A 139,472-nucleotide genomic window follows, 5' to 3' on the forward strand; every position below is an offset into this window, starting at 1 on the left:
AGGTATTCACTGGGGATCTGTCTCTGGGGCTCATCTAGTTGTCCTGGTCTCCGCTGACATTCAGGGCTGTAGAGGTCCTCTCTAGGTGCTGACCCACCATCTGATCTGGATACAGACCGGATCTGGTGACTACGGTGACCTCAGAATAAGAGAGAAACAGACTAATATTAGCATAGATGCCATTCGTCTAAAGATGTAGCGAGTACATCGGGTGTTATGGGAAGTGTTCCCAGTTCCGGATGTCCTAATTAATGCAGCCTAAAAATTCTTTAACAGATTTGAATATTAGAAGTGTGTTATGTGAAAAGGATCTGCCTACCGTAGTGGATTATGATATTCTAGTTATTATCAAATTGCCAGAGTTTTCAGAACGCAGTGGACATGGAGGACTATAATGCAATAAGAGCTCATTAAACATTATTCCTTACATTAATCCAGCAAGACAGCAACATGTTGCCATATTGAAAGACAATTGCAAACTTGACATATTGCAAACTTTACTGTTACTGATGTGTCTAGCATAGGCTTACCAACACAATGTAATTTAGAAACCAATGCAGATATCTGGTAAAATGACACACAAATTGGATTTGAAATGCTGCAATGCACAGTGTGGACAGTCAATCATTTAAATCAGATTCCAATCGGATACACAAATAATTGGATTTGGACTGACAATCTGAACAAGGCCTACTTTACAAATCACAGATGAAGTAAAAGAGTTAAGTTGGATAAGTTGGCATGGGAATCCCAATAAGTGTACTAGCTAAATCAGTTATCTTTAGTCAGCTCTTATTAGTGAATATAAGCATATGGAGTCATTGCTTATAGTATTGATTGTCAGTCAAGGGTAGTGCACAATAAACCAATTTGAACGCTGGTAAAAAGGTGGGTCTATAGATTTCATTTTTAAAATGTGTTCATAGTTTCATAGTCAAAAGTATTTATTCTAATATAATCCAAATTCCAATTTTGCCAACGGTATTTTCAGATATCTGAAGTGCACTGCAATCCCTCCATAAAACACTTTATCTTACACATTCAAATTTTCCTTTCAACCTGCCTTTAAAAATTAGCTGCTAATTCCTAATCCATGTAACACAGCACCTGGACGGCAGAAACAATACACTATAGACTGTAATATATTCACAAAGAAATCCATTCAGCAATACAATTGATTAATAAGGGTCCTGTTTCCAGCTGAGCAACTGCCATTGAGATTAATGGAAATCCTAATCAGCTAATTCTCTACAGATTTATTTTATTGGTGTTTACACAGCTCATGGCTGTAGCAGGCACCTGTGGGATTTCTCCTTGTTCTATTTGAGCTATATTTGTCAGGCTGTAGACATCCATGTTACTATAAAAAGAGTTAATACAGCACTCTTAAAGTTTTATAGAAAGATTATGATCAAATGAGAGTTTTCTTAGGAGATCAAGGTCCCTACATAATGGTACAGAAATGAAAGGACAAATGATCCAAAAAAAAACAAAGGTGATACTGGTGATTCCAGTTATTTCTGCAGGTGATGTCACTGTAGAATAAGCCTCTGCTAAGCATGTAACCTCTAAATAAATCTGGCATCCAGGCAGAAAACTAATAAGAGAGCTCAAATTGATTAAATTGTTTTCAGTGGAAAAGTGTGTGAGAAAGAGAGGGAAAAAAAATAAAGAATGGGAAAATTCATTCAGTATAAACAGGTCTGCTATTTTTAAGCAATTTTAGAGGGGAAGTTGTGGCCTAGTGGTTAGAGAGTTTGACTCCGTCCTAACCCTAAGGTTGTGGGTTTGAGTCTCGGACCAGCAACACCATGACTGAGGTGCCCTTGAGCAAGGCACTGAACCCCCGACTACTCTCTGGCCCCCGCAGCATAAATGGCTGCTCGCTGCTCTGTGTGTGTGTGTGTGTGTGTGTGCACTTTGGATGGGTTGAATGCAGAGCATGAATTCTGAGTATGGGTCACCATACATGGCTGTATGTCACATCACATTTTTTTCTTTTTTTTTTTTTTTTCTTTGAGAGGGCTGCCTGGGGAGATGCATCAATTTCAAATATTATTCAGTGGAGTGCACTAGTGCTATTTTTAGTTGTGCATACAAATCAGCATGACTTGTGTTGCCGTGTGTGAGATATGTTCTCTCTGTCGGCAGCTCTGACAGGTGCTCCGTAGTCAATGCACCCTAATCACATCACTACAGTGATCCCAGCCTTATCTCTGCACACCATTGTCTCTGTGAGAATGAGCGGGCACACCAATGCATGTGCAATGCTCACATCACAGATTTTGTCTTTGCCATGACCCTCTGATAATTACTCTGATTTAATTAACTTTTATTAACTAAGCTAAATAAAATCGGCCACTCCAACGGATACAATCACTTGCCCACACAGGCCATTTCTTAATGCAACACTTAATGAAAGTGATGAACACAACAGAAGTACACTTGAGACAGGACACAGCCTCATCTAACAACATAATAGCATTCTTATATTATAAAGACTTTATGAGCTCATATGGCAATATACCCCTGGTTGATTACTGTAGATATTTTGTTAAGGCATTCATCACCAACTGTGACACAGCAGTATTTTATATTTAAAGTACAACTACTTTAATGAGAGCCAGTGGGAGGTTTTACATACAGCATTTTTATTATTATTATTTTGCTTATTGAATCATTATGCACACATACGTATGAATTTAGTATAACGTAATAACTGTAAAGCATACAATATATATATGAAATGAAATATTTTTTTCCAAGAATGACAAACCATCTCGGAACTCAAAAACATTCTGCAGTCTATCACACATAAAATAATTGCTGATTGCTGATGTTCTAAGGTGTGTGATTATGTTCAAGGAAACACATGGCAAAAGTAGTTCCAGGCAGGTCTTGACCACATACATGTTCATATCATTCCACAAAATGATTTCATTTATTTAAAAATGTCCTTACAGTCTACAACAGCAGAAGAACATTCTGTAACCGTAATAGAGTATTGTTTGAACATATTTATTTAAATTAATTGTTTATTACCGTCAGCTTTATTTTTAATCACTATGGTTTTAAAGAGCGTTGTTCTCATTTTCTACAAAATCACTAGTGTGCAGATCTGTTTAATTTAAACTGTAGCTTTAAGAAGCTGTCAAGTGGGCTTTAGCCGAAGCTATTAAAAACAGACAAGCTTTGGTCCTCATGTTTTCAGTCACATCTGCATCGGTGGTGAAGATCAATAAAACAGCCTTCAATAGAACACTCCAACTTCTGATTTCTATCCAAAAGATTTCCAATATCCAGACAATAAACCCTTGAAATGCCTACTAAGCCATCATCTGAATTCAGTGAGCTGCAAGAGATTCACATATACATAACACATATCTCTCATGCAAAATAGCACTCTTCCATCAAGATATGTGCTAAATTCAGTTTGCTTAAAGAAAGACAGCATCACAGTAAGCTGCAGCCTCTATTAATAATGAATTGAAGTAATTGAAATCACTATCTGTGGCCGAAAATGCATTAATTCAAGGAATGCAGGTATCTTAAAATTAGATGGAGCAGAGGACCATCCCTGTAAAAAGGTACAAGATGTTTTAGATTAAATTAAATTTATATTTTTCTCAGGAACTGTTTAAAATTAACGAGCAACTTAAAAGTAGTGAATTTTACAAAGAGATGTCCAGGTCACATTTTACCCCAATAATCAAATGGAAAAATGGAATTGCATAAGGATATTTTTTTTTTTTTTTTTTTTGAGCATTGTGACATTTTTACCTCCCTTTTTACCTCTTAAATTAGATTCTACGTGACATTTAGGAGTTAATTACATTGCATAGTATGCAATGCAATGTGCATAAATTATGTATATATTAATTTCATTGAATTTTCATTACTCCAAAATTGAAAAAATGTATCAATTAATAAATTATATGGCAATTAACAATTATCAAAAATAAATGATTAAATAAAAAAAATTAAATGATGCAGTATTAAAAGTATTTGCCATAAAAAGAATCATCATTTAAAAAATAAAGAAAAAAGACAATACAAAATGCATTGCAGGTACATGGGTAACAGAAAATGACATACTGCAAAAAATTCTACAATTTTCCGTACTTTCTATATTTTATACATAGTGTGAAATGTGAATTTTTCCTGCAGGCTTTGTAAGGAAATTCACTGAAAAACATCTTTTTTTCCCCTAACAGTGCTTACTCAAAGTTGAGTCATACCCTCAAAGACCCCACACAACCAAGTGTTAGTGACAGCAAACTGTGATGCTGACTTGTGCATCAACGGAGTGTAAAGATCATCCAATCTAACAATGAGTGCTCACTGAATGGCTTAGTGAGAGTGCGCACACATTTATGGGGATATGAGATGTCATTTCCCAGTGGCACCTGCCCTTCTCACTCCTCTTCCTGCAATGCATCATTCATCCCCCCTCTTCTGTAAATCTCTCAATGACTCTGGCGATGACACTGCTGCTCTTGATAACAGCTCTAATGCAAGCAGCAAAACCTCAAAGAACAATTTACTTTGACTGTCATCTCTCCTTTTTAATGAGGCACAGAAGCCATCATCCAGTTTTGTGAGCAGATGTAAGGCAGATTTTTTAAGAAAAAAATTCTTGCACAGGGAAACCAAAACCCCATTTTTAGAAAATTAACTTCAGCACATTTATCTTAATTGCCACATAACTTGTGTTTTTGTAAAGTACAGTGAGCAGGCATTTTTGGCAGTAAAACAGACTAACAACTAAAGTTTCAGCAGTAATGAGAATAAAGAGGGGGAAATGTGCCAAAAGAGTGAAAACCATGGGTTTAACAGTCTGCATATACACTGTTGTTCATAGGTTTGTGGTCAGTGAGATTTTTTAAGTGAAAGAAATGATTAAAACTTGTGTTCAGAAAGAATATAATAAATTCATCAAAAGTGACAGTTAAAGACATTTATAATTGTTATAATTTCTATGTCAAATAAATGCTGTTCTTTTGAACTTTCTATTCATCAAAAACTAAATCCACTGTATAGTAGTAATTGTAGTAATGTTTCACAATATTACTGCTTTTACGATATTTTGATTAAATAAATGAGCACATGATATTTTTCAAAAACTAATAATCATAATCATATGTAGGTAATTAAAGATTGCGTGCATGTTTCACCCCACAGAGGAGGAAAAGTTGTATAATTTAAGAGGAAAGAAGTTATTTAGCTGATTTCTTGATTTATTCCATCAAACATATTTAGCTTAATTGTGTGCAGTCTACTTATATATGCAAAACAGAAGTTTACCAGTCTATTCATATTGGGTCTACATGAATCATTTCCATAAGCGTTAACAGAAACTAAGCAGGCAATTTTTCATTCCCAGCATGCATTACATGGGATTGAATGGAATGAGTCAATTTTAAATGATCACATTTTATATACTCTCAAAACTAGCACATTCCTAGCAGATCTACAGAGATCCAGATACCGGCAAGATTTAAGATCTGTGAGGTGTAGCTACTGAGTAATTCACTAACACTTGTCTTATTTAGATTACATCTGATTGCAGAGCATGACTGCATTCAAGAAACTGTGTTCTTTCAGCATGTGCAGACCATGTTCATTAGTCCCTGTTTGCCAAGATATGACCTTGAATATGTCTTGATCTGAACAAACAGAACTCATGGCCTGAGAAAAAAAGAAAGGCAAGGTCATTCACGTCTATGGGTTCTGAAAACAGACATCCTTTTATTGCTCCTTCTGAAGGAGAAACACAGAAAGCAAGCTTTCGTTTAGGTATAAGCAAGCAAGTATGAATGCTAAAGATAGTCAGACTTGCAGTGAATGGACCAGAAGAATTTTGTTACTTATGTTGTTTTTCTCGGACTGGCCTTCCTTAGGGAAACCTATCGTTTACACAGAGTGAGATCTGATAGAGGTCAAGTGTACAAAGCTGAAAAGCAAATGTACTGTATGAGGAAGGGATGTCTTTACATAATCCAGTGGGTCCCACAGAAAAGAAAAAGTAAATAACAAAGGAACCCAAATTAATATTTTATTCCCAAAGGAATAAACACAAAAGAAGAGTGAAAAAAAAATAATTTCAAGATAAGTTTGAGTGTTTTGCTAGAAATCTGTAAAATTTCTATACTTTTTAAATAGTATACTTTTTTGTGTGTATTTCATTTTAAAATGTCTCTAAATAAAAAGAATAAATAAATAAACAAACACTATAAAACAAAGCAAACTGTCAGTAATCATCAATATTACAGTATTCAGGCAGACTAAAATGAATCTAAAGGTTATTCTTTAAAAGGTGCCTATTCAGCTCCCCTCCAGTCCAACTTCACCTCTATGATGGGCTACACCTAAACTGATAACAGTGGGCTGACTTTTACCACAAATGTCACAGTGTATTGGGGAGGCTCTCATTATCTGTGATCCCAATGTTCAAAACAACAAAAGTAAAATGCTATAGCTTTATATTGGTTATAGGAAATATCCACTCAATTCATAAAAAAGTAAAACTGTTTAAATATCAATGGAAAAGTACACCTTATATATTACAGTAGATCTATGTATAGAAATGTTAAACAAGTAATATTAAAAAGCAATATTAACAAAGATGAATAAATGTTGATACAAAAAGTTCTTTAACATTAGTTCTGTCAGGACACAACTTATAGTTTGTTTTGGCGGTATATCTTTCTGTTCTGGGTAAAAACTCCCTGTTTGTCTATGTAGTCTGTCATGAAAGAGCAGGGAGAGCAACAATAATAACCCAAGGGTAAACAGAACAGAACAAAGCAGATATCTTTATTGTGCTTGATGAGATTTAAGTGTAACGTAACGGTTATGTATGTATCCATCGTTCCCGGAAGGAGGGAATGGAGCCATCATGTCGAATGACCGACGAACTGGAATCTCGCTTAGAGAGACCAATCCACTTTGAGTGTTAAATAAACGAGCCAATGCACATTGGCATGTGATGATTGCATCCAGCTGCCGCTAGTGCAAGTATAACTAGGCAGCAGGTGCAATGCATACTCAGGTTTTTGCTGAGGGGCCGAGATGGTAACAGCAGCTGTGGCGATGGGACGTGACGTCTCTGTTCCCTCCTTCAGGTAACGAGGATTACATACGTAACCGAGACATAGCCTTTCAGTTGGTCATTCTTGACGTCACTCAGTGACTGACTGTTTAGAGTCTGTAACACTAAACAGATGTTTAGTATAAGCAGAGGTGGGTAGTAACGAGTTACATTTACTTGAGTAATTTTTTGGGGTAACGAATACTTTTTGGAGTATAATTAAAGATGGGTACTTTATACTCTTACTTGAGTAAATTTTTGGGGAAAAATCTGTACTTTTACTTCGTTACTGTGGGCGACGCTCCTCTATCTTAATGCAATAAATGTTATAATGCTTCAGTTTATTCCAAACGCGCCGTCTACTTTTCTCTGGGCAATGAGCGATGCCCATTCGTGAATGATTCATTCTTTTGAGTCAATTCTGTTCAAAGGTTTGATCAAACCAATTGGCAAACGAGTGAATTGGTTCATGAATCAGTTTGAATGAGTCGTTCAGTTCCCTGCCGCACGCGCTGAGCGTCTGAAGTGGTTCACTCGGAGTTGTAACGTTTAAGAACAGAAAGAGCGTTGAAAACGTGGCTGGAACTGCACTGAATTGAAATCTGCAAAGGTTATTATTTGCTAGCGATGGAGATCCTTATTAGATGAACACCGCGTGTGCTGTCTACTGTTTAACAGGTAATAACTTGGGCTACATTCGATTACAGTACACGATACCACTGTGACATTAGTTTGTTGTACGTGTGTGGCTTATAACAGAGGGGAGTCAAGTTGAATGCAGCTTCCAAAAGACAAAAAATAGCCGATTAAGATTTTATTAATTTTAATACAATCACACTGGTGCAAGTACGTTCAGCGAGTCATATTATCAGCTGCTAAATTCAGATCTGTGATTGCTTGCTGGCGCTGAGCCAGAGATAGATGCGTTTATACAGCGCTGCCCATTATAACAAATCACACATGATTCTTTTGAGCTTATTAAAGCATTGGCCAATCAGAGGCGTTCAGATGAGTCATCGCTAAAATGCCGGTGCTTCCTCCACTCGCTCACTGACTGAATACCTCTTTCTGGTGAATTCTCTCGTCAGGAACAACAAATTGCAGATGTGTGTACGAATCTTTAATTAAGATATTGATTTCACAGTGTTAACAGTTTCAGTGATTTTAATGGGAGTTTCTGAGAGTGATTGAAATCTAGACTGTCAGTGAAAATTATCTTTAATAATTTAAATGTTATTTGCTCTCTTTCTGAACAATGAAAGATTAGTAGCAATATTTATATCACATTAACTTTCAATGTTAAATTCACATTTAATATAAAGTCAGTCGTATTAAAAATATGCTATGACATGACACCTATATCTGTTACTTAAGTAAACAGACAGGGTTTTATAATAAATTACATAAATTGGAGTAAAGGCTGATGAAATATATACATTTATACAAGCACACATACATTACATACATTTTATCTATATATCTAAATAAAAATAGGCTCAGTATATATGACCCAAAGTAACTAGTAACTAACTACTTGAGTAGATTTTTTTATCCGATACACTTTTACTCTTACTCAAGTAACTATTCAAGACTAGTACTTTTACTTTTACTTGAGTAAATATTTCTAGAAGTACTTTTACTTTTACTTGAGTACAGTTTTTGGGTACTCTACCCACCTCTGAGTATAAGCTATAGACCCCGTTATAAATGGCGCCAATGGTTTTACTCAGGTGGTTAACTGATTCTTTCCATAACTTCATTCTCTGGTTTCTCTAACTGCTTCATTCATCCACTTTGCTCTCCTTTTGTATGTACGTGTGAGTGTTTGTGTGTGTGTGTGTGTGTGTGTGTGTGTGTGTGTACTGTATGTATGTATGTTTGTTTATTAGACTAGCTTATTAGTGTTTAGTTAAAAACTCTTGTGCACAAATTACACAAGTTTCTGATTCTGCCTTGCAAATGACTTGTCCCTTTACGAATTAATCCCTGCCACATGCTCTAATGCATTTCTGTGGCCACAAAAATATCCTGTCTTAGAGTTTATATGAAATTAAATCAAACTAAATATTTGATGGATCAACCGATTAGTTGATGGCAATTGAATTCTGCCACAGTTACTAATGGCAGCTCATAAATAATTGTAATCATAATTAATTGTAATTATATATATTTCCCTTTTGAACTAATTTACTAGTACAGCTGAGATGCTAGAAAAATGTCTTGAGTCCAGACATGAGTACTACAGTACTGCACTCTGGCTGCCCATTCACTCGGACATGACTGACGGACTATTTATGTGCACTAGATGGACTGCACACACCTTACTGACAGAAACCAAACCACATGTTAAGCAATTGAGCCTAAAATGCATTCTGTTTATAGCATCCTATTTGGATTGGTGTTTTTTTTCTTCCTTGCCACTTTCATTTTTATTCAGATCTGACGATCACTCTCCATTGATTCTGCATGTCATTAATTCTCTCCATTTGTTTGTTCCTACTGCCAAAAAATTATTTCCTCTCTCAAGCTCAGTCTATGCTATCTCTTTCCTCCATTTGTTTGGTTTTCCTCGCACCATTTTCACAGGCGCATTTTGGAGTTGAGCTGAAGAATATAAGCATTTTAGCATCAGTCTTTTACATTAAGACCTGTTCCAGTGACACATATAAAAGTACATGTAACCGCGTCAGAATAGCAAGTGACGTGTTGTATGTTAAAATGAATATGATTTAAATGTATTCAAGTATCAAAACATTTATTGAAAAATAAGAAACAATATACATTTGAATACTAAAAATGTTAAATATGAATGTAACAATGCAAATTGTGCTAATGGAAAGGGAATAGATGATTATGGCTATTTATCCACCAACAGCTCTTGATCTAAATATTTTAGGATGATGTAACATAATTATCTCATACTGATTGAATAAAAGTTGAAAGCAAAATGTGATGAAGCTGCACAAATCACATAATTCCGGTGAGAGGTAGCACTGAGTTCTACAGCCATTTCAAAGTGATTACATTAATTAAGCCCTGAAATGTATCTCACAAATATGTTTGCATGCACATAATTGACAAACACACTGCCTGGCAGTGATTGTGTGACGATGTAATTCTGTTCTCCAAGGATCTTAACAATCACAATTTAATGGAAACAAGGAAGTCTGGGAAATAAGGCAGCATTCAGCCATCCATTTACCAGCTCAGTTCAGTCATCGGGGGCTAAATTCAAATTACTTTAGGGGCCACTAGTCAGGTGACTTTTCTCCACTGGGGGCCAGTCAAGTTGTTACAGCAAATACGTTGTTTGTTTTGTTTTCCCCGAACCATTGCCATGTTGCACCACACATGTCATGTGCACAAACAAGCTGTGCCCAAAACGTCTCTCTATATTATACTGTGGCATTCAATATATGAGAATATAAAGAAAATGGTGGATAAGTGGCACAGCAACATTCATATTATCACACACTGGGAATATTGTACCTACTCTCTAATGAGGGGCAGTAGCTTGAGACAAACTTTTTAGAAGCAATGTTGCTGAAATAACTTTAAGACCAGACAGTCTAGACATTGCAGTGTATTCATAGTGTATATGGATTAGCACTGCTAATGTGCAAATGTTTTATGGGAAAAGACATTTAATACATTAACTCTACAACTGGCTTTTGGGATTATAAATAGTGATATATAGCAGCTGTGGCTCGTAGCGCTGATCCCATCATGCGAGATGAAAAGCAGTGGCTGACGGCAAGGTTCTAATACAGGTAGTAAAGAACAGTTAATAATATTTCCCAATATTAGTAATTTTATTGTATTTTTCATCAAACAAAGGTCGCATTAGTGAGCATTAAAGACTTCTTTTAGATACGAACCTCAGGTCTCAGTTTGAACGTACTTTTCTTAGTTTTTATCCTAAGGGAACAAGCATGTTATGAGTCAGTCAATAACTGTGACTTTTAAAGCTAGCCTGACTTAAGTGTCTCACACATAAATATCACCTCACAAACAATATTAAGATGCCTCTGAGAAAGATAAATGAGTGATTTGACTTACATGTGACGTTTGCTGCTGATATCCAGAGCCAGTACATCAGATTTCTTTTGAGCAGAATACACTGTAGAAAGTGAAAACAGGAAGTTGTTAACTTAAGAAGTATTTGTAATGAGTTGCTGGTATAGGTAGCTAATAGAGCCAGAGTGATTAAGTCATATTCAATACATTTTTGGCTTTTAAAACCACCTTTGTAGGTTAGCTGATAGCATAATCTTTTTAATAGTGCAGCAGTAGCACCAAGGTTAATTGTCTTGTCAATCTTCAGGGTCTAAGAGACATCATTATTTCCTAAATTTAGCAGGCTTAATGGTTTGTGATTTACTTACCCATTGTAGAGAAAGCAGGAGGCTTGCAGTGAGATTTTTAGGTAGACAAATGTATCAGAATTTTACAAAACAATGTTTTAACACAAAATAACAGTTTAAAACAAGACATTTCCTCGAACAGTACAAATCCTGGTGTCTGAAGCAAGAAATTCAGCAGATATCTTGAGTCTCTTATATGTCCACCACAGCAATAGTTCACCAGCACTGATGACACAACAGAGCATTTATTAATGAGCTGAGGGGAAATATCAACTGCCATTTCTGCTGAGCTCAAGGTTTGGGAAAACTGCCAGACAGAAAATGAATCAGCCAGTGGCACTGGCTACACTGTCAGATCTTTGAAAGGCCACTAAACACATCTGCAAATAATTGGATCTATAAATAGCTCCTAATACAGACTAGGTGAAGGCTGAAATTAATGCAGACGGGTCACAGCACTGATTATGTTTTATATATGAAGACGAGCACCCAGGCAACATTGCCCTGATAACCTGCTGCTGAGAAAAACAAGCAACTTTGTGATGTATTTTTATGCATTATCACATGCAAGAGAGGTTGTAAATATCAGGCACATGTAAAACACAAACTAATATTCAAGGCAAGATTAACATTGCTTTTATACAAACGTTCAGTCCACAAGAACCTTGCTCTGCCAATGAATAGAATTCCACAAAAAAAATCTAAGTTGAATGAACTAGTAATGTTTAATTCCTAAATGACATAGTGTGTTAATCAGTTGAGTAAAAGAGTCAACAACTCACTCATAAAGACTCATAAACTTGGTTAGCTCCTGAATGAATCAGTGTATCTGAACAAATTGACAATGAAAAAATCAAAAACTAATTTATGAAGACAATAACTCATTTAGTTTCTGAACAAATCAACGGAATAAAAAAAATATCAATGACTCTTTCATGAAGAGAGTCATTTGTTGCCATACCAGCTTAATGAGGATGATATGAAGTCACTAAAAGCATTTTATGTTGTATACTTATACTATTCTGTATAACTATAAAATATCTGCATTTTAACATTGAATGCTTTTACATTTGACTATAACATAAAGCTGTTTGTTAATTTGTTGGTGTGTATAACTGCGGACTAACGCAGATCTGCTGCATTAATCTGAGCCTATGGAGAGCATCAAGTATTATCTCATGTATTTAAGACACTAAAAAAGACACAAGGGAACTCCATAAACACAAATGAAGGCATGTGGGAGTATCTTTACTGGTCTGTAGACTTAAACAGTTTCACCACACATATTTATAATACCCAGCTGCTGATCTTCACTGTACGTGCTGACTTTGATCTGATATTGCCCATGTGAATGTTGTTGCATGTTAACTGATGAGAACACAGTGCATGGATCATGTGGGGTGAAATGCAAACACATGCTGATAAACTAATGCAATCACAGCAATCCTGATTCCACATGATGGAATTTAAGGGAGGGGAAAGAAACGGCATGCTGTGAAAGACAGCATGAGTTCAAACATAAGTGAGAGAGTGATCACGTGGAGAAGGAGAGCTGATACGATGCAAAATAATAAAGAAAGAAACTTTGTAAATAGTACAAAGGAAAGACAATAACAGAGAGCCACTTGGCTGTTGTGTCTAAGACAGCTAACCGGAGAAGCTTGCTTTGGTCTGCATGATCTTTGTATAAACATGAGTGTAATTATAGCTCAAGGGCTCATTATGAAGAAGAAAGGTGTGTCTCATGAAGACAGAGGATGATGATAACAACCGCTGCAGGACAAAACAGACAGCAGACAACGTGAAAGGGCAAAAGATATACAAAGACAAAGACACTGAAAAGAGAGAATGGAGGATATATAGTACCTTGGTAAGACACATAACAGCAGGACTAGAGGTCTGTGCCAAACGCTGCTGGTCTGGAATAGGAATAGGAAAATTAAGGAGAATTAAATGGGAAAGTGCATGCATAATCAGACATAAAATGCAAAAAGAAACGTACAGATGCATTAATGGGGGAATAAATTAAGGGATGATGAAGGAGGGTAGCATGCCATATGCAAACCTCCCCTTCCTCTTCACACACAATACACTCCCACACACGCTTCATAAGATTCAAGTCTCTGCTGCTGCCTGTTATTTATTGTGAGGTCTTCAAACTGAGGGTTGGAAAAGCATCTTTGATTTATTCCTCAGAGATAAACTTGTATTCTGACAGCTAAAGCAGGACGGATGAATCATTGAGCTGGAGTGTTATTCTCTGATCTGTGTTGTCCTTATAATATTACATTAAAAGTATCAAAGACATCCACTCTGGTGAAATGAAATCGTGGGGTTTAGTATTCTAGTTTTTAGCTTTTAAATAGAAAAAATAATATGCACAGAAAATTAATTATCTTATTTAACACATTCAGGCTGCATTATTTCCAAAAAAGAAATGCTTGATGGTAATTATTCTAGAAATTATTTGCAATATATGATGAAGACCGCATTATTATCCCGATGGAAAATGTTCACAATTGTGTTGAAAAATAAATATGAAAAAAAGGAAATAAATGTAAAATATAACACAGTCAGGTTTTGTTATTTTGCAAAAAAAAGAGCATCAAATAAACATAACAGAAATGATTTATAACATATAAAGCAAGCAGCATTTAATTGCCAATGGAGAATTATGTCAGGTGCACTGTCCTCGATCCTGTTCATGAACTGCGTGAATTTTAGTGAATTAAATCAATACACGTACAACTAAGAGGAGGCAAAAGAGGAGAAAGAAGTTGTTATTGATTGGGGCAGTGTAACTGTACAGCCAGCAATATATCAGGAGCCGAAGACCAGGAGCCCCATTTATCTATTCACCACCACAATACCATGAAACGGAAATAAGAATCTATTCAAATGTAGCTATTGCATAAAGGCAATCCTGTAATGCACTGTAATGTGTTCTCTTCAATACAAAATAGTCAAAAAATAATAATAACAATAACAATTATTAAATTAAATTATTTAATTTGTGTGTGCTATAGGAATTTTTAATGCTTATTAGAGTATTGCATTAAGTCTGCACTAGGTTTTGGAACAGAGCTCCAGACAGACTTACATTAATCTGCCAGTGACAAATGCAATGCAGGTGTGCTCATGTGTTCACTGCAGTTACATTTCAGGAGTTCAGAAAATTGCACACAAAAAAAAAAACTAACAACATACTGGTCTTCTAAGTATGGTTGATTTATGGTTACCATGCTTTAACTACAGTTTAAAATTTTTTGTAGTAAAACCATGGGTTTCATAATGGCTTGAGCCATAAATGAATTTAGGTTCTCATAATGTCCTTATGTCCTTTGATGATAATGGTGGAGCAAGGTGCAAAACCTTACAGAAATATCTGACACCCATTAATCTAAATCCCAGGACCATGCACATTAGAACTAATCACCAAAGACTTGCCAAGTGCTCTAACATGCCTAGAGAGAAAACCTGAAGGACATGCCTGCAGATCTTTAGGGGAGATAAACTGTAGAAATCACTTACTCAGAATTAAATGGAGGCTTAATTTACTCTTTGGGAAAATCTGACGATCCTCAGGTCTTTGGTGCTGCTTCACCTTTCTGATTTATAGAATAAGTGGGCAACACAGTCAAATCTTTCTAAATAATTTTTTTATGCTAATTTTTCTCATTCATATTTCTCTTCTTTGCTCTTATATTACTGTTTTAGTCTCTTCTTTTCATGACTGAATGAACAATACATTGTCACATTCTTTTGAACCTGTCTGTATATACACACTCAAACAGACATACAAAGCCTCTCGACCCTTTTGCTGTTGCCATGGAAACCTCACCCTGAAAGCCCTTCCTGTCTTCACCCTAGAGATGTATCTTGATGAGACACCCCATGTTACAGTCCCCGAGAAGATTTACCTCCCATAGTTTACTCTTAGGTATGTTATAAAGGGCAAAAATTCATAATTTCCAAGATCTTTAATTGAAACACCAAATCATTAAATTGTTTGCTCTGTGACTCATACATTAATAACACATATGTGTCTGCTTTACTGTCATTATTGTATTGTGTTTTATTATTGCTTCCATTATTTGTGCAAACCAGTATCTATTCCGGTATATTTGTACCAGTTTGTGTGCTTTCTCCTGTCTGCCAGATCAACACTGTCTGTGATTGATGTGGTTTGTGGCACATTCATGGCCTAATGGTTTGTAACCAAAAGGTTGTGGGTTCAAGTTGTGGGTTCATGCACTTTTACATGGCCCTAATCACATGTGTAGATAAAGAGGGTGTGCTAGGGTTCATGCCACCTTAGACCATTTAGAGGCTTTTGAGGTTCACTCAGTGAGTCTAATTAAGAGCAATAGAGCGTGTAGAGAAGATTAGATTAATGGTAATTTAACCAAGACCCAATTAACACCTTTCACATAATTTATAGCAGCTTGGCTTCTAAAGCATAAACTAAACAGCTCTGTGTTTTACCAAACAGCTTTTATTCTGTTAATTCTGCTTTTATTCTTTCAAAATAATATATATAATTATATATATATATATATATATATATATATATATAATGTAGTTCATTATTATAGCATATGTATTTTTTATGTATACACACATTTATGTATGTATGTGTGTGTGTGTGTGTGTGTGTGTGTATATGTGTGTGTGTCATAACACAAAGTTGACTGTAAAAAAATAAAAAAAAATAAAACAATAAATATATATAATTTTTTTTTATAGTCAACTTTGTCTTATGTGTCACTATACATCCAGTTGAAAAGTAATCACACAAAAATATTTTGGTTCTTTTTTTTATTATTTGGTTTCAGGCGCCCTGGAATGTGAACAAATTCAAAGTTGTGAAAAAATGTGAAAAAGCAGAGATCAGAGACTGTGCCATTACAATAGTCACCTTAATCGAGAGAGAGCTTAGCAGTGAAATCTTGACATATTTCTAAAGACATTTCCATTGGTTGCTAGATAATGGCAGTCGTCATTATTCCTCTTCAAACAGAAAAGGAATTCATCAAAGCCCATTCTTGAGAATACAATCACTACACAAGTTAATGATGCAATACAGGAAGGAACGTGCAGTGTGTTGAAGGATCTTGACATTCTGTTTTGCAATCTGGTAAAGACCTACAAGACCTACAATTAGAGAAACACTGTAAGATCGGAATAACAACTTGATGAATTAAATCACAAGCTTTGTTGTGCTGACAGATCAATTCAGAGGCTGCAGCCTGTAAATTAAGTCATTACCAATTTACAAAACAATTCAACAACCATGGTCCATTTATATAGCATTCATTGCATTCATTGCTTAGTCCCTTAAATTACATTGGCTCTGTAATTGTTCATTCACTACATACCAATCTCTGTCTTTAATATTTTTGGTTGGAGAAATCACAGTCTCAAAGTGTTTAAAGCTTTTGGGTTTCAGGTTCAAATAACTCAAAAGGAAGTACATGTTAAAGCATTGTTTTTCCTCATTGGTTCTAGCCCTCAAACTCTAGTTCACAACTATTTTTTTTTCTATTTTTTATTTTTTTCTAACCAGTGGGTCATAATCCAAACAGATGGGGGATTCACTCATTTATGAGAGCTATTTAACCATTTGAAATCTTTGTAAAAGTGCACTTGGTATCTGCACATTAACAAAGGGCCAATTTACACAAACTGAAGTGTAGAATATAAAGGCAAATAAACATAATGAATCCCAAATCACACCTTTGCCAGCCTGCTGCATTCAACCCACTGTTTTTTAGGGTCCTAACAAACACTTTCACATTCTCTTTCATCTGCTACTGAGAAATGAAAAACAAAACCAGTGTGTTTATCAAAATGGACTTAGAAACAAAAGCAACAGCAATAATTAAAGTATTAATAATAATAACATTACAAAAATGAACATCAAAATGCCATCTTTCCAACCCAAGGTAGGTACCATGACAACTTTGTGAAAGAGAATATAAAAAAAGTTCTACTTAAAGAACCAAATATTGTGTTTAAAATATGAGTAATCTAATGTTTACCATTATACGAGTCACGCTATACAGCTACAAATCTAAAATTCTCCCTTTTTTCTTTCTCAGAAAGTTTCAGTTATTTCAAATTAACACAAGGATGGGAGTTTTAGTCTATGGAGGGGCTGTTTGAACTGCAGTGATTGTGGGTAAACGTTTAACACTCATTATGTTCAAAAGGTCAACCTGGAGTAGTGTAGAGCATCATCAGGAAAGCAGGTTTCTTTGCTTTTAAATCTTAAAGGATGTTATCCTCATCTAGATATTCAAAGTTAAAGGCCTCTTTGCTTTCTTGATACGCATCATAAAAATAAAAAAAATCAAGCTCTTTGGTTCCATTTATATGTTACTGTATACACATCGTTCCCTTGACTTTTTTTTTTTAGGGTCTCTGACCTCTACTGACTCCAGATTTGACCTACTGTTCGCCAAACACAAAACACATTTATTCATGAACTCATACATATACCGTACACTCATGTGTGTTCCTGTGCTTTGGTAATGAAGTGTTACAAAAGATAAAGGGTATGAATGTTAAATATGAAAGAGGTATTTGGTATAATTATTATTATTACTCTACTATTTGGCAAACTCAATTATCATAAAGAGGACACAGATGTTCCTTCTCTCATATCAACATATAAAATCTCCTTGAAAATATATCCCATTTTCGTTTGGTTATTATTTAAAGGTTAAAAGGTTCTAAAAGAAAAATATGGCAGTTCAATGTCAAAAGAGGGAAGACAGACAATGTTTGACTATTAAAGCATATTATTGTTGCGGATATTTGTGTGAATTGGTTTCTTATTAAGTCCATTTTATTGCAGCTTCCCCTTTTAACAGTAACTGCAAAAACATCAACACAAAGGCTTAGGTTCATCTAAAGAGGACATGGATATAAAGATAAATGAAAACCTTAAACATTTTTACATCTTTGGATATCATAAAGCTTGGTTTTCATATCAAAAACATTTTTGGGATAATCCGCTGCCATGCCTGTCCGCTTGGGAACAAGAGAACGCAGTGGTTTCTCAGTAAACCCAAAATCAACCATCATCTCGCAGCTCCTTCAAGTTCCCATGGCAACCGATTTGGCATCTGGAGAAAAGACCAGTTGGTTTGGCTGGAAAGAATCACTTTGGATAAGCATCCTCTCGATGCCATCACATATTCCTTGGTGGAAAGCAAAATATCCAAAGCTTTTGGCTTCACGGGTTTTTGTGTGGTATCCACATGGAAAGGCCCAAAAATATCCCATTACAATTCTCAAGGGTCCATAGATTCCATGCGGAATTTTCAAATCACATTCTCCGAACAAAACGAATACCCTTCTGTACCTGCTGTTTCATCTTTTTCTTTGGAGTTTAGGTTTAGCAGCATCAGAAAGGAATCCACGGAACGGCTTGGCAGGATCCTAACCATCATATCTGTAACATACCGTGTATCCGAGGTGTGTTTGAAGTACTCCACAGCTTAAATGCTTCTGTAGATCTCCGGACGATGAGTTAGAGAGGGGTTCCCAGACAGCTTTTGTCTGCTAAGGCAATATTTGGAGCCAGAGGATGGGCAGCCACAGTCACATTCTCCATGGCAGTCGACCAGATGGGCACATGAATGCAGGTTCTGGAGGCAGCTGGCACAGGCACTGGCAGTGGGAAGAGTAGCGGGTATCTGCTATTTTTTGGCTGAGGTAGGCAAGCTTTATTAGCAGGGGCTAATGTCAGCCCAACATAACATTCTGAGGTAGCTATCTTTGGAGGTATACAGCTTGTGGTGGGTATTATAAAGATTAGGAAAGAGGGAAAGGTGGGAAGAATCCATCACCTTTATGGTTCCTCTGGGGTAGAGCCTGCCTCGAGGCATGTATGGTGAAACATAACAATCAATTTATCTGAACTCACACAACCACAAGTGAAGGCAAAAGCAAGGCCACGTTATTCATCTTGGTACAGTATATCTGAGCTAAGGCTAACAAATGGAACGAACCTCTGTTCCCTGTAATCATTTCAACTGAGAATATGGCTTATTGTAGCTTGTTTTGTAAATCATGTAGTTCACTAGATCACACATACTGGAGTGAAATATTGAGATTATTAAAATGGTTGGTCTTTAGATTGGGCATCAGTTCAGGCACAATGTCAGGCTACATCTTATTACCAGAAGACGCATTGCAAAAGGAAGTTTTGGTTTTAGCAGAAAGCCCTTTGGTAATAAAATATAAAGCGGGTTTGGTATCATTTTTGTTGTGTTTAACTTCCATTATGTATTTATGCTCAGAAAGAGTGCAGTAACTATTTGTAACTTAGCATGCTAGCATAAAAAATTACTTCAGTATGTCCTAAGGCTATTATTTGGTGTTCTTGTGTGGACACATCGAAATAAAGATCTTAAAGGAGTAAAGCTTTGGTTCTAAAGGGAGGGAGCAAAAGAAACAAATGGGACCAGCTCAATTAGCAAAACGTTTGTAGTTAAAACAGGCCCATTTACACCTATAAACAGTAGCAGCAGTTTAGGTGTCAGACTGGGCATGATAAATATGGACTAAAGGGATTTTGGTGGGCAGGCTAGGCAGAGGAACCACAAGGAGAGAGATCACTGAGGCAGTGATAGCTAAAGGCTAATGCTAGCCAGTGCCTGTGCCAGTGCCTGGAAGACTGGATGAGTGCTGCTCAATAAGAACCTGGCATTGGGCCTGGCCATCTATATCATGACCCTGAAAAAGAGAAAACAGCCATTAGTTAATATGCTACCTTTTTTATAAATCCCTGACAATCAAAGCACAAATTCAGTTCCAACTGTTGATAAACTTGGTAAGTAGACAAGAAAAAGGCTTTGAGAAGTGTTTTGGCAGTGACTAATTAGTAAATGACAATCATGCAAAGCAACTTCACAAGCTGTAACTACAGTGATACTACTAGGGTATAAGATATTCAACTGATATTCAGATGAAATGACAAAGTCAAGAGTAGCATATCCATTCACTAACTGTGTTGAGATGATACTTTGTGGCATCTGTGGTCAAGAGAAAAAATGAAGGTTGCAGGGATGGCTATATTTGCTATTGATGCCTTCTTCTCAGTTATAATGTTCTGAGAAGCTCGACTGGAAGTCTTACTTGTGGAACCAGTCCAGTGCCTTGAGCAGGTTGTGTTACTGACGCTTTTGGGATGCCGTTGGGATGCCCTCCATCTTCGCCCTGTGGCACAGACCAGCTGTCCTGAGTCCCCTTCCTACAGAGGAAACTGAGAAAAATGAAATGTATTTATTGTACTTATACTACTATATCTTATTATATACATTTACTACATTTCACTGCTTGTTGTATGTCATATAACTTGTACGTGACAAATAAAATAAAATGATATCTATATATGTACATATACACATATGCATTATATATTACATAATTGTTATTATATTGTATATTGTATATTTATAATGCATAATGTTATTATATTTTATATTTGTGAAGTGAATCAATATAAAAATGTGCACATATGTTTTGCACATCTCTCCAAAAGGTCCATTACCTTCGCCGATATCCAAACATGAGAAAGAGCACACAGAAAATGATGCAGGCCATGCCAATGTGGATGCCAACCACAATGCTGCTCACTGAGCTCTCTATACCCCTGCAGTTACACTGAGCTTCCTCTCCTGCTGCAAAGAAAATGATTATTATTCACTTATATAAAAAATAATGAACACCATCATGTTTGCCTAAGCAAATGCTAATTTACCTGCTCTGGTTTTAGCACTAGTCCTGTCCTCAGCCAGTGAAACAAGTTTCTTTGAACAGTCGCTCTCTCCATTGCCATTGTAGGCCACCAGTTTGACTTCATACACATAGCCGGGGTCTTGTGAAAAAAAAAATGGAAACGGTCAATATCCCACACACTGCAAATCAATCAAAGTTACTCATGCATTTGCCTCACACATGCACAATCTAATACATATCCATTGAGCTGCTTTTGTTGACTTTGCAGTCACAGTAGAACTATTGATCAGCTGAGTCATGGTGTTTGAGGTCTGGTGTAAAACCTCCTGGATATTACGGTCCTTCATTTACTTATATTGAGATTTTACAATATCTAAATTTTCACACTCTCTGAATTCAGACATTTGTCACGTAACAATACTAGGAAATACATAGAGGAGCATTTGTTCTCTAGTGCTCATGATTTATTTCAGGTCTGCTCTTAAGATGTGTGAGTGAGTGAATATTTCAACTGTCACGTACAAACATAATGGCTTTTTCAGTGCTGCTGTAACAGGTCATGTAGACAGAATAGTTCATTGAGAGAGTATTCAGCATAAAACATTAAAATAAGAAGGGCTAGATGGAATTTGATGGCTATCTTTTTTTGTTGTTGCTAAATTTGACTTATGCTTATATTATTTATATTATACTTTTATTAATATTATTTAAATAATAAAAGTATTTTCTTGATATTAATATATATATATATATATATATATATATATATATATATATATATATATATATATATATATATATATATATATATATATATATATGAAAAAACCTGAAGAGAAACATTTTCATATTGCAAAGTCGTTTTAAGATTAGCTAACACATTTCATATTTTTAAAACCTATTTTGTAATAAATACAATTCTCTGCACCAAGTTTGAAACCCCCTGACTTAAGATATGCGTAAAATCAATTTATTTGCATGTATTAACATTTAAACTGCATTAGATTAGTAAACCATTTGGCATTTGCAAAGATATACTGAATCTATAGTCTATAGTTGCATCAATGGTTTCATATAGTTTATAGAAAAAAACAAGAAAACCAATTTTCCTCACCGAGATGAGAAATGGTGTGAATGTTAGCATGGCACGGCAACTGAATTGGCCCCTGGATCTCTCCATGGGGAACCCTGCGATAAGACAGTCGGAAACCCTCAGCTTTTCCAGGCTTATTGGGCAGCTCCCATAGGACCTGGACTGCTGTGGTGTTTATTGCTTTGGTGAAAAATGTAGGTGAACTGGGCACTAGATAGGGTGCAAAGAGAGAAAACCCATTATAATGAGCTCAGAGGAACAAGGAACAGGAATTAATTCTGTTCAAGAAAAAAACGTAAGGTGGATGGGCAAAAAGAAAAGCCATAGAAAGAAAAAAATCCCCAGATGCTTAAACATCTGTAACAAAGCAGAGAGGAAGGATAATTTTAAAGGACAATGTAGCAGACAGAGGGAGCCAAAAATGCTGATGTGGGAAAGAGAAGACACAGTTAGAGAGGGAGAGAGAGAGGGAGAGTCTGAAATTGTTGTGACCTAAGCAAAACATAAAAGCAAATAGCATGTGATGTCTAATCTGTATGCAGTTACATACCGCCCCCTAGTGTTGTGGAAACAACAGTACTGGAGCGTTCACTAGCACCCAGGGGAGAGTAAGCCTTCAGGTAGATGGAGTAGGTGGTCGCGGGTTCAAGGTTTGTGAGGTCATGCTGAAATGTTGTCTTACTCACAGCCTCCTGTAGTTCTGTGCTTTCAGGCTCTGAAAACAAAAGTGCACCGATTATGTATTTCTCCAAACATAATAGTAGAGAGCAAAATATGTTCCAGATTAGTGGAAAATCTGAATTCCAGCGACACTCACCACCATACTTGCGTATATGCAGCACATATCCGATGATCCCGTCTGTGATTTCGGCTGGTGGCTGGGTCCAGGAGAGCTGCAGGGTGGTTGTAGAGAGAGCTGTGGCTTTCAGGTCCTGAGGGGCATCGGGAAGCTCTTTGGCCAGGGACACAGCCAGGCGAGCGCTGGCCTGGTTAGTGCCGGCAGAGTTTTCAGCGATGCACTGGTATATAGCTTCATCCTCTGATGTGATGCGAGTCACGGCCAGGGTGCTAAAAACATTCATTACTATTATTATTATTTTAAATCTATACTCTGATTTTTTATGTAAACCTTGTTACCATTTACAGATATTGCACATCTCACATCTAGTGGACAGAAGTTGGTAATGATTTCAGACAAATTATTGCAGGTAAATAAAGCAGTTAAAATATTGTACACATATACAGTACATAAAAAAAAATAATGAAAAAATTAAACAATTAACAGAATAAAATAATAATAATAAAAAAACACAAAATAATAATAAAAATCTAAATAGGTATATAATTAAATAAACAGACACTTTTAGATTTCATGCCATTTTAGATTTTTTATTTTTTTTTATGATATATGCCTATGTATTGTTTAAGGTTTTATGAACTGTGTGTTTCAGCAGTACGTTTGTGTATCCCTGTACATACTTCTGAGTCTCATATCATTGAAGTGTGCACTTATAAGTGTATACCTGTTATTGTTAGTGAGTTTCACATGATCGCCTGGGGTGAGTATTTTTCCATTCTTCAGCCAGATGATGTGAGGTTCAGGAACACCCTGAGCCACACATGTGAACACAGCACTGCCTCCTGCTGGCTTAGACACAGACTGCGGCCACTGAATGAACTCTGGAGGAGCTGGGGAACAGAGGAACAGGGCAAGACCAGGGTTATTATAGTTAAAGAGATTTAAAACGAAATCATGCGAAAACACTCTTATTTTATTTTATTTTTTATTTTTATTTTTTTACTTGTTATGTATGTATCAAAATAACTAGAACTTGAACTGAAATCTTTTTTTTTTAATATTAAACTATTATACAGAGGGAAAACTCTTACTGCATGTGTTTCCTAATCTAAAGTGTTACCAATTTTTTTTTCAGTAATAAATATGAAGATTTTATGCAGTAGACAGTATGATAGTGAGGCAAAGATACTTTGTCTGTCAGATGAGAACCAGACATAGCTACATTTGTTTAACATTTAATATTAATATTAATATTAAATGAATGAAAATTATTTAATATTTTACCATTATAAGGCTCACTGAGACACACTAATTTACCTTAACCCGGATCTTGAACTTAAACTCTTTTTATAACCGCTCTGTATCTTCCTAAATGACCCCTGCAGCCCCTCCTCTGGCTCAGCAGCACAGACGCAGGTTCACCGTTCCGCTTGACACCCCTTCAGTGTTCACACAATGGCCATGCATATATGTAGAGCTCTCCAGACCCCAGGACTATGCATCTCATTGATCTACTGACAGCCACCACAACCAAACACCCCCACAAGAGCCCTTTCTCCCTGGGAAGAGGGTCCGAAGTGGTCTGCGGAGGTGTGGAAGATCATAGGTCAAAGGGAACCCTATTTCAATAGACAGCTATTAATCAATGCAGGCACAGATCTTTAAAACAGCACAGCTTCTCCTTCAAATGAGGTCAAAATATTTTAAACCATTGGACAAAAATATAGATTTGCCAGATCAATATGAGCTGCAGAGAAGCTGTTTAATTGACTTTCACAGTTTCTCATCATTGTGTCCTGAATATCTCTAAAGATATTTTTTTAAATAAAAATCTACTTCAGAATCAATTTATAATCTAAGAGTTAACATATGTATATATGTGTGTGTGTGTGTGTGTGTGTGTGTGTGTGTGTGTGTGTGTGTGTTTATACATATAACCTTCTATAGCTTATATATGTATAACCTGAGGTTAGAATACCATGACAAGACATCAAGTACCACTATAAAACACAAAATTCCTCATATATGTGCAAGTAGGCCTGAAATGAAAAATACAGCCTTTAAAAACACTTCATTGGGTTCTGCTCAGGCTTTAGGGTCAAAGTGAAAAGTGGAAGGGGCTGGAGGGGTGTGTGTATAATGAAACTATAGCAGGGTACAATAGGACAGAGGTCATGAATGGTCACACAGTGTGTGTGTGTGTGTGTGTGTGTGTGTGTGTCATTCATCAGCCACGTCATTGTGGCTCTCTTCTCTCCCAAGAAGCACTTCACACTTGAACCTGAGTAGAACTGTTTATGAATAGACATCCTTGAATAGAAATGTTTTAAACAGTGGAGGGACTAAATAAAGCCCCTGAGAGGGACCTGATACATTCTGCATCTGTCTAGCTGATTTACACATCTGTGTAAGAATTTTTTATGTTTTTGAAAAAAAAAATATTTATGAATTGGTGCTGAAATATTAATAATGGTTCTTATTATTAGCAATGTGGAAATCTTTTTTTCTTTTTTTTTAGCTTTATATTTTTGTGTAAACCATGATATATTTGATCAATCATTAATGCATCCTTGCTGAATAAATGATTTAAGTTTTCTTAAAAAAAGCTCACTTTTCCAAACTTTTGAATGGTAAAACAAGTTAAGCAGCAAAACAGTTTTCAACATTTAACACTGGGGACTGAAGTAATGCCTGCTGGAAATTCAGCTTTACCACCAAAAGAATAAATTACATTTTGAAATATATTCAAATAGAAAACAGTTATTTTAAACTGTAATAATATTACACAATTTTACTGTTTTTACTGCATTTTTCAAAAAAAGTAGGTGAGCATAAGAGACTTATTTCTCAAACATTAGAAAAAAAATTAATTAAACCAAACTTTGACCTGTATTTCTATAGCTTTTATCAGTTGATATTTAATATTAGACCTGATTTCCTAAAGTGATGGGATTAATTTATTATAAACATGGTTAACTAAACATCCAGTATACACTTTTAGAAACATTTCAGAATTTTTTTTCTTCTCCATATTAGAATGTGTAATGATCATTAAAGACTATTTAAAAAAGACTAATCAAAACAGCACTGGTTCTATTTCTGTCAGACAAAATCATTTATATGTCAATAAAAACAATAAGGCCTGGTTTCACAGACAGGGCTTAGACAAAGGCAGGATTAGGCCATAATTTTATTAACATGCCTTAGAAAAAACGTTACTGTTGTGCATCTTGAGACAAAGCAAAGGCACTGATATATTTTAAGATCAGTCAGTGCAAGTTTCTTTAAATTGAAACAGCTCAGATTACATTTCAGTCTGGAACTAGGCTTAAGCCTTGTGTGTGAAACCGGGGGTAAGTGTTTAGGTCTGACTTGAACTGAACTTCTTGTACATGTAAAATCCCAGTGAAAGTCAGCTACAAATACAAGCACACTTAAAACACACATGCATATGTTGATCTGTGACTGATTCAGATGGATTTATAATTTTTTCATGACATATAATTTCCCCTGCCTGCAAACAGAAAGCAGTCAGAGTACAATTAAATAACAGCATCAGCTTTTGGGGTCTGTTTTCCACTCCAACAGCTAACCAGCTGTCTTTACAACCAGGATCAACTGACAGCATCAGTGCCCAATCCATCTCATGTATTGATCAGTTATTCTTTTAGTAGGGTCTCAGATCCTGACCTTGAGTCTGATCAGGTGGCTATTTCTAATCCATTTAATCCTGTTGGATGACTTATGCAATCTATTAACATTATTGAAAAACATGGCTGCCTCCTGACTTGAATCAGATGGTTCTTGAATGCTTTTGTTGATTTCAAGTCACATATAATGACTTATATCAGTAAGCCTCATGTTTAATATGAATTGCTATTACTGCACCTGCTTTGATGTGATAGCCCAGGGTGGAAATAAAGGAATGCGTACCCTCAATGCAAAGCTGTTATAATGTCACAGCCCCCCCCCCTCCTTGAACTTCGTCATCCGCTGCCTGACCACCAGCTGGGACGAGGACAACTGCCTTTATAATGCTGTGGAAACTGTGGGGGAGGGGCCATGAAGCCCCATCACCCTTCCTCATTTAAGGATCATCCATTCTGCTGCTTCATCACCTGTCTGTCAGAGGAGGCTCCACCCCCTTCTGCTTCCTAGGCCAATGTCAAAGGTGAGAAATGAGAGGGCAGAGGTGAGAGGGGATACCGTGCCCCCCCAAAACATACACATGCACACTAGGAAGACTGCTCTTTGCCTGTCTGTCTTCTTTTTTGTTCTCTATTGTCCACATCCTAGCTCAGCATCTGTCCTAACCTTCATGACTGTGTGAAAGTGCAGACTTCACATCCACAATGAGCAGTCTGGAGGACCAGAACCTGACATAAACTAAACCCCTCAGCTTGAACTTGACAAGGATGTGCTGATTTTACCTTTGTGACCGGCAGGAAGACTGTTAAGTTATCAAATGTGTTCACACAACATGATGTAAATATCCCAATTTCCCTTTCGGCTTAATCTGTTGAATTTTAGTGCTTGTCTTTAAAGTTAAAATGATTTAAGACTGCTTCTTCTATTTAATATATTTTTAAATCTAATTAATTACTTCGATGGGAATTTTCAGCAGACTTTGCCCCAGTCTTTCCAATCTTTCAGAAATAATATGCCAATATGTGGTATATCTTTTGTAACATTATAAATGTCTCTTTTGAATAATTTAATGCATCTTTGCTGAATAAAAGTTATAATGTCTATAAAAAATATATATCATAAAATATCACTGACCCCAAACTTTAGAAACATACCGTTGGTCTATACTGATACATGTTAACATTTTAAGTAAAAAAAAAAAGAACATATTTTTTAATATATGAACTAAATAATGCACAATATGATGTTTACATTGTAAATAAACATTTACCAAGATTAATAAATGCTGTAATGCTGTTAACAACTAATACTGAAGGTTAACTAATGTTAACATATTAAACCTTATTATAAAGTATTATTAATCAAACATATTCTTGCACAATTCCTTGATAATGTGAATTTAATTTCTGTCACTCTGTGTTACTCTAAATTTAATTTCGCTTCACTGATCTGAATTACTTAATGAGGCTTTTCTCAGTGTTTGTTGGGAAGGTTTTTGCTTTCTATTTTTGGAGAAATAAGCTAACCTAATCTCTTTGTTTCCATCTTACACAAAAAGCGGATCAATAAATTAATCAATATATTCAAGATTACCTCCCCCAAATGGCTTCACAGCCAATTCTGTTGTAAAAAGACTGATAGGGGGTGACTATGGATTGATCAGACTTAAGCTGGACATTTGGGACACAGATAGAGAAAGCACACCTGGGTGCAATTTCAACAACAGTTTAACAAATAAATGGATGCATAAAGCTATAGGACAACAGGATAATCTTCATTATCACAGCAGATATTTCAAATATCTGCCTCCTGGCCATCACTTAAAGAAATTAAAACACATTATTAGGATTATTCTTAAGATTAGTCGTTCACACTTACTACTACCAACTGTGATATTAAATATGGGTTTTGTACTACACCTCTCATGGATGATTTACCCATTTGTTCTCTCTCATGTTGTTCTTTCCTAAAGACCCCCAGTGTGCAGCTACTTTGAAGAAAGCCATTGAAAGGAGCATATATACCTCAGGGATATATGATCAGGTTGAATGTACGGACAGTAGCAGGGTGATGGATGAGATGTGTCATGGGGTGTTGAAGGGGGGATATCTCCTAACAGCTGACTTCATTACCCAAGCTATTCCTCTCAAGCCCAGCTGGACAGCAGCAGCAGGCCTTAATTACCATAATGGTAGCCAGAATATCACACCATCAGACCCAGTACAGAGTGAGGAAAAAAACCAAGAAGGGCAAAGGTGAGAGAAGGGAGGACCTGAATATTGACTTCTCCTGCTCCTGCTTCCAAGGGTCATGTTCAAAACCAGTTCTGCTTGATGTCTGGTCATCATAGCAGCCAAAAAATACTATATTCATTCAATACAAAGACAGCTACAAACACACACACACACACACACACACACACACACACACACACACACACATACATGTTTGTTTTTGTGAAAAGTGGGGATATCCCATAGGCATAATGGTTTTTATACTGTACAAACTGTATATTCTATGGCCCTGCACCAACCCTACACCTAATCCTAACCCTCACAGGAAACTTTGTGCATTTTTACTTTCTCAAAAAAAACTTTTAATACCTGTGTCATACCCATGTCATTATACAGAGTTGTGTCCTCATATGTCACAAAAACACGCACACACACACACACACACACACACACACACATAAGACAGTAGGCTTGCTCTGTTGTGCTCAGTGAAGTGTGCAAATAAAAAAATTACTGTAATAGTGCAGCTTTTGTAAACTTGTGTCAGAACAAATCAGGATTAAGCAGTGTGGGGTCAGCTATTATTTCCCACATGGGTTAGGACCACGAACTACTGAAGCTAAAATATCTACTTTTCTGATTCAATACACTACCGTTCCAAAGTTTGGGTCAAGTAAGATAAAAAAAAATAATACTTTTATTCCCCTAAATGATCTTTCAGCTGAGACAAAAGGCCAAAATGAGGAGAAATTAGAAGAAAACATTTTAAAACTTGAGTGTAAAATCAGTATGAACATGTCCCAAAATATCTTCAGTACAAATCCAGGAAGTTTACCTTGAACTACCAGCCTGCCCAATGCGGTACGCCTCATCCTGGTGCCAGGCCGGTTGGCAGCACACACATACACCCCAGAGTGCTGAAGGGAGACATCGGAGATCATCAGGTTCCCCGTCCCGAGCACTTGTATGCCCTCCACTCCGATAGATCTGCCATCTGATGGAAAAAAAACAATATGAGAAAAATGAAACTACAAGAAATCTAGAATGTTAAGTTAACTTTAAACAACTGAAGTGTAAGGATTCATACCAAGTCTACTCCAAGACACAATCGGGCGAGGGTTTCCAGTGGCGATACACTCCAGGATGGCCGTCTGATGGACGGTGATGGTGAGGTTCTGTGGGCCGGACAGGATGACTGGCTCCTTATAGGTGCGAGGAACACCTCCTGAGAGTAGAAGGGCAAATACAGAGATGATGAAAGTGGAGCTAAATTACAACTCACTAATATAAGGATGGCATTTGACAGCACATTGCTTATTTACAGGATGCATAGAGTTTAAGGTTAAAGTTATGTACATGCAGTCTGGGGTGTTTGTCAGATCAAGGGTGACTACTGACCGGTTACGTTCAGATAGGCCTCGTGGCTGTAGCGGGTGTTGGCGATATTAGTGGCAACACAGCGATAGACACCAGTGTCTGATTTCTTAACTCCTGTAATCTGCAGAATACCCATTGGGAGAAGAGTGTACCTGTGCAGAAAGAGTAATGAGTAATGAGCAATCCTGTGAGGAAGAACATAAAGAAATACAGTAAGAACTGTGTTACCTGTCATCAGACGTTCCAAGCACAACACGGTCCTTCTCCCAAGTAATGCTGGCCTCAGGAATACCACTGACCTGACACTGGAAACGTGCAACACCTCCCTCATCTACTGACATGGACTCTGGGTGAGTGTGGAATTTTGGAAGAGCTGTGGAACACAATTGAGAGTTATTTATAAACCAAATATAATAATAATACATTTTAAAGGATCATGTGACACTGAAGACTAGAATAATGGCTGCTGTTATTCAGCTTTGCCATCACAAGTATAAAGTACATTTTAAAATCAATTAAAACAGAATTTTTTTTTTTATAAACTATAATATAATTTCACATTATTATTGTTGTTTACTGTATCAAACAGATGGAGCTTGGTCAAGCATAGAGACTTCCTTGGAAAAATATTAAACAGATTTATTTGTATTAATATACATTAAGCATAAATGTATCAAAACTGCGGTTTAGTTTAATTTTAAGTACATTCAAAGAAATATTCTTTATACCATTTTGCATGTGAAGTAAATGTATCTTGTTTTGAGGATGTTAAGATATTTGGATATAACATCACATAGTTTTCTAGATATTTTCTAGATAAAGAAATAAAAGATAAGCATACTTATAAAGAAAACTGTTTTAATGACTCTATGCGGTATAACAACTGTTCTGTCCCGTATTTGAATTTACTGTGATAATTTGATATTGGCATCTAAAATGGCGATTTTCATTGGGGATATAGGGTGAGGTGCCAAGAGACTTGTGGTCTAAATAGCCTGGTCATTCATCTAATCAATAGGTAGGGGTGTTAGAAGAAGGGGATCCCAATGAGAGTTCATTGCTATGGTAACAGCATGTAGTGACAACTATAATTCTACAGGATTATCACCCACCCTACTGCTTTTATTGGACAAAAGGGAGAACCAGAGGAAGATGGGAAAGGACAGAGTAACAGATAGTAAACGGACATTGGTACCTCCACTATATCACTGTATTTTTCAAACAATTGGGTAATCACAGGCAAAGCATATGATTTTATATCAGAGTGTAAAACTATCTACTGTCACCCTGTCGCCCATGTTGAAATGTGTTCTCTTCAGTCACTCACAAGCGAGTTGCACACGGGCCTTGCGGCTGACCAGCATGCCATAGTGGTTCTGCGCAGCGCAGTAATACTCTCCAGCGTCGGTAGCATCTCCATCCCGTCTCTTCTGGAAGCTGCGAATGAGGAGCGTGCCGTTGGATAGGATCTTCGCCCGACTGCCTGCTCCTGAAAGCAGCGGAGCTCCGTTCTTATGCCACGTCACTGTAATGGGACCCTCGCCTTCCACCCTGCAGTCCAGCATCAATGGCCTGTCCCGTACTGCGATAACATCACTGGGCTCAGTAAGAAAAGCCAACTCAGATCCATTACACAAACCTGACAGTGAGAGAGAAATGGAAAATGGGTCAGAACACAACTGGGACAAACCCTACAAGCTAGATTATAATAAAAGCTATGCATATGAAACACTGATGATATATAAAAAGAATAGTGATGAAGTTCTATTGGGTTTAACAGACAATTAATATTCAATAATATTATTAATTTGACTGCACTGATGCAACCTGAACTGGATAATGACAATTGTCTTCTGTAGAGCTGCTTTGTACTGTAGCTGAATTTAATTTGTTTAATAATTGATGACCTCTGCAAATAAACTGAGTGAAATAACAACACTGTTGTCTTTTAGAGCTGCTTTATAGCTGAAACTGAATTCATTTCATAACTGGAGAACTTTGCAAAATGGATACTGTTATTTTCTCATTTATTACTGTGAATCTGATGTGAAACAATCAATTTTGTATAAAGCACTATATATATATATATATATATATATATATAAATGTGGCTTGACTTCTAGACTTTAAAGACATAATATATATATATATATATATATATATATATATATATATATATATATATATATACACATATATACATGTACGTTTTTGTGTTTTCTGCATATGTCTGTTTTTTTTTAATTCAAGACTCAAACAAAAAGAAAACGCCTTTGAAAATGAAAGCTCTGAGTTCAAACTTTCCATATCCACAAAACTGCATTTGTGTCTCATTACTGATGTCATTGTGAGCCTTACCATTTAAGCATATCTGCCTATTTACTCAGTGTCACCAAACCAAACCTGGTCATCACAATAGAGACAAACGCAATGCATCCAGTGAACCATAGAGGGCTGTGACAAAGCCAAAGTAGAAGGGATAGAGAATTGGGGTGAATTATGGGGTTAAGTTAGAGGAATCTCTTTTGAGCAAACGCACCCTTGATGACAATAACCCTGTGACGACACACTTTTCCCAAAAACAACTCCCGGCAACCACCAGGAGCCTTCTCAGTCTGGACCATCTGCCCACCACTTATACAAACCCCCACCGCTCCAAACCCCCAGTGGACACATTTTCCTTTCAGTCTGATTCCGGGGTGACTTTCCCATGCCACTGGTTCACCCCAGTCCTCTCTCATTGTCAACTTGCTACATGGTCGTTTCATACATCTTCTGTCCTTTTCATATGGAGAACTCCAGACCTAAAGCCACCCTTAATGTGACCTCTGGAGATGGCCGGTGTCTCTGGCAGCTGTTATGTTAAGGAGCACAAGTCTGCTCTTGAACTTGCACTAGATGAGATGTGAAGTACCTTTAGCATCTGTTAGGTAGATATAACCTACCCAACTTTCAATATGTACTTCTGTTCCTCCACTTGCTAAAATATTCTAATTTCTGACTGCTGGGGTCCACAAACACCACCTGCCCTTGATCGTGATATGAAGTTCATAAAGTCTTAAAGGGATAGTTCACCAAAAAATTTACATTGCGTCATCATTTGCTCTGTGGAACGCAAAAGAAGATTTCTTTAAAATATCTTCATTTGTGTGCAGAATTTATTTTGAAGAATGTTTGTATTTGCAGACTTCTATAGAAGTCAATGGCTACCGGCTGTCTTTTGTGTTCAGCAAAAGTAAGACAATCTTACAGGTTTGGACTGGAGGGTGAGTAAATTTGAGTTTTGGTTGAACTAGGTATTTAAAGAAATTCTGCTCTCTGCATCCAACTGCTCAGTATTTGACATTTTAAATTCCATAAAGTATATGGAATTTAAAATGTCAAATACTGAGCAGCTGCAAAATCTGACATTACCCGTGACAACATGACAAGATAAGCTAAATTGCCTCATTTTCATATAACTTGGACTCATATACCTCGAATGATATCAATACCGGAGTCCATAAATATATAGCACTATAGGCTTCCAATGAAGGGTATATCTGGGATGCACCTTTTGCTCCTGGTTAGGTCACACACTGACCAGATGTAGATGGGACGAGTCTGTCTCTTTCTTTTTCATTTTTATAAGGGCTAGCTTACAGCTGGCCCTTCCCTGGCTTACTCCACCCGAAGTGTTAATGAAATTCAGAGGTCCTAGAGTGAAAGGGGGGTTACGTCACACAAGCTGGATTCAGAAATACAGAGAATAACACATGGGTCTAAGCAATTAAGATATGGATGTATAAATATAATGTTAGTTCTGGATTGGTACATCCAATTAAATAACCTAATGTTGTAGCAGAGATATAAATGGACTGCATATTTAAGACTAACCATGTTAGAGAGCAATTAAATATTATTAATATGCTGTTTTCTAATAAGAGTTTTCTGTTTCTGCACACCTCACAACAGAAACTGTGCTCCATGATCTTCCCATTAGAGAAGTTTGTCATTATACCTCATAATCTAGGATCTAAGATCTCCATTGTTGCTACAACTGTGATGATGCTGCACAAAGTATGTCGATTATAAGTTTAAGCTAATAACCCATTCAAATCTGCATGAGACCTGAACAGAAGTGTGATTAAGAGCTCAAGCCTGGGGATAATTCTGATCATTCAGATGAGAGGTGGATAGAAATTGGGTTTTGGGGGATTGTGGATGGTGTTCTGAGCAGCAGGAGACCCCCACCCATCCCCACCCCTTGAGCTGTGACCTGGGTCCCTAAAGGGTCATGAGAGAGTTGGTGAAGGGTGGAGGAACAACGTGGGGTTTAAGGCAGACAGCCTGTGTCCAGTCACACACACAGTCCCAGCCCCCAGGTTGCTCCATTGTCCCCAGTCTAATGTTGGACCTGAACTTCACAAACTATTGTTGGAAGCCAGACATCATTCTAATGACCTTCATCTCTAAAGGGTCAATGCAACAACCCCCACCATCACTATACCTTACTTTAAACATATATATATAAAGTCTGCAAGACTGCATTTGATCCAAAATTAAAGAAAAACATCATCATTGTGAAATACTATTATAATTAAGAAAAACTGTTTTCTATTTTAGGGGTATTTTAAAATGTCATTTAGTCCTGTGATGGCAGAGCTGAAGCTGCAGTCAAACCATGATATTTTCTTAGATGAATAGAAAGTAAAAAAAAGTAGAAGTAGAAAGTAGAAATATTTTGCAACATTATAAACATTTTAATTGTCCATTTTGATCAATTTAATGCATCCTTTCTGAATAAAAGTCTTTTGAAAAGACTTATGAATGGTAGCGAACATATAGATCTGCAATGAGCTTTGAGAGAAAAAAGACAAAAAGACAAAAAAAAAAAAAAAAAACACTTCAAGGATTTGTAATTGAATCTTCAGGCCAAATATTCTATCATTGAATGCTCATTATAATTTCTATATGGGTCTCTCCATTGTCCAGAGAAGATTTTAGCATTATTGAAACTGGCCTGCCACAAAAAGTGATAAAAGCCTTTGAAAGAAATTCTAAACGTATACGAACATTCACAAATTCCTCTCGCTCTCTTTTTCTCCCATTATATCCACAGCAGCAGCAGGAGATCTAACATAAACAATAGCTGAATACAAACTTGGGGGAGGAATTGTAAAGAAGCTGGGTGGAAAGGGGGGGATCATGCTGCTCCGGGTGGGCTTATTTTGACTCCATAATGGGAGTTAAATTCTTCCTGACTACAACAGCCACAAGCCGCCTGCACAAACACTTCTTTGTGTTGGTCATTTGAGGCAAAGTTGTCTTTTGTTTAAACACTGATTGTCATTAGGTGGCATATGCCAAGTTCAAAGTCATGCAAACACACTTGCATTTCCACTTAAGAGAGGAAACAACCCCCTGCAGTTTCGATCCACCCTCCTCATTAACCAATTACCACTCAATAATTAGCTCTTTTGTGCTCTTCTTTTGATCTATCCTACACTTTTCATAAAAATATCTGTATCCGACTCAAACTTTTTAAGGGATGTTTTAAAATGCTATTTTCAGTCATATCATGGTGCTTTGCAAAATATATGTGTTTCTATTAATAAGATCGTGTCTGTAGGTCAACAGCTTTTTATAAAAAAGTATTTGCCAGACATAAAACCTTAAGGTAAAATCAATAAGCAATATGCTCCAATTGCAGGGGGAGGACACCCCATCACTATGGCCTCAGGTCTTTAATTATTAGGATAAGGTCCAGAAGGGGGTCTAGGGCTTCCATTAAACCGATCTCATTAATGGAGCAACCAAGGGGTAAAATGTCCCTCTGCTGCAGAATGTAAGTTTTAATGCCACTGTTAGTTCCACTTTGGCTTCATGAACCCTGATGACTTTCTTTAACAGAACCGCTGAATATTTTAATGCCTCTATAAACAAAGTAATTTTGTGGCTGATTAGCCCATACACTGTATTACAGGTTATTATGGCAGCTTCATTACAGTGAGGAAAATGTTTACAGCTTCAATTAGAGAGATGAATGTTCAGATTGAAGTGGCTATAGCCTGTGGAGATATGCTAAATAACATTAACTGGAGCTTAAAGTTGGCCTAAGGATCTATATGCTTTTGGTCAAATTTATCAACAGGAAGGAAATCCATGCAGTGATTGAGACATCTCCACCCACTGCAGCCTGTGCCCTGTTTGTGGATTAGCTAGATGGTGTCTTGTCAGATGTGCCTTCTGGAGTGAGAATTCTCCACAGATGAGGAGTCTGTGGAGGGATTACTCCAGCATAAACATATTCAGACATGCACACTCATAAACCTCCAACAGCTTTAAGACGATTTTAAATTTACCCCTGCTTCCCAATAAGGCTGGAGCAGTGTTATGGAGATCAGGGTGTTGGGGTCAGGTCAAAGGGGGTTGGGAGAGGTTGCCACTTTTGTCTTCCCAGCTCTCTTTTTGCTTCACCCGCATTGGACCGCTCCGCTGTCCAGAAGGGGAACCCCAAAGGTTAATACAGCCTAAGGTCAATGAAGCCCCTCTGTCTATAAGGTCATCTGTTTCTACCCCCTCCTCCCAGAGACTCACCATCTCCTTCTGTTCAACTTTCCGTCTATGTTTATTTATTATTCCATGCAAGATTTATTCTAAAGGACACATATGATCCAAACTCATGGCCATAACATCTGGTTTAAAAAACAAACAGTTTTGATCCCAATCCAGTCATTTAATTTCTTTATAAAAATATACAAGCAGAACAGAAATGTTTGATTCTTATAAGAATTATTGAGAAGGAAAGAAAAATACAGAGAAGAAAAATGAATTTGATGCAGGGAAGTTTGAGTCTATGTATGATTGCTCTACTCTGATAACTTATATTGATTTAGATATTTTTGAAATGTTCTTAAACATTTAAGTAGCCTAAAGAATAAATGCATATGATAATCAAATCAGACAAATCAATGCCAAAAAAAAAAGAAAAAAAAACCTTGCTATCGATTTGACATGTCTGTTTTCTTTCTTTCAAGATTCTATAACAACAAAATATAAAAAGTTTTTAACATTATAGTACCATCTTTGTCAGCATGCATTTGACTGGTCATCATTTCTGAAATTTCTTCTCGATTTTATGGGTTTTAATTTTTTTTTAGACTTAAAAACCAAATACTCAAATCAGCAAAGACGACTGGAAAAAGATGAATAGTAACAGCTGAAATGCCTATTTTAATGAACTTTTCACTAGGATGCAACATCTTTGTGTATCAATTGCTTGCCCTTCATCGGGGTAAAGAAACTCTACAACAAAAGTATTTGATGCAGGCTAGTTAGAGACAAATCTGTAAAATATGAATAAATATTCATATTGTAATATTTGAATTTTTTTAAAGGTCATAATTTCTTAATTCAACGCACTACTGAGGACATAATAAATAGAGATAAATCAAACAGTTTGCAGTATAGACTGAGTTCCATTAGTTCCATTACAAACAGTTATTCTTTTGATACAGAAATCTCAAAATATGATCTTCAAATCTTTCTGGTCAAATTATGCTTCTATAAAAATATGGAAAAGTGCACACAAATGGGCGAAATGGTAAATAAAATGACGATAGATAGATAGATAGATAGATAGATAGATAGATAGATAGATAGATAGATAGATAGATAGATAGATAGATAGATAGATAGATAGATTGATAGATAGATAGATAGATGTAAAAAATTAGTAAGCTTATACTCACATGAACCAATAAACATCAGGAAGGTGAGTAAAATCCGTGGCTTCATTTTTCTGTGTAAATCCCTTTTTTTTTGTTTTAAAAGTGAAAACAGGTAGGCTACTTCTTTGGGGGTAAAAGGAGTTAAAAAAGTGAAAGAAAGAAAAAAAATGGTACTTTTCTAGTGCAAATGTTTTTATTCGAATAGCCTACAAATCCAAAACGAAGTAAACCTAGAATGACATCGTTACTCTACACATTAACGGCGCTCCAGCTGGGCGCTGCTGGTCACGTCCACGGTCACTCTGAGAATACCCCGCGAGCGGCTCCAGCCTCCAGCACAGCGGCGAGCGCGTGTGGCGATCATTCATTATTCATGATATTGTTGTCGCCGCTTGACGTTGACGCGCGCGCTCTCGCCCTCGGTGACAGGTGGCTCTGTGATGAACCAGTCGTTAAACCAACCGCTGCTTTTGGGTAGGTGCGTTATGGATACCAATATATTTCAGTAAAAGGGCGTTTTTATTGCTTTACCACAAGGGATTAAAACTCAGAAACATCGTACCCAAGCAGTTGTCATTAATCAAATATTCAGAATTTAAATATTAAGCTCATAAAAAGTTATAATACTAGTTATTGTACGTTTAGATACCTAATACAATTGGGCAGAGATTTCGTTTGTTGTATTAATCAGAACCAAAAGAACTTTGTGGTCAGTGTTTGTTTTGGCACTGTAAAGCCTAAACTTAACAAAACCTCCTTATTTGTACTGTAGCCTATTTTGAGTCTCACCCTGTGTGGTCAGATCCAAAGCACCATTAAACCCAGGAAAACACCCAACAAACTGATTCAATTATCAGCTATTAGCATATGAAGCAGTATATGAATGGATCTGCGTGCTAAATAAAGTGAGTGGTCTGCCCAGGGGCCCATCCCATTATAGACTACTAATTGAGAGGAAGTATTTAAAGAAACATTTGAACAGGCAGAGAAACACCAATTATAAGACTGTTCTGCCACATGATGAAAGAACACATTTATTCAGTCACATAACAAACTCTGGTTTTATATAGAGGCAATGAAATGATTCACTAAAATGGAAATCAGCAAATCTGTATAATGCATGTGAAAGAGCCCATTAAAATTATTTATAGAACATTAACAATGTTTCAAGAATGAGGTCATGCTGCTAATTAAGCAATTCAAAAATACCGAATATACAGTATGGATCCAAATATGCATTTTTGCATTTTTATAATGCTACTTACATTTTGCAAATCCCCTTAAAAAAGGAAAAATAAAAGAATTTGTCAAAAAAAAGAAAAAAAAAACATTTTCATTTTTATAATTTAACATTTTTTTCTATAGTCATGCTGTTAATTAAAGTCATGCTGCAATTAAAACTGTTCTTCCTAATTCCTTGAATATACAGTCCAACCATCTGAGACCACAAGATAAATGCTCAAATTAAAAAAAAATGTCATTTAATAAAACATTTATATACACACACACATATATATATATATATTAAACAGAATCATCAGCATAAAATTGAGTGTTCAATTCTTACATTATCTTATTTCTTTTTTATTTGACATTATATTGGTTTTTACTTATAATTTACTTTTAAATTCTACAATTTTCAATTTAATTCCAAGTTTGAACTCAATTTTAAAACCCATATTTTAACTTTTTGCCCTCAACTGTATATTATTTTCTTACACAGTATAATAGGTAGAAATATACAATATGAAAAGGTTTTAATAAAATGGCATAGCCAAAATAGCTAATTGTTTTACGTTGCATTATGTGCGTAACACATAATGCTCAGCACATCCAATTAAATAATCTAATTATGTCCAAGACACTTGGATCAAGGACTCTAAACACTTTATCTATCAACATGAAGGGATAAAAGCACCAAAATCTATATAAGGATTGTGAAAAAGAGCAACAAAGAGTTTCTGTAAACCTCATTATATCCGTTTTGTTACAGGTTTGGCTGTCCTCAGGCCAGGAAGAGATCAGCGGGTGTCACAGAGAAAAGGAATCAGACGGGCCTCACCTACCGTTCCAGTCGCTTCTTATCCCATTAGATGCTCTATGGCTGCTCAGTTAACCATGGATACAGGCACAGGGATAATCCACCCTAACACTTAGGAACTCATTCACTGCTCTCTCCATGCCTTTTATTTGTTGTTAACTCTATTATGCACAGGGCAGGAAGAAAGAGTCAGAGAGGAAAAGAATCATAAGTCATATACAGGTTTTCACTGACTGATCAACAGTGGAGTTCTGAACATGTAATGTAGTTGAGATCAAATTTAGAGAACAATCTATAAATACTAGATTTAGTTTTTCTGAAATATTGTAAATCTTCATCTCTCAAAATGTGAAGGAATATTATCTATCTGTATACCACATGTTTGACAAAATATCCGAGGCATTTCAACAAAAACATTTATTTTGTGGAAAACCGTGATCAAAATTACAGAACAGTAACCACTGAAGTTTCAATTAAAATTTTGAAGGGTTACAATGGTCAGAAATTAGTAGGAAGTGTAAAGGCCCTAGTCGGGTTTAGATCAGGACTCTTGAACCAATTATTTCAATATTCTTAGCTTCAAAGAACTGCTTTAGCTGTTTTGCAGTGTGACAGAGGCATTGTCCTGCATGAAAATTGCAAGCTGATTCGCAGAGGAACTGCATGTTGCTGAAGGAGGTTCTGAAATAACATTTTCATTCACCCTACTATGTAGCCCAACTCCTGCTGCAGAAAACATCCCCCAAACCTCGACACTTCCTCCTCCATCTTTCAACAACTTCTTTATGCACTCCTCAGGAAAGGTGAGCTTAGTCTTTTGATTTTTTCTGTGATGAGAGGTAAACCTTTCGGTTAACAGCCGAAAGTGCAAACTGTTTGCACCACAGAGACTTCTTATGTGGATTCCAGCCTTTTTTAAAGGCCTTGAATAAATTAGTGTCATTGTAAACCTATAATATTCAAGGAATCTCAGATTTGGATTGACTGGCTTCTCTTGAAGTGGCTGAAAGGGTCATCCCTTTGGTCTTCAACTGGACCACTTCTTGTCGCATTGTTTCAGTCACCTTAGAGCGGCCCGCCATCTTGCAATCTAATGCTGCCAGTTAAAAAGGGATTGCCATATAATTAAGAAGATTAGCACCAGTTGCCAGATTAACACCAATAACTTGGAGGTGTCTGTATTATCTCTAATTTTGATCAAGAGTTCTATTTTAAATATTTCAAAAATTTCAAAAAGTTTTTGTATACTGTGCTTAAGTGCTTCATCATCTAATGGCGCTTTTCCACTACACAGTACCAGCTCGCCTCGGCTCGCCTCGACTCGGCTCTGTTTGGTTTTCCACTGTGTAAAAGTTGTACCTGTACCGGCTTCCAGGTACTTTTTTTCTTACCACCTCCGGCGAGGTTCCAAGCGAGCTGAGGCGATACTATAATGTGACGTGAAAACACAGCAGACTGCTGATTGGTCAGAGAGAATCGTCACTATTCACTGCGTCATCATTACATGCGCCAGCAATAGTATCCAGATAGTTTTTTCAGCAGTGTTTCGTTTTGCTGCCCTCAGCCTCTCCTGAAACAACGTTTGTCTTCTTGCTGTGAGAAACAGCCACATCCCGAGGATCAAAAACAACATGCACTCGATTTCCTCCATTGTCCTGTGTGTGTGGGTAGCGGGTGTGTGTCGCGTAGAAGATTACGTCACGGCAGTTTCCTGCAGCGTCGCTATGACAACCAGGTACTATTGTGGATGTACTATCTGCAATGGAAAACGGAGTGAAAAGCGAGCTGAGCCGAGGCGAGTCGAGCCAAGTCAAGTCGAGCTGGTACTGGTAATGGAAAAGCGCCATTAGTCAGGCCAAAGAGGAACCCTAAAGAAAAGGGGACAGGTCTTATACAATCAGGCCAGAAACACACTGAGATTAGAGTGGCCAAGAGGAACTACGCTAAAAAGCTAAAACACCAGTTTTCTGCAAATGACCCATGTGGAAAGGCCTGAAATACATTACAAGATAACATCCCTCTGCACTGTGGCCAATCAACAACTTGCTGAAGACTTGAATGAGTGTTACTGTAGATTTGAAGCTCCCGGTCTAACACCCCACACCCACTATGAACATCTCTCCACACAACCATTAACACCTCCTGTAACCCCCTCTCCCCGACTTCTACGCTTCAGATCATTGAATATGATGTGCATCAGGTCTTCAGAAAGAACAAGAGAAGAGAAGCACCAGGCCCAGACCATGTGACACCAGCCTGTCTGAAAACCTGTTCTGACCAGCTAACCAGCTGCCCCCCACCTTCTCACAGATCTTCAATAGATCACTGGAGCTGTGCGAAGTCCCTGCTTGTTTCAAACGCCAGCCCAAAGAAACCCAAGGACTTAATGACTACAGACCTGTGGCGCTACCGTCTGTGGTCATGAAGACATTTGAGAAGTTGGTGTTGGCTTATCTGAACAATATCACTGGACCCTTACTTGACTCCCTGCAGTTTGTGTACTGAGAAAAAAGGTCCGTGGATGAAGCAGTCAGCATGGGACTGCACTTCATCCTGCAACATCTGGACAAAACAGTGACTTATGTGAATATCCTGTTTGTGGACTTTAGCTCCGCTTTTAAAACCATCATCTCAACACTCCTCCAGACCACACTAACCCAGCTCTCTGTCCCTAGCTCTATCTATCAATGGATCACCAGATTTTTTAGGATCACCCTGTGTGGTCAGATCCAAAGCACCATTAAACCCAGGAAAACACCCAACAAACTGATTCAATTAGCAGCTATTAGCATATAAAGCAGTATGTGAATGGATCAAAGACCAAACTAACCCAGCTCTCTGTCCCTAGCTCTATCTGTCAATGGGTCACCAGATTTTTGACAGATAGACAACAGCTAGTTAGAGTTGGTAAAGTCACATCCAACAGCCGCACCACCAACACTGGTGCCCCTCAGGGTTGCGTCCTCTCCCCACTGCTCTTCTCCCTCTACACCAATGACTGCATCTCTAAAGACCCCTGTCATGCTCCTGAAGTTTGCAGACGACATCACACTTCTCGTCCTCATTCAGTGACGAGTCTGCTTACAGATGGGAGGTTAAAGAGCTGGCTGTCTGGTGCAGTCTTAACAACCTGGAGCTGAACACGCTCAAAACAGTGGTAGTGGACTTCAGGAGAACCCCCCCTGCACTCTCCCCATCATGGACAGCACTGTGACTGCAGTGGAGTCATTCAGATTCCTGGGAACCACCATTTCTCAGGACTTAAAGTGGGACACTCACATCGACCCCATTGTTAAAAAGGCCCAACAAAGGTTGTACTTTCTTTGCTAGCTGAGGATGTTTAAACTGCCACAGGTGCTGCTGAAACAATTCTACTCTGCCGTAATCAAGTCTGTCCTGTGTCTGGTTTGGTTCAGCTCCAAATTTAGACATCAGAGGGCTACATAGAACGGTTCAGAGTGCTGAAAGAATTATTGGTGCTCCCCTGCCAATCCTCCAAGAACTGTATACAATCCAGAGTAAGGAAAATCACTCCGAAAATCTGGATTGCTCACATCCAAGCCATCTTCTTTTTTAACTTTTGCCATCTGGTCGGCGCTACAAAAGCACTGAATACCAGGACAGCCAGGCACAAGAACAGTTTCTTTCAGGTAATCTATCTCATGAACAGTTAAATGTTCTCCCATTGTGCAATAACCTTATACAGATTCATCACCCTACATCAGTTCATCCCTACAACATAATTTTTTATATTTATTTTATTTCTATGTATGTGTTTTTTTCACATCTTGTTTTTTAATATCTCTGTGTTGTTGTTGTTGTGTCTGTGAACTGGAAGCTTGTGACAGTAAAACAAATTCCTTGTATGTTCAAACATACTAGGCAATAAAGCTCTTTCTGATTCTGAGAATACAATTTGTGAAATGACTGGGAAATCTGAGGACTTCAGGAAGGTTCAACAACTACATCATGGGATAATTGCCATTGAGCCTTTGGGTGAAAGCACTTAACCTCAGTTAGTTCCAGGGAGACTGTGAATTTTCTAAATTATTACTTTCTAACTAATTATTAAATAGGCACAATTATACACAAAGACATAATAAATATGGCAGTAGCTCTTTACAGTCCTGTTACTCATGTACATACTATGTACTTATAGTAATTGCAATAACTAGGTACTAACCCTGAATCTAACCCTACCCAATGTACAGTACTGTAGTTAGTTCAGATACTGTTCAGATACTGTAAAATAAAGTGCAATCAATATGGCGTTACTGTGAGGCTGGGCCTGGGATAAACTGGTGAATCAGTCCTTTATAGTACTTTATAGTAACAATACCTGAAAAAGGTACGGTTAGAGATATTAGTCCACTTTTTAATTGTAATACTTCCGGAATTTACAGATGGTTTTTCTGTTCATATTATGTTATTAATTCTGCCAGAAATGTATGATTTCACATTGAAGACAAATACTGAAAAACAACATGACCTCTACCAGAGAGTGATAGAGCAAAATTAATATGAAAATACAATAAAACTGCATTTTGAATGAATGATGAAAGATGAAACTGCAACAAAATGATGATATAGAAATTCTGGCAGGTGTCTGCCACGGTCAGTTACAAGTTGTCACAAAAATGACCCCCATCACACTATAACAAATACTATAACATGCAAACAAATTGGATATGAAATCTATACATAACTAATTATATAATAATTGTTTTTTATCTAAATATTAAAGAGTAAAACGTTTTTTTCATTTTGATGAATTAAAGAAGTTAATTTAGACCCTAAACCAGCCATATTTTCCCACATTTCCATATTATCCCAGTTATCCTATGCTATGAAATGTGAAAATATACATTCCCTAAAGAACTCGTACATGACTTCACCTCATGTAACTGTACAGAAAAAATCAATTTCTTCTATTTATAATAAAATCTAACCAAAAATGCATATTAAGGCACATAGACCTGCTATTTTGACCTACCTCTGCGTGCAAAACTATTTATTAAAACATAATTTCCTGTTTGTTACCTTAAAGAACGTTTTAGCCAATTTACAGTTTACCCTCTATTTGACTCTAAAACTATATTTCAATTCCATTGGCAAAAAATATTCTCTTAACAGTGTACTTGTCTAAATGAATGTATCATTACAACACACATGTACATTTAGGTTCACTTTTATGATACATTCATGGCCAACCTAAGTTACTGTCCAGACCGAACGTTTCTAGATCGAACTCCAAAACAGAGTCCGGCAGACTTGATATGTCCTGGTCAAGCCAGGATGACGGGTCTGAAAAAGTGGAGAAACATGGTGAGAAATTTAAGTGAATGATAGGAGAATCTAAAATTAAATATAAGACAAGACATACAGGCTATACACACTACAACTATATAAAGCCTACTGTATCATATTAAATAAACACATCTGTTTTATTAAATCTAAAGATTTAATAAACTGTTCCATTTAAAAAACAGACTTTTCGGACGATTGTTTCACATGTCTTTACACGGTTAAACTGGCTGCTCTTACATGTCTTACCAGGTAAGTTGATGTTGAACATATTTTGTGTCTCTCCAGCACTGTAGCTTTGATTCTGTGCTAGCAGTTCCTTTCTTTCTGCAGGTTCACAGTTGAGATCTGACACTACACTGCCATCTAGAGTCTCCTTTTGAAGCACTCCAAGCTGTAAAGAGAATACACATGCTGGAAGTCAATTCATAAATGCAAAGTCTCTGCACAGCATCAGACCATGTGACCAAGACATGTGCAATCTAAATTGATGATTCATGAAACAAACTAAGTACCTGCTGGGAAAGGGCCTTTGCCTGACTAGGGGTAAGATGTAAGCCAACATATGATTCCTGTAATAAAAAAGGTGTTTATTATCATAATTGTAATCGTTACATCTGGCTTACATGCTCGAATGCAAACAGGGTTCACCTTGTTCAGTTCAAAACCTCTATCCTGTAAACCTGGATTTGCTTCAGTTACTTCACTTTCCTTATAATAAGGGACCTTCGATCCCTTTCCATGGGTCTCCTGGACAGCGACCTTGGATAGGAGTTTTGGCTCTTCTGACATCTGCATACAGTGTCTACGCTTCATTTGTGCATGTTGCAAGCCATGTGGGCCTGTTACATGATTCCAGTTTTTATCGTGACCTGGAGAGGGGAAAGTTACAGGTTGATGTTGCTGTTGCTTTTGGTACTGGACCTCTTGGCATGGCATCTGCCACTGGCCCGGACACTGGTACTGCTCCTCAAGTATCTGATGAGGCTGGAACTGTGTGTACTGTTGATGCTGTTGTTGCAGTGAGATGTGTGGTTGGCCAGTCTGGGAATGATGCAGTAACTGCTGATGATAGTTAGTGTGTGGTTGTGAATGATGCTGCAGGGGCCGACTGTGTTTGTGAGTGTGGTGGTGTCGTGTCTGACTGTGTGTTTGTTGATGTTGTGACTGGTGTTCATCTTGACTCCATTGTTCCATCTCTGGGATTGACTGATGCTGTGCCTCTGGCTGGAAATACTGGCGCATTGGCTGATGGGACAGTGAAGGAGCGGATCTGAAGTGCTGAGTGCAGGGATACGCTGGTGGCTTCGTCTCTTTCAGAACTTTGTTGTGGTTTAGGAGAGCACCCTGTGTAATAAAAGTAATAAAATAAAAAATGATGACCAGGTAGATGAAAGTTTCTTTGTCTTTCAGAAAGTTGATTCAGGGTATCTGCATGTTTGAAATGTATTTAAGTGAATGAATGGAATGCAGCTTTTAATGCCAATTTTAAAAATCCTATTGAAGAACTGCAGTGTTTAAAGCAGTTATTAACTAAAACTTAAAACAATAAATCACATTTAGTAATTTAAATAAAGCTAAAATAAAATCTAATAAAAAAAATACAAATTAAAAAAATATTAGATGAACAATAAAATAAATATTAGATAAATGTCGCCTTGGTAAATAACTTAAATGAGTACTAAGTTACTAAAACTGAAATAAAAAATAATTTTTAATGATAAATATAAAAAAAAAAAAAAGCTACTTCAAGTTTATATAAATAATTATTTAGATATTGAATATATTTTCTGCCTTGTTTTGCTGTCATGATTCATTATATATAGTAAATTACTTTGTAATAAAACTTTTTATGGCCTAAAATTAATAAGTGAATTTAAGAAATTAAAATGTAATGTTAATACAAATAAATTAACGATAACTGAAAATATAAAAAAACTAAATCTAAAATAAAAACTGAAAAATAAAAAAGCTAAATCAAATATATTTATAATTATTTATATATTTTATATTTTTTCCTGCCTTTTGTTGTTGTGTCATGACTCACTATATATGTAAATATAGTAAATTACTTTGTACTAAAACTTTTTATGGCCTTAAATTAATAAGTGAATTTAAAAAATTAAAACTTAAAAATTTAATATTTTTAAAGAAACCTACAGAAACCCTGTGAGCAAACATGATAATCAACAATGCTCATATCTTGCCTCGGATACAGAAGACCTGGTTGGAGACAGTGTGGGTGAGAACTGCTTTGGATGCTGCCAGCGGGTCTCTCCTCCACTGGGCACAATGAGTGGGCTGAGCTGGGCTCTCTTGCGTGATGTGGCAGCATGGGTGTGGCCTGTTAGATGTGGAGAACCAGAGAGAGAAGAAGAGGAGCAGGAGCGAGAGCTGCCGATTCCACTGCTGTGGCTGCAGCGGCTGGCAGATGAGTGGACGGACTGGTTACTCAGTGAAGAGCTACTGAGGGAGGACTGCAGGGACTGGTTGCTGAGCGATGACTGCAGGGAAGAGTTGCTCAGTGACAGACGCAAAGAGGTGGATCTGAGAGAGCTGGGCAGGGAGTGGCTGCTCAGACAGCTCTGGATGTTGGGATTGCTGAGTGAAGACTGGAGCAAAGGATTACTTAAAGATGCCTGAAGAGACGAGGACAGACCTAAAAGACAAAATTGTGTGGAAACTTCGTTATTTTTTATTGATTTGCATTATAGTTTTTGAATGCTAAAACCTAGTATATTTCCAAGTTTAAATTAGATTTTGAATTCCAGTTTTTCAATGTGGTCTCAGACATTTTTGGAGTACACGGTATGATACAAAATTGGTGAATTTAAATTAAACACTAGTTTTACACAACATTTACTCAAAATCAGAAATATTGCCTGATTTATCAGTTCATATAACGGTCATTTAACAATCTGTAAGCACTTTGCATTAATGCAAGGGTATTCGACCTGGGGTTTAGTCATTTTATTATTATAACTATTAATACTATTAGACTATGAGATGATAACTTTTATAGTCCAGTGATTTTAATAAAAAAAAAATTTTGTACTATAAGATGTTATTTACTAATATTTTGAATCAAATTTTACCTTTATATTCTCAGTTATAATTTTTTAATTTGTCTTTTTTACATTTCTATTTAGATTAATTTTTTTTCTATTTTAGTTTTAGTCATTTTAGTACTTAAACATTTGTTTCAGTCAGTCGACAGGGCAACATTTCTTGTTTCATTTCAGTTTTTTTAATCTTAAGTTTTTCGTGTAATAATTACATTTGAATGTATTTTACTTTCATTTCAATTTACAAACATGTTTTGGTTAACAATAAAACAGTGGTCGAGGACTGCAAGATGGTCGACAGTAAAAAAATAAATAAATAAAACCAATGAAACTTTTTTTATATGACTGTCAAACTTTGCATTATATTATTTTAAAACTCTTCATTTTAAACTAAAGTATTATTTTATTATTTGCAAATTAAAAATGTTTCTATGCAACAAGCTTCTTAATACAGTAAAAAGTACATCTTTTTCAATTAATTGTTTGGCTTTAGTAGAAAGAAGCTTATTTCTTTCAACAGTACAAATTAATCTTTATACATGAAAATACACAGCTGCTTTTATATTTAAGATGGAAAGTCCATTGCAAAGTGATTATCATATTTGGGGGTCCTAGGCATCAAAAAGTGAAAACCCTCTGCATTAATGTCATTCAAACATGGTCAGATCCTGAAACATACTTGCTAAGGTAAAGTCAGCCATAAGGTCAGGGTGCGTGGAAGTGTTGCTCAATTGCTCCGCACCGCTGCGGAGCTCAGAATCCTGGCCTACAGGAAGAGGAGGGGGCAGGTGGAGGCTGGAGAGGTCTGGAAGAGAGCCGCTGGTACTGAGGGTCGCCGGGACAGGGACGGACGATATCTGCTGACCGGTCAATGGGAAGCTGCTGGAGAGACAGCAAACAAACACTGTTTAAAAAAGAAAAACCGAAACAGCTTAATGACTAGGACTACAAAGAAACTTACTGAAAAAAAGGTGTTTCATATCCTGATGATCCCATTGAGGATAACTATGAAAGAAGATATGAGCCTTGCGTTATCAAAGTGTTTAGCAACACTTCATCAGTGTGATATGAATGAGGCAGAACAAATACCTTCTTTAGTTGGGGAGATTGTGTCTCCTCTTGAATATTTTCTTCAATCAGTGGTGCAGGATGTGCAAACCCTTAAAGAATATGTTTGATTTAAAATAAGCATGTACTTTAAAACAAAATACCAATATTTCCAATATTGTTATATTAATATCTGGAACGCTCTTATCTTAATGTGAAGTTTACTGACTGATTTGCAGTCCATAAACGGTTTGACTGCCCTGACTACCGTTCAAACATTTGGAGTTTTTTATTTTTTATGTTTTTCAAATAATTTGTTATGCTCACCAAGGCATTGATTCGATTGAAAACAGTTATATTACGAAATAATATTACAATTTAAATTAACTTTTTATTTTAATATACTTAAAAAAATCAGTTATTTATTATTAGGTAACTTATTCCAATTAAATTAAAATTTCTATTCTAATATATTTTAATATGTAATTAATTCCTATTTGATATAAAGCAACACTGCAACAGTTGAACTCACCATGGTGTCTGGATTGAGGGTTCAGGGTCTGCACAGATTTCTGGGTGTTTCGCACACTGGTGTGGAGGGCTGAGTCAGAGTTGGTTCTGTGAGGATGAACAGAATGAGAAATTAAGTGTGCAGAACAGGGTGATGTGGGAATCTTAACCTTCCAGGATCAAAATGTTAATCAGAACACAATTTCACACAATGATTGTATATGCACAAGAGCTGGTCAGTAGTCTGAAGACTCAGGAGTTCTGAGCTTCTGTTCACCTATTGAACAGTGGCAGAACAACTGGACCAGGTTCTGCTTGGACACAAGCAACACTTCATTAAAGAACTGACACAAAGTAAAGCTCAGGGAGTTACATCTGATGCTGACTTCACTGTGAAAACAACATGATTGTGTAGCACCTAAATGTAATGGGGTGAGCGTGATAGATTTGAGAACATTTTATTTCAAATCTTACCTTCTCCAGGAAGGACCTCGCGGAGGTGAGAGGTGGGTGGAGAGATAGGGAGCGCTTTCAAACTGTAAAATGAAGTTAAGGCTTAAGTTAAGAATTCTACAACTGTTCAGGATTACTGTGTAAGCATTTGATAAGTTTATTTTTTTTTTTGTAGATTTTTAGGGTTCAAACATTTTAGGTTAGTAAGAATTTTTTTTTTTTAAGATTAATGTTCTCCAATGCTACATTTATTTTATTTATTTATTTGTTGTGGAAAATATAGAACAGCAATATTGTGGAAATCTAATTGCAATTATTACGGATAACTGTTTTCTATTTTAATATCTTTTAAAATGAATATTCAGTTTTCTGCAGTCATTACTTCAGTCATATGTGTCACATGATCCTTCAGAAATTATTCTGATAGGTTGATCTGGTGTTCAAGAAAAAAAAATCTTATTTTTACTGGGAGATTTTTTTAGGATTCTTTGATGAATGGAAAGTTTAAAAGAACAGGATTTATTTGAAATATTAATCTTTTGTAATATTCTAAATGTCTTTACAGATCAATTTAATGTGTCCTTGCTGAACAAAAGTATTAATTTATATATATATATATATATATATATATATATATATATATATATATATATATATATATATATAAAATATCATACTACGCCCAAATGTTTGATCAGTAGCATACCACTTACTACTGGACAAATATTTCAAAATATTGTGTGGCTTTTCCTGCCTTGCAAATCATAAAGTTTTTGATTATGGTAGGATTTATCATAATTAAACAACTGTTCTTTGTATACAATTACTGTAGTGTCTGTTTTCAGTGCAATACAAGACTAAAGCCACACAGTGATAAAGATTAGAGATGTAGAGTTGTAATATTCCTTTCATACTACTACAAACATGAATCTGTAAGACTATCAGCCATGTTTAAAGTGGGGATACATGTCTCCTGTGCAGTCTGCCAAGAGGAATGGGCTGTGTGTCTCTGTACTCTTCATCTGCCTCTAGGAGCTGCTGGGTGAGATAACTTGGGTACTGTTAATAGAAGAAAAGCAAATCAAATGAAATTTGTTCAAACAAAAGGACCTGACATTTAAAAAAAAAGAAAAAAAAAAAAAAAAAATTTTTAATGATAGGATAATAATGTCACAGTGTCTGGGTTGTGTCCCTGGGTTTCCACTAGATGTCCTCCTTTCTCACGGTGTCTGTCACCTTATCACTTCCTGTCTCCTTATTTGGTCACCTTCCTCCTTGTTTAGGTAATTGATTGTTCCCCACCTGTCTCCTGTTTCCCCATTATCCTTTTGTGTATTTATACCCGGTCTGTCTGAGTCTGTGTCACGGAGTCCTTGTGTATGTTTCATGCTTTCCGTAGTCTTGCCCTTGCCGTGTGTTATTGTCTGTTTTCATGTTGTTTGGATATTCTGGTTTTGACCCTGCCTGGACTGTTTATGCTTTTTGGATTGCCCCTAAATAAACCGCATACCTGCATTTGGATCTCTCCGTGTTTCTTGAATCCCCGGCGTGACAGAAGGACTCCGTGGCACTGAGATCCAGCGGTATGTTTTTTTCCCGTTCCCCAGCCAAGATGGCGGAGCGGAGAGCTAAGTATCTCCGGCTGATCGCTCTCCGCCAAGAGGGCAATGAGGTGGGTGCCCTGGCACAGGTGTTCTGGTCCCTGGCCGAGGGTATGGGATACAACGATGCGGCCTTGAAGGACTAATTCAATGGCGGGCTGGATGATCCAGTGTCTCAGGAGGAGATGGTACATTTAGAGACACTGGACTACTGGGAGTTTGTGTACTATGTACAGCATCGGCTTCTGTGGAATGCCCCAGCCACTCCGGTCTCTTCCGGTGGGGCGGTCCCCAGCCCAGCACCACTGCTCAAGATGGCCGCCAATCCAGGGCCACAGCACAAGATGGCTGCCAGCCCAGAGCCACAGCACAAGATGGCCGCCAGCCCAGCGCCACAGCACAAGGTGGCCGCCAGCTTGGGGCCACAGCACAAGATGGCCGACTCAACGCCTGAGTCTCCAGATAAGGTGTCACCGGCTCGCCAACATAGAGGGCGGAGGAGGAGGAGACAGGCGTCTACCGTTCCTCAAGGCCCAGAGGACGTTCCCGAGGCGGTGCCCGATGCTGTTCCGGAGACCGAGGCGGTGCCCGATGCTGTTCCGGAGGCCGAGGCGGTGCCCGATGCTGTTCCGGAGGCCGAGGCGGGGCCCGATGCCGTTCCGGAGGCCGAGGCGGGGCCCGATGCCGTTCCGGAGGCCGAGGCGGGGCCCGATGCCGAGGCCCGATGCCGAGGCGGTGCCCGATGCCGAGGCGGTGCCCGATGCTGTTCCGGAGGCCGAGGCGGTGCCCGATGCCGATGCGGTTCCGGAGGCCGAGGCGGTGCCCGAGGCCGATGCGGTTCCGGAGGCCGAGGCGGTGCCCGAGGCCGATGCGGTTCCGGAGGCCGAGGCGGTGCCCGAGGCCGATGCGGTTCCGGAGGCCGAGGCGGTGCCCGAGGCCGATGCGGTTCCGGAGGCCGAGGCGGTGCCCGAGGCCGATGCGGTTCCGGAGGCCGAGGCGGTGCCCGAGGCCGATGCGGTTCCGGAGGCCGAGGCGGTGCCCGAGGCCGATGCGGTTCCGGAGGCCGAGGCGGTGCCCGAGGCCGATGCGGTTCCGGAGGCCGAGGCGGTGCCCGAGGCCGATGCGGTTCCGGAGGCCGAGGCGGTGCCCGAGGCCGATGCGGTTCCGGAGGCCGAGGCGGTGCCCGAGGCCGATGCGGTTCCGGAGGCCGAGGCGGTGCCCGAGGCCGATGCGGTTCCGGAGGCCGAGGCGGTGCCCGAGGCCGATGCGGTTCCGGAGGCCGAGGCGGTGCCCGAGGCCGATGCGGTTCCGGAGGCCGAGGCGGTGCCCGAGGCCGATGCGGTTCCGGAGGCCGAGGCGGTGCCCGAGGCCGATGCGGTTCCGGAGGCCGAGGCGGTGCCCGAGGCCGATGCGGTTCCGGAGGCCGAGGCGGTGCCCGAGGCCGATGCGGTTCCGGAGGCCGAGGCGGTGCCCGAGGCCGAGGCGGTGCCCGAGGCCGATGCGGTTCCGGAGGCCGAGGCGGTGCCCGAGGCCGATGCGGTTCCGGAGGCCGAGGCGGTGCCCGAGGCCGATGCGGTTCCGGAGGCCGAGGCGGTGCCCGAGGCCGATGCGGTTCCGGAGGCCGAGGCGGTGCCCGATGCCGAGGCCCGATGCCGAGGCCCGATGCCGAGGCGGTGCCCGATGCCGAGGCGGTGCCCGATGCTGTTCCGGAGGCCGAGGCGGTGCCCGATGCCGATGCGGTTCCGGAGGCCGAGGCGGTGCCCGAGGCCGATGCGGTTCCGGAGGCCGAGGCGGTGCCCGAGGCCGATGCGGTTCCGGAGGCCGAGGCGGTGCCCGAGGCCGATGCGGTTCCGGAGGCCGAGGCGGTGCCCGAGGCCGATGCGGTTCCGGAGGCCGAGGCGGTGCCCGAGGCCGATGCGGTTCCGGAGGCCGAGGCGGTGCCCGAGGCCGATGCGGTTCCGGAGGCCGAGGCGGTGCCCGAGGCCGATGCGGTTCCGGAGGCCGAGGCGGTGCCCGAGGCCGATGCGGTTCCGGAGGCCGAGGCGGTGCCCGAGGCCGATGCGGTTCCGGAGGCCGAGGCGGTGCCCGAGGCCGATGCGGTTCCGGAGGCCGAGGCGGTGCCCGAGGCCGATGCGGTTCCGGAGGCCGAGGCGGTGCCCGAGGCCGATGCGGTTCCGGAGGCCGAGGCGGTGCCCGAGGCCGATGCGGTTCCGGAGGCCGAGGCGGTGCCCGAGGCCGAGGCGGTGCCCGATGCCGTTCCGGAGGCCGAGGCGGTGCCCGATGCCGAGGCGGTGCCCGATGCCGTTCCGGAGGCCGAGGCGGTGCCCGATGCCGAGGCGGTGCCCGATGCCGTTCCGGAGGCCGAGGCGGTGCCCGATGCCGAGGCGGTGCCCGATGCCGTTCCGGAGGCCGAGGCGGTGCCCGAGGCCGTTCCGGAGGCCGAGGCGGTGCCCGAGGCCGTTCCGGAGGCCGAGGCGGTGCCCGAGGCCGTTCCGGAGGCCGAGGCGGTGCCCGAGGCCGATGCTGTTCCGGAGGGCGATGCGGTTCCGGAGGCCGAGGCGGTGCCCGATGCTGTTCCGGAGGCCGAGGCGGTGCCCGATGCCGAGGCGGTGCCCGATGCTGTTCCGGAGGCCGAGGCGGTGCCCGATGCCGTTCCCGATTCGGTGCCCAAGACCGGTCTAGAGTCAGGGCTAGTTCCTGTTGACCGTCCAGAGTCGAGTCAGGTCCCAGTGGACTCTCCAGAGTCAGGGCCAGTCACTGATGACCTTCCAGAGTCAGGGCGGGTCACCGTTGGACGTTCAGAGTCAAGTCAAGTCACTGGGTGGGCTGCTGCTCGGGCCTGTTGGACTTCGGCATCGACCACAAGGACGTGGTGGTCTTCTGTCCCGCCCTGGGGGGCTTCATGTTGTTTTTGTATTTACTCCTGTCCCTGTTCCTCTCTGTAGTCTGGCCCTCCATCCCTCCCCCTGAACCTCCTCCAGTCCTCCTCCCTCCTGGTCTTCCTGTTTTGTGGTTACTTTCTGGTGCCTGTTTCCAATGTCTTTCTTTTCTGGCCCTCCATCCCTCCCCCTGAGCCTCCACCTGTCCGCCTCCCTCCTGGTCTGTTTTGTGTCTGTCGTGGAGCGTCTGGGAGCCGCTCCGTAGAGGGGGGGTTCTGTCACAGTGTCTGGGTTGTGTCCCTGGGTTTCCACTAGATGGCCTCCTTTCTCACGGTGTCTGTCACCTTATCACTTCCTGTCTCCTTATTTGGTCACCTTCCTCGTTTAGGTAATTGATTGTTCCCCACCTGTCTCCTGTTTCCCCATTATCCTTTTGTGTATTTATACCCGGTCTGTCTGAGTCTGTGTCACGGAGTCCTTGTGTATGTTTCATGCTTTCCGTAGTCTTGCCCTTGCCGTGTGTTATTGTCTGTTTTCATGTTGTTTGGATATTCTGGTTTTGACCCTGCCTGGACTGTTTATGCTTTTTGGATTGCCCCTAAATAAACCGCATACCTGCATTTGGATCTCTCCGTGTTTCTTGAATCCCCGGCGTGACAAATAATACCTAAAAATAATAATAATAAATTGCACACCTGGGTCTCTGTGGAGCATCTTGAAATCTGATTGACATTTGGCAGCGATCCTCCATAGTATGGGACCAAGTCTCCGGTGTGCCGAATTCTCTCAGCCTGAACCTGAGGAGGGAACAGAAGCCCAATAATAGTCCTCCAACACGGAGTTAAACACAAATCTCATCTCACTCTCTCCCAGACTGCCTTACCCTCAGGGGAAGAAAAAAACTAATTGCATCATAATTTAAACCAGACATTGTACCTGGGATTTACATATCTCTCAGTCTGCAACACTAATGTCAAACAGACCCTAGATGAGAGACTGGCAAAGCTATTTTTGTGCACCGACATAATCCATGTGGACCTGCTGAATCACAAGTCCATATACAGATGGTAAAATACTTCCTAAGTCCTATTTAGTCCCAACACATTTATCCTGAGCTTCTGATTTTTAAGGGTCTAACACTCTCATAGCTTTTTAAACAGCTGTTGATCGATGGCCAATTCAGATATCTGTGTGCTCTATGAAACATCATAATTCAGTTACAACTACCATATTCAGTACATAAAATATTTCAAGGGTCTATTGTTATGCATTATAAAAGTCATGATCATGTTTAAACAGAGCCCTGTTTTTAATAAGTAACTGATTGATTTACATTATGCAATTGCGGAGATTGAAGTAACATTAGATCAAACCAAGTTGAATAAGAAAGAAATATGCATTTATTTACAGATTACTATTTCTTTAATGTTACTTTATTGTTTGCAACTTTCTTATGGATCTGTGGACCAAATTTGTCCATAGTTGGTTATCCAGTTTAAAATCTGTCCAGGAATACGATACACATTTTTATTGTTATTAATATTAAAAAAAAGAAAAGGAAAAAAACGACATGCACCTGTGACTGTCTATGCTCATTTAGCAAAACTGTACCCAATAATAATGTACCCAGAGAGCCGTTCCCAAACGTAACTGATTTAGTGTTTATAATATTTATATTTTAATCTCTTATTGTTATTTTGTTTGTGAAATCGAACTTCCGTGTAACTTACCTAAAGTTGTGCAGTATCAATAAAACTGACACTAATAATGCAAATAACATTTGAAAGTTTAATCACTTCCTTCCGCTGTAAACTCATTATAAGGGAATGGGAATAATCCAGGTCAAGTATAAAACAACTCTCGTAAATGAGCCCGACGTGTCTTGAACTGAGTTGAGTCTTACCCTGATGGAAGTCATGTCCATCATAACCTCTCGGAAAGCGGCTGTGTCTTCAGCCTGTCGCTGGTTGTGCAGGGCGATTTTCTCGCTAAATTTACGCGGATTGCAGCTTCCAGGCGCCGGTCCTGCTCCGGACCCCTGCCGGTACCCTAATTTCCCAATGCCCGCGCCTGACAAATGCATTATTCCGTCAAATAAGAGAAAGTAAGCTGACTGACACGGCCAGAGTTCGATAAAGTGACCAAAGAAAGCAAGACTTCTGACAACAGTGACCAGTGCATTGTGGGTAATGCAGTCCTGAAGGCTGTAGTAAACATAGTTGCCAAGCTCATTCGTTATCTGTAGAGACTGTAACGCGCACACGCCCAACTACTGTAGAGAAGGGGGGAAAACAACTCTGGTATTTTGGGAAACGTAGTTTTTACAACTAATTAAACAGCGGGAAGTTAGCATTTTTTTAGCCTGACTTTGTCGAATTTAAAATAAATAAATAAACTTTAAAACACTAGTATTGAAATACTTTCATACAGTTGCAATAATGAATAAACATGAACAATATAAATTATATTTATTATTATTATTTTATAATAAGTCCCCCCTTAAAACACGTTTATATATATATATATATATATATATATATAGAAATTGAAAATTTTATTATATCATTTAATATTCTGTTATTTTAATTGATGCTCTATGCAATACAGCAAAAGATTTCAAATATTGTTTTAGATACTGGGAGCCAAAAATGTTGAAACGCCACTATTTTTGATAATTTGATATTACATTTTATAAATTTTTATTTATTTATTAAATTTATATATATATAAATATATATATATCTGCGGTTCACTAACGAAATATAAAAATGAAAAAAAAATATGTTGTCACTTTTCAAATTAACTTCATATGTAATTTTCTCGGATTATTTATTCAAGATTTTAAACTGCTTTTGTGAAATACTGACGGAAAATATTACATTCTCGAAGGAAGGACTACAAACGAAATGTCATAAAACTACAATTCCCGTGTAACCGTCGTCCAGTGACGTTTCTTTGAAAGCCTGTTGATTTACTTCCGTTACGCGACTGCTAACGGAACACATGTCTAAAGAAAACATGGAGGAGAAAGTTGAGCAAGCTACAAACAGTAAAAATGTATCTCTGCCTATGTCGAGGGTGCGATTAATCATGAAAAGTTCTCCCGACGTGTCCTGTATTAACCAGGACGCTCTTTTCTTGACAACAAAGGCAACGGTAATTTGATGTGTTATTAATCAATGGTCAGTTACCAGGTTATCTGCCTTATTTAGTTGAAAACTTTTTTTGATTTTAGTCACTAGAAACACCTGTGATACCAGTTAGCTTTTAGTTTAAGTACACATTCCCCATAGTTCTAATATCTCTTTTTTTATATATAGACACGGGTAAGAGTACAAAGGAGAGGCTGTGAACAGTGTGTTTGTTTATCACTGACTTGTGTTCTTATTAATGTGTGACATTCATTGTTTCCTCTTAGGAGCTTTTTGTCCAGCACTTGACTCTGTCCTCATATAAAAATGGTTCGGGTAAAGAGACAAACACACTGTCATACAGTGATCTGGCCAATGCAGCTGAGGAGACGGAAACATTTCAGTTTTTAACCGGTGAGTCCTGTTGACTAACACTATTATACAAACTAAATCAGCTGGCGTGTAAACAGTTTTCTCTCTTCTATGTTTAGATATCCTTCCTAAGAAAATCTTGGCCAGAGATTATCTGAAGTCACTGGAAGAAATGGAAAAAGATGATGACAACCTGTAGTGATGTACAGCAAGTCGGAGGAAATCACTGTGAACTGGTCCTGACCACTTCCTCTCTAAAACAGTGGATAAAACCATAGGGCATTGTCTTACAAATCAGGACATTTCACCCAAAGAGTTGTACTTTTACAGCTCTGTTGTTTTAGAGAGGTAATGTGCGCGTTTTACATAATATAGTCTGTATGTTTTAGCACCCACTTACACTATGCCGTGTGTCAAAATGTCCAATAGATTCACAACTGAACCACTCTGAGTACTGGAAACCAGGTTATATGGTGTTTCGTCATGCATCATTGGTGTTTTATTACTGCTTGACACCATGATTTGTATGTTTAGGGAAGATCCAAACATCTGTCTAGTCCATTTCGTTCAATGTGAAATAACACCTTGCTCATATGCATACAAAAAATGTAAAATGATTTTCTAAGGGGGTGAAACGTATCTTAGAGATATATTTCATGACTATGCTTTAACATTTTAACCACTGGTGATAAAAATGTGTTTGATTAATACTTGACTCTGGACTGCAGCTTAAGATTTATATAGTGCACTGTATAGTTTTTAAATGCTTGAACAGTTAGAATTTTGTATTTGAATAAATACTTTTCCTGATTATGTGTTTACTATAATCTTATTTTCAATATGGCAGTGTGAAACATTTGAACGTGAACTGTTGTGTTGTTTTTATTAAGCGTAATATAATTGTACCTTACATTTGTAGGGAACAGTCTAGTTTGGGGAAATAAAAATAGATTTTATTGCCATTACCTATTATTTATCCCATAAAAAACAAGAGGAAGATACGTACCAGAAGAGAAATACAGGGTGCTGTTGGCATGCAGTACATGATCATACAAGCCTTGTTTGTTTGATAAAAGTTTATAATAAAACATGCATTTTAGTATTTTCCACATGTGTAGGTTGTGTTGCTCAAATGAAATTACTGGGGAAGTAGTTTGGACAGTCGAAGCTGCATAGTATTCAAAGACCTCTCCAGATTGGCAAGATGTTTCTCTAGAAGAGCTGCTACTTGCTCCTTTTTAGCAATGGTGTCTTTCGTGTTGTCAGTTTGCTCCTTCAGACTGAGAGAGAGAGAGAAAAAAATATTCTTCAGTTTTGAAATGTACTATTTTAAATTTTGATTCAGAAGAAAACAACCTGTGATGACATTTTGCAGTCATGTATTCTGCCTTTCACTATCTCTGACACAGAGTGCAACATTCAGATTCCAGGAAGTAAGTTTTCTCAACAGAGAATTAGATTTTTATCAATAACTTATAAACCTTTAAATATGGTTCATGCTTAGCCTACATTTTTTCAACTTAAACATTAATGGCAAAATTACAGTACCCATGTTTCTGCAAGGAAATCTCCACAAATAATAAATCACGCTCTGCAAATTCAGCCAGTTACTCTTTAAAAACATCTCATTACACTCGAAGACTACTTATAGATTTGTGAATATATGAATATTTTGCAATAAATGTAAAAACAATGTTTCTATATCTAATCAGCATTTTAAAATTTTACTTCAAAACAAAAAGTTTGTAGTGTTCATAACTCGTAGCTGGTTGGTATGTCTAATGGCTTTAAACTAACAGATGATTTTTCAAATCTTTGGAAAAAAAAACAATTTGGGAAAAGGCCTCTGATCAAATGGCATTTTATAGAAATAGTTTTTAAATGAATGATGAACGTTTTAGAGCAAAAATATTGGTCATTCTCACACTGTGTCACACTTTTAAGTCTAGTCGCAATTTAAAGTTCAAATATTTCAATGGGTCTAAAGATTCCATATATGTTCAGAATTCCACGCAGCTCCCATACTATTCACCATCGGAATGAATGACTTCCAGTAAGTTGTTTGTTTGAGATAGTAAAAAGGCGACTTCATGGTAAAATTCCAAACGTATCATCCATGAAAACATTCAAAATTACTGAATTACCTTGAGAAGGTATAATGCTCTTTCCCCTCCTTCCTCTTCTCATCTAAATCCATGAACACTTTCTGCATTGTATCAGCGGTCTGGGCTACAGCGAGATGGTCAGCCCGGATGCCCTGCATGTTCTCCCTGGCCTGTTGATCATAGGACGCACCTCCGTCCTCGAGACCACTAGATGTGGATACAGCCTGCAGTGCCGCCCTGTTCTGCAGCACGAGAAGGCGGGACTTCTCAAACTCCTCTGGGCCCGCTATATCATCCCAGCATACAGGGGAGGATGGAGGAAGCCAGAAGCGCTGAGTGCAGTTGGCCGGCCTGCCAGGCGCCTCTCTGACAAATGGACTATCAGCTGGAAAGCGGTTTAGGAGTTCGTGTAATCCAGAACCCCAGTCCCAGTCCCGGTCCGTATCCTCCAGCTCAAGCTCTGTCACTACGCTGCCCGCTGGGTACCAGACAAACAGCAGGAACAGGTACCAGGACAAACAAGTCCTTCTCATTCTGTGCTGGAGCAACAGCATACTGGTGATACTGGGCAAACAGTAAACAGTATTGAAAGAATTAAGTGTCCTTGCACTGTGTGAGCGTATGTGTCAAACCCATATTCCTGACCTTGTGAGTATATGATGCTTAAAAATTGCTCTCAATACAATGCTTAATAAAGACCGGATGACTTTGAAAAAATAGTAAATTAGGCCTACATGTTGAGGTCAGTGCCAAAAGTTTTGTGGGCAGCACACATAATAACACAATGTAATTGTCCTATATCTAAAAAAAAAAAAAAAAAAAAACCTTTTGGGGTTACACTACATTGTTAAGGTTATATTACACTTTTTTTCTAGCATGCTGAATTATATGAAGGCTGCACATTTATTAAAAACAGCATTTTCACAGATTAAAGAGTATGTCATTTGTTAGTTTGTGAAAATGTAGTCTCAAGTTGCCTCAGCAAATGGTCAGTTTTCAGTTTAGTAATATTAACAATCTTAAAACAGAAAACACTAAAAACAACATAAACACCGGATTACATATGACAGCATACAAATATTGTCTATTTCAAAAGGGAGTAAAAATGTTTAGAACCACTGCTATAGAGAATATTAATGTCGTCATGTTTGTAATTTATTGCTTTTATTTAATACATTATTAAAATATATTTGTGTTTATTGCATGCAGCAGGTGGAGTAAAATCTATTAATAGCCTATTGCAGTACTTTGTGTTGTTCTTGATGTTTTAGTAGTTCCCTGTGCCTCCAACCAAGAAACAGACCCAAAATGGACCCCATGAGTAGTTATTTATAGTGTTTTGGATTAAAGCAATAAACTGTAAAATAACGATTGCTTTTCACCTTCAACATTCCTCCAGTTGGTCAGACAAAGAGGTGGAGCGAATCATTACTATCATGTTAGGCAGATGCTCAAACAGAGCAATTTTTATAGTTCCAATGAAAATATACACTTTTCTGGGGAATCAGACAATTGCCTAAGTTTCTTCTGCTGTTAAGCTGGAACTGTAGAAAATAACACTGAAACAATGTGTACATTACATGCATCGTTTTATTAGGCCGATCTAAAGTTAAGTGTTATTGAAGGAAACAAACAAAAACGAAATAAACAAACACCGCACACGGTATTCCTTCGAATTCTGTCGCCGTTTATGAAACGTAGAAATGTTCTTTCCACTGAAACGCTTTATGAGGAGAATTCCGATAAAACGTCGTTTTCGCAATTGAGCTTACAACGAACAAATTAAGCAAAACATTTAACACCTTAAAATGATAAAACTATTAAACATTTCATTTAAACTTACCTCACAGACTATAACAGATCAGCAGGCAGAAAGGAGCTCGCGTGCTTTTCAGAAATGAGCTATTGGAAAATCTGACTCGCTCTTCACAGCTCAACTCAGAGCTGCTCACTGCTCATTTGTCTAGATAAGCAAAGAAAAACCTTTCATTTCCACAAACACAACAATAATACACTAAATAAACAACGGGCGTTGTACATAAAAAAAATAATAAAAAGCGTCAGAGTGAAAACATAGACGTCTGAGATGTGATTTTCCAGTTCAAGAGTTTTTATCAGCTGAAGAATGGCCGTGTCTCAATACCTCCAAGTAGGGCAGTGAAGTGCCTATCTAGACAGCATTTTAGACATCATTTAGGCAGAATAACGTTCTTTATAGAACTCTGTGCAGAAGGTTTTGAGACACGACCATTGTAAACTTTTTAAGGAGGGTTTCCCTGTCTGTGAATGTGATGTTTTTCCTTCTTTTGATGTTGAAGGGGGAAGCAGAGTCTGAGGCAGTCATTTATTTTAAAATATACAAGCATTGTCCTTAAATAAACCCTAACATTTACTTATGTAAGCTAAATTGTACAGCATAAAGTTGAGTTTGTACTGCAATGTGAGAAGAGAGCGTGAACAGCAGTTTTGGCCTCAGGGAACATTGTTTTGAGGTTCGCAAGAATCCACACAATCTGTTTATACTTACAGATGGTTGTTTGACGATCTAGAAAACTTAAGTGTAGAGGGATTTTAAAGGCCAAAATATGATCTCAGCAAACAGGAATGGAAAAAAAGCTGGCAAAAGCAGCAGACATTAGCAGATTCCAGCATGTCCAAAAACATAGCTAGAAGTAAAAAAATCTGGCATAAAACATTAAAAACACAAGATACGGCAGTCAGAGGAAATTAAGTTTATTATATGATGCAATACACAGTCAAGCAAAAGTGAGCTATATTAAATGATACGTTTTCACATTATGTCTTAGCAGGGTTTACAGCATATCTTGGTTTGTAATTGTTTTGTTTAAAAAAAAGAAAATAAGAAAAGGAGAAGCTCACACTTTACATTATCAAAAAACAACAACAAGGAGCTTAGCAGTGAAACAACTCATGACAGGAATGACAGAAAATTTGGCATGTTATAAAGGAGCAAACACAAGGTTAAATGAAAGATAAATTGCTGATGTGAGAGAGGTTTGACACCACGATGCAGTGCAAGAAAGCCTTCGAAAAGAAATTTTGGTCACTTGGCTTTTCATCACTTGCATGAATATGGTTAAAAACACAACAAGAAGAGTGTCCTGGAATTACAATTGTTTGTTATGTATTTATGAGAAAGAAAAAAGAAAAGATGATTGTCAACTTAGAGTACAATTTGCAAAAAAAAAAAAAAAAAAAACCTGTCTGTCAGTTCCAGGACACTCCTACATTCTCAGGAGGTAGTTTTATGGCAAAAACGTATGGCCTGATTTGTAGTGACTTGCATGTTGTGGTTAATAGTGCATATTTTAAGGCCAGATATACTTTGTTCCATCCATAAATGCAGTTCTAAGGCTACATTAAGACACAGGTGAGGGGATTGAGGATGAGAGGCAATAGCAGATACAGCCCTTAATGGCAATACCTGAGTCAACTGTAACTTTTGACTGCAAGACGTCACAACATATCTAATAGTCATGATCAACTCAGCAATGTCCAAGCTAGACTGAGGCTCAGTAATATTGTATTATGTCAGTCAACCTGTCAGAAGGTGCTTGCACAGCTTGCGGGCATCAAACCTCTCTATAGGGGAAACTGTTTGAAATGAGATTCACAAAAGAACAATAAATGAAGTTTATGCAGCATTTATCAGGCTTATGAGGTACTTCACATCTATACACTTTATTTTTCGAAAAGACCAAGTCGTCATCTGGTTCCTTAGAATTCCTATTGTAGCAGAAAATACCTCGTCTTAAATAGTCTTAGTCTGTGTGCCCAATTACAACAGGGCATCCTTTAAAACTGCTTACAAAGTGCAAAATACAAATACTGATCATTCTATGTAGCATTCACTCAAGGTTGCTTGATAAAATGTACAAATTATTCAATGTGGCGCTGAGGATCAAATTAAAAGGATAGTCCCTTGATCAGGGGTGGGAGAGATTTTAAAAAGGCACACATACGACACAAAGTTTTTAAGCTCACCAATGGAAAACTAGAATCTGAATGATTTCCATAAAACCACTTTGTACCTTAATATTTATTTCTCAAGAAACTCAAATGCCAGTGTATTAGGATGCTTAATGCATCCTTTATCAGTCTGAGAAACATCAAATCAAAATTGAATTCCCTTCATAAAATGTAGCAAGGTAAATAGATGTCAACTGCGATGAATAGCACTCCGAAGTCTCTCATGACAACGTTTAAATACAAATAGCTTATCGCAGACTCGTCACAGAACGTTCATCAAACGGATCAGGGTCTAATGAGTGCGAAACATCTTTATTGCAATACTGGATATAAATCAAGTAGAAGAATCAAGTGGAGTGCTAGCACTCCAAAGACAGTAAAGCTCAACGATTGCCATTTGACACAGGTTGACAAGCTGCTTCATGAGAAAATGTTGTCAGTTTTCCCCCGAACATACATTAAACACAGAGGAGAGGTCATTGGACGTTTCTTGTCTAGTATGTTATCCACAATATGGCACAATGCTAGTGATGGACATGGGGATGACACTGCCACATACCAAATCAACTCAACTCAAGATCCAGAAAAGAACTACACCAACTTAACCACCGTTTTGGCAATTATCATGGCCTGAATTCTCATTTGTTCTCAATAAATACAACTACAGGATTTGAGAACAGCTCCACTCAAAAGCTACAGTGGGAAAATGGTATTAATAAACCTCTAAAAGCTGATGAGTATTTATCACTACATTTTAAAAAGGGAAGCTTTCAAATCATTTATTTTGGTCCCCTGCGATTTTGTTACATGCTGAAACATCCCTCATGTTGATCCACCTTAAAAAAAAAAAAAAGATGGGAAGAAAACTAAAGACTTAACACACAGTATAGGCTTGTGTTGTTTGGTCACAATTATTGTTCTTTGTCATGAGCACATATACATATATGTATAAGGGATATTTCAAATGTTAGCACCTGACACTATTGAGGTAGTTTTCAAAGTTGGTTTAAAAAGCCAGGTCATGATGAAGCTCTCAATTATTCCAATAAATCAGTCTCAAGACCCCATTTTCATCTTACATGCATGCTCATATTTGAATAAATAACATGTTGGCATGTAATGAACTAACGGAACTGTGCTCTTTGACAGGACACTTTGCAATGGTTTTATCCCTCACAACAAGCTTCAATTTTGGTCCTTTTAGACTAGCTTTAAAACCTACTTTAGGATTTAGGAAGGGTGGACAAAATCCTAAAAAGTGTTTTGAAACCCAATAAACAACTACATGAATGGCAACTGATCTGTAACGAAACTGACCAGAGGTTTAGTTTGTGCACACAATGAACCATCATTATGGGACCAACACAGAGTGTTTGCTGGTAAAGCAAAAGGGCTTCAGTGAAAATAAATTTGGCTTATTGGGTAGATACATGAACACGGGTGTTATAGTATAGCTCAAAACACTGCCTTATGTACACTTTTTACAGTACAGCACCACAAACGTCAGAGATATGAGGATCTTTGTGCCAGTGTGTATTCTGAATAAACTACCCATATGTTAGTTTAGTACATCACAACCATGAATGGTGAGATACAGTTCATGGATAAAAACCTTAAAATGTGCATGCATAAAACAAAGTGGAGCAAACCTGTGAAAATAAGGTGGATGTTCTTAACCAGTATGCAGGCGTATGAAGTACATTCAAACTGTTCGTTTGTATCCTTATGGTTTTAGCAGGTCATAAGGTAGCCCATTTTAAACTTGCCACCTTAGGAATTAAAAAGCAAAGAGTACAGTAACAAAACTACAATGTAATGTAGAGAGAGGCTTATATTTATGCTTCAGAACACTATAGTGCAAAGTTCTAATGCAAATGCATTAGCAATTTGTTTCTTAAGGTTAAAAGACCACCTCTGATCATCAAGCTCAGGGGCACAATTCTTTTGATGAGACTGGCTTTTTTCTTTGTCTGGCATGAATAAAATATATGTTTCTGAAAGTCATCGGGGCACCAACTAAGAATCAACACAACTAGTTAGTTTTATTCAAATCATAAGGTGTAAAGCGAAGAGTCATGTGGACACGGTTACCCCACACAAAGCTGGAAAGATACTTCGCCAAGCAATATACAAGCTTCACTCAAGCAGAGAAAAAGACAATTCTCTAGAAAAGACGACTCAAGAGACAATGTAAATGGCATAACAATGATAAATATTTCAAAGTTTCCAGGGACATTGAGGCACCATTTCAATTTTCAGTTAACACTGTATGTGCCTCTTAAGAATTGAAACAGATGCTGCAGCATAGATTAACACAACAAGCTTACAAAACCAGCACCATACTTCATTCTCCTCCCTTAATCCTTGGCCTCCATTACATTTGCATTCACAGATATTTTAACGGATTTATCTGAATCGAGCATTTGCGTCAGATTGCTAAAAACATCAGTTGATTGTACTGTAGAAGAAGGGAATGGAAGTAAAAAAAATTAAAAATAAAAACCACTCACATACAAGTGAGGCTTGCGTTCACTCAAAGTCCCTAACTCAATTTGGTATGCATGACAGATTTCACAGACAAAATCCGACAATTTGACCCCTATATATAAACAGAGTGACTGCTCTGAATGGAAATGAGTTTTTGCATAGTGTAAGAACTCAAGACCTTCTTACATTTGTTAGCTTTTAATAGATTAGTGCCAATATGATTGTATATGAACAAAGAAATAAAGCCAAGACTATTCTAATATCGATGGTTCTTCTCTATAATCTTACAATCTGTCCACCAGAATGCAAATTAGCAACACCACTTCTGATATAGTGCAAAAACATCTCATATTTCACACTTGAGAAATTGCATATGTTGTAGACCTGTGACTAAGGTGCTGAATTTTTTAAAAGGTTAAAATACTAAATCTCAGTAACGTCTAAAAACATCTAAATAAAGCAGGTCATCAGGATGAAACGAATGGTTTTAAAAGAAATCCGATTGTTCCAGAGAATATCTAGAAGTAGTAGGTTGAGCAATGATTTCATCTCTCGTTTTTGTTGCTGTATGATAAATAGCCTACTATTATTCACACCTAAAAAAAACAAAAAAAACAAAAACAAACAGGAAACATATGGGACTCATTCAAACAAGTATATGTATAAAGCAAAAATGTGCTGCAATTAAAAAGGACAGAAAATGATAAAACTGAAATTCACACCACACATTTATGTATATTTATATAGCTTGTGGAGCACATTTAAAGCATCAAGCCACTTATTTATGGAAAGCATATAATGATCTTTTGGATTCATGTCGGAAACTTGCAGCACTCAACTGAAGCTTTGAATACATCACTTTAAACTATCATCAAAAGACAACAGCAATGCTAAATCATCTAGGCTAAATGCCAGCAGGTATGGCCTCTGAACAAATATGAATTCAAGATGCCGTTTAGAGCAAGTGTTCAAGATTTTCTGTGACATCTACCACTTTCACTTACAGAGGGATGAAAAGACAAGTTCCCTATTAGTGCAATTATGAGGAAATGACTAGTGCGGTAATGTTACCATTATACAAGTAACAGGAGGTAGGACATCTAGACATTTCCACACAACTGCACCCAAATCACACACTCGTGATCCAGATACACACAGGAACTAGGGGTCTGTGTCCATTGCTCTTCAAAGTGCATCTACTTTCGCGAGTTAGGAGATCAGCGCCAAATAACAACATAACTCTAGTCAAGTATTTGAAGGTAAATTAAAATGCCCCTTATATGCAGCCTGATGGATTTAGAAAGAGAAGGGTCAGGGTTTCAGGGTCAAAAGTCATAGATTTCGCCAGATCAAAAACCAAACATACCCATTAAGCTCTCTGACCACCAGTCTGTGATTCTTGTTTAAAAGTTGAAATCAAACAAGATACTTAAAAAATGGTAGTCTCAAGAATAAACTCTAGCACCTACAATTATAATGTCTTATTGTGCTTCAGTTATGGTAGGACATTAACTACAAGTACATATGTAATCTTGTTCAGCTAACAGGAATAATTGAGAGCCATAGAAAGAACATCCAATTGTTGATAATAAAAATAGAGTATTTTGTAAGCTAATACTGCTACAGTGGGTACAGGGTTTGCACTATTTACACTACTAAAAGTACCCAGCATGAAAATGACTACATTACAAATGTTCTATATTTATAATTCATATACACAAACATACCACTAAAATCTCTTGGTTAAGAATGCATAGTTAGAAAAAGATGGTTAAAAATTTCAAGAATTTCAAGTTAAAACTGAAGAATTATTTGGGTGAAGTGATCTTACAGTTATTTCACTAACAAGACTCAAACAATCACTACACATCACAATGATATGCTTTAGAAGGGATAAGACTGTTTACATGAAAACAGTTTACCGACACACATACGATGTATTGTGCTTCAATTTGAACTAAGTTTGGATTCAAACTAAATACATTTTCTATTCGGTTAAGCAACAAACAGCTAACAACTACTCAGCTAATGGCCCCACTGTTACTCTACAAAAAGTCTCAAAAAGAAAAAATATATTCTGCTAAATTAATTTAGTTTTATATATCTAAAAAGAATACATCTTGAATGTTAAAAAAGGAGTTTGTAATATTCTCATGAAAATCTCTATTTCTCTAAACTTAGATTCTTGGTTTAAAAAAAAAAAAAAAACCTACTAAGGTGCATTTGAAATTTGTGTCAATGCAACTGTATTAGTATTATTCTTAAATTGCCTGTATGGCCAGCTGGAGTGTGATGACAGCTTAAACCTGGTAGGCAAAGTACAGTCAAACTTCACTATAAGAAACCATGCACAGAACCAAGCAAATCCCAGGGCTCCAGATTCCCCAATATTCAGCACAAAACTGGCTTTGCGTTTCAATGTGGGGAAGATGACACATCATAATAACAATTTCAGAACAGGTGCTTAAAGTGAAAGGTGATGGTATTTTTTCCTTAAAGGTGTTTTTGACATGTTTTAGAAATTTAACTTAGACACACCCAACCCACTGAAACCTATAATCAGCGAACAAATAAAAGAAATGCTCATGGCAGTAGAATTTAAAAGTATGTACAAGATAATCTCATCTAAATGCTTAGAGCCCCAAGATATTAGTACTTTTCATGACAATTACCCATATTCCAGAGCTGTTTCCGCACTGAGGACCCTGGCACAGGTAAACGGAGGGTGTCATTTATGAGAACCAGTGTCATGTGAGCGGCAGAGCGCCAGAAACTGATTGTCAGAACAATTCCTACATTCTCACTTCCAAATGCATTCTTGATTCTGCACATACTGTGTTCAAATTTCATGATACAAGCACATGATCGTGCTTGGTCCATCATGTCATTAGCAGGCAGGTACAGTAGGATGACTGAGCCCTGGACTGAACAATGACACCATGATAAAAAAATTCATATTAGCACAAATAAATGAAACAAACAGGATAAGTACTTTTGTCCTGAAGTCCCCATCTGGTCAGTGCACTTGCTGTTGCTGATAAATAATTTAGCTGTGGAAACTGCAACCCCACAACCCCTAAACCTGATCTGTGTTGTTCTAAACTAACCCGAACCCATTGGTTTGATGAGTTTGTAAAAACTACTGTTGGACAGTCTCCATCACCAGTCTTGGCTATAGTACTAAATAAAGCCCACTCGGATGCAAATGTTACTTTCAGTGTAAAAAATAGTCAGAATTCTGGACTGACTATATGTAAACATGTTAACCTCTAATCTGACATGCACATGTATAACAGAGACATAACCATGCCCTCCAAAAAAAAAAAAAGATAACAATAAGTTCACATATTACAGTTCTAAAAATCATGGATATTTAGCATGTATGGAAATTGACTACGTGGGCAGTTGGAAACCTAACAGTATGGCGATTCTTGTTTTTTTCCCCCCATTTGAAGGTTCTCATCTATACAATTGAGGCAGACACATAAAAATACACAGACACACACACCGTGCTGTTTTCAGGATGTAGGGCTTGTTTCTGGCTATGTTCAGGCAAAGTACATGGTGCGCAGAGTGTCCTGGTGGATCTGCACAGCTTTGGCCAGGGCTTGCTGGTCTCTACCATTACTTTGACCTGACGTGTGACTGCCTTCGGCACTGCGGGAAACAAATACAACACATAATCAGATCTATTGGTATAATAATGCACAATAAATAAGGTCTTACAAAACAAACAAAAAAATTATTTAAAAAAAAGTCAGATACAGTTGTGTAAGGAAATATATGTGAATAAGCTGTACGTTATAAGAAATAAAGGGTTAGTTCAACAGCAAATGAAAATGTGTCCATCTTCAACTCACCCTCAAAGCATCCTAGGTGTATGTGACTTTTTCCTCTTTCAGAATAATCCAATCGAAGTTATTTAAAAAATTGTCCTTGCTCTTCCAAGCATTTCAATGAGGGTAAGCTGTAATAAAACGTCCCTCCAGTGACGTAGTGAATCCATGCATTTTTGTAAGATAAATATGCAGATTTCAAACATAATAAACACAACTGCTGACTGTGGGGAACCAAAAAACGTTTGAAATCTGGATATTTATCTCACAAATACGCATGGATTCACTACAGTATTACAAAAGATGCACACACTTTATTTCACGTCTTCTGAACTGTTGACAACAAACACTCGCTTACCCCATTGAAAGACTTGGAAGAGCAATGACAATTTTTAATGCAACTTCAAATGGATTATTCTGAAAGAGGAAAGTCACATACACCTAGGATGCTTTGAGGGTGAGTAGAAGGACGGACAAATTTTCATTCTCGGGTGAACTAACCCTTTCAGGACTTATTTTAGCATACTCTATACAGCTAAGACAGGATGTCGCAGTCCATATAAAACATAACAAACAGGGCTACATAGCCTTCTCTACACATTATCATGTTAATCGCAGTAAAGCCCAATTTATACTTCTGCGTCGAACCTACGCCATAGGCTATGTGTAGTATGCTGTAGCCTGATGTGCACCTCTCCAAAAATCTAACAGCGCGCCAATTCTACGCAGACTGCAAGCGCTGAGATTGGTCTGCTAGAACCCCTCCCTCTGTATGTACTTGAGTTTTGTGTGTGTTTATGTGGACTTTAATATATTTTAATGTTACACCTTCTTATATAAGATAAAACAAAGCAAAAAACAAGTTTCTTATTTATTATACTACACAGTAGGGCTGTCAAAATTTTTTAATTTAAAATATTTGTCGAATTTAAAATAAAAGTCCATATTCGAATGAAAAAACGTTGCATTCGGATTTTAGGTGTGCATTAAGGAGGCTGTCTTATAAGCCCCGGGTATAGACGGTTTCATCGGGCGCACGCGCCTGGACCCAAGTTAACTTCCAGTCTGTGTTGTGTATATCGGTCTGCCTAGCGGTGCCGTCTACAAACGCAGTTAAAGTCAAGGTGATGAGTAGACTGAAGTTGGGCTCAGATGGTTGTGCTGCGGGATGTGTTTCCCATACATTTATTTATTTTTGGAGACTCGTCACAATTTTAAAACTGATCGATTTTCAAAAAGGCTTCGTTGAATAAACATGAGTAACGTTACACTGCACGTTTAATAATAATAATAATTCCGTACATTTATATGTTTAAATATCAAAACGAGGCACAGGTGTTTTTATATCGCTGTATTTCTGAAGAAAGACTTGCGTGTTATATGCCTGATAAAGCAGCGTGTGAGCGTACCAGCTCTGCTTTGTTTAACAGCTGTTACTGGGGAAACCTCTATTTCTCGCGCTTTATTTCTGTGCTTTAAAACATCTCCTGCTGGCAAAGAATGAATAAGCATTTTCATTAAGTCCTCCTGATCCACGCAGCAAACATATTTTGTTTGTTATGAAAAAATATCTACTCTAGAGGGATTTGGCTTTTGTTATTGATTCTATTTGGAAGTCTACCGGAAGTTAAGTTAGGTCCGCAAAAGCACGCATGCGCAGTAACATTTGTTTATGTTGTTACCGTTGAAACCGTCTATACTTCACATTCCATGTCCCGTTCAGTCTCGTCTCGCGCACAGCCGCGTCTGCACAACTTTCAAAGGTGGACGAGCTTGACACGTAGTACCACTTCGGTCTCATCATTCGCCTCCCATGCGTGCACCGTCCGAAGTATACTTGACCTTTATCAGTTGCGCACGAGATGCGATGACGATGTAAGTGTCATTGCATTATAAGGTTTATGTTAGCCTATTCAGTTAAAGCCATTAGAAAAAAAGAGAGACCATCAAATGTGGAAAAGATCTTATTTACATCAAAACTGAAACCAAGCCATTCACACAGAATGCATATTTCGCACATTTTCTAGAGGGACACCGTTGGACTCGCGTCTCGCACAAGAGAGCCGCATGTTTAGAAAGCCATGTAAAATCAATGTAAGTTCAACTTTTTCAAAACATATCTCGAGACTTTAAGGTGGGTTTTTGTTTGCCATCCCACTGCATCTCATGTTTTTAAATAAAAAAAAATAAAAAAAAATGTATTCTGTGTAACTGGCTTTCCGTCCTTTCTATTTAACTATTCATGCATACATGACGCTGTTTTGTTTATAGTTGTATAAGCAACTTAATTATAATTGGTTTATAAACATTATTTTAAATATTATGTTTTTTTCCCCCACAGTCTTGTTTTCTTATGCTTTGTATAAATGTGAATTAGTAATATTTTGCTCGATGCGCACTCTTGCCTCAAGAGAGAAGCCAAAAGCTTTTCTTCACCCTAATTGAAATTATGCATTTTAAATTTAAATATAATTCGAATTTTGATCATATTTAAGTACAAAATTCAAATTTATTTTTTCAGCTATTTTGACAGTCCTACTACACAGCATTGTACATCACTAGTTGTCCACGACCAACAATGTTGATCTGCTGTGGTACAAGTCCTTGTGGAGATTGAAAGAATGCCATCTTCTCTTGTTCTGTTATAGTCTCCTGTTGTAGTTTTAAATAATTATTAAATTTTTATATGATGCTGTCACGACTATAATGTAGAGCTGCAACTAACGATTATTTTTTCTGTCGACTTATCTAACGATTATTTTTTCGATTAGTCGACTACTCTAATGATTATTTTTATTACAATAAATAATTAATCTAATGTTCTTTTTTTGATTAGCTAATGGATCCTTTGGATAACTTTACAAAAAAATATAAGTACAACTTCTAATATAATATTTCAACCTTTATTAATTTTCAACCAATGTGGTTGAAGTTTTTAAAAGAAATTTATTTTACCATGATAAATAGGAGTTTACGATAGCGTTTATAATTAAACCACAGTAGCCACAAATTTAATGAGACGTCATGAAATGTTCTTTAGCATCACACCATAAAATGTAGTCAGGGTTCTGCTATGGTTTAGCATGGTTTCCAGAGATCTGGAGCTGATTCGGGGTAGCTCGGTGGTTTGTGACTGTTGTCTCGTGGCGCACTGTCTTTTAAGGGGCCGTTCACATATTCACAAGTTTGTTATTTCCAATGTAGGCGTGCGGTATGCGTGCTCATAATGGAAGCAACGCGGTCGTGACACGCACGCGAAAACAGGCGCGTTCGCACCGCATCGAGTTAAAAACATCTCAACTTTTCAGAATGCCGCAAGCGCACCGCGGGTCATGTGACAAGAACTAACCAATCAGTTTCATCCTTTCCCGTAACAACGTTGAAAGCTCAGCTAAGATGAGGGAACAGCTGATCATAGCTGTATATGGATTGCCATTTTGAAATAAATTTAGTAAAAGAGCTACTGCAAGCGATTTTTAGTGCCTCAAATCCATTTATCCTTTACTGAAATTTCCGCGTCCTCATGGAGAGAGCACGTCATGGTTGCTTAGCAATGGCACACGCCCCAGGGGCGCAACTGCCCGAGCGCTTTGGAAAGAAGGAGAAAGCGGCGCGCCTAGCGTTTTACACACGTTTTTAGGCGCGATATGTGAACGCCCCTAACGCGTGATCGAAACCAGCGCCAACACAGACTTACTTTATTTTTTATTTTATCCTTAATTCAGCCGCTACAGGTGATCATACCAATAACTTGTTATCTTTACAAGAATATCAGAATCATGCAATGAGCAAGTCTGCGTTTATTAGACTCTTAATAATATCATATCAGTGTGTGCTTTTAGAATCGCCGAATCTGCTGCGGTCGTTCCATCAGACCATCACATCTGCAGCAGAGACCTGAACCAGGAAGTTGGTCACCAGATCACACGGTAACCAGTTAAACCGTAACACTGGAGAGCGCCAGGATGTTTTCCTCTGAGGTGCTCATGCATCGCATTTGTGCTGCCGTGGTACACCATATCGGTTTTGCAAAGGGAACAAAGGGCCATTTTATTTGGCCTCTGTTTAAAGTATTCCCATACTTTTGATAACAGTGGTCTCTGTTTTTGTGATAGAATGCAACTTTCTCCATTCCCAGTATGCCATTACGCGAGATGTAAACAGTGTGACGCATCGACGCATTTCACGCACGTTGACGTATTTTTGTAGTCAACATAATCGATGACGTCGACGCGTCATTGCTGCACTACTATAATGCTTCTCTGATGAGCCGCTTCTTCATCATGGTACTGCAGGTTACACCAGCAACATGCACGTGGACACTGCAGACTAGCTGTTTGAATGTGTACTGCATGTCGACGCGGACAACGACACAGAAGTATAAATGAAAACTGACACATAGCCTACAGCATCAAGGCTACAGCGTAGGTATGACGCAGAAGTATAAATCAGCCTTAAGACCCAGTACCTGTCATGTTCTTTGTCAACCAAGTGGTAGCGAGCACGAAACGCCACCAGGTGAGCATAGTAGGCTGGTGCAGGAATGGAGACAGAGCGGGTGCAGCGCACGTATGTGTGGCACAGTTGGTAGGTGAGGACCTGCAGCTCATCAGAGGTGAAATGGTTGTCGTCCCACAGCACGTGATAGTGGGATGGCCTGCTGGTTCCCTGAGGAGATTCAGCAATTATGAACAACTGAAATCACACACACTTAGACAAGCATAAGGATCACCAACACTAAAGCCAATTAACCTCCACTTGTTTAGGTACCTGATAGCTCAGAATAAAGCGTTCAAGTCTATGAATTCTTTATCGACCTTTCATTGGGATTCCATTTGAAATGTTCAATGGTACCTGAATTCCGGCATGACTGCAAAGATAAAAGTCAAACTCAGATGGATGAGTAATTTTGGTGTCAACTGTGGTGCCAGCAGGGATGTTGCCACTCTTTCCAACCTTGAATATAAACAGGAAATTTGTATGGCAAATTTAAAAGACATACAAAAAAACAACAACAATCGGATAGTCAGAAATGGTCATAATTTACTCAAGAATATATACTTTTGATATAAATTCTAGAATAATCATACTTTAACAATGACAAGAGCAAAGGCTTTTCTGATTCACAAGAAGTTTGCAATAACCAAATTTCTCACTGGTTACTTCCTATGCAGGACGTTCTCTTAAAACTTAAAACATACTGAGCACTGTGTATAATCATACAAACTGTCTGTGCTTGCTAGAAGCCTTTTTTCTTCAAGGACCACCTAAACAGAGCTAAAAAAACTGTGCCATAACCAACCCGCTCATTCCTGTCCATGCAGAAGAGCCTGGTGTGGTGTCTCTTCTGCACTACTACAAAGGTGATGCCTGGTTGATAATCTTTCTCCAGCTTGATGCAGGCTTCACGAATAGCCAGCAGTTCATGCTGTAAAACCTGCACAGACAAAACAGTACAATGAAGATTAAACAAAATGCGTCAGCACACACTTAATAGGCATTGACAAAAAGAGCAGACCTGCAACCTACCTGGTTGAACTGGCCCTCTGAGATGCCGTCTCTGTAGTAGATTATGCGTGTTGGTTTAAAGCGTGTGGATTTGTAGAACTGGATCAGCAGCTCTCTCACCATGGTGGCTAGATCCTGAATGATGTCCTGACGGTGCTGCTGCACCCGCACCGTGGCACAGTATCGGCTTGGGTGGGCATCCATACTGCCAACAACCTAAATATAATATAATATAAAAAAAAATAATAATAACTTCAAGTTAGCATAATTTAAAGGGTACCTTAGCTCAGAGATTTTAAAATCCTTACTAGAGTTTATGGCTTAATTTACAAGATGTAGCTTGGTCACACTTGTGGTATTAGTGCCACTTGGCACTATGCAATTAACATGATCAGCCTTAAGCCCCTTTCACACTGCACATTGGACCCAGAAAATTGCCGGGTCACCTTCTGTGTGAATGCAAACACGGGTCGGGGATCTAGTAACATTGCCGGGTTCAGTCACGGAACGAGCGATGTGTGAACAAAAACCAGAACTAATGCCGTAACGGGTGTGTCGTAGTGATGACGCACGTTATCGCGCCACTTTTTTATCCCAGATCAAACTGTAATGAGATCAGTTAGTTCCTCACTTTCCGCGCTGACGCAGAGATCATTCGCCAGCTTAAGTGAAAGTTAACGTGCCTAGCGTTTCCGACTCATTACACGTCACACCCTGATGTCACGTGTCTTTAAGGGATATTTACGGGTTGCAAAATCTAGCAACCCGGGAACAACTGCCGGGACACATTACCCGTGTATTTTCCGGAATTTCAGTGTGAAAAGGGCTTTAAAATATCAGAGGTATGTCAGCCTTACAGCAGCAATTGAGGGTTTCTTGCCATCTCCAGCTGGTGGATGAGTCACATCTGCACCCAGAAAGATGACTGGTTGCTGAAACACCAAGGGCCTACAAACAAAAAGTGTTTTGTTCAAAAAAACAAAACATCGTAGGTAGCTGGTACCTTTTGGTCAAGTTTCATAGGACAGCAGCCCAGGCGTAAACTAACAATCAAACAAAGACTCAGAAAGTGCCTTAACCCTTCTGCATGTCAATGGCTTTTGGAAAAGCTGCCCTTACCTGCCCTGTGGAAGAAGAATGTTGTTGACTCCACCCAGTTTGACATTAATCTTGAGGCAGAGGTTGGAAAGGGTCTGAGGTGTGGTTTTCTGTACATTCTTCACCTGGACACATTGCGTGGCCATGCCAAGAACAGTGTCTCCAACACGCTTCACCTCAGCTGTGAGAATTGACAGTTTAGAGTGTTACAAAATACACTGCAAACAAAAAACACAAAAGAAATAGAGAGGAGATAAGTTACCATAAACTGGAGTCTTCCCAGGTAGAATGACCACCACCAACTGTAAGCCTTGGTATGTGTACTTGAGGTGTTTGAACATGGGCTCCACACTGTCTGCTCCCTGGGCATATTTGCAAAAGCACGGCTGGCCCTGAATGGGCATCCCAGCATCACGTGATATCTTACGGAGCTGGTCAGTAAATGCCCTAGAGAAAACAAACAAAGGATACTGAACTTTTTTTTTTTTTTTTTTTTATAATTACACCAAATACAAACAGCTTATCCAGATCCAGGCCAAAGCTGCCTTACTTCAGAAGAAGTTCTGTACACTGTCTCTGCGGGGCAAAGCAGGCAATAGCCCACACTTTGATCTCGATCCCTGTGTGGAACTGCTTGTTCCTCATGTCCCACACACCCTGGACTGGGGTTGCTATTGCTTTGTTCTGAAAAAGCCAGAAAGACACAACCAAATTAGGAAGACACATCCAGAATGGGATTCAGCCACAAGGTCAGCAAGACAAATATCAAATTGCTCAGGACAGGTTCCTACCCTTCCACCATAGAGAATTGAAGGTGCCTGAAGGACCCGACCATTGACCTCAGTCATCTCCTCTCTTACCATTACTCCAAACTCACGCACATAAGGATCGGTGTTGAAGTTGGCACTTCTCATCTGTCACAACAAAATGAAAATCCATCATGAGGTGTGAATGAGATTTAGAAGACTGAAAACGTACAGAGAGCTGCACATACCAGTTTGCTGATCTCATCCTGGCGATCAGGCGCAGACCTGGCTGTGGCACGTATCATAGTGGAGGTCTGGTTGTCTGTCAGTTTCTTAATGCATCTCTGTCCGGCTACTATGTTACAGACCTGAATTAAAAGAAAAAGAAAAAAAAAGAAAAAAAAGTTAATGACATTCAGAGAAATAAATGAGAGATGGTTTGGAAAAATTAAGCGTAAGAAGTGATCTTGACCAACCTCCAACGGAAGGTAAGTGTGTTTTTGCTCCTGACCAACTTGTAAACATGGAAGATGTGGATATCGCAGCACCAGTTTGTACTTATCCTTAAAGTATTGGGCGACAGTGCATTCAATAGTCTGACCATTCTCTTGCTGTAAGGGAAACCTGGAGGCAAGCAAAATACATCTTTAAAACATTAGCCTTTGACACTGCATCACCACAATGAGGAATATAAAATGGAATGGCATTCATACAGAAAGACCTCAATCAAGTAAAAAAAAAAAGCTTTGTGAAAGATCTTACGTTTGATGGCTGGCTGGTCTCCTAGTCACATTACACACCCTGTATTTTCTCTTCATCTGTCCACAGTGAGTGATTTCAACCTTCAATCCTGACAGATGAAAATAAAGCAGTGTTCAGAAAATCATAAAACAAATTCCATAAAAACCATTAGGGAAGTCACTAATTACAGTAATGAATCACCTTTGATTTCCTTGGTAAATTTCACTCTCTGGGAATCCGTTAAAGGCTTCTGTTGCTCTTCAATGCTTTTAAAATCCAAAACCTCACACATGAACTCAATCACAGGTTGAGCTTTGTAGAACGCAGTGGCAGACACTAAATATTAATATAACAAAAAGATTAGTATAAGAAGTTTACAAGAAACATTTATTAATGATATCATTGCACACTAACCATCAATGTTGAGCATCATCTTCCAGAGGGATGGCCGAACAGACTGATGGAAGCCAAACCAGACTTCTCTTCCTCCACCGAGGGGATTGGAGCAGCCCTCAGAGGGAGTGAAGAATGAACGTCCGACTGGGGTGTACCTGCAGACACAGCAGTAATATGCTCTAAAATGGCACAGTGTGCAAAAAGATGAAGTTTGACGCCCTCTTATGGTGATTTATGAAAACAGAGTAAACAAAACAGAGCCATTAACCTCATAGAGGGCAAATGTCTCATGACAACGTCCAGAGCCTGAATGGTCTCAAAAGGGATGTTTGGTAGCCGTCCAGTCAGTGCTTCATGTAGAGCTTGCAGACTCACACAGGACATCCATTTGATAGCTACTTTAAAACTCCTGTCTTTTCCCTCACCTGGAATTGTGACCTCCAGTTCCACCTAAAAGAGCAGTTCGGGACATCAGTATGACTTCGATGTAGCATTTTGAGAAGGTACAGAGTAAGAGCTTAACATATTTCAATAACTGCTTTATCAAACATAAACATCATTAAGCCAACACAAACTTTAATATGACTTTATTAGTGCATACTTTGTCTCTTCCAATGGGTAAAGGCATGGCAGTGTAGAGATTCTTCCTTCCATCATACACAGGCTTTCGATCTCCAAAGATCTGCGTCTTAAAGTGCTGGACCATGTGCTCAACAATTTCACTACCAAAAAAAAGTAAATATGAATCTCCTTCCAAACAATTAATTGAAACTCCAAGTTTCAGTCAAAAGATGTTACCGGTTAACTCTCCGTGGGCATTTCTCAGGCTTTATATCTATGTCGTAATGGTACACCTCCAACTTGGGTATTTCCATTTCAAAGAAGTTGGCCTGAAGCTTGATTGTCCGACCCATTGTGCCAAAGTCTGGCCGTTGAGGTGGTTTGAAGACATACTCTTGTGCTGGAGGAGACAGGGGAGCTATGGGACACACACAAAGTGTTCATTTTTTTAAACATTAATTAGAAACAAACTTTTTTGACCTATTATTTTAAGTTAGAAATTTCAATTTTTAGTTCTGAGCAACTTAATCCTATTAATTAGGCACAGGCCCACACAAACATTAAGGTAAGACTATTAAAGCTCTGCTGTCCCAGATAAACTCTCCGCCTTACATAACATCTTTAATTTTGTATAACTAAATAGCCAACATTAGTTTGAAAAGTTACTTGCATGCTATTAACTTCATGTTTGTTTAACTGTATTGAAAAGCATTATCTCACTCATGCTGTTGACTGAATATTAAAATGCTGATGTGCAGTACAACAGCACTTGTTAAAAAAAGGTAATTTATTGCCAAGAGATCATCCATTAATTTTTACAAACATTTATTTCACCCCAAAACACAAAACAATGAAGTGCAAAATTCAAAATACAGCTAAATCACCTGTTAAAAAAACAAAAACAAACATGTACAGAAACTCAAATTAATAGATTTACAGATTTTACATTTCTTCAGATGAATGCATTGTGCCCAATTTTATTTTTTACAGTATGATGCTGTTAGGTGCCATAGAATGCATTGATACAATATTTTAAATTGTTCTCTGATGTCCCCAGAGAGTTTTCTCTCAAAATACCCCACATATAAATTTTTATAGCTTGTTGAAATTGCCACTTTTAGGGCAATGTAGTGCTGTTTTTGTGTTTGTCCCCTTTCAATGAAGATGAGCTGGTGCTCCCACCTCCCTTTTCAGAAGAGTGCAGAGCTTCAAGAGCTCATGCTCGCAGGCATACCACCGGTGATAGAGTTAAACTGGTGGTGACCTTGATACTGAACTCACATTGCTTCCAAATGCAGTTGGCGCTTTTCCACTGCACAGTACAAGCTCACCTCGACTCAACTTTGTTTGGTTTTCCACTGTGTAAAAGTTGTACCTGTACCTGCTTCCAGATACTTTTTTTCGTATCACCTCTGGCGAGGTTCTGAGCGAGCTGAGGCGATACTAAAATGTGACGTGAAAACACGGCAGACTCCTGTTTGGTCAGAGAGAATAGTCACTATTCACTGCGTCATCATTGCACGCGCCAGACAGAGTATGCTGAATAACCCTGCCATTTTTAAATAGTTTTGCTGCCCTCAGCCTCTCCTGAAATAACGTTTGTCTTCTTGCTGTGAGAAACAGCCAAATCCCAAGGATCAAAAACAGCATACACTCGATTTCCTCCATTGTCCTGTGTGTGTAGGCAGCGGGTGTGTGTCATGTAGAAGTTAACGTCACAGCAGTTTCCTGCGGCATCGCTATGATGACGAGGTACTATTGTGGAGGTACTATCTGCTGGTACTGGTAATGGAAAAGCGCCAAATGGTAGCTTTAGCAACATAGCCTTACAGAGAGCCAAGAAGCTCTTTTGGAAAACAATACATGACGCGTGATGCTTACTTTGTCTAGACGTTTGTGCACAAAGTTTTGGTATTGATCACTGTTTCAGAAGCAATCTTTGCACAACTCCAGCACTGAACTGACCTTCATGTGTGAGGCAGTCCAGCATAAAATGTTAGCACAAACGTATAGTACTCTTCCAGTTTTTTTCCAGGACATTTCCTTCGAAAATGAAATTTAACCACTTTGTCCTCAGCAGTCTATGGAGACTCCTATGCTCATCTGCAGCAGCTACAGCAAGAAAACAGTAATGACGGACTGCTCCTTCTCACTCAGGGCTGTGTATATGCTAATAGGGCAGAGAGTGTAACAAATGGGCGGGACTTTCCTGACTATGACATCATAGTTGTGAGAAACCTGAAACTGCACATGTGGAGAGACTATTTATGATTTATTGGGATTATAAAACAATGAGTGGGTGGATTTTTAACATTATATGCTGGTTGTTTTCACACATTGCTGCCACACAACTGTGTTCAAACACCTTATAAGTGATTTTTGCATTCTATGGCACCTTTACGTAATAAACTTTATCTACTAACCCACTAATAGGTACTAACCCAACAGCAGGCAAAAAAAATGAAAAATACTATACAACACTGAAGGTTTAGAAAAAAACAGTGTGTTAAAACAAAGCTCTTAAAGGTAAATTAAGTTTAGAGATAATCATTCCCTCGGATTAAAGCTTTAACTAAACATTTCAAGCAATTTGACAAACAGTACTGAAAATATATGCTAGACTGTCAACAGGCCAGCTTAGTCTGGGCTGCTTACCAGAAACATCTGAGCCTGAAGACTGATGTCCCTGACACAGCTCAGCAGCTATAAAAGACACAATAACTGGATTATTTCAAACAAACCTCTACATTAGTGATCATGTGCAGAAACATATGAAAACCATGAAAACACAGCCATTTAAGTAAAAAAAAAAGGTTTCCAGTTCAAAGCCAGATTAGCACTGTAAAATTACACTTTGATTATAAAATCACATTAAAGCAGTTCATTTTGGTCATTAATATCCATCAGATTTCATTGTAGTTTTTTTTTTTCCCAAATGTCTACCGTACAATAAAATTGGGTCACAGGGTTTGTTGATTTCTGAAAAACAGGTCAAGTTAATGCAACTTTGTTAAATGTGTGAAAAACTGTTGATGTACAAGGAGGCTGTGGGTATCTGAAGTATTTCGCTGACAGATTCCTTGAACTGTCTCACCCCATCTTATCAACCCTTAAAACACTACACGGCAGGAAGATACTAGGGAAATGAACCCATCCCACTGGGCATTTTACCTCCTTATCACCAACACCACACAAGCAACTCAACAACCTGCCAAACTCTCCCACACACACAAGCACCAGGATGTCTTTTCATTGAACTACATCAACTGCTTTTCTTTATATCACTATTTCAGAAGCCCCACAAATACCAACAGGGCTCTTAAGCATATAATACAACACACGTCACTTTATGAAACAAAGTGCCCACACTTTACAATAGGGTCCCATTTGTTAACATTAAGCATTGGCTAAGATAATCTAACAATTATATTTCTTACAGCAACGTGTTACAGCAACGTGTGTTAATAAAACGATTGTTATGTTAGTTTTTTTGCGCAATAACGCATGTTAACAAATTAAACTTTTGACTTTAAAACTGTATTAGCGCGCTTAAAGTCACAACGTGTCATAAAAGAAGTGTTCATTTTTAGTTCATGTGTAGTAATGCAGTAAACTAAACGGTACTTTGTTGTAAAGTGTTACCAACTAAGTTTATGACTTGAACAAAACGTTCTGTTGTTTTACTGCTTCATAAAATGTGTTAAATGCGTTTTTTGGAATTTCAATACTTCTTACTGATATTTAATGAAGATGCATAACGCACTAAAACTAACTCTCATAAACTCAAATAATAATTTTGTATCCGTGATTTAGATATACACAGTCAACTTTAGCTGAACATTGCACCTGTGCAATAATACATAACAAAAAGTTACAACTCGACCGGAAACGTACACAATTTAGAAGTAGAACAATTAACAATTTATTAACTAGAACGTTCGTTAGTACCTTTTAGTACCTGGCTAGCTGGATAAAGTCAAACTGGTGCCTAACTACCAACGTTAAAACATCTCAAACTCACACAAAACAATTAGACCGAAACCTATAACCTACGCTAATATCCCGAAACCTAAAATAGTTAGAAAGTATGATTTGTTAACGTTTTAAAATTGACGCGGATATAAGTTTAACCAGCCGCTGTAAATTCAAAAGCCAGCAGGTCAACAAGCTTAGCTAGCAGGTTAACAATAACAATGGGCCTACAAAACAAACATTCGACAGAGATGGGGGGAAAACACTTCAGAACTATAATCTAAAACATTATTTGAACATTTATGTCATGTACAGCCGAACAACGTTAAACGAAATTTTTATCTTTATCAAAAACACCACACTTAATCAGTTAGCATTTCGTCGCTAGCACGCTCGCTAGTCATAATAATACTCACCACCAGCTGCTCCAATGGGATACATTTTAAACGCTTTCTGCACCAAAACTCAATCGCAGACCAATACTTTTTGCTTTTCTGGTGCCACGTAACACATGCGGTAACGGGGAAGATGAATTTTAATTTAAGACAGCATCGATATAAAGAAGAAAGCTGGGATTAATGAGCGCGCTGAGTTAGTGGAGCACGAGAGCTCTGAGTGGCCCCATCCCATCCCCCCTCACAACCCGAGCGCGTATTTACCAGACACTCACACACTCTCACTGCTTCAAAGCTTGAGGAAACCGACACTAACATATGTGTGAGGTATATCAACGTCGACTTATGCTTTATTTAATGTATTTATTCAAAATTACCAAGAGCAGTACCAAAACATTCATTAAATAAACATCTACTAACGCTGGCGGTCATGATACGTCATTTCCGGCTTTGTTTAGAGGCTATTAGAAATGTAAAAGGTTTAGGATATATTTATTTTGTTATATTTATTTTATATATTTTATTTTAGTTACTTCTCGTAGTTGTGTCATTCTGTTGTATCACACGTGTAAATATTATTTTATTTTTATAATATTATTAAAATATACCATATATATAAAATGTACTCTATTAACTATGGAGACATATTGAGTTTGGAAACATTTGCTAATTGTAGTCATTAAAATGATTAATTTGCTTTTGGTTGTACTATACACTGTTTTTGTTCATTTTTTTTGGGGGGGGGGGGGGGTAGAATAATAAATTAGATTGTACAGAATCATTAGGCCTATATTTTATTCGTGTGATCAGTCAAACCTATTGGGTATCAAACGTTAACCTAACCACTAACCTTGATTTATTACTAGACTGACAATTTTTCATTAGTGAAACAGGTTAGACCTTTTCCCTCATCATTAATGACTAGTCAACACCTGCATTAATGCACTGTTACAGTGGCCATGTATTGTCTTTTTCGAAAATGGATAACAGATGTAAAGAAACTTGGACTACCATGAGTCTCCATGACTTATCTCCACTTGGTGGCACCGTTTCACCACTATTGCTGACTGCATCACTTAACGCTTACTTGACGACTTTTCATTAACACTTAAGGAACAATAATAGTACAAACTAGCAAAATCCTGAGTCGTTAAATTATATTGTACTTATCAAGGTTTGTGTCATTATAAAATCAGTCACACTAAAGTGCTGTAAGTAGGCCTTTATATGCAATGTTGCTGCCATAAATTGTCCTCAAGCACCCGCTACTAAACAGAGATGGACATTTAATCATATGATTTGATTTAGTGTTGAATGATAAATTACTGTAATCTGGTTACACTTATGCACATTAATATGTAGATTAGCACAGACACAACAGAAATCTGAGATTTAAATAGAATAGCCTATACAAAAAAAACTAAAAAATAATATTTAATCTGTTTTTATTTATAAGTCCTATAAATAAACAAAATAATATCTAGATATGTAAGGGTATCTGCCTTTAAAGTAAAACATATTTAAGGAAGCAGACATTTCTGTTGGATGGTGAGAGGTAGATTTACATGGAATAGATCAGCAGCCGTCGTCTTTTCTTCCAATGAGTGACTTTTAGCAAATAATAATCAATTTCCCTTTCAATTTGTTTGTAAACATACCATAAATGCCTCTGTTAATTATTTTTGTTGTTGTTGTTGTTCTTCTGAAACTGGTTGAACGAGTTGGGGAGTAACTGCCGTCTGCTGTGCTCCTTGGCCAATGGCACTAGATCCTCCCTGCAGTGCGTAACAGCGCAATTTAGGATTTAACCAAGTCTTTGCTGCGGGGCTTAAAGCAGTCTTCAAGAGAGACGCTTGACGCTTGCACACACAATGTTAGTGTAGACTCTGTGGACCCCTATAAAGTTAGACTGCCTTTTTACGTTGTCTTATCCAAACTATGACTGGAGTATTCGACAGAAGGATTCCGAGCATTAAACCTGCAGATTTTCAAAACGCTTTTCAGCTCTCCACGATGCATCATCCGTCTCAGGAATCTCCAACCATGCCGGAGTCGACAGCCACGGATTCTGGCTATTACAGCCCTGCTGGAGGAGTTCATCATGGCTATTGTTCACCGAACTCGGGCGCGTATGGGAAACCTCTTAATGCCTATCAGTACCAATACCACGGAGTCAATGGATCTTCTGGAAATTACTCTGCAAAATCCTACCCTGATTACGGCTCCTACTCCACAGCATATCACCAGTATGCCGGAACATATAATAGGGTGCAGTCACAACCAAGCCCGCAAGGTCAGTTATTATAGTCTATAATATATTCAATTATTTATTAATAATATTATTTGTATTATTAATTCTACTATTACTACTAGGCTGTAGTAATGTATTATACACAAACATTATCATGGTTGAGCATTATTGTTGAACATATTGTAAAACCAGTGTATTACAGTTGTTTCTTATTATAAGGTTTGAAATTTGTAAGCAACTTGGACACAATTTTAAGCTGTTGCAGCATTGCACCTAATTCGAAATGGGCTCTTTAACGCTTTACTGTGTTTTATTTTTACATACCCTATGCAAAAGTGCATGCATTAAAAAGATAGATTGCGTAGAATAAGAGCTTTTAAAATACGTAAAGATTTAAGAAATTATTCTCTGACAATTAAAAGTCTCAATGACTTTGTGAGTAGCAATTTGAAAGCACTGCGACGCTGGAAATAAATCACTGCAAGAATTAGCTACAAACAATCGAGAGAGTGCTTTTCCATCCCCATGGATTTATCTATTTTTTTTTGTTCACCCGTTAGAAAAAGAAACAGCCGAGCCCGAAGTGAGGATGGTCAACGGTAAACCCAAGAAAGTCCGGAAGCCCCGCACCATCTACTCCAGTTTCCAGCTCGCTGCTCTACAGAGAAGGTTTCAGAACACGCAGTACCTCGCGCTTCCAGAGAGAGCCGAGCTCGCCGCATCGCTGGGACTCACACAGACACAGGTTCGATCATATTTTATCAAATCTTTTATTATAATGTCTTTTATTTAATATTCATACAATAAAAGGGCTATATACTTTAAATTAAAATATTAATATGAGCTCGCGGCAACTTTGGGAATCACACAAGCGCTTGTTTGAGGCTATTTTAAGGCTTTTGAAATAATAAACGATGTCAACGACATAAAATATAGTTTTTATTAAGAAGTATAAATTTAACAGGAACAGCCATAATGCTTTATTAAGGAATTCGCCCTCAGAATCTCATAAAACCTTTTGTTTCTTCACAGGTGAAAATTTGGTTCCAGAATAAGAGATCAAAACTAAAGAAGATCATGAAAAACGGCGAGCTGCCTCCAGAACACAGTCCGAGCTCTAGCGACCCGATGGCGTGTAATTCCCCGCAGTCTCCCGCGGTCTGGGACTCACAGGGTCCTCAGAGACCTCACCATCAGCCGCAAAATATCATCACACCGGCATCCACGTTTCTGGAAAGCGCCAGCTCGTCCTGGTATTCCTCCACCGGGGCAATGAATTCTCACCTTCAGGCACCCGGCACGTTACAGCACTCGTTGGCACTCGGATCAGGAACGTTGTACTGAAATTGGTTTATTATTTTATTGTATATTGGACTGGTGTTAACTTTTTTTTTCTTTCTTTTTTTTTTTTTTGAGGAATATGCAATGTACCGATACTGCAGTCCTAGAAGAACGTGTATAATGTGTAAATTGTGTGCATGTAATTTATTGCATTTGGAAGAATTATTAAATGTTTTAAATGGACAATGGACCCAAACATTCTGAATGGTGCCTTGAATTTTGACCTCAACGCGAACATCCGACGATATGCCAAAACATTAAGGACAACCCCAAATAAATGTGTTTTTTCTTTAATTATCAAACATTTTGTCTTCTTTAAGTTAATTTGTAACTCAAGACAGATCAATGCACCGAGCACTTTTTTTTTTTGCTTCAGAGCCTTTGTGATATGCAGTTTGCTGGAAATTTCTGTGACTGCTAAAGAGACTTTAACTTTGCAGGCCTAAAAAAATGCTAAATGGAATTTGAGAAAACAATAATAATGTATTAACATTTTGGGATCGTTTTTTCAGTGCTGAGTCACTATTTAATGGCGAAGAAATAGATAACATTTTTATATAATTAATTAAAAAAATTATTTGCTTCGGATTTGGTCTTCAGTTAATTAAATGGAAACGTAACATTTTAACTGAACTGAATTTAACATTATTATTATTATTAATCTATTAGCTAATTCCAAATACATTTGAGATGTTTTTACGTTAGTAGCCTAGCCTAGAACTGAATATCTGAACTTTATCTTGATTAAAACCACCCCTGACGAACGAAAAATTTGGTCTGGCAAACAGTGTACTCTTCCTTTGTGTTCCTTACAATTAGTAGCTTTGAATTGTAGTGAGGAGGCGAAGGGACGGCGCGGAGATCTGAGGCGGTCCGCATGCCTGTGGGGGCAACCCGGCTCCAGCGACCACAACCCAGCCCTGACAGGTCCTCCTCCTCGAGAAATGCTGAACATCTCATTAAAGCCACTGCTAACATTTCTACAGCTGAATGTCACGATAAATCGTGAAAAGGACTAGGGCATGGCTTAACTTGAGATTTTCTTTGTTGACTATGGAGTTGATAATATTGTAGGCCTATAACCAAAATAATAATAAAAAAACAAATCAGTCCCGCGACTGCCAATATGTCCTCACAAATCTTCAGTGAGCGTTTCAGTGAACAAAATACACAAGCTTAAGTTCATTCGTAAAATAATAATATTAGTAATAATTAAATTTAATTAATATAGGCTAACTGGAGATTGACTTTTCCCCATAACACCAGAACAAAACTGGTTTTTGCGATGTTTTGAACATAAAAATAATGGTTACCATAACTATAAAAGAATAAAGTAGCCTAAATCGCTGCACACGCTTTAGCCTAAGCCAATTGTTTATGGTTTTATTTGAAAGCCTAGATAAACACCTCGACGTGACGATTATACCCAAAGCCATGACACGATTATGAGAATAACGTAGTATGTACTAATAGGCTTATGCATTTTGTTTATATAGCTACCTCACACCCCTCCCCACACGCACACGCTCACGCACGCAGACCTTGCGTTCACGCTCAAAACACACACACACACACACACACACACACACACACACAAACCAGCAACTCCAACTTTGCTTCTCTTTCTATTTCCCATACACAAACACGCTATATCCCATACTATTATATCGAGAGCCTTGTTAAATTCCAACTGAATATTTTCCACTCAACGATTTCACTCCAAACCGTGTATAAATAGTGACAGTTAGCTTTAGCTACTGGACACCCTCAACTGTAGAATCACTCAACAATAATTATACTTCCACCAGGATTAGCTCCATTATCATAATCTGGACATTTACAATTATCTATAATTTGCAAAGATGCGCCTGGTTCTTGATTGCAGAAGGTTTTTTTCCCTGGCTCACCATCACTAAACAGTGACAGTAATAACGGCTAATTTTGCAGGCAATATATAAGAGGTGTCGGGGTGTGCAAACACTTACACACCTGGATTTGCTTACTCAACACAAGCGGAACACAGGAGCGTCCGCTTTCACAACGGTATCTTTATTGAAACACAGAAACCAGACATTTTGATCCATGCCAAACAATAAATTTATCGAAGGTAAGTGTTGCTCTATCACAATGTTGTTTTGTTGTTGGCTGGTCGAGTGTCGCTGATGGATGGGCATTGTTATGATCTGTAGTTCGACCTGGGAAAGAAAGCCAGGCTATTTTACAGGACAATATGTGACATGAACGCTGGGATGTAGTAAACCGGTCACGATTTATATTAGTGATTTATCTCTCCATTTTTTTCACATGCGCACACACATTATTGTAGCTATATTTAGCCTAACAGAGCTTGCTCACAATTAGGTTAGGTTAATTCTCAGTATTATATATTTGTTCATTTTGGTATCATCTGCAGTGTGTCTGATCGTGTCTCTGTCTGTCTGTCTGTCTGTCTGTCCGTGTCTGTATCTATCACAAACATATTTGGTTTTTATTATTACGCGTAATCAGTTGTGATTCATCCAAAAAAGATTTAGGCCTAGATGAAGTATTTTAGGTTGCAGAAAACTCAGGGTATCTTCTGAAGACATTTCTGTGTGCATACTGAAACTAATGACAAGCGTGTTTCTATTTCAACATATAGGCTATAGCCTACGTTATGTTTCTAAAGGCAGAGCAAATATTTAAATGAACCATCCCAATCCGCTCGTGAGGGAACCTTTTTAGAAAATCAAGCCTCATTCTCTGCGACTGGGGCATCCACGATTTGACAGCTGCAGGGGCTTCTCGTCTCCCTATTCAACATTGTAATTTTAGATAATATCCCAAGCGTTCACTCTCCTCGGCAATTTGTACATGAATAACCGAATAATTTCATCTTTTGTTTAGTCTTTGCCACTTCAAATCCAAATAAAGATGCCTTTTAGTATTAAAAGTGGTAGAAAATTACAGGTAATTATCTTTGACGGTAAAAACGCTGTAATCAGCGGGCTACATCAAAAATTACCCTAATTATGTCTGCATTTATGAGAATGAAAAAAAAAACCCTCTCTTGGATAAAACCCATAAATTGTCCCAAATATCTCCTTCATATTGAAGAAGACTGCAGCTGGATGCTTTGTTCAGGATCGATCCTGTGGCGAAAGGCATTCAGCGTCTCGCAGATCAAGGCAGAGAGAAAGGGGGAAAACATTTAGTCAATACCTTAATAATTGAGCTAGAGAGTGAAAATATGGACAAGATGGACAAGATGCAGCTCTATTCTGTAGGAAAAACACTTTGAGAAACCACCAGGTCGGGTAAGCTACTTTGCTATTGATTCAGATATCTTTCCAGCATTAAAAATATGTCATAATGTGGAGGTGACCATTTACATATTACCGTGCAAGTCGTTTTTAAGTCCTAATTTTGTATGTTTTATAAATGTTCCATAAAGCAATTATTTATTAAATGCAGATTATTCCAATAATCAAATTTATAACTGATTCTAAAAAGCTTTTCATAATGTCTCCAAAAGAAAGAAATTGCACGACACAATACCTTAAGTCATGTTTACTCCATTTATGACAAAACATAAAAAGTTTTTTTAACAACTAAAATCGGACAATATATTTATACAATCAAATTGCTTGCATTTGCATGATCAGAAACATCTACCCATGAGGTTTGAGTTCGTTTTCAAATGCGACTCAAGCGCGTGCGTGCGCGTGTGATGTGACAAAACGTTTAGCTTCCTGTTCCGATTTCATGTTGGCGATGAATGTTTGATTAGAGTCAAACGTGAGAACAGATTTTTTTAATCAATCTGTTTTTGATGCTACCGACAGTTAGTTCCATTGTTGACCTTCCCACGTCACATGTCTTCATCCTTCAAAAGAAATCGTCCTCTTAATAGGCCAGAATAGGTCTCTATTAAGGATGTTAAGCCGATGACAATGTGCGTCCTAGCGCACGTGAACAGGGCGAAGACAAGATGTCAACATCAAGGCCTCTGGCCTAAAAAGAGCTAGTTGCCTATCTCTGCATGGCGTCCTGGTGAGGCGAAGAGTACCAGTGTGAGTAACCGGGCATGTAGCTGTTGGCAGACATGTTTACTCCTTTAGAGGAGGTTGAGACGTCCCAGATAGGAGGAATGGCTGGAGAGCGCGGGGACAAGGCGATGGAGCCGGACAAAGGGTCACTCTCGTGAGGGTTACCACCTTGTTTTAACAACTTCTTGAACTTGGACCTTTTGTTTTGAAACCATATCTTTACCTGAAAGACAAATGAAAAATGTAGGTTGCTAAATTGTTAAGTGAAGGTGATGTCTAATTTAGTTTAACATGAGATTATATTTTTGTCAGGGTTAAAAACGAACAAATGTATTATACTGCCTAGTTCCAAAACTCTATTATTCCACCATTATCAATAACAACAATCAAGATATAATACTCAACCTAAATGAGAAGGACAATACACTAATAATGCAAATGAGTCCACAACTCACCTGTGTCTGCGTGAGCCCGAGAGAGGCAGCCAGCTCCGCGCGCTCTGGTAGCGCCAGGTATTGAGTCTGCTGGAAACGATGGTTTAGTGCCTGGAGCTGCAAACTGGAATAAATCGTCCTCGGTTTTCTGATCTTTTTGCCTTTTCCGTTGAATCGTATTTCTCCATTTTCAATCACTGTTGTTTTCTGCTGTTCTGAAAAGGGTGAATATTGTGGAATGATTCCCGCACATAAATATGTATAAGTCTGTAAAAATTTTTAAATGCGATTTGTTTTTGTTTTTTTGTTTTTTTACAAACACAAATAGTCTTTAATGTTCATTCAAGCACTCTATAGCATAATTACATTGTCTGTCATATTTAGGAAATTGCATGTAGTGACACGTCGAGACGGAGACAATTAGATGCTAATTATAATTTGCAATGGTGGGTAGAATCACCGAAGGAACGCAATAAATCATTTTGAGGTGAACGCCGTTATCGCTGACATAGGACGGGCAAAATTAGGCGAGAACAAAAGAGAACGGGTAAGGTGCTTCAAATATGAACTTGCAGTGTATGTCTTTGTTACATTTTATCGAAGTACTGTTTAGCAATGTAAACGGAGCTGTATGTTTACGCGTGCAAATACGCTTACCTGTGGCGTCTAACCTGGTCTGTGCTCCGCTGGCGTTACTGTGGTAGGACGGCAGGTATGGACTGTGGTGGGGATGGCTTACATAGGAGTAAGGCAGCGACCTGTTATAGGAGTTCGAGCCGGAGTACGGAGAGCTGTCGTGCTGATGATGATGATGAGATCCGGAATGAAGACAGTGGAGCGGATAATGGCTGGCGGCCATCGACGGGGAGCTCTGTTGTGAGTGCGACTGCTGTCCAAACTCCATGAAAGCAGATTTTGACGAGTCTTGAGCCTCCAGACCGTCAGCCATTGTAGTCATGGTCATCATCAAATTTTCTGCTTTGAGAGCACTTACCCCTATCTCTGAAGTCCAAATGAGTCCATTGGTTGTGTTCGTTTCTTTCCTTCCGTGGTTAGGAGATTTTGCGTTATTACCGCCACAATTTATCGTTTTTTGTCCTGTAATTCTCACGCGGTATGGTGGAAGGTGGGCTTGAGTAAAGGCAGAGATTTTAAGGTGGATTCTGTTAAATTTGAGTCCTTGCTTCCAGACTTGATGCAGCCACTACAAGTAAAATGGTTTGTCTCCAAAGGGCAGCGCTTTCCGATTGGTCATTCAACCTAACGTCATCAGTTCTCTGCTTTAGCTGAGACTTCACAGCGAGTTAACCTACCTTAACAGCTCCCACCGTAGCCATAACCATGTGGAGAATAATAATGCTGGGATATCCCTCTGATATTCTCTAAATTCCCACTCAGATACGCGGCTCCGGAGACAATGTCACGCGCTGCCATCGAAGTAATTAATCGCGTGGTTCGTAATCGCGGCAGAGGTGCCAAATAACACTTAGCCTACAAACTGCGCAAACACTGAATGCATCGAATCGATATAAGACGATACAGGACAGCGACTTCATTGACTTACGTACACCTACAAAGTCACTTTATGGACACTAAATCCATTTAGCCTAAAGCAGCAGAATCCACAATAGTAACATAAAAGCAGAACACAAATAAAACCACCCATGACAACACTTAAATAAATAGGGTGTGATTTACAGTATATATATATATATATATATATATATATATATATATATATATATATATATATATATATATATATATATATATATATATGTATATATATATATATATGTATATGTATATATATGTATATATATATATGTATATATATATATATATATATGTGTATATATATATATATATATGTGTATATATATATATATATATATATATATATATATATATATATATATATATATATATATATATATATATATATATATATATATATTAGGCCTAGGTGAAAATACGCAATGCCAAAATAGAAAAAGCATAGTTTTAAGCGTCTTCAGAGAGGATTCACGTGAATTACTAAACATGCCAGATATGTTCTGGTTTAATTAAGCTCCATTCACTGAAAGGCCCGGGTTAGTGACAGCCTTTCCTTGTAGTAATCACGAGCCAGTCACAGTTGAAAATATATGCAAATTACGAGTGCAGTTTGTGGTTTGGCAAATCGCGATCACATTATAAACCACGATGTAAATATACCCTACAACTGCAAGGCTTTCTTCATTCTCATCTCACTCAATTTTTATTTTATAGACAACGAGTTTCCTCATGATATGGCAGAAATTTACTTCAAATGGTAATGAAAAAGCAATTATGGTCGCAATCAGTTATATTCAAATCCTCTTTGATTATCCGTTACACTGTATTAAGACAGGCGCTATAAAATTAAGAACAATTCGTCTGTAATGATTATGGACCTTGTTTATTTTGGGAGGTGGATTAAAAGTGGATATAGCATAAATTATCCGCTAATTATACACCAGTGTCGCCTCAATTATCCTCTTATCAAAAATGGTAGCCCTAAATGCAGCATTTAGTTTCAATTTTCTCCCTTTCTGTAACAAGAACTCCGTACCTTGCTATTATTACTAGGGATGTTATTTACTTTGCCGGATTTAAGAGTGCACAAGCGGCGTAGATAACCATTTTCCATGCTGGACTGAACTTGGGAGAGAAAGAAAGGCAGCTGGTCGCTAAAGCTTCCGGATTTCTTCTTGTAGTCAAGATATCAAACATTCTGAGTTGAAAAGAATCGTGGCAGGTAAGAGGAAACGTGGAGCGTTAGTTCATTCGTTTGAAGAATAATATTTACTGAATGTGTGAGTGTTTTTGTTTCTTTTAAATATTATATATATATATATATGCCACAATTTGCTTAAATGCAACTGTCAAATGAGTTAACAGTGGTGATCAGGAATTTGATTGATTATTTCTGCTGCATGACCAGTGTGAAAATGTTTGTCAAACGAGAGCGAAACCAGAGACATATAGCCATGGCATGGTACAAACAAATCTTCCAATTATGCTTTCTTGCTAGAATATTAAGTGCTAAATTGATCTAGACTTCATGGTTTGGTACTGACAGTTTACCTTTGACAAATTGAGGACAAATCTAGAATGGCTATTAAATGATTTGATAAAAGCTGACAAAATTCTGTCACAGGCCAGCGAATCGGTTTCAGCATATTGTAGACAGGCTCCGTATGTCAATTAAAACTTAATGAATTTACCTGCTGCTGAATTATCGTAAATGGTGTTGTGTTGTAGAAATTGTATTCCAGTATCTGAGGAAATGATGCGCAGAAATAGAAAAATAAAAATATGAATAAAACATGACTTCCTTTGAGTTAGTTTGAGAACACCATAAACATTTAGTTATAATTTAAAAATTGAAGTAAAAAATAAAATCACAAATATTTTGTTGGGCACAAAAAATTATATTTGAATTAAAAAAAAAAAAGTAATTTCTGTATTATAAAGGTGAAACCAAACTCGTCTTTAGTAGATATTGCTGAAAAATTAAATGTATTTAATTTTTATTTAAATTATATACATTTTTAAAAATGTGAACCATAATGTAAATAATAATTAAACTTATTTTATTATCATTATTATTGGGAATATAATCTGCAAAGGATGCATGCAAATCCATAAGCATCATATTACAAATCTGTCAAAAAGACAGAGGAAGAGAGGGATCTGTGTGGACATGCCAGCGCTCGAGTGCATCCATGCAGCCTTATCTGAGCCTTAACACAAAACTAGTTCGAAATGGAATAGTCTTCGTTCCGAAAGCGCGCCAGAACTTGATGTCTTTCGTCCGAACAGACATATTGACCAGCTCGGATGGAAAGACACCGTCTTGAATGTACAGACTTGCCAGTCCAGCAGAGGCGGCTGAACGGGTCTGCTCTCCCCGAACTCAAGCCCATCGGCTGTACACAGACTCGCAGGCGTCGACGAACTTCCATGGCTGCTGAGCAGAGGAAGTGGCGAGGCAAAGCGAAGTCAGATGGACTGCACGCGCAGCTGTCGGTATTCGAGATCACTACAATAGAAATCAAGAGAGGAGAACAAATACCACCAGACCCCTCCCTGCCATTTAGCCTAGGTCTCATATTAAATCATGGATTTTATTTCAGGACTAAATATTTAACTGAGTCGGTAAACATTTCGGAGATGCTTTATTGGATTGGAAGCCGGTGTTAGAAAAACAAAGACAAACAAGACAGAGATATAAAAAGATGCAAATATCTATTCGGTTGTTAAAAATATAGGCATAAAATCGATTACACATTTAGATTGATAATGGGCAAACATTTAAATAATTTAAAATTAAAATAAGATTATTAATGTCGAAATAGCCTATATATTTAAATAGGCATGTTTTATAGCTGTTAATTCTCACGTCATATCCTCATTCCTGCTTAAAGCTTCTCTTGATTGGTTTGTTGATTAATGCAACTTTAAACAGTGGACACGGTTTGGCGACCATGGTCTTAAGATCATATAGCACAACGGTCCATTTTTGATAGCTATGTATTAACACGAGCGAGCGAGGCCTAATGTCACATAGTAGGCCTAGCCTATAGCTTTGCGTGTCTGTGCATTTGACGTAGCCTACCCCATCCTAATGTACAACAAATACGTTTGTTTATCTCTAGAAAATAAGAACATGCGACTGTGTATAGGCCTACACAGACCTGAAAGGATAGCCTACTTCAATGCTCATTTCAAAATTACAACCAAAGCAGAGGCGCACGTTGGCTCTTATAAGCATTAATTTTCAGTTCAGTTCTGAAATATCTTTTATCTTTTGAGAATGTTGCACAATTGAGAACAGTGGGATTTTTCGGGGTTCTTTTTCGACTTAATAGAAGACATTATTAGCTCTGACAGCACACGGCTCAGGTCTGGGGGAGAGGATTTTCTAGAGAGATGACAGACAGGAAGGCCGGCAATCACAGGCTTTTTTATCCGAATGTACTGTTCGATGCCGTTTATCCCTGATGATAGAAAATTGCTCTGTTGCCAGGACGCGGCTGCTGAAATAGAGGGCAAGAGCAACATTTCCATTTTCCAGTTTGAAAGCCATTGAAATGAATTAGTAAAATGAAAAAAAAAATCCCGCGGTAAACAAAGAGGGGCAAACCAAGATACACTTTTTGTCCTTGTGCCGAGCCCCCTTTCATTTTGTAAATTTTCGTTAGCTGCTTTTCTGAGGCTTTGAATTCAACACTTACAAAAGCAATGGGCTCCTGATGTGCACCGGAGATAATTATGCATTTTCAATACATTCTAAATGTAAAGAAAAGTGTAATTTGTTCCTGTTTGCATATCAGTGCAATATTTGTTCGCGTAGCCTATTCCTGTTTACAATAGCACTATTTGAAGTCTTAATGAATATTGAAGGTCTGTTGAAATATTTGCACATTCATTATACTCGCACAATAAAAAAATAATCGCAGGAATACATACGAAATTAATTGGGTTTTATTTATGATTTTGACAAGTGGCTCGTCATTAGACTCGCATTGATAATATTTCTTAACTTGTAATCCATAAAGTCTCAGGGAGGTGTTTGTCAGAATATTACTTGTTATGACAGTTTGAAAACACACCCAACGAATAGTGGGTTTACGTGTCATGACAGACACATGCTTTATTGTTATTTGGGCGCGCGGTGGCCGACCACAATACACGCATTTGGTAAACAAGCGCGCGGAAAACAGGCCCTGTTCGAGATGCACGAATAACCAACACTCCTTGTCCAGACATTTCACAGGTGGAAAAAGCCAAGTTTACAAGACTAAGTTACAAGACAACCATATAATCATCATTTTGATAAGCAACAGCACAGTTGTCATTGCTCGCCAAAACGGGAAAACTCGTAAATATTAACAGCAGGAAATCAGCATGACAGTTATTTCCATGTGTGACAGTAGCCTGTAAATGTTAAACGGAAAAATGTACGATAAACAACGAAATATGATTTATATATATATATATATATATATATATATATATATATATATATAATCCCAACGATTGATTGGAAGAAATAATATTTCGTTGTATTTCAATTATTGGAAGAAATAATATAATATTCTTATTTGGTATTGTTTTGATTGTTTCGTTAACAGTAACAGTGATTACAGAATAATCGAAACACGAGTTACTTCACAGCAATTTTAACTGGAAAAGTTAGAAACAACGCCATGTAGCGTAGAATTAAACACATTTTTTACGCACTCCATATATCAGATGATCGTACATTCATTTCTTCATTCACATTCACAGCATCTTTTTAATCCACTGATTTTTCTTTGATCTTTAAAGCGGAAGAAATCAATGGCTATATTAATATTTACTTGATACGGAGATCATGTGGCCTTTATACGGATATTATTTTGCATTTGAATCTTTGGATAGGCAGGTTTACCTCGACGGTGCTCCATGTCGTGTACTAATGCAAGTAAAACATTTACTCTATATGTATTTACCTTGAATTTGTGCCTGCATTGTCTGAACACAGCTTTTGGAGCGCCTATATCCTGCAGTGCATTTGCCTGAGCCATTATTTATAATCATTGCTATTAGCTGGCTCTGATAGATTTTGATCTTTGATTGAAGCTGGTCCAGCTACGGTTTCTTTGTGTGTATCCATACAACAAAACATACCAATTGTATTTGCTTCATTTTTCTGATATTTCAATTAGGCTTATTTTTTTTTCTGAATACAGCTGGGAATTACAGTGTCAAACAACAACACCAAAAATATTATATATTTAGTTATTTATTCAAATAATGCTGTAGCTTATGCTATTTTGTGCTGGCATTTGAAGGGCTGATGTTGCGTGTGATTTAAGGAGAAGTTTCCCTGATCTGGATTTCCTCAGGTCAGGTGAGGAAGTGGCACAAACAATGAAGCACAGACAATAATTGTTTGCCTGAAACTCAAGAACATTGAGTTTGATGAGGCGTAAAAAAGGAGAGAAAAAAAGTCACACCTGGAGAACCGCCTTGTGCCTACCACATTCATTCTCCTGCCATGGTTCACATGAAAACCAGTCTGCAGGAGATGCGTGCATTTCTCAAGCTCCTGTTCATGGCCTAAAAATCACAAACGACGAGCAAAAATGCAAAGACTAGCTGAAACTACAAACTTAGCTGATGAAGAACATTTGAAATTCACTCACAAAAGGTTCTGCGGAAGCTATAAAGACTGCACGGTTACACCAATGAAGCTGTGAAGCTAAATAATGGCTTGCAGGAATAAATGAATGCTTAAAAACACAAGCTTTTTAATTTAGTTATAAGTATTTAAAAGTGGTACTGAAAAATGTGCAGAGAATTAAATTGAAATAGCAAGCAAATCCATTATACAGTAAGTCATAAGGGAGGATTAATGTATATTTTACCAGACACACTATTAGGTATATGCAAGTAAAAATGAGTGTTTGGTACAAAAACATTAGTCTCAGGATTTTTGGCATAGTAATGATGGATTAATGGCTGTAAGGTTAATGGAAGACACAACATATTTTCCATTTATTTCCGATTAAATGTTGCAAATGCACGTAAAGTGATAAATTATTTTTGTGTAGATTGAATACACAATGATAGACCCCCCTCCCCATTTCTCATAACTAAGCATTAACCAGATTATTAAACTGTAGGCCTTTTTGTGCAGTAACACTGAATACATAAGCGTAAAAATACAGGAAAATAAAGCAAACAAAGCAAATAATAGTATGTGCATTTAATCTGTGAATGTATTCATAAAAATCATCTGAGCAAATGTTGTTAAAGCTTAAATAATTGCATTAATGCAGTGAGAAAAAAAAACACACCAAAAGATCCCCTTAGCATTTGTTTTCATAAACTTTAACAGCCATTTCAATTGAAGGGTTTTCAGCTTTTCTCATTTTATCAAAACACATGAAAGCAATCACAGTGATAACTGCTCTTGGAAATGCATTAAACCAAGGAGCTCATTCAATCAAAGTAAGGAGAGGGTGTTCAAAAGAATGCTGAATATACAGTCAAATATTACTACATGACTGTACAAAACATCCGAAAGGCAACAGTGAAGAAGCTTTCCAAACTTTTACGTTTCAACGAGAGCTGGCATAGAAATAATAGAGATGCAGGTATGTTATTTGAGGGGTAGATTTGTGTTAGACTGAGGGGAGGGACCGAGGGTGGGCTGAGCGCTGAAAATCATGCTCATATAAAGCAGCAAAGATGAAGGACAGTGGGAATGTTGTTGGAGTTTGGATCTGGATCAAAATGGATCCGATCACACAAGACTCGGGACATGTGGCGGTTTAAATGGCATGGCATGGGTGGCGAGCTGTCAATCATAAGCTCTCATGCTTGCCTCAACTGCTTTCCTTCTTTTCCAAAAGCCAGCAGACCAATGTAGGAAGAAGGCGAGCGTTTGTTGAGTCTCTTGAATATTCAAGCAAATCCAGCATCGTTTGATTTTTCACAGCTGTGGCCTCCAATAAACATTCCTTTCAGTGTTAAAATGTAGCTTTAAACTATGATATATTTCAAATAACTTTGAGGATTCCATTGTACACAAGCCATTCTTTTGTTTCAGCAGCTCAAAAAAATCATGTTTTCAGGTGGGTGTACAAATGCTCTTCCTAAATAACAATGGAAACCTGCATGAACAATGTTATTGTTTTGATTGACACCATGTGTTTTAGAATTCTATTGACTGAATATGAAGCACCTCATCCACACATCCTGCTGTCTCTCTCTGTCCAGCGCCTCCACTCATCTCTCTCAGTCACCCCGTTCGGTTTCTACAGCTGCAGTGAGTGAGATATGACCAGAGAATTGGCCTCTGGGAGAGCAGCAAGCCATCCTGGTGCTATTAGGCTCGTGGCTAATAATAGGTGTTTCAGTCCGGGGGAAGATCAATCAGGGGGAATCATGGGGAATGTTCTGAGGAGCGCTTTTACACATCTGTCCAGATGGATGAAATTACACTTGTCTGTTTTTAGTTGCATTACTCCCAAATTGGCTGTCTACTTTTTTCTCTCTTTCTCTCACTCTCCCCTCATTCATGTGTCAGTGGTGTACTAAAAGGATTCAGCACTAAACTCCCTGTCATTTTGGTCTTTCCTCTTTCGCTCTGCCCTCTCTCCTCACCTTATTTACATTCTTGCATTCAATAAGTTGTGATGTGATGTGAAATCTACTCTAAAAACCAATACATTTTTACTTATATTAAGTAATTTATGGTCAAATTTGATCACATTTATGTAATTAACAATAGGGTCAATGAAAGCTGAGAGATAATACTAATTACTGCAGCTGCTGAGAATCATATTCAGCAAAAAAAAGTGTGTTCCTTAGTATTAAGCCAAATAAAAAATAAGGGGGTATAAAAAAAAAGAAAATTGCATGTTAGTCTGGAAAAAACACATTAGGATTTTTACAAAGATTTGAGTAGGGTTTTACGGTCAACTAAAACTAAAGCTAAAACCACAACAACAACAACAAAATATATCGATATTTAAAAAGCTTTTTCATTTTAGATAGCTGTCAAAGCAACATTTCTCCCAAAAATGTAATTAAAAAGAAATGATATGCATGAAATAAAAATGAATAAAAAACAGACATTAAATAATACTAAAACGAACTAAAATAAAAAAAAAAATCAGAAATTGCCGAAAAAAGAAACTAATATAAAATATTAAGAAAAACTATAACAGCATCTCAAATGAAACTAAACAAACGCCTGGTTATGAGGAATATTGACAAATATCTAACATTCAGACCACTAATAACACCATTACACAAAAGGTAGAACTTCATTTATGCTGAAAATCTATTTTGAAATTAAAAATGTTGCTTTAAAGAAAGAAATGTTCCCTGGTGTTCTCAGTCTTTTGGACCCCCACTGTATTTCTCATCAGCTCTGCTATCTCTATAATTTAAAATATATAATTACATGCATTTGCATTGTGCAGCTGCAATCACCAATCCCCAAGTTTCCCATTCAAAACAATGATATTTGTGTACAATACTTGCAGTAAGTCATTAGAAAAGAAAAAACACAGTTGCCAATGCTTATGTGAGCAAAGATCCTCTAAAAACAATGTTTTTGCACCTATATCCTAAGACACACAGAGATTGCAAGCAAAAGGACACATGAGAATGTGTGAAAGTGAGGCATTGAAATCCTGACCTGCAGTAACCCTTGAACAGGCGAGTGCACAAGCTGAGGAGGTAACCACATGCTGGACGGGCCGCTTGCGATGCAGCACCGGCAGTTATCTAGCACAATGTGTCAGTCAGAGAGTGGGGCATAGAGACTGAGATGGGTCATTTACAGACTACGAAACAGCTGTATGCATCTGCGCTTCCTAACTGCGACGGCTGACAGCTCAAAATATTTGATACTTGAAAGTGGCTGTCTGGCAAGTTGTATTGAATTAGCCTTTTTCAGATTACGCCCTACTGAGTTCTTACATGGACTGATGTCACTTCTTTTAAAACGCTGAGACTGATTTGCTTGCGGTGTGAATTTGTGTAAATATCTCCGCCGTAGCCACAATGGGTTCGTGCACACAATACGGCCACTCTGAGAAATTACCTCTCTAGACAGACAAATCGGGATACGTTTTATCAGTGAAAATGAATACTGTACATCATTGTTGATTCGAAGCCTTCAGGAAACCTGATTTGAGGTGTTCTTCCATTTTTGATTGCCCAACATTGAGAGATATTTCAAGCACTGAGCAAGCTGTCTGAGAAGAAAGACGCAAGCTCGATGACCAGAGGAAGAAAATCAAGGCTCCCCAATGTGTTACCCTGGCAACGAGAGAAAATTAGCATTGACATGTGAGCGAGGCCATGGAAAGGCCTCTGGGTATTTTACGGCTTGAAAAGTGACAATCAAAGTAGACGTAAAGACATACTCCCATTCTATTTATATTGAAATCAGCTTCTTTTATATTTCCTGAAGGAAGAGCGACAAAACTTATAATGTATGTATTTTGTTCATTTCATCGTGCAGCACGTCGAGCCTGCGATGCCTGGGCTCTCGTGTTTGCCCCCCGCTGCGGTAAACAGAATGCGGCTCTCATAGCGGATGCATTTCAGTCCACTCACAACACGCTAGTGAGGCTGACATGGCCTCCCTCATTTTCCGCCACGAAATTCAGCTTTGGTGATTGTCAACACACATAATGATAGCGTCTCCCAGAGTCACTGAGGTGTCCCACTGACGTGCCAATATTCTCTCTGTCATATTGCAGGAAATTCAGTGGCTACCCTGGAGAACCTGCCTTCGGCATGCATCAGAAGTTGTTTTGTTAATCGAAACAAAGGGCGGATTGAGTGATCCAAGGCACGGAGTGGCTCGCTGTTTCCTCTCATTACAAGACGGCCTTACCAGCAAGGAGGAATATGCAGGAATACATTAAAAGGTAATGAGGAAGCTGTCAGGAGAGGGTCGTTCGGGGCAGTGCTCAGCGTTGGAGAGCCTTCAGAGCATTACGTGATGGACTTGTCATCTTGGGACGAGAAGCAAAACGAGGTGGAGTTCAACGGCGTTACTAATAGCAGCTGTTGCCAGGTCTTCGTCCGTGCTGGTAATGTAGCTGCAGAAGCATCTCATCTTGTATGTGTTGTATTTTAAATGCTAAATTAAATATTTCAGTTCTCAAAATATGAATTCTGTCATTTCTCAAGCATGAGTGCAAACGCACACTGACTTTTAAAACATAAGGACCCAATGGTAAACCATCATTCGCAATCATATTTTGGAATATTCACATCAAGGCAACGTGGAATCGCATAATGGAATGTCATGGCAACAACACCTGGCAACAGCTTGTCCTCATGCCCCTCCCCCCAAACCGAAAGTGCTGGAACATTATTTCTGTGAGACAGAAAGCCCTATGAACAAATAATGGGTGAGCGCCAGTTTAAATAAAGTATGGTTTATGACTTGTGGTCAGGACCGTCTCTCTTTTTTAAAAAGTGTGCTGTATAAAAACCACTGCCAACATTTTTTTTTTCTCCATACGGTTATAATACAAAGTCGTTTTTCCCCCTCCTCACAGTGAGAGATTCAGTCAATAAAGGCCCGGCAGTAGACCAGTAGTCTGCAGCCACAGGAGAATGGAACAAACCACACACGCCAAAACAAACTGGTGCTCCTTTGCGATTTTTCAGTTCGGGCATTTTAATAAGTCCTTCTGCACAGGGTAAATGTTTTGCGAGCATGCCCTGTTTTGCTTTTGATATGAATCAACAAAAAGACTGCAGGGATTCGTTTCCTTGACCTCGAAAATAAAGAGCTATAAGCGGCCCATTGGATTTCTGAACTACATTTGAGCCCAGGTCCAAGTGTTTCGGTCTAATTCGCAAACAATCCGGCTGTTGGATATCAAACCAATTAGCCAAATGAATTGTACAATACCGAGAAACAGACACAGCAATTTTCTACTTCCATTTATATGTGCCACTGCAATTATAGATCATCAGAAACTGTCATTATAACACTAGGCTTGTATTAAGACCATACAGACTGTAGTCACTGTCTTGCAACTACAAAAAGAAGGCGTCCATTAACACAGTCCGCTTTGTAATAGTCACTGGCCTTTAAACGATGATGATGACAACAACACGAAAAAGAAAACACTGGATTATTATTATTTATTTTTTATTTCTTTTGGATACATCAAACAGCTATCAAACACTCGCACTGGAGCCAGTGATTAGAGAGCTGAAATTACGACTTGGTTGAAATTACGACAAGACTCCATGTCTTGGAAACAGCTACCTTTTTGTACATATTAAGCAACTGCTGCTTTGAGAAATTGAGAACTATGCTAATTCATTTTAAAGTGAGACATACTAATAAGTAAGGTTTCATAAATCATATTTTAGACCCTACTGGGAACTGGGTTTTATGGATATCTTTTAAGGTTGGTGACCAACACAGCAAAGCGCTTAAGAAGAATTTTTTTTCCAGCACTAAAATGTCTCCACTGAGGTATGCAACCATCCCCAAAGTACTCACGCTGAATTAAAACAGCTTTAGGTGGGAGAATTAAAGTGGTGAGTTAAAAACGAGCTGAGGTACATTACACACTAGCTCGTAAAGTTGAGAAAAGTCATTCATTCACACCAATCAAGCTGTTGAGTGACTTACTGTACGTGAAGTTTTTACTGTGATGACATCTCTCTGAACAGACAGACAACCTGGAGCGCAGCTATGCACATTAACTCAGCAGACAGACGGTGCAGTTTACTTTAGTACCAATAAAACTGCAAAAAAAGACAGAACTACTCATGTTTAAGATGAATTACGGTTAAGGTTATCCTTCAAAAGCTTCTATGTGAGCTTGTTAGACTGACATCCTGTGACAATGCACATGCCAGAAAACAGTGAACACAAGGTATCCTTCCCATGTGCCTCCAAAATAACGATGTACAGGGCTCAACAATACGCTTTTTATTTGCTTGTTTGTTTTTTGGTTACTGTTCCATTAACATTAACAATTGATCCCCACTGTGTAGTTAGGAAACAGAAAACAAAAACGACAAATGTACATTTTTAAAGGAATTTATCAAATGATTGCTAAATTGATGAATTAATAATTGAATTACTTCATTTTTAATTTCCATTATTTGTACATAATGTCTATTTTAACTTTTTTGTGTTTACACAGACAGTAATTATACAGTTATTATAAGAAGTTCTTCAAAAAAACTAATCCATAATCACTTTGGCTGAAAAAGGACAGCATACATGACAAAATATTACAGATTTGTATTTACTATTCAGTCGACTCTTATTAATGCTACCAAGACTCATTATGCATTCTTTATTTTCACCAAAACCAGATACAAGCTTAGATCTTTTTGCAGTAATTGCAAATGTCACAGGAAAGCAAATGTTTAGGTTTGCAAGGCATAAAAAGTAAAATAAAAAAAAGATAAACTCTTATAACGCTAGCCAAATATGGTGAGTGACAGTTCCATCATCTGTCTCGGAACTCACCATGAATTTAGGCTCAATTAGATGCATTAAATCAGGACTTTGTCTGGAAACCATTCAGTGACAAATTGTTTAAAGACTTCTCAGCGAAGTGTGTTTGGTGGGTCTTAAGTGGTCTTATGAAAATAACAGTAGTGGCCAGTCTGAGCCACATATGTAGCAGGTAAACCTGACATCAGTACTGCAACATGCACAGCCATCAATGGATCTGATCCCTTGTGAACATTCCTGATGAAGTGCTAAAGGAGGTGGATGGCGAGAGAATATTAATTTTGTTTGTCCTTGGTTTATGCCAGCTGTTAGACTGTGTAAGAAGACAAACCCCCTAAAGAGGGGCTGACTGTGTGTGTCAGGTAGAGGGCTGTCAGGGTTAAAGTCTGTCTTCAGACACTGAGAGGAGGCTGTAACGGAGCCAGGAGCTCCTGCCAGGACTGTGTGGTAGAAAGCTGTTAATGAGCATTGTAAAGCTCTCAAACATAATGATCTGGACTTCTCTTCCAGTGCTAATGTCTTTCACATGCCCAAAGCCAGCCCGGCCCTTCAGCCTGACTGCAGTGCGTGTCCAGGATGAGACTAACAAGAAAGGATGACCTGGAGGATGGAAACAGTGGACAGACAAGTGCTGAGCATATGCAAGTGGTAGCTCCGTATACAGGTCAATGATGTGATGCTCATTTTTGTCTAGATCTATTAAATTATTCAAACATGCTTTAAAATGGACTTGAATACATCTCTATTATGAGCCTGTGATTAATTTCCTTCTGACATTTTTAGGGGATATAAATAAATAAAAAATGTCAGAGTGATAAAACTGTCTTGATTTATAATGAAGAAAAAGCCTCATTAAAAGAACTAGTTTCATGAAAAGAAAGTCTTTTTGGCATAATCTTTTATCATTATTTCTTAGAAAAAATATTGAATATTTTAACTAAACTGCTTCACTGCTTATTACTTGTATCTGCCAAATCAAATTCATATGGTGCAACCATCAAACAAATCAAATAATTTGACCTTTTTATGACAACTTGTGTAGATTCTAAAAAGTTTTGATGCAACCTCTCCACCTCTTAAATTACATTATTTTGAGCGAATTCCTATTTGTTAAATAACAACAACAATAAAAATTATAATAATAAAAAGCCTACCTTGAAAATATATTAAAAACATAAAAAAAAGAAATGTATTCAAGGTATAAGACAAATTATATTAATTTTTACCAATTTTTTTAAAAGGGTGTATGGTTTAAAAAAACATCAATACAAAGGTTATATTTCTAAGAACATGGCAGAACATTTTAAAAGGATTTTTCCATTATAACTGGGCATCTTATTCATCATTAATCAGTCAATTTTGTGTAAACTCAGATACTTCTAAAAATAAACATGCAAGTTATAGGAAAAAAGAATATGGGGTGGCAAGCTCCTTTTGTCACACTAATGCATAAACGGGAGCATTAGAGCACCACAGGATTGGGATTTATTGGCTCTCAGTTTAAAATCAAACAACCTGACACTTGCATAAGCATCTAAAATAGCCTAATAAATTATCACAGATTAGTAAACGCTCGAAGTACAGCATGTTTCCTGTTAGAGACTGGCTGAATGGCAAACACCAAGGGACATACACCACTCTGTCCTCTTGATTATATCAAATAAATACTTACAACACATGATGGAGGAGGAAAAGTCTTTTGTGTGAACAATTTTGGCCATGAATCAGAGCGCTGACATTTTAAGGCCCCACTGTTGGTTCTGCTGCTGATTTGCTTTCACACAGTTTGTTGCAGAGGCTCAACACGTGTTCGTGACAAGTGGCACTAGAAGAGCACTAATTAATATCTCACGTTTTATTCCTGCTTTGAGGTAGACTAATTAACCGTGTGCTGCACGCTCTACCCGATGACATACGTCCCGAAGAGAGCCAAAAATAATACGGCTGCGGGAACACAAGAAGGGAGGGGGAGACTGTGTTAGAAAAGTACAGGTTTGGGGTGTATTTAAGCGCACTGCATCTGCATTAAGGGCTGAGTTGATTCTCCCACAGGGGTGTTTTAGAAAAGCCCTGGCCTGAGACACCAGAGAGAAGGTCTGCTCCGCTACAGCACGGTGAAGGACACTAGACAGAGCCACCTGTGGCGGGAAACTAATCTCAGATGTGCAGCTCTGACAGGGCTTCCGTCAACAGGACCAGAGCAGCGTTGAACTGATCCATTAACATTAACAATTGGCCCCTGCCGTGTAGTGAGGAAACAGGCAATAAGTTAGGGTGGAGGATGTGGTTTTAAGGTGGCCTTCACAGGGCAATGTAATCAAGCCTTTAGGGACACAACACACTGGAAGAAGGCAAAGCTTCTAACTATGCAACATGTGCATTATTGCATTCCGAAATGTGGCAGGAGAACATTTGCAAAGTTTCTTGGGGACATAAAAAGATTTTGCAAGCAAACAAGAAAGTTTTGTAGGGTTTTGTGATGTGAACACGAACATTTTACAAGAAGAACCAACAGTTTTGCATGTAAAAAAAGATTTCACAAAGGGAACCAATAGTTTTGCGCAAAATTTATTATTTATTTTTTTCTCTAAATATTTGAGAAAAAAAACTCTGAAACATTGAAATACAGTTTTTCATCACCATGCTTCCAACTTCTGTATATTAAACATAAAAAACCTGTTTGCCATGCATTTTAATTTTCAAGCTAAAAGTAAGTTTACACTATAGCATTCAAATGGAGGTTGCAGATTCTCTACTACCATATTTTGCTTGAAAGTTTGATTGCATCATATAATAATTGCTTTTAATATTGTTCATCATCTGTTTGATTACGTCTTTAATTGATTTTTCCGTACATTTCTGCCATATGCAAATGAACTGACAGTCACCACTGATAAGCTACTACTAAATATTGTAGAAACGTAATTTTCTGTAATTAAATTGTAATTGAATTATCACACACCAATTTGTCACCACTGGTTGATCTGGTCACATGGTCCTGCACCACTAGCTAAAGTCTGATATTAAACTGCACTGCAGCTAAAATAAGATTGCATTTTTAAAAGAATCAGTTGCTAAAATGAACATTTTGTAAAGGAAACCAGTTGTTTATTAACTGCTACAGTGCACAAAGCATCACGCATCAACAAGAATCAATGCATGCTCAATTCTACTGCATATTTGAAATGTTTTTCTATGCATCACTTTTTGTGTATGTCTCTCCTATGTGGGCAGAAACAAGTCATGCAAAATAGAAAAATGATTTTCTCCTCCATCGTCTACACTCGACCACAACATCTGACAGTAGGCGGATCACATGAGCTTCACTGTCTTCTCAGCCATCGGTAGTTGCTGCATCGTGTCACTGCTTATTTGCACAAACTTGAACTCTGCACTCATTTGCAGAAAGTTGAACTTTGTTATGGTGTCAGACACACCCACATCACATTGTCAAAGTCCCGTTCACCTCAAATCACCAACTTTTATTGAAACAGAATGACTTCCGTTGACTTTGGCCCTGCAAACTATGGGCAAAGTGGATGTAACTTCAGAAAATATAATTGTCTCTGGAATCTTGTCGAAATCCAACTGATTCTGGTATGATGTCATAAGTCTCTTTTCTATGTTGAATAAAACCCAGAATTTTCCTTTATAAAATCTTATCAACACAAAATGCAGTTGCTATGGCATTTTTCTTGAAAATGCACTGTAATGGTGTTACACCAATAACACCTGAACCACATGAACATAAACCAATCAATCTTTTTCGGGATTTGATTTTTGCTTTTTAAAGGGAGAAAAAAGTAATGATTGGTGCTGACTGAATGTGAATATGCCTGCCGTGTAGGAGCAGTGAGAGTGCTGGAGCTGAAGGCACGATGGAAGACAATGGATGAAAGGAGCTGTCAGAGCGAACAGGAGAAGAAAAGAGAGAAGTGCCATGGGAGCGAAGCACAGGGATGGGATGACAAAGCTGGGAGGTGACAGAGGAGGAGGAGGGGGAGGGAGGGTGGAGGAGGCACAAGGTGAATATGAGATCCATCAGAGAGCAGATGCCAGCTCGCTCTTGACCTCACTCTCAGTTTGGGGAGCCCAAGATCTGAAAATGACATCAGATAGGGGAAGTTTGACTCTCTTTCATGTGTCTCTCTTTCATGATACCTGCACTACTCTTACTTGCATGAAGGGACAATACATTTAAAACACCAGGCACTGCCTGCTGAATACATACATAACAGACTTCTGTTGTTCTGCCTAGTAGGCAGATTCAGTTTATATGTCTATCTATGCATCTATACATCTACTTATCTATTTGTCCATTTATCTATCTATCTAGCTATCTGTCTGGTACATAAATCGACAAATAATCAGATAGAATTATTGATCTACACATCTATTCACCTATCTATATAAGACAGACAAACAGAGCAATAGAGTGGTAAAGTGAGATAGATAGATAGATAGATAGATAGATAGATAGATAGATAGATAGATAGATAGATAGATAGATAGATAGGATTTATCTAGCAGACAGACAGATCATTTACCATTAAATAAATGTATCGATACAAATATATCGTTATCATTTTTGTGGTGTTAAAAACACACAGACTTTTACTAAAGAAACTAGACTAAAAGCCAAATACCGAACAGCAGCAAACATCATGAAGCGTATAATGTCACCCAGCTCGAACAAGCAGCGAATATGCAAAGCAGAGAAATGTCAACAAATCCTGCAGACAGCTGTTTGGGGTTTCTCTACCATTGCTCGAATTTTGGTCGGTTCAATGTCTCCCACACCACTATTTCTATAATCCTAAACAGATTTGCTCCAACCACCAGAAAAGCCAGAGTCTGGGCGTCTCTGCAGCGTTCTCCACAGAGAACATAAATAGGCTGCATGTGCTGATAAATCATGGAATGGATTAAACGCAACGTATGTGGTCCTCTGCCGTAACTACTGGTGGCATTTAGGGACACATTTTAACAAGAACAGAAATTGTTCCATGCTGTTCTCACATCCACACTCACAGAGATTGGTCAGTTGACCAAGAGCAATGACATAACCAGAGGGTGCTCTTTTATTTTCAATGAAATACTAAAAAGGCTCATCAGCTGGTGGGGCTGAAAAAAATCTCAAAAACATTTACGGAACTGGAGACTGAAAATTGACACCCCTTTCCTGCCATAAAATGACACTGTATGCTATAACCTGCAATATATCTGTCATTTCTATACTTGTCTGAATTTATGGATGAATGTGTTTCTCTCTGTTGCTGAACTCGTTCATTTATGAGGAGGGTCGTGGTTGCTCTTTTTTTCACTATCAGTGCTGGAAGCGCTGCCTATAGTGCAGCCAGGGAAAGACTGATCACAATTATCCAAGATTCCAGAGGGACAGTCTTGTCTAGGACAGCAGGGTGAAGATTACACACATGCACACATGCCTAGAGAAGACAGAGCCAGGGTCAGAGGTGTCCGGATCTCAGTGTCGCACATGAGGAGATCATGCAGTCTGTGATTTTTGCTATCTCTCTTTTTCTGATGGAGGGGCAAATGGGAAATGAAGACGGGGGATTGGCGACTTGTAAACAATGAGGGTCCTTAATGGATGCCAATCTAATATGCTTGAGGCTAGAGAGACATAATCACGTCAACACTCCAGACAGAGGAGGCCGCACAGTCATTATCTATAAACAAGCACACAGGCCTTTTACAAGTGCTAATAAAGATAATTAGTAGAAAAACTTGTAAACGCATAAAGACCTATTGAATGACTTGTATCATTTGCTTTTTTTATTTTTATTATTTGTATGGGTCATTTTTGTCTACACTATTAATTACAATGAAAGATCCTACCCATAGACACAATCACTTGAAAATACACCTTTTTATGATAATACAACTGTCCTGAAGTTATATTTAGAAAAAGCATTATGAAAATAATTATTGAGAAGAAAACCTTGGCATAATCCTCTATTATTATTAATTTCTTAGAAAAAACTTTTTTTAACTGAACTGCTTCACTGCTTATGAATGTTTTGTGTTGTATCAAATGAAGCCCCACAATGTTACAGCTGTCATGGCAGCACTGGGCAGGAGCACAGAGGTTCTGTCAGTGTGTTGTGAACAAGCTATTAAACATAAGCATTAAACAGCCCTTTTTAGCGCTGTCAAACATAAGGACATTGGTGCAGCCCCATAGTGTATTTAAAACAAAGTATTCCTGCGTTTCATTCTAAAGTACACACTAAAACAGTTGGGTTTTATTTAATTACACAGATCTCAAGCCTCTTAACGCTGCTTTTCACGTAGTGTATGGTTTGACTCCCTGGCTCTTCTGAAAAATGCCCATTATTCTCGATGGTGGGTTGGCCATAATGGACAAGCACAGGCATTTAACTGCAGGGTCAAAACAAAGTTTAATCATTTCAAACTCTTTATAGTCTCTTCAACAGTGTTGAAAGCCCATGAAATACCTGCACACTACAGTACAAGTGGTCATTTTTGTCTCCTAAACTGATCATCCCGGTAATGGCCCACAAATAAGAGGTGGGCATATAATTTTTCAAATTAATAGCTTTTTATTTTACTCCCTCTCTCTTTCACAATTTTTTTCCTTCATTTCACTATCACAGTATGGAGTTATGGAGTATGGAGTTAGAATTACAGTGTTTCAGTGAAAGCCATTAAGAGGCGAATGTGTGAATTCAAATCGACATAACTGATATTAAACACTATAAAAATAATATCTCTCACTTAAAGGAATTGTTCACCTAAAATAAAAATTGCTGATATTTTTCTCAACCTCAGGCCATGCACGATGTGGAGAAGTTGGTTTCTTCATGGGAACCGAATTGGAGATATTTAGCATTACAACACTTGCTCTCCAGTGGATCATCTGCTGTAAAACATCTGATTAAAACATAAAAATAATCCAAAAGTAATTCACACAACTATAGTCAACCAAATAATGTCTTGTGAAGTGAAAATCTGTGTATTTGAAACAAAAAATCCATCACCGAGGTGTTTTTTTTTTACATCAAGATTTATTACAAACTTGTGGATTACTTGTGGGTTATTGTGATGTTTTTACCAACTGTTTGAATGCCCATTCAGTGCAGGGGATCCTTTGGTGAGCAAGTGATCTAATGATACATTTTTCCAAATGTGTTCCGGTGAAGAAACAAACTCACATGCATTATGTATGGCCTGGGGGTGAGCAAATGTTCAGCAAATTTTTTTGTATTTTTTGGTGAACTATTCCTTTACCACCATTGAAAATATGTCATACTTGTTGGTAATCAACATTCAAATTTGCCATAATGCTGTAAAATCACAGACGATCTTAGAGATCAAAGAACATTTATAAATACGGTCTTAAAGAGGCTCCCCAAACAATTAGTAAGCTGAGAGGCCTTTTTGTTCAGCCCAGATGCTGCGTCTCGCCTTTGAGGACAAGTGTGTGGCCTTGACCTCCGTTCAGCACTAATGACGCAGTCTGACCCCTGAAATACTTCTCCAAATTAGAATCACTATTCACATCCTTTGCTAGCAATGTGCTTTTGCGAGCCTCCAGCCGACATTCGGGATCCAATGCATTGTAGTATTCCTGGAACGTTTCACCTCCCCCTCTTCCTGCTATCTAGAGAACTAATCTAAAACACTGCTATTATGATTCTTGTACTTGGCGTATCTGAGGCCAATTTAGAACATCAACACCATCAATCACAGGACAGAGGGGCCAACACTGCTGTCCTGCAGGTTTTCTTGTCATCCAGGTCACGTCCTCTTTCTACATAAGACTTGTTCGCTCTCAGGGCTCTGCCTGAACCCACTCAAACTGCTGTCTGTGTTATTGTGCATTGTGACGAACTTTCGATGACCAGGCGATGCAAGTTTATCCAAACAAGGGCACCGCATTTTCTCCTCGGCTTTTGAAAGGAAGAAAGAATGGGACAAGGACAAGAGATTGAGGAGCAAGAAGGACAAAAAGACGTAGAAAAAGATTCTGACAGGAAAACATATTTTCAGCTTTTAAAATGTCTGCCTTTATCCTAAAAAAAAAACGTACCAAATAAAGCCTACGAGCAAGCAAATAAACAAGAGCTCTGAGTCATCACCTAGTAAAACACTGTCAGGGATGGTTGGCATGTACACATAAAACAAGAACATGTCTCAGGAGGAAAACAACTTTGCCCTTTTCTATTCCTCAGTATGTGGAGTTTATAAGACTATAAAACATAGAAATGCTCTACAAAAAATTTATCTTGCCATAAAGTGCTTATTATATGCATGCATTTTCAGTGCATTCAATTGCTCTGCATTTTTTGTGCCACACAGGCATTAGCAAGAGATGTGTTTTAATCAGTACAAAATATTCAAATCACTGTGGTACAGTATACATCGATGAACAAATGCATGCTAGAAAAAAGACTGGTTGCATTCATTCTCCTCTCTTAATAGAAAATGGCTGGGCTACTGGCACAGTGCCACAGTTGTGCTCATCAGTGGATGATATCACATGTAATTATCCTCACACACCCACCTAAGCTTCTCAATATCATCAAAATACACGGAGTACAAATAATCATGTGAATGAAGGGTTTGGAGGATGCTACATTTACAATACAATCCAACCTACATTACCACTGTGTGTGTGCAATGGATTACGAGGGGCAATAGACTAGTTGTTTTTAAATATTATTTATGCCTTAACGGGAGAGTGTAGAGTGAAAGAAAAGTGGTGGGGAGAGCCTGCTAAAAAGACTTTTATGCCATCATGATGCCATCATGTTTTTGAAAGTCTCTTATGCTGACCAAGGTTGCATTTATTTGTTAAAAAAACACAATAAAGGCAGTTATACTGTTAAATTTATTACAATTTAAAAAAGCTGTTTTCTTTTAATATATTTCAAAGTGTAATTTATTCCTGTGATGGCAACGCTGAATGTTCAGCAGTCATTATTACTCCAGTTTTCAGTGACACACGATTCTTTAGAAATCATTCTGATACCCCGATTTAGTATTTAAGAAATAGTTCTTATTATCTAAATCTTATTATTGCATTTTATATGTATACTTATTTATTTATTTGTTTGTTTAGAGTCACCAAACATTTATACAGTTATATTACTGACCCAAAAACAGAACAAACAGTAACTGGTCACTTTCATGCCATTTACTCAAACCTTAAAACAATTCAAATGGGCGGTTCTTGGCCAGAATAATCTGCAAACTGGTCTAGACTAAGTTCAAAAGTCTGGCTATAAGTTTTAATGATTTACAAATAGTTTCCCAATTTAACCAGCAGCTTCCTCCATTTTAATATCATGGCAAATGATAATGTCTTGCTAAGAAATTAAGTTACCAAATGAACTAATGTAGACATAGATCATTGTGAGGGATAGTTTTGCCATCATCTGCTTTTCAATCTCACTGCACTTCTATCATCTTGCTCAGTGGTGGTGTGCCTTGGGGCAAAACTTTCTGGCCAAATACCCAAATAGCAAGTCGCTGCCCTAAAAGGAAACAAGTGGTACATGGTTCTACTATCCCAGATCTTATGTCACGCCATCTCCAGACCCTAAGATAGGGGATTCCCTGAAGTCTTAAGTCGCTGGGGTACATTTTTAGCAAAAGCCTAAAAAAACATTGTGTGGGGTAAAATTATAGATTTTTCTTTTATGCTAAAAATCATTAGGATATTAAGATCATGTTCCATGAACACATTTTGTAAATATCCTACTGTAAATATATCAAAACTTAATTTCTGATTAGTAACATACATTTTCTCACTATTTAGATATTTTCGCACCATCAGATTCCAGATTTTCAAATAGTTGTATCTCGGCCAAATATTGTCAGATCATAATAAACCATACATCAATGGAAAACGTATTTATTCAGGTGATGCATAAATCTCAATTTTGAAAAATTTATACTTAAGACTGGTTTTGTGGTCCAGGGTCACATATGTATAAATGTGATAATTCTATCACAGATAGTTGACAAATTAAAATAAATTAAATGTGATAATTATTGGGACACACCAATATAATGTAAATAGTCTGAACATTTAATTTATGCATGACCATGGCAAGCTGACGGAAGAAAGCCTTGCTGATGCTCCAGTATGTAGGAGGAGAAACCATCTGGACCAGATGCCAAGCATATATATATATATATATATATATATATATATATATATATATATATATATATATATATATATATATATATATATATATATATATATATATGTTCACGCACAAAACAGTTTTGCTCACACACACCATGCCTATCTGAGCAAACATGATGAATTCTGCTTCTGTGTTAGATTGATATTAGGAATACCAAAATATGACCATATATACGTGCCAAAGATCAGGGAGTAATAATGGGAGTGAATCTAAATGATCTCTCTTTCTCTGTGTACACAGCAAATAGGAGTCACTCCTGAAATTGATGACTGACTTAGTAATAATAACCATTGAAACCATATGACTTACCACAGCCATAAACTATAAACATAAACGGAAGCTTGTGACACTAAAACAAATTCCTTGTATGCGCAAGCATACTTGGCAATAAAGCTCTTTCTGATTCTGATTCTGATTCTGAAGGACATCCTTGATGGAAGTGTTTTGTTTACGCCCAATGGGCAAAGCTGCAAGTGTCCAACCGACAGTGACGTCACTACGTCAGCGCTCTTTATTCTTTTTTCAGATTCTTTGAGCTGAACTGTCTCACACTGTACAGTCTCTTATAAACACCTTTTAAAGAATTTAAAGATTTTGATTTCTGATTATTATTATTATTATTCAGGACTTAATCTTATATTGATGGCATTTATATAGCTAGTTAGCAGCTATTAATATATATATATATATATATATATATATAAATTTTTATAGAACTTATAACTTATAGATTTTTCCAAATTTCCATTAAATTTAAAGATCTTTCCATATAACGTCTCAAGGTTACGTATGTAACCCTAGTTCCTTGAAGGAACGAGACGCTGCGTCGAAACGCTTTTGGGGAACGTCCCTGACGAGACCCACTCTGAATATCGTGTGCAATCAGTCCATCGGAAAGGCGTGACGTCACGGGCGGGGTGACGTAGCGACCAGGAAGCTATAAAAGCACGTGCCGTGCAGCTGGCTTCAGCTTCGAGTAGGGAAGCAAGCGCCGGCAGGGGTGCCGGCAGTATGGCTCTGCGACGCAGCATCTCGTTCCTTCAAGGAACTAGGGTTACATACGTAACCTTGAGACGTTCCTTTTCAGGAACTCGAGCTGCGTCGAAACGCTTTTGGGGAACGATGTGCCCACGCTGCCAGACTTCCAAATCCCTGCCTAGTGTGTAGTCAAAAGAGCACAGCTAAGACGAGAGAACAGAAGAGCCCGGCGTGGCTCGCATGTCAAGATCGTAAAATCGGACAAATGTGGAGGGCGTGGACCACCCCGCAGCGTTGCAGATGTCCAAGAGGGACACACCTGCTGAGAAGGCCTTGGAGGCCGCCATACTCCGAGTAGAGTGAGCCTTGGCCCCCAAAGGAGGGGGAAGACCAGAGGACTCATAGGAGACGTTGATAGCCTCGACTATCCAACGACTAAGGGTCTGCTTGGTGGCAGGAGAACCCTTGTTAGAAGGACCGTAGCAAACAAGCAATTGGTCTGATTTTCTCCACAGGGCAGCTCTGTGTACGTATGCGTCCAGTGCTCGCACTGGACACATACAGTTTAGCTTCTCTTGGTCTGGCTCCCGAAAGGGAGGAGGACAGAAGGCCTGCAGTACGATAGGTTGTGGTGTAACAGAGGGAACCTTCGGAACGTAACCCGCTCGAGGGTATAAGAATGCTTTGGCCATACCAGGGGCAAAGTCTAAGTAGGTAGGGGCCACCGAAAGGGCCTGAAGATCTCCAACTCTCTTTAGTGAGGTGATTGCCAGTAACAGGGCAGTTTTAAGTGTCAGATGTCTATCTGAGATATCTTGTATTGGCTCGAATGGAGCTTTACAAAGAGCCTCTAGAACCACAACCAAATCCCAGGGGGGAACACGGGATCGTACTGGAGGTCTCAGCCTCAGCGCACCGCGGAGGAAACGTGTAACTAGGGGGTGTCTACCCACTGACTGACCATTGAAAGGGACGTGGAAAGCAGCTATGGCCGCCACGTAAACCTTTAAGGTGGAGTGGGATAACCCCGCAGAGAGCCTGGCTTGTAAAAACTCCAGAACTGTACCAACTGGGCAGTCTGCTGGGTCAAGCTGGCGGTCTCTGCACCATGAAGTGAAGAGCTTCCACTTCAGGGCGTACAGTTTCCTCGTAGAGGGAGCTCTGGATTGGAGTAGGGTCTCAACAACCTCGGTTGAGAGACCAGCTGCTAACAGCTGTGCCCCCTCAGGGGCCACACCCACAGCTTCCACAACTCCGGGCGAGGGTGAATTATCGTGCCCTGCGCCTGTGAGAGTAGGTCTGTCCTGATCGGTATCTCCCACGGAGAGCCGTCGAGGAGCGAGACTAGATCTGAGAACCATACTCGGCCCGGCCAGAACGGGGCTACTAGTAGTAGACGGGCCCCGTCCCGGCGTACTCTCGCCAGAACTCCCGGGAGCAGAGCGATAGGGGGAAAAGCGTACAGACGAAGCCTCGGCCAGGTCTGTACCATAGCGTCCAGTCCCAGAGGAGCTGGATGAACTAGAGAGAACCAGAGGGGACATTGCGATGTCTCCTGAGTCGCAAAGAGGTCCACCTGGGCTGTACCAAATACTCTCCATATCTGCTTCACCACCTCGGGGTGAAGCATCCATTCCCCGGGCCTCGGCCCCTGTCTCGACAGTATGTCTGCTCCCACATTCAATCTCCCAGGAATATACGCTGCTCTGATCGAGAGGAGTTTGCCCTGGGACCACAGAAGGATCTGGTGTGCCAGCTTGTACAAGGGGCGCGAACGCAGACCCCCCTGGTGATTGATATAAGAGACCACTGATGTGTTGTCGGTGCGCACCAACACATGGTGACCTCTCAGGTCTGGGAGGAAATATTTCAATGCTCGATAGACCGCTAGTATCTCTAGGCAATTGATGTGCCATGTTAGATGGCAACCACTTCACAGACCGCGGGCAGGGTGGCCGCTCATGACCGCACCCCAACCGGTGAGGGATGCATCTGTCGCTAGCGTTACACGGCGACAAGGAACTCCCAGCACCGGGCCCTGATTCAAGAACCAAGGTTTCCTTCACATGTCTAAGGCACGAAGGCACCGCCGCGTGACCTTGATAACTCGACGCGGATTTCCCCTCGGGGAAAAGCCCTTGGACTTGAGCCACCACTGTAGGGGTCTCATGTACAGCAGGCCAAAAGGTATCACGTTGGACGCAGCTGCCATCAGCCCTAACAATCTCTGGAATTGTTTGACAGTGAGTGACTGGCCTTCTTTGACTCTCTCGACTGATGTGAGGATCGACTCGATCCGAGCAGGAGACAAGCGTGCCTGCATCGTGGTCGAATTCCACACTACGCCTAGATAGGTGGTTCTCTGAACTGGAGAAAGTACACTCTTCTTGGCGTTTAGTCTCAAACCCAGCTCCCCCATGTGTGCGAGAACGACATCTCGATGTCGAGCCGCCATCTGCTCTGATTGAGCTAGGATCAACCAATCGTCGATATAATTTAAAATGCGGATGCCCTGCATACGGAGGGATACCAGAGCCGCATCCATACATTTCGTGAACGTGCGGGGTGAGAGTGCGAGGCCAAAGGGAAGTACTCGATATTGATAAGCTTTGCCCCCGAAAGCGAACCTCAGAAACTTCCTGTGTTGTGGAAGGATGGATATGTGGAAGTATGCGTCTTTGAGATCTATTGTGACAAACCAGTCCTCGGATCTGATTTGAGCTACAACCTGGTTGACAGTGAGCATCTTGAACTTCAGTGACATAACTGAGCGGTTCAGGAGACGCAAGTCTAAGATCGGACGCAGCCCCCCATCCTTCTTTGGAACTATGAAATACCGGCTGTAAAATCCGGATTCCCTGTCTAGAGGAGGGACCACCTCGATGGCCTCCTTCCTTAATAGGGTATTCACTTCTTGTTCCATAACCAGAGCCTGCTGGGGGCCGACCACAGTCAGTGTAACCCCGTTGAACTTCGGTGGTGGATGACCGAACTGAATGCAATAGCCTCTTTCTATTGTACACAGGACCCATTGAGATACATTTGGCAGTAGCTTCCACGCTGCTAAATAATCTACTAAGGGAATCAGTCTCTCGAGACTGACCTCTGGTGTAAGAGGCCCCCGAAGGGGCGGCGAGCATCCCAGCTCCGTTACGCTCACGGGCGGAAGTAACTGGGGGTGGCGCTCGCTGGAGGCCGCTGCGCCCTGAAGCTCTGGCAGGGTTGGCAGACCGACCTCCTGAGTGTACTGAGGTGAGACGGGCACCGTGTAATGAGGTGAACCGCGCTCTACCCCAGCAGGGGCTACCCTCTGGATCCTGGCGTCAGGATCTTTTCGTCGAGGACTTCCGGGCTTTGATGACAGATCTTAAATCGGTTTCCCCCTAGAAGCCCCCGACTCAGAGCGTCGTTGCCCTCGGTCCCGACGTGGGGGAGCACGAGTGGCGACGCTCTGCTTTTGCGCTTCCCGGTGTGAGGAGCCGGTATGTGGCGTGGTCATCTCCCGCCCAGATGCACCAGGAGAGCGACGAGGGAGGAAACTCTGGAACGCCGCCGCCTGCTTGTGCGCCTCCTGGAACCTGTCGACGACAGTATTAACTGTGTCGCCGAACAGGCCCGAGGCTTGAAGCGGGGCGTCCAGGAGGCAGACCCTGTCTTGTTCTTTAATTTCTGACAGGGTCAGCCACAAATGCCTCTCCGCGGCCACTAAGGCTGCCATAGACCGCCCAATTGCGCGAGCGGTCTCCTTAGTGGCGCGGAGGGAGAGATCAGCGGTCTTTCTGAGTTCTTCAATATCTTCAGACTTAATCCCCTCCCCCTCATCGACATCTCTCAGCAGGTCAGCCTGATAAGCTTGCAGGACTGCCATAGTATGAAGGCACGCCCCAGCCTGACCTGCTGCCACATAACCTTTGCCCACTAGCGATGATGTAACTCGAAGCGGCTTAGTGGGCAATGTCGGAGCCTTTAGAGACGAGGCCGAACCGGGTGACAGATAGCCCGCGAGCGTCTGTTCAACCCGTGGCATCGCTCTATAACCACGCTCTCCCAGCCCCATCACGTTGCCATAATATAGTGAATCAGGGCCAAAGAGGCGGGTCGAATACGAGTGATTCCACGATCTCGATAACTCATCATGGAGATCGGGAAAATACGGAAGGCTCCGACGTGGAGGTGGTTGCTTCGGCCGCAGAAAGCGTTCGTCTAATTTGCTTCTCTGCGGCTCAGTCTGTTTTTCAGCAGGCCAGTCGATTTTTAATTTATCTACTGCACGCGTGACCACCTCCAAAAGCTCCTCATACTGGGGCGACAGGGGTGGCGAATCCCCAGCAACAGTCTCCACATCGACCTCCTCGTAGGACGAGAGGTGAAGAGCTGATCCCTCACCCTGGGGGGAAGAAACCGACGAGCGTGCTTCCGAACCCAGGGCTTGGGCGCCGGATCTGGCAGATGAGGAAGGAGATAAGGACTGGCCCATCTCCATTCCTTCTGACAGATCCACCTGCGAACCCCACGAGTGCAGCCGCCGCTCTGCCTCGGCAGAAGCGGGGCCAGCACCGCGAGGAACGCTGGTGAAGGCTCCCTCCTCGAAGAGAGCCCTCCGGGATCGAAGCGTCCGCATTGGCAAACGTTCGCAATGCGCGCAGTCGGCCCCCTCGAGAGCCGACTCAGCGTGCTTCGATCCCAGGCAAGCCACGCACAGCCTGTGTGTATCCCCGCTCGTAATGTAGCGAGTGCAGGGAGGAACACACAGTCTGTAACGCGGCTTGGAATCGCCCTTCAAATGTTTGGTCTTTTGCTTCTGCTTAGGCATATTGAGCTGTTTTAGCGATCTTTTTAAGCTAAGGGACAGACAACAATAAATAGGACCAACAGGACAGACTTTTGCACAGGCACACACAGAGCGCTTGCTGACAGATTCGAAAGCTGAAGCCAGCTGCACGGCACGTGCTTTTATAGCTTCCTGGTCGCTACGTCACCCCGCCCGTGACGTCACGCCTTTCCGATGGACTGATTGCACACGATATTCAGAGTCGGTCTCGTCAGGGACGTTCCCCAAAAGCGTTTCGACGCAGCTCGAGTTCCTGAAAAGGAACTATGTTATATGGAAAGAGAGAGAGAGATGGGGGGGGACTATTCCTCACAACAAACTTGATGTGTGTTCTGAAGAAGGCAGGGTATAAAACCCTTGGCATCACTATTCTTTGTAAAGTCCTAATGACAAATCACTACTTTCCCTTTCACCCCCTAGTATTTCATCTGCAGACTACCCATGGTGCTCTGGTCTCCTTAAAAGCTTGTCACTGGCAAAGCTGTTCATGCTTCGCCTTTGGCTATACTGTAGATTTTATTTCTTGGTTTCTTGCCCTATAACTTACAGACACAAAGGGCTTGATACACGCTGTGTTAGATAAAAAAAAATAAAAAAAACCTTGTACTGGGTAAATGAAGCTCACAGCTTATACAGCTCAGAAACCATGACGATTTTGCTAATGGCTCAATATGTAATATATTAAATACACTTAATTATGCACTTCCTACATGCATAATCCTTGCACAAGTGGTACCAGAGTACTCAAGCATAAATGGGGTAAGGGCTAATGTTTTCATATCAAATAAACGAACAACAAATTTTATTTTCACCCTTTTCATTAATTTGAGAAGCTTAGACATCAGGGTGTGTTACAACATCATGAATCACATTGAAGCTGATTGTGTATTTTTTTTTTGTTTTTTTTTTTTTTTTTATAATAATAACTTATATGCTTGGTGGGTTTTTGTGACCACTTGCATAATTCGATCAAATCAGTCATTAGCCGCTAACTGCTCTCTGTACTAGCATGTGAATTTTTTTGTGAACTTCTGCAAAAGGCTCCTTGCAGTTCAAATCATGCTATCTTGGAAATGAGCTGTCTCACTCAATACGTCATCTGTAATTTTATTTTCTTGAGAAATGCAAAAACATTCACGCCTCCTCCACTTTACGGCGACTTCTCTTTGAGCGTGTCAAGCACGGGTCAAGGGGACAAAGACTCATTGGAGGTAATGCAGAATGTTTACGAGAAATGCTAATAATTACATCGCTAAACAACCCAGCAAGCTGTAAAAACATGCTACACCAGACCTCAAGGGATAAGAATGAGGATTATACCCGCTCTGTTATCTTACCAGCTTGCAACAGAGAATCCAGCGTTGGCCAATGGGTTCTCAGAACCTACAGACACACACCCAGGTGACCAGTGCACACACAGCCTTCTGAGTCTAACTACTTAATAAGTGGCTGTTAGAGGTTTTCCTGGACAAAGTCCAGAGCTGAAAGGGCCTTGCTCAAAAACAAAGACAGCTTCATTTATCAATCAGTCCAATGAGGGCCATTTCCGGGCCTACTTGTATGTAGTCACATGGCGAGTATTACTTGATTCCATATTGCATTGTGCAACCTGAAATCAATACGAGCATATAAAACACTGGTTAAACCAATATTGATTCTGTTTGACACTGACAGATGATTCTGATGGACGACAAAGTAGATCATTTAATATATGGTTTATAGTATGTATATCTGAAATGATCATAATCATGATCAGCTGCTGTTTTACTTCTTTTGATCAAACAAAAACACATTTCCCAACTCCATTTATATGTTTTACAATATCCCTCTGTATGCTTTTGAGGTCATCATATCCTGAGGAATGTTGCTTCATTTCCAATCCTCTTTATAGATGACAGATGAGAAGCGGGCAGGTATTAGAGTGGAACACTTTATCACTTACGCTGTAAGCCCCTTGATGAGCGACATTCACTTGAGAATGTCATTCCATAGAGAGCGAGAGAGAGAGACTTTTCAGTATATAAGCCACCGATCACAATGAACTACTGTAATGTGAGGTCAAACAAATATGACCAACAGTGCGACTCTTAATCATAGTGTTGCCAAAATTTGGTTTAATGCTTACTATATTAATCTAATAATGCTTCATTTACAAAAGCAGGGCTGAGGCCCAATGTTTATTGTCATTTTAAGTGGAATGTGGAATTAAAAAATGATTGTGCCCATGTTTTGCCCCAAACTTTGACAGAGGGCCTGATGAAATTGTAGCTTGACAACTTGTTCGTAGACTTTACACTGTTCATATTCGAACTTTGCATGTGACCCCTATACCTTGCTATAATTTTTTTTTTTTTTTGTCATGAATCATTTTGTTAAGAGAATTTTATATAAATAATGAGTAAAATTAACATTATATGCAGAATATGACTGTGGGTTGTTTATGTAGCCATGACTGATGAACTCTAAATAATGGGGTGTTTACATTGGAAAACATTTTCTTTATTCTGAGTTTATTACAAGGTACATGGAGTTCTTTGTTTCTGACTATGTTGTTATTGGACGGATATGAGTTTCCTGGCAAATCCGGGGAAAAGGTGTGTCAGAATGATGGAAACAGATCTATAGCCTACTGATGTATTATCTAGAATATATAATATTTTAGGATTATATAAAAATGTATACATTTTTTTCATGGTGATGTTTTTATAAAACTTTGTGCTAACCAAAAAAAATAAAAACACAAATTCTGGTAATAAATATAAGAGAATAACAATAGGATATCTGCATCACTGGCGGTTCACCACTGAAATAACTGTTTGTTCTTGCAACTTGAGATAGACCTCCCATATTTCATTTCTCTCTTGCTGATAGCATTTATCAGCAAAATCCTGATAAACACAAAATATGCAACTTAAGCCTGAGCATAACTAAGCCGCAAAGGTTGACAGGATTACCTGGCTGGCCGGGACAGACATCAGATTGTATTGCCATAAAGGGTCATTAGGCTGTTGGCAAACTGTACCTCAAGCTCCAGCTGACAAGCCTTTTCAAGAAAGACGGATGAAAAATATGAGAGTACAATTCTTATTGACAGATAGTTGAATGAAATAGCTAGAAAGATGGGTTAATATTTATTTTTCTCAAATGTGCAAACAGACGTTTAAGTTATCACACCATATATATATATATATATATATATATATATATATATATATATATATATATATAATATTAATACCACATGAAACACAAAGCTTGATGACTGAGTGGGATTGGATGTACTTGACAGATATTCAGGAAGCATGTCACTCCACACAGATTTCCAAAGCTGACATGTTATCCTTTAGGATTATTAAGCCTTTTTTATTCTTTATGATCAAAATCACTTTCCGCAAGATGTCTACTCCCTATATGTAAAATAGTTTTCATAGCAATTTAGAAACAAAGTTCATATATAATGCATGCACTTCTGTGCCGACAGTCGGTCTTCACAGTGAAGTATTTGCTGACTTATTTGGCATTCTTCTATTTATGTTGAAAGAGAGGGGGCGATTATCTCATCAAGGGCACTTGGACAGGTAGACAGGCCCATGTTCTGGTATGTTGTCACTCTCACTGGCAGAAGGAGAGTCATGTCATTAATCCGAGTCAGTGATCAGTCAAATGGGAGCTGGGGGTGATGACGGCCTCCGTCCTATAAAACCCTCCAGTCCCCGCCGCTCGTCCTAGCACCCCTCAGGTCATATTGTGATCTCCATCCTGATAAGGACCAGTGGAAGCGAGACTCCCAGACTAGCTGGGCGGCTCAGCTGCGATTCTGTCCTGGAGGGGCCAATGAAAGGCATTCTCACATACGAAGAAAGGCTGCGAGTCAGTCAGGGCAGCCCCCCTCCCCATCTCCTGAGACTCCAGGCGCCACAGTGTAACTGCAGTCTCAGGTATGCTCCACGGACACTGTGAGAGATTCCCAGGCCCTTACCTGAGAGACAGACTTCAATGATATTTCCACTTTATTCAAAAAGCTCATAAGCTTTATTCAATTATTTTGATTAGTAATTCACCATCTTTATGGCCCTGGTGTAAATCTGGAGCCAAAAAGGGATTCTTTTCATTTCCATGTCCAGAATGTCCGTTTATATACAGGCTGTTCTGTTTTAGCAAGCGTATGCTGGATTTGTCAGCAAAAATGAATACACTTTCATCATCCTATCTAAATTACTTCCATTTGCTGTCAACTTATATTTGGAGTTTGGATGATTACAGAATAATTTCAAAACAGAATAGGCAAGTAGGATACTGGTTGAAGTTTTCACCGTCTGTCAGCAAATTGCCACAGCCACAGGACAATTTTCATTGTGGCATGTGTGGTTTTGTGGTGTATGTGCTGTCATTTATCTAGAATATTCCATGTTCTTGCCTGTGGCTGTTATATATTTTTTGAGATGTACCTTCACTGGAAGATTTTCTACTAATTTTCATGTAGAATTTCATTATATATATATATATATATATATATATATATATATATATATATATATATATATATATATATATACACCCTGAACAAATTATAAATATATTTATTTTCATGAGCTGAACTCAAAAATCTAATACTTTTTCTATGTACACAAAAGGCCTATTTCTCTCAAATATTGTTCACAAATCTGTCTAAATCTGTGTTAGTGAGCACTTCTCCTTTTCCGAGATAATCCACCTCACAGGTGTGGCATATCAAGATGCTGATTAGACAGCATGATTATTACACAGGTGTGCCTTAGGCTGGCCACAATAACAGTCTTAGATCTTTGAGTTCATAACATGAAAAAAGGGGTCTAAAACAAAAGTGTTGCGTTTATTTATATATATATATATATATATATATATATATATATATATATATATATATATATATATATACACACACACATACACACACAAACACACACACACAGTATGTTATTTAGTATCTAGTATGTTACAGTAAATTATTTTGATTTATTCAGCCACATTCACATTTATGTTTGTTTGTGTGTGTGTGTGTGGAATACATATTTATATTATTATAATATTCTGTACATTTCATGTGTATTTATTGCCGCAAATTAAAGATAATGAATACAAATTATTAATAATTTTAAATAAATAAATACATTTAGAATAATTTAGATGAATGAATACAAATCATTCAGCCATATTCATTATGCGGCGGAGCCTTCATGAATAAACACTTCAAACAGCTAGGCTAGCTCATATAATACAGGCAGCGAAATTCTAGGCTCAGCCACCGTTTTGCGCATGCGCACAGCATATTCAGTATTACGTTAAGCGTCAACGAGAACCTGTTGAGCAGCTGGATCAGTACACGACATGTCAGAGAAGAAACAAACAGTGGACTTGGGGCTGTTGGAGGAGGATGATGAGTTTGAGGAATTCCCAGCAGAGGGTGAGTGAACTGAAAATGATTACTGTTTTAATTAGAAATGCGTTCTTTAGTCAGTTTACGGTTAAATAAATACAAACAACACCACCGTGACTCAGCTAGCATTGCTAAGCTAACCGACAAAACATTCTTCACTTTATACAATAACTGTTACATGGTTGGTTTGTCGCGTTTGAAAAGAAAAGACATGAATGAAATAATGAATCTGACATGTTTAATTTCTTAAAAAGTCTATCGGCGCTGCTTGTCCCACAGACGTAAAGAAACAACAACATTATTGCTAAGCATTATTAGCAGTTAGCATTTTTAGCACCTTGAAACCCAATGTAGTTGTATATTGTTTACATTATTTCATATTTGCTCAGTAATTTCTAATCAAGAATAAATAACTATTGGACGTATAGAATTTAGTTTATGACCATTTTTTTAAATTATATTTACTCGGATAAAATATAAAGAAACGAATAGTCCCACGCTGTGCACGTTGTGTGACTGTGTGTGTTTGTGGAGCTCGTGCTGTATCAGGCCCATGTAAATCATCATCAGCGTCACTGAACTGGTGTGTCATTCCCAGACTGGACGGGCCTGGATGAAGATGAGGACGCTCATGTTTGGGAAGATAACTGGGATGATGACAACGTAGAGGATGACTTTTCTAATCAGCTGAGGTAGGTTTCACATTCTGAATTTTGATTTGATTATTCACATGAAGTGGAGAACACCTTGTAGCTCTTTTTAATTTTTGTTAGTTAAAAAAAAAGGAGTATTCTAGTCTAATCTAAATTCTCGAATAATGAATCCTGTTAGACATACAATTACATTGTGTTGTCTCAGTGGCTGTAGACAATCTTCCTGAGTCCCTGTGAAACCCACATTGTTTCTAAAGAATTTTTTTGGGTTTAGAAGAAAACAGTCCCTAAGAGATCTCATAGTCCAATGGCTAACCAATACTCATGGCGGCCTCAAACCACATTTATGAACTTTCCTATGTGTGAGAACCTGACTGCAGAAAAAACAGCCATTTAATATTCTTGAATTTTAAGTTAAAAAAGGAAGATGCATTAATTTCTCTATTCGGATTCTATTAAAACTATAAATCTATTGATATCGCTCATTTAGATTTCCAGCACTGGAAATGGTTGGGCTAGTGAACGTGTGGTAAAGGAGGAGAGACTCATGATATTTGGTCGAAAGTGTTTTCTTATTGGAAACCAATTATAGTCAGTATGTTATAATTAGGGTTATTAAACTTAACTAAAAACACATTTTATTTCAGCTAGTTGACAAGGCAACAGTACTTAATTTTCATTTAGTTTATCTTGATGAACTAAAATAATTAAATAACTAAACTGGAGCTAACTATAACTAAAGCTGAAGTAAAATAAATATATACATATTAGACATTTTAAAAACAAAAACTTATAAAAATGGCAAACACAAAATTAAAACTTTAACGTGAAAATTAAAACTGAAAAAACAATTTTTTAATTCAAAATATGAACAAAAACTAAAATCGTATCTATAATACTATAGTATGGATATCATTGAACTTATAGTAATAGTAATACAAATGTTCTTAATATTATGAAAATGTAATGTAAAAAATGTACTTTTACAACTTGAATATTTTCTGTATTTGTTTTGTGAGTTATTGCACGTTTTAACTTTTTTTGTCCCAATTTTTCCCATCTTTTAGAGCGGAGCTTGAAAAACATGGATATAAGATGGAAACCTCTTAACATTGGACTACTTGAGCTGAAAATAAATTTTTCCCACATTTGAATATTGTCAGTTTGTTCTGTCAGTAGAAAATGTGACTTCTCTTGTTACTTCTGTAAGAAGCCCTGCGTTATAAAACGGGTCAGTTGAAACTGATATCAAAGTTTCTACTTTGATATCAGTAGAAATATAATAATATAATATAATATAATAGAAATACAAGTACAAGTTTTGTTAATAATAGTGATAATAAAGAATTGTTTTCCCTATTCTGTTTGATTTTTTTAATATATGTATTTAGAGGCAGAGAATAGTTTTGCAAACATGAAATTGTAATCAAAATTAAAACTGCTCAGTAAAGTCTGGTAAATATTGTTAGTCATTCAGCAGATTTTCGTGTAACATCCAGTGATGCAGCTGCACACATCCATGGAGAAAGTGAGGCTCCTGGGGCTTGGCAGAGTCTCTGGTGGGGAGATTATCCAGTGAAGTGTTTGTCAGAGGCACGGAGGTGGTCACAGCATGAAGCCCCAGCCGGTCCTGCCTGGGCCTGCCCTCTCCCGACCGGGCCCTGCTCTTTTTGCTCTTCACAGCGAGGGCTCCCACACTGAACCAGAAGACAATTTGCCCAGCCGCACTCCCCTCTAGCAAAATGATTTCTCTGGATTTGTGGCTGTGAGTCCCAAGGACATAATGAGCTGAAATCAATGCCAGTAAGGCATCTCCTACCACAGAGGCATCATTTGCTAATGTCTTCTCTCCCCAAAATTCAAAATATAATTTGTAAAAATATGAAATGATTATTTGTTTTAGAACTTCAATTCTTTCTGACAAATTTGCATTGTTTATCGCATATATATATATATATATATATATGTTTAAGTCTACATGTATGAAGGCTGCATGTACTTGCTCAGCTATGGGTTGTTTAATAGATTTTCAGTTGTTGATTCTGACATTAATGACCTGATGTCAAATTTATGATTACATCTTCTTTTTTTTGACATCAGGGACACCCACATCTTGCAGGCGCACACAATCATAACATGTAAATCCACCCATGCCCTTCACAATAAGTGCTCTGTGCTGGATCATTATTTTAATTGTTGGAGACTCATTGAGGTGTGAAAATCACTAAGTGAGAGCAACAGCGGAGATTCCAGGGCCATTTAGTTTGTGCCTGAAAGCAGAAGATTGGCCTTGTGTTTGAGCAAAAGGTGGGTCTTTGTGGCTTCCCCAAAAGTCAGTTTCGCAGTTTCTTTTTTTCTGTTTTCAATTACTTGTGAATTTGGTTCCTTTTAAATTGTCAATGGGTCATTTGCCCAAACCTGAAATCAGTGATGACAAATAAAAAATTAAACTCAAATGGTTTTTAAACTACATGAATCAGTTAAGAAACACAGATTCAATTCTTTGAAATAATAACAATTATATATATAAATATTATATGATTTATTTGATCAATGTATATTCAATTTAACCATTAAAATATTTTAATAATGTATTAATATTTTAATTTATTTTAAAGTGTAAATAATTATGTAATGTCAAAGCTAAATTTTCAGTGTCAAACCATGTTTCACAAATCATATATATGTGACCCTGGATGACAGAACCAGTCATAAGTAGCACAGGTATATTTGTAGCAATAGCCAACAATACTTTGTATGGGTCAAAATTATCGATTGTTCTTTTAGGCCAAAAATCATCAGGATATTAAGTAAAGATCATGTTCCATCAAGATATTTAATAAATTTACTACCATAAATGTATCAAAACGTAATTTTTGATTAGTATTTTGCATTGCTAAGAACTCCATTTGGACAACTTTCAAGGCGATTTTCTCAGTATTTAGATTTTTTTGCACCCTCAGATTCCAGATTTTCATATAGTTGTGTCTCGACCAGATATTGTCCTATCCTAACAAACCATACATCAATGGAAAGATTATTTATTATTGATCTGTAATCTATATTCTCAATTCTCAAATACATACATACATACACACACTAACATGATATAGGCTATACTATATTCACACTACTATTTGTATTCTAACATCGCAATTTGTTTTATTGTGGTAAAAAAAAAGTATTCACACCTCACTTAGATTTATATACTGATAACCTATGTCCAGTTTATATTTTTATTCTGCGGTGTTTCTGTCACACATAGGATAGGTGTTGCGGTCGCACTAGGGGTACAGACCACAGCAAACATCACTATGAGCCAAGAGAAGCCAGGGGGCCGTCGTGCAGGGAGCGCGCAGCTGCTGCAATAATAGGCCTAATTGCACGTTCCTTTTGTGGGTCTGAAATTAGTGGCAGAGCACAGCTACAATGCCCAAACCTTGAGTGAGTGAAAGAAAAAAAAAATGAGTCACAGGGGCAGGCAGTGTGGCCCATCACCACCACCCACAACTCCCTGTCCCACACCTGCACTCACCCTCGCTAAAGTAAACACAGATAATAAGGTGTAATTACTTCAAAAAATAATAACGAGAGCCCTCCATGTGACAATGGTTGGCCTGTTTATTGAGGGTGGAAAATAACTTCTGAAGACACAGATGAGGGTTCCCCTATTGAGAGACCCTAAAAGGACGTGAATCGGTGTAAGTGAGTGTGTTAACCTCATTTCAGGCCCCTTTTCTCTATATGTATTTCTTTGGCCGTCTTTCTTTTTCCACTGTATGGACAGTGGCACTAAAAGAAAAGAGCTGTTACCTTTCATTTTCTTCGCTGTTCATTTTGCTTGTAAGCATTGTGGCATTTGGGAATGTGACCACTGCGTAGGTCAGCGTTTGGCTGTGTCACTATAAAAACAAAGCGGTTGTTTTGGATGTCATTTTGTACTAGAGAGATTTTGGAAAAGTCTTTGATGTTATAAAATGTTACACATTTTAAACAAAAATATGTATTCGTTTATAAAATATAAATATTTCTTATATTTAAAGTGTATTAAATATAAATGAAAATATATATACACTAAAATAGAAAACATTTATTTTTAATTGTAATAAAATTTCTCAATGTTGTTGTTTTACTGTATTTTGATCAAATAAAGTCTACCTTTAGTGCACATAAGAGCCTTCCGTTTATATATATATATATATATATATATATATATATATATATGTATATATATATATACTGTATATGTATGTATAAATATATAAATAATGTTTACTGATGCAAAAATTTGTATATTTATGAAAATTTTTGCGTATATGAAAATAAAAACAGCATAACAAATGTTTTTAAGATCGAATTCTATCAACTTTATGCTGAAATACATTCCAGTCTGCTTATGTACGAAACTAATAACACAGGTTGTTCTTATCAAAAATATGACTTGCTATTTTATATAGCTACAATCCAATTTGATTTCTGAATTAAATTAATGTAAAAGTTAGGAGAAAAGCATGGTCAGACAGCATGTTTTGACAACTTAACACAACAAAGTGTAATGTGCAGCATGAACAGCCTTTACAGTGTCTTCTGTTTTATATGAATGTTACTGTTTATGCTAATTTAAAATGAATAAATGAAGTCCAGACTTGTATATCAAATCCAGACTTGTATTTCCAGAAAACATAGTGCTTTAATTATGGTTAAATAATTCTGTTGTCATATTATTACACTGCTAGAAATGGTCTAAGTGGTTTGTTTAAAATGTGAAAAGGTTTTTTTTATTTGTTTATTTATGCAGTTCCCCACTGAGTCCCTAAATCATCTTCGAGCTCAGCGATACCCAGTAATTACAGGTTGTTTTTATTCCATCAGTCCCGCAATCATATTTTAAGCATGTCCAACATATCAAGGCAACCCACCGCACTTAATAACCCTGGACAGTCAGGAGGAATCACATCAAGACGAGTCGGGGCAATTAAGCACTCTTGATGTTATCCTTGCTAGTGAATTATCAGAGCACTGATAATTGTTATTAATTAATCATCTCATTCGCTCAAGCTCTCTCATTTCCACAATAACTAAGATACATGCTATATGACCTTTCAGGTGTGAGCTACACCTCATCTTTCTCTAAAACCATTCATGTTTGTCAAACTGCTTTTAAAAGCGAAAGTACTGATAATACTTTCCCTTAGAGAATAACAAAATATGAATTACAATAACCGATACAATATATACACAGAAGGTATCGGTTGTGTATAATATGTGTATAATATGTGTATTATTTATACACATACCAGTAAAAAGTTTGAACACACCTACTAATTATTACTATTAAGCACATTTTAGAACAACATTGATAAAAAAGTTATTTCAAAATAAAATAACAGACTGAAGTATAGGAATTATAAAGTATATATATATATATATATATACACACACACAAATTGCTTTTATAGCTGATTTTGACAACTAAATAAGGATAAACTATAAGCTGCGCTGTGGCCAATAGATTCATGAGCAAATTAAATTTGGAGTGCAACTGTAAAATACGGAAAAATGCCGCTTTGGGGGTTTGAGAGCCTGGGAGGCCTGGCAGAAGCACAGACTTATAGTACGAGCTCAACAAGGAAACAATTTATCATGTGTGAGCGGCTGTCTGCTCACGAGACAACAACAATGTTCCAAATCTCACCCTCAGGCAAGACACAAATTCAGCAAACCGCTCAGGCATGTGGACCCTTTCTATCTCTCTTTTTCTCTCTCCGTCTGACACACACACAGACACACAGGTGGTTGACATGCTATCAAGCTCATCTGATTCCTTACTATACATCTTAATAGGAATTTGCAGTGAAAACACCCCCTCCTTTTTAGGATTCAATAATCCACTCCTTTCACTGGTAATTCATACACGGCAAATTAATGACCCATTCACGTAGCTTTTTCTCCTTCTAAAAACAGGATGGGAAAACCAAAATCTTACATTTGTCAACCTCATTACAAAAGCAAACTCAAGCTTTTTTACTCAATGTTGGGAAATTTAGTCATCATTTAGTCATCTTTAATTTAAACGTTTGTCCTCTGAGTGGCAAACTTCTTTAAAATGAGCCAAAGCAGGCAACGCCTACTGAAATGGAATGGAAAATGTGCAGTTTTTTTCATACCGCTGTGTTTGGGATTGGGAAATGAAAGAAACACATAAGCAAACAAAGAACTGGTGTGTGTTTCATGATGGAGTGTCTGGTGGCCATCATGCAGCTCGTCGAAATTAGAAGTGACACATGTTACTGAAGGGCTCCCTGCTAAGGAACGCTGTTCTGTCGTGGCAGGAGAGAGCGAGCTTTGAATCATTGCTTATTGTGCTGGCTTACATATGCTCTGATTAAGGGAAGCAGAGTGTGTGGAATCTCACTCATTCTTCTGTTCGGCTCAGACTACAAGAGTCCACAGTGGCAGTGCGTCATTAAAATCTTGCATATACAAGGATATTGTATTCATAGATTATCCTGGGAAATGCTATAATGATATTACATCGGAAGAGATTTCCATTGTGATGTCTATGGGTTTTTATTACAATATTATAGATTGTCTATGAATAAAAATTTTTCTCTTTTTTATTTGGAGTGGCTCATCTCTGTAGGTCATGTATGAGAACACTTTTTGTCCTCTCATCTTACAGGCTCCCATCAGTTCTGACGGAACAGTGAACAGGATTGTTCGTTTTTGCTTGAAATGGATTGAGTGACATGTAACATGATGCATCCTTGGTGATTTTTGTTTTGTATTTTGTACGGGCCACTCTGTAGCCATGAGAACCGCACTATGCTGTGTCTTTGTTCCTCATCCAAAATGCAGATGTCAAATAAAAAGAAAAGAGCTATTTATTGATGCGCATCCTTTCATCCCCTAAGATGTGCTTTTCCTGTTGTCCAAATCTTTAACATAAAATATCGAATGTTTTGACTCGGGATGTGCAGTAGCATATCAGTACCCATTTACACTAATATCAATTTTTATACATAATATCTATGATATAATAATATGTATACATACAATATATAAATTGCCCTGTATTTTAACTATGCCTCAGATTTTTTATTTATTTTTTCTGTTGCAATCCAACAACTTTCCAGATTTCCAGCACCGCCTGTGTATCTAGATTTGTGGCCAGGTGGTATGTCCTCAGGAGAAGGAAAAGGAAAAGACTTAAAGATTTTCTGGTGTTCTTGTTTTGTTCAAAGACGAACGAAGCTGATAATTTCCCTCCCACAATGCTGTTGAACAGCCCCTATGATCAGCAGCTATGAGAAAGAGCAGGAATCTGAGGTCCAAGAGTGCAGCCCGGAGCCTTTGACTCGCTCTGCAGTGTTTGTGGGCAGCATCTGGATTCACTTAGGTGGAGAGGTAGACTACTCTTCGTCCTCTCAGGTTGCAGGTCTGAGTGTGGGCTCTTGTTTTTTGAAATGGCTAAAGCCTGCTTGCCTGGACCTTCTCAAACTGCCCTGGCGCATCCGCCCGTCCCTCCAGAAGGGCAATTTCAGTCCATCCCACATGCCCCAAAGCATGTTTAGTGTAGCCACTCATTTGAACTGAAAGATGTTAAACAGATTCATTCAGGAGCCGGACTTCAGGGGCTTTTGCAAAGCGGAGTGAGCAGGTTCAGGTGACTGTAGCATACAGATGTGTTGTGTATAAGTGTAAATGCTGGGGAAGTATGGTAAATAAATATTGAAGAGCTTCTAATGTTGATCTCCTCATCCTCACTTTACTCTGTGAAAATAAACAGATCAATCAGATTCCTAGGTCAGGTTTTAAGTCTAGTTGGGAACAACAGTTTGTTTACTGCTTATTTGTCTATATTCTATCACTGAACTACTGTCGGCCCTTTTTTCAGTATTGGACTTTGAATTGAACCAGACACACAAAGTTAGCTGGTGGGATGTTGTTCAAACAGATTTATTTTTGTGTCCGTCAAGGCCCATAATGCTCATTCTGTTTTTGCCAGGGGAATTATATATATTTTATCTGATTTCCTACTTATTTAGTTTGACATCTTTCCAAGACAAAGATAAAACAGACATTAGAGATAGAGAGTGAAAAAACTGTATAAAAGAATGCAGAAACCATACAACTTCTGAATGCTGACAAAGATTTGAATGCTGAATGCTGAAAAGGGCATACGGTGATTTCGTATGTGAATGCTTAAAAGTCTTGTTAGTGGTGCTTAAAACAGTAGCTGTTAACATTAAATGTTAACACTATATTTACACAACTACCTGGATTTGTAGTAAATTAGCAGTAAAGGAACTGTTGTAAAATGTAATCCTCCTGGGTAGAAATTTTTAGAAAGGACATAAGATTTGATTACGACCAGATACAGAACTTGAAGGAGGCAGACAAGCTCAACGAGAAGTTAAATCATGTCAGTCATCTTCATCAGTACTTAAAAGACTATAATTAACCTGTCAACATCTCAAATAGACACAACTTTGTAAACCACATCTCCATGCCTCTGTTACTTAAAACAGAAGGTATTTAACCTTAGAGACCTCTGGAGTCCCAAGTCACTGACCATTATTAGAGACACTCCAGTGGTAAAGAGCAACAAAGTGGTTCGATCATTTGTTTATAAGTAGCTCTATTTTTAAACCTCTCAGTTTAGACAACTGAAATAGGGGGATTTTGCTCCAAGAGAAGTCTACCCTTTCAGCCTTTTTCTTCAAATATGTGTTTGTCCCAGGAGAGGCAGAAGGCGACCCTGGCCAAGATGTGTCAAAGGTCTTCTGGTTCGGCAAAATAATCCAACCACTTCGCCAGCACAGAGAAGTTTTCATCATTATTTGGTATAGGGCATTATTTTGGCATATATATATATATATATATATATATATATATATATATATATATATATATATATATATATGTGTGTGTGTGAAGGCAACAGCCAAAAAACATTGTATGGGTCAAAATTATTGATTTTTCTTTTATGCCAAAAATCATTAGGATATTAAGTTAAGATCATGTTCCATGAAGATATTTTGTACATTTCCTACAGTAAATATATAAAATTTTTGATTAGTAATATTCATTAGTAATAATTAATTTAAACAAATTCAAAAGCGATTTTCTCAGTATTTCTATTTTTTTTACACCCTCAGATTGCAGATTTTCCAATAATTGTATCTCGGCCAAATATTGCTTGATCCTAATAAACCATACATCAATGGGAAGCTTATTTATTCAGCTTTCAGATGTTGTATAAATCTCAATTTTGAAAATTGACACTTAAGATTGATTTTGTGGTCCAGGGTCACATTTCTGAATAAAAATAGAGCTAGTGCCATGGATATTTGGGGGAAGAGAATTTACCCTGTGAGGCCCATTTGAGTTTTGGAGAAAGCCTGCTGTGAAAAAAACTGTGGTTCCTACTGGTTCTTCAAGAATCCCAAAAGCCACCAGAAAAACCCTTTGAATTATTTTGAGCTCAAAATGCATTTTATTTCTGAAGACCATCTCCCGTCAGATACCTTTTCCTCCTTTTAAACTGTTTTATACCAAGGAAAAATATAACTGTTCTTTCTTTGCTCAGTCGATGGTTGAATAAAAAAAGCTTATGAAGACAGAATGGAGAAGACTTGTTACATTTCCAATATGAAAAACAGGGTTAAGCATTCTTTTTTATTTTTTCAGCATTTGGAATTTATGTTAACGTCACCCAGCTCTCAATTTATTTAATTTAATATATTTGTCAGTTTCAACTTATGACCCATAACTAGCTTATTAAAACTCAAAAGAGTGTATTTCATTTGAATTAATCATTAGACGACATAACATCAGTTATTTGCCATTGCTTAATATATTTCTTCATCATGAGCACATCGTGGGTCTGATTCATTCTGCTATACATTACCTTTTAAGTTATGTACCTGTTTAAGAAAGAACATGTTTATTGTGCCAGATTTTCAAAAACATATTTCTATGTCACACATATTTCTGTCACTAAAACATTGCACAGTAAGATATAGCAGCAGCATGAATGTGAAGTTGTGAAGTTAATATTATCACATCCGTTTCTGCTGTTTCATTTAATAGAGTGAGTGTTTTAAAGTAGTTATAGGCTATGAAATAGGCTTATTCTACAAAACATCACATAATTCATCAACTGCTAATGACTGATGATATTTGTATACTACTATATAGATCATCTAGATCACCTAGAGGATGATGTTATTAATGTCTTTTTGTTTAAGTCTGAGATAAACAAATAGAAATGAATGACAGGCTGAAATAATAAAGTGATACTACAATATATGTTTCTTTGAAATTTTTCGAATAAGGATAGGAAATAATTAAATATTGATTTATATTTGTACATTCTTGTGAAAAATTAGTGCAGATCACCCAGGAAAATTACAAATAACATCTGCTCAAATCAAAACAGCGGCCTCTTAAAAAAATAAATAAATAAAAATAATAATCACCCCTGCTACTGTGATAACGAATGATCGATGTTCTTAAAAAATACTGTTATGGTATTCAATATATAAAAATGAAAGGAACATTGTCTGATTCTACTGATCCTGGGAACGCAGTCCCGCACGTGATCTCCATGGAAACGTCATCAAGCTCGAGAAGTCTCGCTGTTGCTATAGTTGTGCGCTAGCTGAGCATGCAGCAAAGGTAAGCGCTGTTCTCGCACAGAAACAGCTAGGCTTCCTGCAGACGAAAAGAGCTTAGTATTTGATCATGAGGCATACGTATATATCCCGAGAACGTCATCGCAGGATACTGGAGATTAACTGATAAACTTTAGTGCACAGCAGCCGGTGTGACAGAGCTAGTTAGTCTACTAATGTCCTGGGTGAATGTTAGCGTCTCTCAATGACTCCGAGACACAAGAGCACTTCAGAGAGCTCGGATGAAGCATCAAACTCCTGCAGATAGACTGTCCAGCGTCTGCTTGAGTGCTTGAATGAGGGTTTATAAGAT

General features: G+C 38.5%; 8 protein-coding genes across 10 annotated transcripts; 3 read left to right on the top strand and 5 right to left on the bottom strand.

Annotated features, from left to right (window-relative positions):
- Window positions 1-16,255: 16,255 nt before the first annotated feature.
- On the bottom strand, window positions 16,256-38,379 carry LOC132145395 (immunoglobulin superfamily DCC subclass member 3-like). Of its 3 annotated transcripts, none has more exons than XM_059556407.1 (14): window positions 38,089-38,379; window positions 31,683-31,994; window positions 30,584-30,728; window positions 30,377-30,507; window positions 30,066-30,203; window positions 29,814-29,972; window positions 23,821-23,986; window positions 23,115-23,365; window positions 22,848-23,012; window positions 22,319-22,507; window positions 21,227-21,343; window positions 21,017-21,143; window positions 20,602-20,728; window positions 16,256-20,199 (listed from the first exon to the last, which is right to left on the bottom strand). In XM_059556407.1, the coding sequence occupies exons 1-14, from the start codon at window positions 38,132-38,134 to the stop codon at window positions 20,110-20,112; spliced, it is 2,163 nt and encodes a 720-aa protein (XP_059412390.1). In that variant the 5' UTR covers window positions 38,135-38,379; the 3' UTR covers window positions 16,256-20,109. The 3 variants fall into 3 exon arrangements, with proteins under 3 accessions (XP_059412390.1, XP_059412389.1, XP_059412388.1); XM_059556406.1 differs by having other exon boundaries at window positions 21,017-21,146; XM_059556405.1 differs by having other exon boundaries at window positions 21,017-21,146; window positions 22,848-23,365.
- Window positions 38,380-44,462: 6,083 nt separating this feature from the next.
- LOC132144872 (CREB-regulated transcription coactivator 2-like) lies at window positions 44,463-57,272 on the bottom strand. The gene is made up of 13 exons (XM_059555428.1): window positions 56,871-57,272; window positions 55,663-55,764; window positions 51,454-51,546; window positions 50,509-50,570; window positions 50,057-50,211; window positions 49,567-49,637; window positions 49,439-49,482; window positions 49,157-49,359; window positions 47,629-48,071; window positions 46,064-46,759; window positions 45,928-45,984; window positions 45,662-45,806; window positions 44,463-45,412 (listed from the first exon to the last, which is right to left on the bottom strand). The coding sequence occupies exons 1-13, from the start codon at window positions 57,048-57,050 to the stop codon at window positions 45,309-45,311; spliced, it is 2,355 nt and encodes a 784-aa protein (XP_059411411.1). The 5' UTR covers window positions 57,051-57,272; the 3' UTR covers window positions 44,463-45,308.
- Window positions 57,273-57,942: 670 nt separating this feature from the next.
- On the top strand, window positions 57,943-59,280 carry LOC132145397 (chromatin accessibility complex protein 1-like). Its single transcript, XM_059556409.1, has 3 exons — window positions 57,943-58,123; window positions 58,386-58,512; window positions 58,590-59,280. The coding sequence occupies exons 1-3, from the start codon at window positions 57,971-57,973 to the stop codon at window positions 58,667-58,669; spliced, it is 360 nt and encodes a 119-aa protein (XP_059412392.1). The 5' UTR covers window positions 57,943-57,970; the 3' UTR covers window positions 58,670-59,280.
- Window positions 59,281-59,322: 42 nt separating this feature from the next.
- Window positions 59,323-62,707, bottom strand: LOC132145396 (uncharacterized). Its single transcript, XM_059556408.1, has 3 exons — window positions 62,419-62,707; window positions 60,615-61,139; window positions 59,323-59,750 (listed from the first exon to the last, which is right to left on the bottom strand). Exons 2-3 carry the CDS (start codon window positions 61,127-61,129, stop codon window positions 59,609-59,611), a joined length of 657 nt encoding a protein of 218 aa, XP_059412391.1. The 5' UTR covers window positions 61,130-61,139; window positions 62,419-62,707; the 3' UTR covers window positions 59,323-59,608.
- Window positions 62,708-69,098: 6,391 nt separating this feature from the next.
- LOC132145398 (protein argonaute-2) lies at window positions 69,099-84,695 on the bottom strand. Its single transcript, XM_059556410.1, has 20 exons — window positions 84,327-84,695; window positions 82,594-82,641; window positions 80,176-80,356; window positions 79,979-80,099; window positions 79,646-79,827; window positions 79,396-79,532; window positions 79,183-79,317; window positions 79,003-79,090; window positions 78,717-78,864; window positions 78,489-78,608; window positions 78,286-78,408; window positions 78,045-78,178; window positions 77,757-77,941; window positions 77,516-77,675; window positions 77,254-77,344; window positions 76,418-76,612; window positions 76,191-76,325; window positions 75,743-75,844; window positions 75,357-75,556; window positions 69,099-70,709 (listed from the first exon to the last, which is right to left on the bottom strand). Exons 1-20 carry the CDS (start codon window positions 84,349-84,351, stop codon window positions 70,601-70,603), a joined length of 2,619 nt encoding a protein of 872 aa, XP_059412393.1. The 5' UTR covers window positions 84,352-84,695; the 3' UTR covers window positions 69,099-70,600.
- A 1,364-nt stretch (window positions 84,696-86,059) lies between these two features.
- LOC132144731 (homeobox protein Dlx5a) lies at window positions 86,060-88,199 on the top strand. Its single transcript, XM_059555297.1, has 3 exons — window positions 86,060-86,598; window positions 87,117-87,301; window positions 87,589-88,199. The coding sequence occupies exons 1-3, from the start codon at window positions 86,244-86,246 to the stop codon at window positions 87,898-87,900; spliced, it is 852 nt and encodes a 283-aa protein (XP_059411280.1). The 5' UTR covers window positions 86,060-86,243; the 3' UTR covers window positions 87,901-88,199.
- Window positions 88,200-91,431: 3,232 nt separating this feature from the next.
- On the bottom strand, window positions 91,432-94,000 carry LOC132145400 (homeobox protein Dlx6a-like). Its single transcript, XM_059556411.1, has 3 exons — window positions 93,017-94,000; window positions 92,381-92,574; window positions 91,432-92,148 (listed from the first exon to the last, which is right to left on the bottom strand). Exons 1-3 carry the CDS (start codon window positions 93,324-93,326, stop codon window positions 91,909-91,911), a joined length of 744 nt encoding a protein of 247 aa, XP_059412394.1. The 5' UTR covers window positions 93,327-94,000; the 3' UTR covers window positions 91,432-91,908.
- Window positions 94,001-127,766: 33,766 nt separating this feature from the next.
- Window positions 127,767-130,368, top strand: LOC132145423 (26S proteasome complex subunit SEM1). The gene is made up of 4 exons (XM_059556454.1): window positions 127,767-127,854; window positions 128,426-128,519; window positions 129,548-129,751; window positions 129,800-130,368. Exons 1-3 carry the CDS (start codon window positions 127,779-127,781, stop codon window positions 129,588-129,590), a joined length of 213 nt encoding a protein of 70 aa, XP_059412437.1. The 5' UTR covers window positions 127,767-127,778; the 3' UTR covers window positions 129,591-129,751; window positions 129,800-130,368.
- Window positions 130,369-139,472: the final 9,104 nt, after the last annotated feature.

The sequence above is a fragment of the Carassius carassius genome, chromosome 8, assembly GCF_963082965.1.
Source record: "Carassius carassius chromosome 8, fCarCar2.1, whole genome shotgun sequence".
Taxonomy (NCBI): Eukaryota; Metazoa; Chordata; class Actinopteri; order Cypriniformes; family Cyprinidae; genus Carassius; species Carassius carassius.

Bases quoted from the DNA above. Each gene is read 5' to 3' on its own strand.
- LOC132145397 (XM_059556409.1), top strand. From the start codon at position 57,971: ATGTCTAAAGAAAACATGGAGGAGAAAGTTGAGCAAGCTACAAACAGT. The intron at 58,124-58,385 runs GTAATTTGATGT...GTTTCCTCTTAG, and splicing joins TCTTGACAACAAAGGCAACG to GAGCTTTTTGTCCAGCACTT. The intron at 58,513-58,589 runs GTGAGTCCTGTT...TTCTATGTTTAG, and splicing joins AACATTTCAGTTTTTAACCG to ATATCCTTCCTAAGAAAATC.
- LOC132145398 (XM_059556410.1), bottom strand. From the start codon at position 84,351: ATGTATCCCATTGGAGCAGCTGGTG. The intron at 79,091-79,182 runs GTGATTCATTAC...TTCATCTGTCAG, and splicing joins ATTTACCAAGGAAATCAAAG to GATTGAAGGTTGAAATCACT. The intron at 77,676-77,756 runs GTAACTTATCTC...CAATTCTCACAG, and splicing joins TGGGAAGACTCCAGTTTATG to CTGAGGTGAAGCGTGTTGGA.
- LOC132144872 (XM_059555428.1), bottom strand. From the start codon at position 57,050: ATGCATTTGTCAGGCGCGGGCATTGGGAAATTAGGGTACCGGCAGGGG. The intron at 55,765-56,870 runs GTAAGACTCAAC...TTCCCTCCTCAG, and splicing joins TGGACATGACTTCCATCAGG to GTTCAGGCTGAGAGAATTCG. The intron at 50,212-50,508 runs GTAAGATTTGAA...AACATTTTGATC, and splicing joins CGAGGTCCTTCCTGGAGAAG to CTGGAAGGTTAAGATTCCCA.
- LOC132145395 (XM_059556405.1), bottom strand. From the start codon at position 38,134: ATGAAGCCACGGATTTTACTCACCTTCCTGATGTTTATTGGTTCAT. The intron at 23,366-23,820 runs GTATACACTTAT...GAATGTTTTTAG, and splicing joins AAACTCACTAACAATAACAG to CACCCTGGCCGTGACTCGCA. The intron at 20,200-20,601 runs GTAAGACTTCCA...TCTCTTTTTCAG, and splicing joins GCACTGGACTGGTTCCACAA to GGTCATGATATAGATGGCCA.
- LOC132145423 (XM_059556454.1), top strand. From the start codon at position 127,779: ATGTCAGAGAAGAAACAAACAGTGGACTTGGGGCTGTTGGAGGAGGAT. The intron at 127,855-128,425 runs GTGAGTGAACTG...TGTCATTCCCAG, and splicing joins TGAGGAATTCCCAGCAGAGG to ACTGGACGGGCCTGGATGAA. The intron at 128,520-129,547 runs GTAGGTTTCACA...CCCATCTTTTAG, and splicing joins GACTTTTCTAATCAGCTGAG to AGCGGAGCTTGAAAAACATG.
- LOC132144731 (XM_059555297.1), top strand. From the start codon at position 86,244: ATGACTGGAGTATTCGACAGAAGGATTCCGAGCATTAAACCTGCAGAT. The intron at 86,599-87,116 runs GTCAGTTATTAT...TTCACCCGTTAG, and splicing joins GTCACAACCAAGCCCGCAAG to AAAAAGAAACAGCCGAGCCC. The intron at 87,302-87,588 runs GTTCGATCATAT...GTTTCTTCACAG, and splicing joins TGGGACTCACACAGACACAG to GTGAAAATTTGGTTCCAGAA.
- LOC132145400 (XM_059556411.1), bottom strand. From the start codon at position 93,326: ATGATGACCATGACTACAATGGCTGACGGTCTGGAGGCTCAAGACTCG. The intron at 92,575-93,016 runs GTAAGCGTATTT...CACCCTTTTCAG, and splicing joins GACCAGGTTAGACGCCACAG to AACAGCAGAAAACAACAGTG. The intron at 92,149-92,380 runs GTGAGTTGTGGA...TTTGTCTTTCAG, and splicing joins TCGGGCTCACGCAGACACAG to GTAAAGATATGGTTTCAAAA.
- LOC132145396 (XM_059556408.1), bottom strand. From the start codon at position 61,129: ATGCTGTTGCTCCAGCACAGAATGAGAAGGACTTGTTTGTCCTGGTAC. The intron at 59,751-60,614 runs GTAATTCAGTAA...TCTCTCTCTCAG, and splicing joins GAGCATTATACCTTCTCAAG to TCTGAAGGAGCAAACTGACA.